Here is a 144,179-nt window from a genome sequence, read left to right on the forward strand (position 1 = left end):
TTTAAGAAGATTAAAAGATAACAAACCAAATCTGATTTATGATAGAGTGATTGTATTTGTGGTGAATTCTTTGATGGTCGAGTCCAAAACTATTACGACGAGAAAGCTATAAGATAGGTTCAATTCCAATGGAGATGTGAGATTTAGAAATGTATTGGGTATTCCTCCACTAAAGCGATTTTCATTGAGCTCCAGAGTCTTTAATCGTGCCAAATTCCCCAACAAAAGAGGTATTGGAGTTGAGATCATGCTGACTATAGAGGGTATCGCTCTACTCATGAATTGTGCGACACAAGCAGTTGTTGCATATTGTGTTGATCACCCGCTTTCAAAGGCATTGAGCCCCTATGTCCACCATCTCTAAATTCCTAATCTTTATGGAGAATACTGCAATTATAGGCCCCATGAGGTGATTTAAATGGTGGTCTACATTACTAAGGTTTTGCAAGTTGCGCATCTCCTTTGGTGACCACATTGAATTCCTCCTACATACAATAAAATTAAATCATACCGAGCCTTTATAAACCTCGCAAACACCCATTCCTACAAAATTACCAAGAAACGCCTCCAACTGGCAAACTTACCACGTTGCGAAAAATCACGTATCAACTTATTGATCGATCTACCACTGTAGGGATGCCATGTGTCAAACAACTTATACACACACCAACCATCAACCTAACTTCCAAGTGGCACAAGATCCACTACCCAAATCAAGGGTTCCAACTTTAGGAAAATTTGGTCGTCTGATCTGGACAATCTCGGTTGTTCGATTAAAGCAATCTTGACAGTCAAATATGAGAAATTGTGGCCATCTAGTTTGATCTCGGTCCTCTCATTTGAAAAATCTCAGTCATTCGATCAAAAATTATCTTGATCGTCAAATTTGAGACCTTGACCCTCCAATCTAGACAATCTCGGTCATTCAATCAAAGCAACTGTGACCGTCAAATCTGAGAAATTGAAGTCGTTTGATCTGGTAAATCATGGCCCTTAAATCTAGGTGATCTTAGACCTCCGATCTAGAAAATCTCGGCCATTCGATTAGAGTGATCTCAACCGTCATATTTCGGCAATATTGGTCATCTGATCAAGACAATCTTGGTCGTTTGATTAAAGCAAATCTCAACTGTCTAATCTGAGAAATCGTGGTTGTCACAACTGGGCGATGTTGGCCATACGATCTTGACAATCTCGACCATTTGACTAAAGCAATATGGACCGTCAAATCTAAAAAATCTTGGCCATCCAATATAGTAAAGCGTGGTCGTTAGATCTGGGTGATCTTAGTTGTCTAATTTGAGAAATTGTAGCTGTCAAGTCTGGGCCATTCTAACCATCTGATTTGAGCAATCTGGCCATCATATCTGGTAGATCTTAGTCATCCAATTTGAGTGATCACAGCCATCAAACATGAAAAAGCATGGTCGTTAAATCTGAGAGATCTTGGCCATCTGATTTGAGAAATTGTAGTTGTCAGGTCTGGGCCATTTTGCTAGTCCGATTTGCGCAATCGTAGACGTCAAATCTAGTAGATCTTGTAGATCTTGGTCATTCGATCTAGTATATCATGATCGTAGATTTGGGCGATCTTTGTCATCAAATTTGAGAAATTGTAGCCGTCAGATCCAGGCCATTCTGGTCGTCTGATCTACATAATCATTGGCGTCATATAGGGTAGATCTTGGCAGTCGAATTTGAGCAATCACATCCGTCAGACGTAGTAGATATCGGTTGTACAATTTGAGAAATTATAGCCATCAAATCTAGGCCATTCTAGTCATCCGATCTAGGCAAATGTGGCCATTAGATCTGGTAGATCTTACCCTTATAATTTAAGCGATCACAGCTGTTAGATCTAGCAAATCTTGGTTGTTCAATTTGGTAAACCGTGGCCATTAGATATGGGCAATCTTGGTCGTCTGATTTGAGATATTGTAACCATAAGATTTAGCCCATTATGGCCATTTGATCTGGGAAATTATGGCTGTCAGATCTAATATATCTTGGCCGTCCAATTTGAGCAATCACAACCGTCAAATCTTGTAGATGTCGGTCGTCCGATGTAGAAAATTTCGACCGTAAGTTTTGGATCTTTCTGACCATCCAATTTGAGAAATCATGGCCGTGAGATTTGGTTGATCATGGTCGTCCAATCTGGGTGGTCTTGGACTTCATATTTAGGACATTTGGGCCTGCCAAGTGGCGTAAGATCGAGGGTGCCCAATCTAAGGCTCCAGTGGGCATAGCGCTTGTGATTTTTTTCAATCCTTATCTTAGCATAGTGTAGCACAACACTTTTGATAGTACAAGGATGGTGCTTGTGATTCTCTAGTGTAAATCCATTTTAGTTTCCTGGTTTCCTGCAACAACTTCAATCCTTTCCTTTCTTCTAAAGGAATGTGTATATTTCTAAAGCTTATGCTACAATGAATTTATAGAGATAAAAGCAATTAGGCTTAATGCAGTAATGATAGGAGCGGTGTGTGTGTTTGTTTATCGTATTGTCTCAACAGCTCAAAGAGGCGCACACATCAATCTTTTTAAATTAATAAAAATTTAGTTCAACCATCTATTTAGGATGAAAGGATCCTTTAAAATATAATTAAAACACATTTCTTTTTAAATGAATAAAAGTTTAGTTCAACCATCTATTTAGGATGAAAGGATCCTTTAAAATATAATTAAAACACATTTTCATTTTTGAATATTAATGAAAAAATTATTTTCTTGTTTCGTCTTCAACCCTATATCTCAACTTTGTTAACACATTTTGTCATTTTAATAAATGTCTAACCATTTAAGAAATATAAATTTTGAAACTTTGAATATTAATGAAAAGCTTATTTTCTTGTTTCGTTAATGCATTATTGGCTTCAACCCTATATCTCAACTTTGTTAACACATTTTGTCATTTTAATAAATGTTTAACCATTTAAGAAATAGAAATAATGAAACTTATACTTTTTAGGCTTTGCTCTTGGTAAGGTTAAGATGGATTATGAATTTATTGTCATTGCACAAAAAGGCGCTTTATTTCCATTGCGCTGATAGGCGCTCTACAACCCAGTGTGGGGGTAGATTTCACAACATAAACGTAAATGTAAACCCAATATGGGGTGGATCTCACATAAAAACATAAACATGTAAACGTAAATGTAAATGTAAGCACAAATGTAAATGTAAATGTAAACAACCCAGTATGGGGTAGACCTCACATGAAAACGTAAACGTGATGTTTAACATTTAACATTTTTAATCTAATGTCAGCCCTATTTAAAAATCAATCTAATTATTAGTATATATAAACACAATATAAATTTAAACTACCAGCCTATATCCATCTTAACTCCGGACCTATCAAGCGCCGAGAGGAATCAAATCTCTTAAAGTTTAAACCTCTTTTTTTAGTGCAAAACTTGAGGAAAGGTTTGCACCTCGAGAGATGTGATCCCTCTCGGCACTTGATAGATCCGAAGTTAAGATGGATCTCTGCTGGTTTAAATTGGAACAACTTTGGATGGATTTGTGGAACAAATTAATAGCTTAAGATAGATTTATTGTTGGTTAAAATGAACTTTAAATTAGCTGAGACAAAAAGGATACAAAGAATAAGTTTTATCTTCCATCAAAAGAATATTAAACTTTTGCTTCACTTTTCATCTCCTTAAATTTCTAAAGATGGATTTGTATTATGGAAAAAAAAAAATATTCATTTCATTGTAATTTAAATATGGATCTATATTGTGAAAAAAGTTTTCATTTTATTATAATTTAAAGATGGATCTATATTGTGGAAAAAAAAATCATTTTATTATAGTTTAAATTTTGCAGATAATTTGTACTAGATTGATTTAACTACAATTTTTATTCATATTTTTTAAGGTTTTTTTCTAAGGTTTTTTTTCTTGAACTGAACCTCAATTTAACTACATTGTAATCTACAATTGAAGATAATGTATATAGTTTTTTTCGTAAAATTTGATTCAATTGTATCTGCAATCACTTTCCATTTCAAAACAAATATATTCATTCATAATATTCTAATCACAATTCTCAGAGAAATGTAAGATTTCAGCGCAAGGGTACAGCTATGTATAAATTTTAGCGAGACATAAAATCATTTCAAAATCACTTTCCACTTCAAAACAAATGTATTCATTCATAATACTCTAATCACAATTCTCGGAGAAATGTAAGATTTCAGCACTCGATGGTACAACTATGTATAAATTTTTGCAAGAAACAAAATCACTTCAAAACACAATTTATCATGTGGAATTTTCAATTGAAAGCAAAAAACATTAACATTCATTCATAATATCCAAAATTTTGATCACAAATCTCAAAAAAAATACAAGGTTGAGAAACTAGAGGATAGTGTTATGGTACAACTATGTATAAATTTTAGCGAGAAACAAAATCACTTCAAAACACAATTTATCATGTGGACTTTTCAATTGAAAGCAAAAACATTAACATTCATTCATAATATCCAAAATTTTGATCACAAATCTCAAAAAAATACAAGGTTGAGAAACTAGAGGATAGTGTTATGGTACAACTATGTATAAATTTTAGCGAGAAATAAAATCATTTCAAAACACAATTTATCATGTGAACTTTTCAATCGAAAGCAAAAACATTCATTCATAATATCCAAAATTTTGATCACAATTTTCAAAAAAATATAAGATTGAGAAACTAAATGATAGTGTTATGTGTAAGTCAATCAGTTTATCATGTGGACTTTCCATTTCTCACAGACTTTCCATTCCAACGCAAAGTCATTCATTCATAATAACCAAAATATCTATCACAATTCTCATAAATTAAGGTAAAAATTAAACCTCAAAATACAATTTATCATATGAAATTTGTGATATATTAAACCTCACTTTATCATGTGGAATTTGTGATATCTTAAGCCACTAAGAGAAGAAAACTACAATGCATTCATTCATAATACCCAAAATTTCATTCACCCAGAATTATATGATAATTTAAACCAAAAACTAAACCATTTCATAATAAAGTTTATTATGTTAAATCTCCAAAAAGAGAGAATCACAATTTACAAATCGTATCTTTAATTTATCTACCAACCATATTAAAAATTATTTACCTACCAACCATATTAAAAATTATTTACCATCCCATCCATCAATCTCAATATCCCATCCATCCATCTCAATATTTTAAAATTGAAAAAACCATTTTAATTACAAAACAAATCTAACTTCATCTACTAACCCACCATTTAATAAATTTAAATAAAAAATCAATAATAGTTATATATACAAGTTAAATAAAAAATCAATATTAATTATATATACAAATTTATATTCAAAAACTTAAATACATTGCTCCCATTATAATAACATATTCAAATCATTTCCACTTCTTATTTTCCAATTATAATAGCATATTCAAATCATTTCCACTTCTTATTTTCTTGCATCTTATTACAGGAATATATATGAACATAGTGTTTTCGATATGTGAAAATATTGTCCTCTACTAGAGAAACATAGAGAAACATATAAGCAAACATATTCAAATCATTTCCACTTCTTATTTTCCAATTATAATAACATATTCAAATCATTCATAGTGTTACTAACCCACCATTTAATAAATTTAAATAAAAAATCAATAATAGTTATATATACAAGTTAAATAAAAAATCAATAATAATTATATATACAAGTTTATATTAAAAACATAAATACATTGCTCCAATTATGATAACATATTCAAATCATTTCCACTTCTTATTTTCCAATTATAATAGCATATTCAAATCATTTCCACTTCTTATTTTCTTGCATCTTATTACAGGAATATATATGAACATAGTGTTTTCGATATGTGAAAATATTGTCCTCTACTAGAGAAACATAGAGAAACATATAAGCAAACATATTCAAATCATTTCCACTTCTTATTTTCCAATTATAATAACATATTCAAATCATTCATAGTGTTTTCCATATGTGAAAATATTGTCCTCTACTAGAGAAACATATAAGCAAACATATTCAAATCATTTCCACTTCTTATTTTCCAATTATAATAACATATTCAAATCATTTCCACTTCTTATTTCTTGAAGTAAGCTTATTTTCCAATTATAATAACATATTCAAATCATTTCCGCTTCTTATTTTCTTGCATCTTATTGCAGGAATATATATGAACATAGTGTTTTCCATATGTGAAAATATTGTCCTCTGCTAGAGAAACATATAATCAAAGGTATAAGCAAAAAACCGCCTTTGTGTTTTACTGAAAGTAACTTTGTTTTTTCTTTTAACTTTAACCACCTTCCATACTTTCATATTTTGCACTCCATATTATCCATTGCTCAAGGGGAACGGGGGAACCACCTTCCATACTTTCATCTTTTGAACTCCACTTTATCCATTGCTTAATGGGATTCCAGTACCGATCAAAAATTTGATTCGCCATAACCCAGAATTCATTGGTCAATGGCTTCCCTCTGGGCCACTAGTTGATCTTGTAATAATTGGATTCTTTGGTCAATGGCTTCCCTCTGCGCCGCTAGTTGATATAGTTGATCTTGTAATAATTGGATTTTTTTGTGCTGCTAGTTGATCTTTTAACAGCCAGATTGTCTGTCCCTGCATTTCTTTTACCTCTATTCCTTAATTCCCACTATTCGGTGACACTGAATTTCTTTTACCTCTGTTCCTTCACTGCCACTATTTGGTCTTCATGTAACACTGCCCTCTTGAACATGCTGGTCACCACATAGGAAATGACATGTGACCATGAATTTACTCGGAATGACACTGAATTTCTTTTACCTCTGTTCCTTCACAGCCACTATTTGGTCTTCATGTAACACTGCCCTCTTGAACATGCTGGTCACCACATAGGAAATGACATGTGACCATGAATTTACTCGGAAATGACATGTGACCTTGAATTTATTTACACGGCAATTATGAGAAATATCATACCCCAACTAGGATGGCTTCTCATTGTTCTATATATTAATCCAGTTCTTCACAAGTAGCCTTTACCCTGAAAACCAATATAATAATTAAATTACACTAAGAAAAGTGTTGGTGCACATTGCAAGTAATAAACTGTAAGCATTGTTCCTTGGTTTACAAGGAATTCCAAGTGGAGTTTCTTTAACATCGATTTACACTTTTCCAATTTATATTTTTCTTTTAACCTTGATTTCCTCTAGAAAAAGGAAGGATAAACCTACCTGATGGCTCATGAGAAAAGCTGGCACTATTATACAACATCAATTTATACTGGTTTGCCGAGATAACAATAAAATGTCCACAAGGGCAAAACGCAGGTTATTACAACCTTCGTTTTCCCACCTTCATCGACTGCTCATCAGGTGGTGTCCTGCAAGTTCGCTCAGCGTGTCCATTTGCAGCTGGAAAGCCATAAAAACAAAAAATGTTGTCCTGCAAGTTCGCTCAGCACGTCCATTTGGAGCTGGAAAACCATAAAAGCAATGATTTGAGATAACTCGAAGAGGTCACTGATCCTTTTCAGAAGCACCAGTTGGACCGCTCTGAATTTTAAGAAGTCGAAGTCCAAAATGTCAGGCCAGATTACCTTGAGAAAGATCTAAAAATTAATCTATTACTTAATAACCAGAAGCTGCTTTCTCATCTAAGCCATTTTAGAGATATATTTTTGAAAAAGATCTAAAAATTAATCTATTGGTTTAGATAAGCAATTTTAGATATAAATTTTTGGGAAACCACCAAATTTTTAGAACAAAATTCTTAGAAGAAATACACTGACCATGGTGTGGGCCTTTCCATTTGACCATATGCAAAAATGCAGACATTGTAACCATCCATTACAGATCGGATCAATGGTTGTGTATCCATGTAAATTTCCTCTGCCATTTCATGGACAAAAACGAGTTAGTAATTGTATACAAATTATGTCAGAAGACAAGGTCAAAAGACTCTTTAATCAGTACCTTGTGCAGCAGATGGCTCAAAAACCTTACGGCAATTGGATATCCTCTTTACATCTTTGCCTATTTTGGATTACAGTTCGGATCAATGGCTGTGTATCCATGTAAATTTCCTCTGCCATTTCATGGACAATAACAAGTTAGTAATTGTATGCAAATTATGTCAGAAGACCAGATCAAAAGACTCTTTAATCAGTACCTTGTGTTGCAGATGGTACTGAAAACCTTATTAAAATTGAATATCTTCTGTACATCTTTGCCCATTTTGGATGTATTGACAAGGAGGGACCCATCTTCCCCAATAAATCCCACCGCACTGGGCATCAGATTGACCTCCAAAATGGGGTTTGATTCTGCAGTCTACCCTTATGCTTCCTAAGCCCCAAGAAAACAGTAAATATGATAACCTTTAGTAGGGCTATTATAAAGGATCTCGTTTTCTTCCAGAACCCTGTGATACCCACTAGCAGCATTAGAAATTCTTGTGACCTGGTTATCTGTAAAAATAATGTTCTAGAGAGAAAGAAGTCAGTGTCATTCCTTATAATAGATTGCTCAGTTAGCAATACACAACAACAAAACAAATGAAAAGCTTATAAAGTTCGAACATTAAAGAAAATAATAATCCCCTATTAAATGTCGAGGTGTAGAAGTGTCTGGTTTTAACTTACGAAGCAATTCTAAATCCCTTCGCCACTCTGGCTGTAACACTTGTACATCTTCCCATGTTCTAAGTATGTCTCTTATGTCCTGAAAATCATATCCATTGTTTAATAAAATGAGCATTGTGAAGTTTCTAAAAGATGGTAATCAATAATGAGACAGTAGTGGATCACAAAATGATTAACGAGTTTGCTTTAGTACAGCAAAAGCAGTATTCGAGTGATTTAGTTTCATTATTTCAAACAGAATCAGACAAAATTGTGATCTGACTGCATATTTAGGAAAACTGGTGCTCCCTGATTGCATACTCTGTGACTGCACATGTAAGATACAAGTCTTTAACATGTTTCCTACTAGCCTACTCTAGGGCAGCAGGGACATGTTGGGATGAGGTTCACATGGGATACTAGTAATCAGGCTTGAAGCTACGCTGGTTATCTCATCATCATGGAAACAAACGCAATGCAAACATGGTAGGATAATCTTCCTAGATTGGCAAAAAAATGTTCTACAAATCACATATGCAATTCTTCATCAAACAATAGTCCTCATTATACTGAATCAAATGGCGACTGAATTTATTTCATGCTGCGGTACATTTTGTTTACATTTTTTATTTGCTCCACAGCATCAACATTTTATTATGTTTAGTGAAAAGTTAAAATATTACTAACCTTGACTTCTTTTCTTTGTGCTTCCAGACGCATTTGATGTTCTTGACTGATATGCAAAGGTTTTGGATCCTGACTTTGACAGTCACCATTTTTCTTGTCTGGGAAATCCGAAGGGAAATAATTGTCTTTATCCTGACTTTTCTGAATCTTCAGAGCAAATTAGAGTCAACATAAGACGAAAATTGCCGATGGAATCTCTATAGCATGTATTTATGGTTGATACTTTTTTGCTACAAGCAATGTGTTAAGTCATTTCCCTATCATTTCCCTATGAGAGATCTAGATAATAGATATTACTCATGAAACCTATGGATATAGTGCAATCAGATAATTTGTATTTCATTTTGCATCAAGGGCAATTGATGCTCACCACGGAGAATTTATCTTGTCTATTCTCTGCAAAAATTGCAATGATAAGATTCATGAATGCTTGCATCGAGCCCTGCTGCACAGCAACAAAGAGTTAAAAGCATGAACTCTTGAGGCCCTAGTGTTCAATATGCTTAGAGAAATTTTGCATATCTAATATGTATGACTGAACAAAACTAGGGTTCTGAAGCAAATTTTGCATTTAGAATGTTATATGCAATGTTGTTAAAAGCGCGAGCGGGATTAAATCGGCGCCGGGAATAAAGCGGAAAAAATCGGCAAAAGCGGGGAAAAAGCGGAAAAAAGCGGGAAAAAAGCGTTTGGCACAAAAATATTCATTATTTTTCATTTTTTTTCAATTTTTTTAATATCTAAACCATCTACAACATAAAATAAATACATTGACACATAAATATGATAAAAAAACTAATATATAAGATGTTTAATATCATTTCTAGCGCTAAAATCACACATAACATTGAATCATGTCCTGAATAGTAAGTCCTGAGTCCCAACTCAGCCTCAAAATATCAACAAAAAATATGATAATGTATCTCATCATGTCATAATGTCATATACAATAAAATGAAAGTCTAATCCTATTGATTTCCTCTGCCCCTCTTGCGAGAAAATGGCATAGCTTTCTCTTTCCCTCTAGATGTAGAAGTTGGTGCCTGTGCTGGTGGAAATGGCAGTGGAGTCTGACGTGCTCTAGAAGCTGAAGAACTAGTAGTAGCAGCTACAGGAGGCTGAGGTAGACGGAGACCACGTCCTCTACTGGTGGTAGTGGTAGCCCGGGTAGGCGGTGTCACCTCCTCCTCCTGCTCCTCCTCCTGCTCCTGCTCCTCCTCCTCCTCCTCCTCCTCCTCCCCCTCCTCCTCCCCCTCATCCTGCACTAACCAATCATCAGTGGGATCCATGAGAAGCCTCTCGGTCTCAACCCTCCATTCAGCAGTGGTGTCAATCCCATCCAATGAGATGGCTTCCATATCAGGTGTCCTCTCTAGTTGCCTCACCCACAATCGAAGATTGTAGTAGACATAGACCATGTCATTAAGTCTATGGGACTCCAACCTGTACAAAGTTCATGAAATAATAATTAATAATTAATATTATAAAAAAAATATTGTTTAAAACTTTAATGAATTCAAAAATTTATTTGGAAATTTGCAATATTTTAAATGTTTAAGTGTTAACCTATTGCGCTTCTTGTTGTGTATTTTTTCAAATACACTCCAATTGCGCTCACATCCTGAGGAGCTGCATGTTTGGCTGAGGATGCGTATGGCAAGCTTTTGCAAAAGGGGTACTCTGCCACCATACATCTTCCACCATGCGTCTACAACAAAATTACAAATAAAATTTTAAATAAACATAAGAAAAAAATGGAATTTGAAGAGACAATGAAATTTGAAACAAAGTTACAAAGTACAAACTAAAAAATACCTGGCATTTTAATCGTCCTATCAGTGACACCCATCTCAAAGCCAAATGTGCCACCTGACATCTTATATGTCTCAATTTGTCTAGAGATCTCTATACGTTGTTCTGGAGATCTCACCATCTTCTGGACACAGGTTAATAATCCTTCCACGACCTCAGCATCAAAATCAAACCCACATGCATAAGAAAATGCAGGGTTCAGGAAAAGCCCAGCAGCATGAATGGGACGATGGAGTGTGTTGTTCCATCGCTCATCAATCACTTCCCATAGAAGGAGTTGTTTCTGAAACCCATCATCTCCCTTATCATCATAGTAGGACCGAATGGCTTCTTTGGCCCTGTCCATGGCTTCATACAAATAGCCCATTGCAGGCTTCTCACCATCAACCAACCGAAGACTTTACCAAAGGTTCAGTAACGGCGCACACCTCCTGCACTCCCGCCCATAAGTCTTCCTGGTATGAAACTAGTCTGCATACCGCCTCTCCTTCTGGTTTGCGGCTCATTGACGAAGCACGCCACTCCTCTGAAAGAAACATTCTCTTCAAATCCCACATAGAATTCAAAAGGGATTGAAGAGATATGAAACTCGTCGCAAACCGTGTAATGGCGGGGCGCACCAACTCTTTGTTGTTGGTGAATCTTCTCATCAAGCTAAGCACAGATGTATGATTATATATAAATTTTGTGATGCTTTTTGATGAGTCAACAATATCTTTGACAAAGGGAATTTTCCCTATGTCCTCTAACATCAAATCAATACAATGGGCAGCACAAGGTGTCCAAAATAAAGTAGGATGCCTGTCCATAAGCATTCTACCAGCAGCAACATAATTTGCAGCATTGTCCGTTATGACTTGGACAACATTTTCTGCACCCACCTCCAAAATAAACACATCCAGCAAATCACATAAAGTTCTTGCATCTTTGATTTGATGAGTTGCATCAATAGATTTGATAAACATAGTCCCCTTGGGACAACTAACCAAGAAGTTTATAAGGGTTCTCCCCTTTTGGTCAGTCCAACCATCTGACATAACAGTGCATCCTGTTTGTGCCCATGATGCCCTAAAATCCTCCAATCTTTGGGTGCAGTCACGCTTTTCCTCTTGAAGAATCCGGCCTCTGAAATCATGATAAGAAGGGATTTTGTACCCCGGGCCAACACTGGCAATAGCATCAACAGCAGGTTGGAAAAATGGATTATTCCTTACAATGCTGAAAGGAATATCACTCCAGAGGAGAAATTTTGCCATCAACCTATCAGCTTGTTCTTTTTCAGTTCTTTTTAGCATTGAACCGATAGTTGGTTGTGAACCAGGTGTGGTTCGAGGAACAAAAAATGATGATGCAGCTACCGGATTGACTGACGCTGCAGTAGAACCAGTGCCACTTGGTCCACTTCCTTCAGCTGACCTTCTTAGTTGCCTTTTGAGTTCTTCTTTGGCCTCTCTAGTGTGCTCTAATTCTCCCAATGCTCTCATGGCTCTTTGGATAAGTTCAGGATTTGTATTTATACAGGGCCCCACATCATGTCCAGGGATTTGTGCAAGGTGGTACTTCAACCTGTACACCCCCCCGCGTATCTCCTTTCCACACAACTTGCAATTCAAGTTTTGTCTATCATTCGGAGCTTTAGGTTCACCATATTCCCAGAAAGGATCCAATTTCCTTAGCATGTTTGTTTTTGAATTTTGAATTTGCAAACCTATGGAAAAATAAGGATTAGGAAATAGGAATTTAGGATTACATAATACAAATTACAATTTAGCATTTACAAAATTACAAAATACAAATTTCCAAAATCCAAAGTTCCAAACCCAAGTTACCCAACCAAATGGCAATGCCAAAAAACAATGAAAAAACATAAACAATGTTCAAAAAAAATGAAAAATAAAATAAAATTGGTTCCCATACTCATACCAAGTTACCCATCCCAAATCAATGAAAAAATACAATAAATTCTTTAAAAACAAAAGGAAAATGGTGCCCACTGCCCATATGAAATTTGCCAACCAAAAACAATGAAAAACAAAGTTTTTAAACAAGGAAAACAAAAAAAAAAATAATCTACATACCGTTTTTATGGAGAAATTTGTGATCTCCTCTTGAAATTCTCCAACAAGCACTTGGATTTGCTTCCAAACCCTTCAACTCCTCTCTCCCAACACTTCTCCTCCTCCAACGCGCGCCCAAGTCAAAAATGACATAAAAAAAAATCGGATTTTGGTTATTATAACCCGCTGCCCCGAGCCTCGCCGCTTTTTTACATAAAAAGCGCGCTTTTTTCGGAAAAAAGCGCTATAAAAAAAACTGCCGCTTTTTTCGTATAAAACGCGCGTTTTATGCGGCAAAGGGAAAAACGCGCGCGTTTTTGAAAAAAGCGCGATTAAATCGCGCTTTTAACAACACTGGTTATATGCTTAATCGAGTAGGATTAGTGCAAAAGCATAGGTATGATATTTGCATACCGGTGCAGCAGTTTGTATGGCTTCAACAAGGTTCCGATCAACATTTTCCTTTTCATTTGTTATTTCTAAAGCAAACCGCTTTAATAAAGCTCCCATTACGTCTGTCAACCATAGCATGTGGTTAGGGATGTGTAAAGCAAAGAATTTTTTATTTTCAAGCATGAATAGTTTCTAGAACTTGAGAATGATGAAATCAACTCAATAACCACACATTAATTGAACCTTTAGATTGAACGACGTCATCGAGTCATTTTTCGCCCCCATCCATGTTTCTAACTGATGGGTTTGGCTGAATTTCAGGGTCCCTTACATGCACACAAGGAGTTGAGTGTTGAAGGAAATTTCCTGTGTTCCCCAGAACCATGGGGGACCTCAAACGGCCTGCATATTTCCAAGAGCCATTTCCTCCACACTGTTTCTATTCATAATAAGCCTTCAGCGCCAATATAGAGTCAACAATATTTGTTGTAGAACCCGGCTGCAAGCTTTCCTCGAGGCAGAACAAAAACTTGTTAAAAATTTAAAATCAAAGATTCAAATGCAAACATCCATACAAATATCAACATGATTGGCATGCTCACCTGCTCTTAATGAGAAGCTTCAAAAGTAGGCAACTTCATCTCTTCAGCAGATACAAGAAAAATCCTACATTCTCAAAATATTGACAGGCATATAAAGCCCGTCCTTCTGGAGGAAGTGATGAAACATGATTTGTAACGACCTGCTAACCAGCACAAGTCAATTAACAGGGTACAAAATGGAAGGCTGGATTTCAAGACAATAACAGGTTTCATAAAATATGTGAACATTCCAATGGGCATAAATGGTATACCATCTTAGACAAGTCTCCTGGTTGAACCTTGTTGATAAAATTACATAAAATGATACCACTTCTCAAGCAAAGATGAAACTCCTCCTCAGATGGCTCGCATGGCATATCTAGAGATCCAACCATGCTCTTTATCCATGTTGTAGCTTGAAATCTTTTATTAGCTGTAAAATATCATACATAACAAGAAGTGTAGTTAAGGTCAAAACCCTAAAGGTTTCAGTCAAAAGAGAACTTATTTCAATGCTAGAAATTAGAGCCCTTGTTAAACATGATATATAATCTATATGAGAAACTATGATCAAAGTTCAAACCCCCAAGCCAGACTGAAAATGTGGGTTTAATAAAGCACTGAGGCATATGCAACTCAAATCCAAAATCATACATTACTAAAATTTGATTTGGTCAAATGAGAAGATCCATTCATATTGATATAGAGATACTGGATTATTCTAGAGAAGAGTTATTCAACATAGCAGCTTAAGATCAGTAACTACACGAAATAACAATGAGGCACGAGGGATTGGATGTACTTGTTCACACACAGATATGAAACCAATAACGAATGAATGTACTTGCAGGGCATTTGAGATATCTATAAGAGGGTATTTGTCAGGGTTTTTTATCTAAATATGTTAAATCAAGTTGCTATTCAGTGCAAGCATGAAAAAGCTCAGGGTTAGCTCTGTACTTTATAATTAACATCATAACAAAATACATAACATCAAAAACAGGGGAAATGAGCCCTAATATAAAGCCCAAGTCATCATAAAAAGAGAAATTGAAAAACTAAATATAATACTATTAGTTCACCTGCTTCCTCTGCTTAAAGTGAAGCCAAACAGCCAAATGACCATCACAGATGCTCTTAGCTTGCAATCTACTACCTTCTTCTATGTTAGAAACTTGTATATCCATAGCAGTCCTGAACATGTCTGCAAATGCCTCGTGCCCTCTCTAACTAAACAACTTCTAGGAGGAGGATAGGGAGAAGTGTTGGGACAATATTATGTTTAATATATGAACTCGCATATCTACTTGAACTTGTCCACGTTCTAGCCTCTCTAGTAGACAAGCCTTGGCTTTAGCCCTATCTCTTTAGTCTCTCTTAGCCTTAGTCCAAGAACTTTTTGCATCTCTACGTCCTTGCCATCCGATGTTATGAGAAATCCATCTCTAAGAAAAAATCACAATACATCCGCTAAGTGAGTAGAGTCAGTCTGAGCTGAATCCACTCCTTTGTGTTGGGGTGGGACCATACAACAGTAGGTTGGGTCTAGGTCAGAAGTTTGCGTGGGACTACCTATTAAGAAAAACCTTCTCAATAAATACAATTACGAGAGAAAATATTGAAATCTATACCCAATGGGGAAAGGACCTGCTTACGCCTCCACTAAAGCCATTAAGGGTCAGCTGAAGGTGTGTCTCTTGATCCTCTGAATGTTCACGCACTGCCTCAATGGCCTGCGCCTACCTTACTACTGGAACTTAAGAGATCGATTTTGGTTGATTTCGATATTCTTGACTGAAAAAATCAATAATGAACTCGAAAGAATCAATCATGCCAAGCGTGCCAACTCTGAACTTCGAGCACTGATTTGTGGCATTAATGGCACAACGTTGTCGCTGCTTGTTCACAAGTATTGTAAGTTGTAGTGGACACAATGCTACGCCTGCTTGTGCGCAGAAGGTTGCCATTAACGGAGGCAAATTGTTCTTGGCAGTGATGCCCTCCAACATGGGTCGAAACTCTGCTATGCCCAACTACCAACTATTATCTGCGCTAGTACAGATCATTGGAAGGAGGGCAACAAAAATAGGCATCTTTGATTGGCTGGATCTGCACAGCCAAAGCCCGCAGAGAAACACCTATCAGCGTAATAAAAATAAACAAATAAGATAAATATTTCAAACGTACAAAGCTTAGCAACCAAAATAAGAGTTATAAATGCTTGCTACCACACAAAATTGAGGAAAACAACAATAATTCATTTCTATTTTCAAAAATACTTGCTACAAATGACAATATTTATTTATATTTTTAAATATAAATAGAGAGCACATATATTGTTCCAAAAGCTTAAATGTCGACCTAAGTTTTTGATAGTTTTAGAGAAGCTTCAGATCTTTAGTCTCATGTTTTTGTAGCCCCACAACTTTCAAAAGTCTAACTTGCGAGCCTTTGAAACCTAATGGAAAAATATATAACATAGTGCATAAAGTCTTTACAGTTCCATAGTTTACCCACCAATGTGCTTTCTTTTCATCCTCATATTTCTCTTCACATGATTTCTTCTCTTCTATGTTCAATGCTTTCCATTTAGTTTTCAAAATGGCTCCCATATCCTTGAAAATGGTATTTGGATTCTCATATTTCACCTATTGGTAATATAGCATAATGGATTCGAGCACTTGATTATCCATTTAGTTTTCAAAACGGCTCCTATATCCTTGAAAATGGTATTTGGATTCTCATATTTCACCTATTGGTAATATAACATAATGAATTTGAGCACTTGATTAAAATGAGCTTTCTTAAAAAAACATGTGAAGCATTCATATAATAAAAATCAAACTCTTTCTTATACGACAATAATCACATATGCAGAAGCAAATCAGAAGGGCATCAAATATTTTGTTTAGTTTACAATAGACTAAAGTAGTGTATGACATTGCGGATGACATCACGGAAATGTGAATTTTTTTCTACATGCATGTGATGATAAGATGGAGCACTGAAGATCATAAAGAATCTAAAATCCCTTTAGGGCACCACTCTCAAAAAAACTTTTGGGTTAAATTCCCTTTAGAATAAAAAGAATTAGCATTTGGTTTTCTTCAAGATCGACCTTTGTTTGCTCGTAAGACCCACCTGAGTCCATTGTCCTTGGAGGAACAAAATATATGTTGAAGAAGGTTTCTTTGGCCTCTTTGAAGCCTTCTTTATAGGAGTCTATAAAGAATTTATCCTGATGGACAGGAAATTGTTTCAAAAGTAAACTTTTGGGTTAATTCCCTGTAGAATAAAAATAATTAGCATTTGGTTTTCTTCAAGATTGACCTTTGTTTGCCTGTAAGACCCACCTGAGCCCATTATCCTTGGGGGAACGAAATAAATGTTGAAGGTGGTTTATTTTGCCTGTTTGGAGCCTTCTTTATAGGAGTCTATAAAGCATTTATCTTGATGGAAAGGAAATTGTTTCAATAAGTTACAGCATCATCAATAGCAGGATGGTTCTCCTTATCGCTTCACCTTAATCTTACTGAAGAACAAGATATCAAGTGTAAGGGATTGCTATGTGGAAATCATGCTTCATCAACAAAATATGAAATTAGAGGCGATGAGCTGACTTGAAATTATCAACAAAACAAGGGATCCAATGGTAAATGAGTGGTCACTAGAGGTTTTGAAATTTAAAAATGGGCACCAAGGAATGTGCCCATCTTTCCACTGCATTAAATCTTGTACTCTATGCATTAATGGATACATATTTCCATGCATACAACCACAAGGATCCCATAGTGGATTGTCGATGGTGGATTTTAAAGACATTTTCAAATGGTGAGTTGTTGGTGGAGTGGACGATGGAATTGTTGGTACTTGGTAAAATGAAAGTGCTAGAATTTGTGATCAAGCAGTAGTCAAGAAAGGTGAAAATCATTGTGATCAAGCAGTATTCAACAAAGGTGAAAATCATTGAGCTTTTAGCATACACAAGCTCCAACTAGATTACTTCAATCAATCTGACATAAGTTATATTTATCCATTTAGAAATAAAGTTATATTTATCGATTTATAAATTAAGTTAATATTTATCCATGATACCAAGGTTTTAGTTGATTAAGCAAAGAGTCCTATGCATAGAGCCAACTATTAGTAGCACCATCAATAATAGAATGCTTAACCACTACATTGCTCTTTAAATGCTAGTTGTTCTGTGTGCCATGGAGTTTTGAGTTTGTGGATGTAGTAACTCTTTAAATTATAGTTTCATGGCGTTTTGAGTCTGTGGATGTGGTAACTTGGTCAAGACAGAAGAACTGTAAAGGAGAAAATTCCAGATCCCTACTGGTAGCTGACAAAACTGTAACAACCCATCTCTTGTAGACAACATACTAGAAACACCTTCATCGGAGGGCAAGTTTGTAAGTGTATTAATATTTCTTCTACCCTTAAATAGATGTACTTCCCCACCTCCCCCCCAATGTGTGTGTTTCATAATTGTAAGGACACCATGAAAGCTAGTAGATGCATTGATGTTATGTAGTTCCATTTAATATCTTACCATCTTGCTTAAACACATCAATACACAAAATTAAAGATTATCTCAGTAAGAGCTAATTGTTGAACTAACAAAATGTTAAATAGAAAAATTATCTTCTTTATAATTAAAACTTTTGAAGATGGATTCTTCATCTTTACACATGAAAAGACCCCCTCCCATCATTAGAAGCAGAAATGCATTTAATTTTGCTTGGATCAGTTTTATTTTCTCACCTTATTGCAATTCCTATAAAATAAAGAGTGCTTATATAATAATAAAGATCTTTATCTGAATAAAGCTTTTCCAATGCCTTTATATTTTAGATCTGAGAAACTTGTGATATTACCAATGCAAAAGCAATGGCTCATGATAGAATACTTAAATGAAAAAACCAAGATTTTACAAATGCAAAAACGATACATGCAAGCAAGAAATTGAGTAGTCAATGGCTAGGGCTTGAATTCCTCTCTTCCAAGATTGGAGTGGTAGTAGGATTTCCCTCATTGGGCTCGTTCACTATCTCTCCATTCTGTATGCACACAATATTATAAGAAGTTTACAAGAAGTTGAGGGTGGGGATGGGAAAAATTAATAGAGAAAGAATTGTGAGCCAAGGATGTTGATGGATGATGGGTGTGCACTATGGGGGTGAAATATTAGAGCAAACAAAAAATTGTGAGCCAAGGATGTTCAAGGGCTTTGACGTTTTTTGGATCAGTATGTTAAATGGATCAATGCACTTGTCACAAAGGTTTTCCTCCCTATCCATGGTTTCCTTCTATCGAGAATCATATTATCATTATATGTGAAGGGGTACCAAGTTCAAACATAGTTTAAGTGCCAGCTAGGAAAATATAAGAATATGCAAGTAGGGAGTGCTTTGCGGTACAACTTGATAACATCATACATGGGAATTGATAAATCAAGTTCACAAGAACTAGAAGAAAATTTTTCCATAGCTATTTCTCCAAGGGATTAAGACATGAGTTGCAAATTGTTATATCATCTAAAGGATATGAATGTGGCAAAATAAGCACAGGAAGCAAGGCTGGTAAATCAAGTTTACAAGAACTAGAGGAAAACTTCCCCATGGCTATTTCTCCAAGAGATTAAGACATGAGTTGCAAATTTTTATATCATCCGAAGGATATGAAGGTGGCAAAATAAGCACAGGAAGCAAAGCTAGCAAGCCCATAAGGCATCCTATAATTGTGGGATCATAGGGGAATTCTAGTATCTCACAAGAATCAAAAGCTAATTGGTGTTTCGGCGCTACCAATAATTTTGTAGAAATGGCAGGTCCAATACCACATCTCAAGTTATTAGATATGGACATTCATATAAAAAAACAAGGGAGATCATCTAAGAATTTATGGTAGTGAATTAAGGAGAACAAAACCTCTAAACTTCTCTATTTCTCAGAGAGTGAAAGATCTTGTTGAAGATGGAAATAGAGTTATGAAAGGATATTATTGGCAATTAGATAAGATGACAGAACAAATTCAAATATCAAATTGACCATGAGAGTTCTTATGATGAATCCAAATTCATAACAACTATAGAGATAGAGGAACAATAAAATATTTCTTTTGAGATTGTTTTCCAGATTAATCACAGTCACTTTTTTGGTCAGTGTTTTGAACCAACTAATGTGGTTCATCCTCAGGACATAGAAGAAAAATCCGACCTATACAAATTTAAATAGCTGAGATGCGTCATGTTCCAGATGTCAACATGATGAACCACGGTAGTTGGTTCGAACCGTCCACCAAAAAAGTGACTGAGATTAATCCAGAAAACAATCAGAATGAATCACAAAAGCTTAAAATCTGAGAATAAAATACTTATGTTTAACAAGATGACCAAATCATAGGGCGATGCTCTATCACATACTAGACAAGTAAGAAGTTGAGAAACCCAATCTAACCAATGAACATTTGGAAATGCAAGCATTGAGCTAAATTTCTTACCCTTCTATGGAAGATTCAAAGCATGACAAAAAGACAAAAAATGCATTGGTCTAACAAAACTCAAAACTAAAGAAGTCTATAGTTTTAAATTGATGGTTGCACACTGTTGTCGCGCGGATTGACACGACAACGCTCAGACCGGGGGCTGTCACTCTGATCCCCGGTCCCTCCGTTTAAGCCTATCTCCCGCGGCTAAGGGGGGTAGTCCCTATGAGATGATGAGACCAACTGTCGACCAGTTGGTTGGGAGACACGAGATACGATATAAAAAGCACTCAATGGATTTGATTAATTTAGCAGACCAGTGCCTTAAGAGATTGTGGTTAAAACGATTACTTGTTAAATGATATAAAAATATGGACCATGAACAGCAATCATCTATCATCAGCTAAATCACAATGCTCTTAGAATGACCAAAACGATATCCAGCAATTGAGAATTTTCAAAAGATGAATGCTTTAAACCACCACGCATCATAAACCATTAACCAGATATCAATTTCGCATCTCGACTTGAAAATTTAGATCTCATCATGAAGGATATGACAATTCCCGAAAATAACTAGATCTAAAAATTTCCACAATATTTTTATATTTTTTCGAATTTTTTTTTTTTTTTTAAATTAAAAAATGAAATTTAAAAATTAATCTAAAACTAAAAATACAACTAAGCCTAAAAATCCTTTTTTTTTTTTTTTTTTTTTTTTGAATGAAAATTCTAAATCTAAACTATATATAAAAAATTAAACTAAACCAAAATTAAAATATTTTTTTTTTCTTTTTTTAATTTTCATATAATAAAAATCTATAAGAAAAAGAAAAAGATTAACTATAAAAATTAAAATCTAAAAATTTAAAATCTAACAAAAGGCTGACACATTAAAAAACTAACTAAAACAAATCTAAATCAAAAATCAAATATTATAAATAAATCCTAAACTAACCAAACTTAAAACTAAGACTATTTAAAATCTACATTAAATATAAAACAAAGCATAAAACTAAAATCGAACTTTTAACATCTGCGTGTATCCTGAAAACCCAAAGGAATGCACACATTAATAAAACTTAAGGAAAAAAAAAAATTCGAATTCATATGAAAGACTTAAGGAAAACGGAACTAAGTTAAGATCCTAACCCTAAAGTGCAAAACGTATTGCTAAACAACAAAAACGAGTTACCTGCTGCCGGCGGATGATTTTTTACCTGAGCATTTCAACAGCAGACGCGGAAAACGCAGGGGCGTCGTTTGCATGGTTTCGACAGCAGAAAGGAGGCACGGCTTTGACGGCAGAGGGCGAAGTGAACCGATGTTTCCTGATTTGATGGCCTGCTACTGCCCGAGGATTGGAGCATGACGCTGGACAGATGACCATCAAACGCCAATTCATTTACCTACTACGGACGTGAGCTCATAGCATAAAACCAAGCCGCTGAAAGATTAAACCAATGTTCCGTCTACGGAGAAGAGATACTTACGCCAAACGACGGTGATGATTCGGAGCTGCAGTTTCGGGCGAAGGCTATGACCCTGACGTGGTGGACCGTGGGATGAATCGATGGCGGCAATGTGCTGACTCAACCGGAGCAAAAAAAAAATTAACGCAGAAACCATAGACTCTTCGACCAGGGAAGAGTTTAATAGCGGCAGAAAACGCTGAATGTTTAAACGTTGAATGCTCACGCCTGGCGAACTTACTCAAGGATATGGTGAAACGACCACGTCTTTGTCGGCTTTACTAAAATCGATTTGATTCTCTGCGATAAATGAAATTTCCGACGGCTAATCACCATACCACGTATCTGGAGCTGTTGGCAGCCTCATACGATGACGCATTGATGCACTGTCATGCTTTGGTATCTGAAACGCGAAATTTTTTTAACTGTTGACTTTATGCAGTTGATCCCACACAGCTGAAACGAACTTTTCCTTACGTAATAGAATGCTGGGCACGTTTGCAAGTCCCGGCCCGTATGTGCAGCAGCAAGGATTCTGCAAGCAACTTGATCCTCTGAGTGTGGGAAAACTGTGGCTACTGGCGAAATAGGGTACGGATGATGGCCTTGGAAACTGAAAAAAGACAAAATCACCCAAGGAGAAAAATATGTACATAAAACCAAAATCAAAACCCTAATGAAAAATTTGTGAAAAGCAGAAATTTAAAACCCTAGATCAGAAAAATTTGAAACCCTAAGACAGCTGATTAATTTACAGATTTGGCCCCTTAACAGTCAGATTCATCAATAAGCACAGAAAACATTTAAAGAAAAGAAATTTTAGGTTTTCACTGTGAAGAACTTCAGAAAATCTCTCATGCAACTAAAAAAATAAACTGAATGATAGACCCAGGATCAAATCCAACTGGGCTCAGCAAAAAATGCTTGCGGGAGTTGGCTGGTTCAGCCGAGAACTTCCCCTAACGCCCACAATCTTCCTTCAAAAAATGTTTTCTGCATAGCTCAAGACAACCATCAGTAAAGAGGGCAAAAATGCTGCTAGATCTCAAAAAATAATGGAGATACCTGCCATTACTTCAGAAACCCTAACAACACTCAAACCCTAGCAAGTGAACAAGATACCTGTGCTCACAATACTCTACAAAAAGCTATTATTAACAGCTGAAAATAACATAAGCAGAAATTTAAACGATCTCACAGCATTTCAAGAGAGTAACACCAGCAAGATATGGACCCCAAAGTCTTCTTTTATTAACCAGAAACAGATTTACAAGAGAGCTTCTTCAGTCTTAGACTCACAGATCCCTTTCTGAAATGACCCCTAGCACCCTATTTAAAGGAAATGATCCCAACGGCTAGTTCGAGTGATCCATGTAGAAATGATCTCGACCGTTGATGAGGATCAAGACATCTCTTGATCTCATCCGTCGATTTATTAAATAATATTTTGCATGCATTCACTTAAAATATTATTATTTTATTAGTTAGGGTTTTTGCTTTATTTTTTAATTTTTTATTATTTTTTATTTATTTTAATTTTTATTTATTTTATTATTTTATTATTTTTATTCATTTTTTAATTTTTTAATTCATTTTAAAATGGATCATCGAACTAAGCCTTCGGAAACATCACCTAGGACCTAGGACTTAGGACTCATGAGGGGATTCAAAACATTTTTCGACCCTCAAGACACATTTCATGATGACTTTTACAAATTTACATCTTAAGGGGGAAAACCCCTTTAACATAGACCCTCACAAATCACCCAGTTCTGCGACACAACTATAATCTAGCAGATCAACACACTAGGATTCTCCTAAAGTTCTAATGACAAAATCCATCCCGGCTTTGGGGTCAGGTTTGAAGGAAAACTCTGCCGATCCATGGATCGGTGAGACGAAAAACCTTCCGGGACGTAGATTACCACTAGAAAGTTAGGTCCACCTAGGCAATTCACATACACGACTCATGTCTGCTAAGATTATTTACAATTAATACATGCAGACTGGGTTTACAATCAAAATGATTAAGCTGCTGATGACTGCAGAATGGCCCGGACACGCTGATCAGGTGCTGCCCCTTTTTGCAAAGAAAAAAGGGGGGAGTACTGCATGGGTAGTTGACCGGTAGAGGTCAACACACACAATTAAGAGCAGTTGCAAATATCCCTCAAATGCAACATGACTATGTACAACATAAGCTAACCTCAGAACCAGCCTAAGAGGATAGGCTCAAATTCTCAACAGCTACCTAGCTTTACCAAAACCATCAATATTTATAGTTTTTTTTTTGTTTTTCTATTAAGAAAGGTCCAAGGTCTCTCCATAGATAGCTTGACCCTTGTCACTCCTCGACAAGTTAAATCAGAGCTGATTTTTTTGTCTTTATATAAAGAAAGGTCCAATGCCTCTTCACATTTAGCTTGACCCTTGTCACTCCTCGACAAGAATAAGTCCAACATTGTTTGAATTAAGTATATGTAAATCCTCAATCAAGAGAAAACCAAAGGCACCTATAGTGTGTCGCTTAACCAAATAAATTCCAATATCAAACACCAAATTGGACCTTAGATTCATCTAGGAAGAAAGACTTCTTGAATTTTTAAAATGTCAAGTTCATAAGTTCCAACATACTTGTCCTCAATTCCACACTGTAAGTTTGATCTCATCACCCTGTAGGGAAAGGAATTACACCTTAGAACTGGTCATTATAGTTTGTTCCAAATTTTCTGCTACTCATGAGATGGACCAGAAATAAACAAGAAAATAAATTAGCATTACTATTCTTGCCAAGGGATACGGAGTAAGACTAGAATTTCATGTGTTATTCAATTGAACCATCTCTGGAACAAGTATTGAGCAAACTAGTATTAGAGCTCCAATAGAATTCAGTAAAGATGACCAAATGTACACTTGAATTTTCAAGTCTTCATTTTAAAGCCCCGTGTGGGTCACCAATATAGAAATTAAAAGCCCTTTCTAACAAAGGAAAGAAGAAAGTAGAGATATACCTACCAAACAAAGCCCATACTCCATTGATTTAATCCATGGCATGACTTTGGAATCCAATCTAGATGAATAAAATATTGTCTTTTTTTCTGTACCTCGAAGCTTATATCATAGTACAGTCATAGTCCCTAAATCTTTCAGATTTTCCTCACTAGCTAGGAAGTGACATGGAAGGAAGGTCAAGGTACTCGGGACGCTGCGCTACTCGACTTAGGCTAGAGAAGTTGCCCACCCTAATGTATTGATTCATATTTCGCCACACATCTCATCTCACATAGACACATACTGCATTGAATATAATTAGGTGCCAAGTGTACTGTTGTTATGGAAAATCATGCCATGCAACCAACTTTATCAACCATACAAAAATACACCTACCTCTTCTATTGCTATTGTACCTAACTACCTGGAGTTGATAGCTCTATGTATTTATCTCAATATGCATTTATCTCAACATCCTTTGCTTTTCCTGCGACTACCTTAGGTATTGGTAGTTTTGTAGTTAATGATCCTTATATCACCTTGTTGCTAGTGTTGTTGCTTATGGGTAAACTAGAACTACTCCTAGGTATGCAACTTCTCATTATGGAATTTTTCATGCTATAACTACCTCTACTTTCCCTACTAGTGAATTAGAAACACTACTAGGAGAAGCTGTAATATAATTGACAGTTATCACCATCTTCATTGAAAACATTGTTTTGGGCCTCCCTTTGCACTCTCTAACGCTCATATTGCATAGCTATTATGGCTTGGCCCTAAGCAAGTTGGAGTTGGTGCCTGATACCAAAAGAGGAAACCATTCCCGATATGTAAATCATTATAGCATTACAATAAGGTTGGGTAATGACTCAATCAATCAAGCAAGGCAGTACTTTGTTAAAGACCCAAAGAGGAAAGCACACTCGGTATGTAAATCATTACAACATTATAGTGAGGCTAGGAAATGACTCAATCAATGACGCAAGGTGGTACTCCATTAAAGACAGAAATTCTTGGCAAGGTCTCATGCCCCCCATACACAACCATGCTCCAATGCAGACCAACCATCTAGGCAAACCTATCTGAAGAAGCAAGGCTCTCAGTAAGGGGGTATTGGAACCACCTTTATACTAATCTGGGGCTTGGCAAGGGCATTTGTTATTAATGGGGCCCTATTACCTAATCTTTGCATGAAGACACTCTCTTCTAGGCAATATTTATCAAGGTTGATCATGCTAACTAAGGAATATACAATGTCAGACGAATTGTATTAGGAGAACCGCACTATAGTGGTTCTTCGAAAACTTGCAACTTGCATGCCAAAAAATATTCATTATTGAAGTGAAGTCTAAGGTCCATGAAGCAATACTTCGAAGCATGTGGAAATGAATGAAGGGAAGTTGGACGAAGTTGGGATGTTTGCTTAGGTTATGGCCCTTATTAAGGATTTTCAACTCCATCCACTCATGTAGGATACCGAACACCTCGTATGGATTTCAAAATGGAAGCTTTTAGTTCTTTAAATGAAAACATGTTATGTGCCCCCATTCTTGTCCGTTTGTCCTGCTCTACCTATGTCTTTGTTCCACCATTGCACCCATAAGGATTCTCTCCAAAGGTGTCTCCCCTCTATAAATGCTCGGCATTTTCAATAGAATCCTCTCAATAGTGGAACCTCCCACTATTAAGCAGGGAAACCAACTACGATCTACTATCCATCGAGTTAGATACCTTCCCACATGAATGATATTTTTTATTTCCATCAAAGGAGTAAAGACCCTACCACTCCCTTTGTACTACTCAGCTTATGTTTGTGCCACATGCTGAGCATACTCAGCTTATGTTTGTGCCACATGCTGAGCAAATTCATCAGTAGCAATATTTTTTATCAAGATGATTCGAGCTTGTTGATTCAATTTCAAAAGCATATAATCCTTTCATTACCCATCATTGCGCATAAATGTCAAGTCGTGTACATATATTATCATATTATGTATATTGGTCAAGTGATGTAATTGATGTGGCAGTTCAATGTGGTCGCCTTAATCCACGTCATTACATGCATGACTAGTTGTGGCAAGTAGTATCCATAGTCACCCTATCCATCTAGTAGTAAATTAGTAACCTCTAGTCCTCCCCCTTTGGGTCCTCTTGTTCTGAAATCTCCTTCCTCTCTTCATGTCCTACCCCTTCCCTCCCTTTTGTCTATCATTAACATTTGTCTCGATCTAGGCTTTGGGAATCTCTATTAAGTGGTATAACTCTTCTCTATCTCTTGCAGAAAATGGCTTTGTTAAACGCAATTTTAGTTGCGAAGAAAAAAACTTAGCTCAATTGTTGCTTCAACAATAATCACCACATTAAAAATAGCACTCTCATTTGTTTTTTCCAGTTGAATCTTCAATTATGCTTCTTCTCGCGGTAGCTAGAGTTTGTTCCCTCACCTTAAGCATATATAGTCACCAGAGCTACTATTGTAGATGTGCATGTCTCAATGGAAGACAGAGCATACCTAGGTTGTACCGAATGTTGGGAAATTAGGGAATTGTAATGGCTGCTCCAACAAAGAAAGTAGGTGGAACGGGGAGGAATGTTGAGTCTAGTGCCTTGTCCTCTGCTTATGGCTTTGGATATGCCTTAGATGCCTAGGATGACACTAGAACTTACTCACAGTTCAATTGATGGTCTATTTGTGAGGTGGTGCGTCATCTGAATGTGCTACCACAAATTGTTAGAGAATTGACACACCCACAATTCTTAGAGAATTGTACTGTGGAGCATCGATTGTAGCAAAATCTGCAATTTGAACAAGACTACAATGTTTCACCTACAACATGGAATACAATGAATTACAAAGCATTAATTGCAAGGAGCTTTGCAATCTCATAATTATTTAATATAACAAGCCTACATAGTGACCAATACAAAAATTAGTTTTTTAAGTGATTAATTATTCCTAACAATTAAGTAAAATAAATACAGACTCAAGATTTAAGTCAAATCATGTAAGAATGCAATCCATTAAAAAGAGATTTTAAATTTCAAAAATATAATAATGAATTCTTTTTTTCTAAATAGATAAAATAAATGTTAAAATTTGATAAAACTTAGAATAAATATGATAAAACTAAGCAAACTAATATATGTTCAAAGGATTTTGACTGCTACGCAAAAAGTATAGTCCTTGGCTAGAGGGAGGGACTAAATATGTCTATAATTAATGTAACAACCCTAGTTCCACCCCCCGAATGAGTAATGTAACAACCATGTTAAAAATGTGTTGGTTGGTGAGCCTAAGACTCATGAGGTTGGTAAGCCTCTCTGTGTATGTACATGTTAGGCCAATGGGCCAAGTTACAAATATGATTAAGGTCGATGTGCCTATGTAAAGGGTCTGAGGACCTTGATTATTAGGCTAGTGAGCGAAGACATAATTAATAGGCTAGTGAGTTGAAAGTTGCTTCTAGGGCAGTACGCCCACGTGTATGTGTGTTTATGTGTTGGGACCGGTATGCCCGCATGGTTATGGTTTTATATGCTATGACGCTGAGAGGCCTAGTGTGGTAAATATGTTTAATTTATGAATATCAATAAACACATAATGGCTGCAAATAAACCTAGACAAAGGAGTATGGGGAGCCCATGACTCCATGGCATGAAAAGAGGTGTCGGGATGAAAAAGTAATATTTTAATATTATAATAAAATATTATTACATTAAATAAAGGAGAACTATGTTTATAAAAGGGGGTTGTTGGTTACTTAGTCATTCATTAAAGAGGAATTTTTCAGTGATTCATGGTTATGTACCAATCAATGAACACAGTGTGGGTTCTAGAACTGATTAGGGATTTTTAGTCAGTGAATTTTGTGCTTGGACTCAGAGACTGAATGGAGTTCAAATGATCAGTTGGTGAGCCTTGGAAGGTGGGCACCACAACGGGACTGGCAAGTCCCAAAGAAGAAAGTGCCACTTGGGTTCTGGAACTAACTAGAAGCCAAATCGTTTATGGCCTAAAAGGGTGCCTAGAAGCCCTGGAAGCAGGACAAGCTCTTGGAGACCTGTGCTAAGAAGTTCTTGGCTCACTGTGAGGCACCCTGGAAAGTGGGCATCGCAAAGGGACTAGCAGGTCCCAGAGAAGGGTGTGCCACTTGAGCGCAGATTCAGGGGAGCAGTGTGCAGTGGTTGGAGTCATCATTGTTTGATTGGTGCCTTGGCCATGGATATGTTATTATTATTGGTAATGTTGTTTGTGGAGTTGGAGCCCTAGCTCAAGGGTGACCTACAGTTGAGAGTTTATGAATGATTGAATCGCAAGGTCTATGGTTAGGAGGAATGTCAAAGGTCCGCAGCCAACGGAAACATTCACAGATAAGTATTTGAGAACTAGTTTTATGTTTATTCCGCTGCATTTACATATGGTTCTATAATATTGTGGTTAATTGTGCTTAATTTGTGTATTGTGGTTAAATTATGCTTATATTTTTTGTTATGGTTGGGAACAACGAAATCTATATATATATATATATATATATATTTCTGGTTCAATTTTTGCCTAGGATATTGAGTGAAAAGGTAAAATTCCAAGGTGTGTTTGAGTGGCGTCACCCAGGGGTGGCAGGGGACGTTACAATTAAACATCATAAACTAATATTCTCCAAATTGTACATAGAGAACTTAATTGGCTTTATTTAATATTAAATTTATTTACAACCAAGTCCATTATCAATAATTGACTTGTTTGCTTGAAAATTTTGAAAAATTTCATGCGTGGAAGAAGGCAAATAAATGTGGTCACTCTGCCTCAAACTAGCACAATCACGCAAGGGCAATCTTAATCCCAATAAATGTGGTCACTCTTCCTCAAACCAGCACAATCATGCAGAGGGAAGGACCATGCACCCGCATGATATGAGGGTTATGGATCTTAACCCCTAAGAGAAGCATCAAAAATAGGTTATTTCCCCTCCACCACAATATCAATGGCTAGAAGTCACATTACTAAGTGGAGTGGAAAAATAGAAGAATCATAGCAAGTGCATGTGGATTCGATATTCTTATGTATTTGTTGTTTTTGTTACATGCTTTTATCTCCCTTCTGTCTGGTAAAAGATCAAGTTCCTTTTAGTTGTTGTATTCTTGGGTTATTTTGAGGGTATTGCTTAGTTGTATCAATGTTGATGCCCGGGGTAGTGAGAACATTATAGAGCAGCAAAGCTTGGACAAGTGGCCACTGAAAGAAGTCACACCTATCATGAGTATAGGAGAGCAAACATGTGTGGGACCTCCACCTCAAACCAACATGACAAAGTAGGGTGAAGAACCATGTAACTTCATGGTATGACAATGATGGATCTTAACCCCAAGAGAAGGCTTCGAAATTGTTTCACCCTCTACAAAAGTCACAATATTGTGTGAGTTGGCAAGATGAAAGAATCCTAGGAAGTGCCAAGTAAATAAGGTGTTGAGAATGAAGAGAAAGACATGGCTTCGATCTTCTAATGCATTTGTTTCTTTCAAGGCATAATTTCCCTTTTTGTCTAGTTAGAGACCCTATTTGGTTTTAGCTAGTCTATGTTCCTAGGTTTTCTGAGGCTTGGTCTTAAGACAAGTTAGTGTGTGGACTTAAGGCCCAATGAAAGTTGATTTAGGAATGGAAAAAATATATGTAGGATGAAGCATGAGGCTTCGTCTCAAGATAGGTTAGTGTGTGAATTAAGGCCCAACTAAAGTTGATTGAAGAATGGTAGAAAAATGTATGTAGGATAAGGGCTAAAGGGAGTTGTTGGAGTGAGGTCAAAGTTGGATGCACTCTTTCCTAGCCTTCTAGGAAGATAAATTTTTTATGTTCTTTGTATTGCCTAATTGTGATAAGTTCTCATCAAAGATGCATTCCTCCATGATAGAATGATGGAAGAAGCCCATGATGCTTTTGGCTCCTTCATAAAAACATGAAGCAACCATATAGAAAGTTGTAGATATTATGGGGCCAAAAGGACAAATGCATTATGTTTTAATGATAATGTTGAGATTGAAATGCACACGTAGGAAACCCACACTCTCCAATGGCACAAAGTGCTTAGTACCCCTCCCAATTGTAGATGAAAACTAGTATGGTCATAACTTGGATTGGAAAAATTGTTGTGATTCATCCATATCTACAAACACTCTACTCAATTAGAAGCAATTTTTCATGAAGCAACAATATAGAAAGCTGTAGATATTATTATGGGGCTAAAAGGACAAATGTCTCATGTTTTAATGAAAATGTTGAGATTAAAAAACCTACACTCTCCAATGGCACAAAGTGCTTAGTACCCCTCCCAAAGGTAGATGAAAACTACTATGCTTAGTACCCCTCCCAAGTGTAGATGAAAACTAGTATGCCATAACTTGGATTGCACAAAGTGCTTAGTACCCCTCTCAAATGTACCCCTCTCAAATGTAACGATGAAAACTAGTATGTCATAACTTGGGTTGAAAATTTTGTTTTGTTTCATCCATATCTACAAACTCTACTCAATTAGAAGAAATTTTTGCTTATGCTTGAATATTCCAATTACCTTTGTTTACCAATATTGCATATGTCTCATGTTTTAATGAAAATATTGAGATTGAAATACACACATAAGAAACCTACATTCTCTAGTGGCACAAAGTGCTTAGTACCCCTCCCAAGTGTAGATGAAAACTAGTATGCCATAACTTGGATTGCACAAAGTGCCTAGTGCCCCTCCCAAATGTAGATGAAAAGTAGTATGTGATAACTTGGATTGAAAATTTTGTTTTGTTTCATCCAAATGTACAAACTCTACTCAATAAGAGGAATGTTTTGCTTAAGCGGATTTTGGATCAAAACATTATGGAACGACTTTGTGAAAATGAACATAAAAAGGGTCTTGAGGGAGATGAAACATCTTTAGAGCAAGATGTCTTGGCTCCCCATTAAGACAATGTTGTTGGACCCATTAATGATGTCTTTGTTGTCTCAAAAGGAAAAAATTATGGCAGCAATAATGGAGATAAAGACATTGTTGAACTTGAAGAAGACACTTATGAACACCACCACAAAGACGGTGTAGAAGATATAATTGCCACAAATCTGTAGCAAGGGCAGCCCATAATCCTTTTGAAGACTCTGGTTATAATGTGATTAAAAGGGGATTTTGGATCAAAACATTATGGAAAAACTTTGCGAAAAATATGATGACAAGGGTCTTGATAGAGATGAAACATCCTTAGAGCAAGATGTCTTGGCTCCCCATGAAGACAATGTTGTTGGATCCACTAAAGGTACTACTGACCCGGAAGAGAACAATTTTGATGACCATATGTGCCCTTATCTATTTGTTCACCTTAAACAGAATGGGGAAAAGCCATACATAATATGTTTCGGTGGAGCACCAGTTTTTGATGACTAGTATCATGATGAGGGCCGTTTCTTGACATTCTTCATGTGAGAGACTACAGCCCTGGTCCCCTAGAAGACGAATATAAGAGAACTGCTGGCAGCTTGGAATTATATTTGAAGACAGATTTTGAGGACGGACCTTCACAAACACATTTTGGTTGCAGTTATGGGATGATTAGGGGCACCTATACCCTTGTATAAACTAATGATGGATTTGGTACTCTAGGGGCAGATTTATGCACACAAACTGACCAAAACAGCTCAAATTGCCCTAGAGATTAAGCTATTGATGCCAAACATATAGATGAAGATCTTTTAGAAGTGAAATAGCAGCACCCTTAACTTGCTGAAAATTGCCTAAGAGCAGTCAATATTTTAAGAAATTGTTTGGAAAACCCTTGGTGATGGAAGCACATATTAGCAGTGCAAGTTGTAACAAGATGTGCATCTCAAATCTTAGGGAAGAAGGTCAGTTTTATGACAAACACAATGACAAAAACCTTAACCTCAAAGCTGGTCACACAAGGACATATTTATTGCATGCAGATTTTGTTCTTGGATGATGAGATTCTAAGGTTCTCAAGCACCTCCAAGAATGACACTTCTCTCCAAGTTGAAGCTAGATGTTACACATCAATGTCTAGGGGAACTGTAGGAGTCCTCAAAATACCTTTTTGGAATAATTAAAAAAAAAGGAATAGATGATGCAGCATAGAAGCTTGCCATCAACAGGTCAAGAAAGAAGTTAAAATCGGTCATTAAAGAGCTAACCTTGAGTATGTCAGCTTCCCATTTCTGTTGTACTAAATTGCCATATCATGAACTCACTTCGAAGAGTCATCAGGTTACATAACATACTCCATTTGCAGATCGACAATATGCTTTTAATGCTAGATGGAGCAAACTGCAAAATATTGGCAATGTTGATCTTTGCATTAATAGATTTGGTTACTTGGGTTACAATGTAGTCTGGGCAATGGTTCATTCTGTACATACTTTATTCTGAAACATTGTTGTCATCTTCTACAAATTATATCCAACTACCCAGTGTCCTAGAAAGACACAATAAGAATGGAGACTTGTTTGGTTGTGATTTTACATGTTGTAGGGAGGAAGGCATTGATGCTGGTTCGTTTGCAAGGGAATGGCATCAATCATTGCCAAGGATAAACATCATTAGTTTTGTTGGCAAAGAAGCAACATTCCAGCCAAGCTCTAATTCTGTCCACCAAACAGAATGTCTACCATACCTTAATCTTACATGCATGGGCACGCTTCATAAATAACATGATTGTCATGTCTAAGTCTACAACGTGACCTTAGTTGGAGAATCATTCAGTTGATGATAAAATTGTAGGGTTCAAGCAAGCAAATAAAGCACTTCTAATAAAAATGTAGGACTATTTACCAGACCTGCATGAAATGGAAGGTCGCATAAATGCACAAATTGGAGACATAGATCCAATACTAAGGGAAAATCACATATATAGCACCTTAAAATAATTTCAAAATAGAATTTCTTGGTCCAGACTCTGAAATAGACACTACAGATATAGTTGCCATTGTGATAGATGTCGCTGTATAGTTTTGGAGAACTGAAATTGTTGCCTGCCCTTTCCTAAATGAGTTGCTAAACAACACAATATATTGGTCCAGACTCTGAAATAGACACTACAGATATAGTTGCCATTGTGATAGATGTTGCTGTATAGTTTTGGAGAACTGAAATTCTTGCCTGCCCTTTCCTAAATGAGTTGCTAAACAACACAATATAATATCTAGATTCTATATATATATATATATATATATATATATACGGGATGAAGAGGTTACATTGAAATCATGTCCTAAGGCAGTGAATGCTCATCCAGTATCCAACATTGTCATTAACCTTAAAATGGAAACTACAACTGATCTACTACTATTATATTATGCGTATTCTGCAACAAAGTAGTTTCTTTACTACTATGAGTCTATGACCTTAAGCTGCTGAAGTCAAGAGCAAACAACAATGGTTGACAATGCTGGTATATTTTTTGCTATGTTTGGTAAGGTCTCCTGAAGGAGGTTTTTGGGTTGAGAAACAGTCTGAAACAAGGTGAAGACAGAAAAAGTGCAACCTGACCTCAAATAGATGTTGTAGAACAGAGTACCAAATGCACCTTGCGATGAAGAGAATAGATATTAAAATTGACCTATATAGTCGACTTCATCTACCAGTTGCATTAATATCTTTGCACAAGCTGACCTTAAAATGCAAGATTGAAGGGTGAGTAGATTTTTGGCCGCCCTAAATGACCAGGGCAACTCCAATATGATTAAATTTTGGTTAGATATGAGAAAATTGGAGAGCTTATTCTATCCCCAAATAGATTAGGCCAGCCTACATGTCTGCAGTGTGCACGCAAAGAAGATTAGAAAACCACTTGTACACTTTGGATGATGTTTGAAGAATCCAATTGTTGATTTGTGGAGGACAAAAATGTCCACACTGGAGTTTAGACATGGCTTGTTGAAGCCCCTATATGTGTGCTTTAAGGTCATGAGAAGTTGATTGTTTGACAACTGGGGTTTGTGTGTCCACTTTGGAAACCCCCTACCCCTTTGTTGTTAGAATTCCATGCACCCTATGATGGATAAAGTTGTCATTGATGCCAATAAAATGGCATCCTAAGTGCATTGTTGAAGCATGCCCTAGATGAAACCCTAGGCGTTGATTGCAAACCTTAGGTGCCAAGGAGGAAACCCTAGCATCGTTGAAGATGACAACTTTGCATACCAAATGCATTAATGAAGCCATATGACAAAACCCTATCCTTATTGGCCAACCCTAGATATATTTGCTAAATGCTAATAGTGCATGAAACTCTTGTTGAAGAAGATGAAACCCTAACCCTTATTGAAGATGATGAAACCCTAAACTGCATGCCTTAGAAATGCTAGCCCTAAATTAACGTAAACCCTAGTTGTTTATACCCTAGCTTGCAAAACCCTAAACCTGAATTATTTGAAGCTCTAAGTCATAATGTTAAACCCTAGTTGTTAATATGAAGTCCTAGCCTTGCTAAATACACATGACAAACCTTTGATGCATACCCAAGTAGAGGCATAACCTAGTTGAAGCATACCCTAACATGAATAAAGTCTTTGATGTATGGATGATGACCTAAGTGCATTTTTGTCCTAGATGAAAAATCATGAAGCCTTAAAGTGTTTGGAAATCCTAGCCCCTAAGATATCCTATGATGGCAAGGCGCAATAATGAATGATGAATAAAGCATGATAAGTGCATGCAAATCCTAATGAACAAAGATGCTTTAAGCTCTCACCACTTGTAGCAGCCTTATGATATATCCACAGTTCTGTTTCTCCTTAAATATAATAAAAAACAGTCTAATACACAAGTCAGCCTACACAGGTTCAGGTCAACCTCCGTCCCAAGGGACATGACTATTCAAACAAAATCAAATTAGTATAAATATATGTTTAAACTCTAATTTGGTGGAGTGTGATTCGGAGAGCATACACAAAAAGGAACTAAAAGCAGACTCAGACCTATAGCATCACATAGCAAAGATAGAGATAAAAAGAAAGTGAAGGGCAGAGCATGTCCAAAGTGCATCATTGCATTAAATACATCATTTGAGGCAGCGACAGCTCAAGAAAGACAAGGCCGAGTAAGTTTGAGGATAATTTGTGGATCTTTTTGTGACTTTGGCAAGTCTGAGTAGGAGCAGAGGCAGGTCGCATGAGTTAAAGGTAATTATGGGCTATTTGTACATGGTTTAACAGTCGTTTAGAGGCCGAAGTTTGTTGGGCTAATTGCAGAAGGCCTGAGCCTTGTTCAGTGCCATAGAAGGGTGTCGTGAGGCCTATTTCAGGGCTAGAGACTAGCCTGGGCACCAGCGTGTGGGAGCATGAGATTAAGAAGGGAAGATCGCAGACATCTAGTGGACTGTTGAAGTAGAATTGGAGGGTTGAACAAGTCTGTTGGGTGCCCTAACCAGTGGAATAATCGCACCTATGACCTATGGAGACAACTAACTCAGACTTGTGCACATTCATCAAAAGACAGGCAGCTCATATCTGAGGAAACACTTCAGACCTATGGCCATTCATCAAAAGACAGGGAAATCAAACCTGTGATGACATTTCTTAGATCTGTTTTGCCACGTTTGGAAACAAATTTGGATCTATATCTTGAAGTCACAACATTGAGATTCTCTTTACAAATCTTCTTTGGAGACAGTGTTATTACAAATTAAATTTGATTCAAATCTTTGTTACTAGTCTACAACAAAGTTTTTCTTGAAGGAACAGTATTAAGTGCAGACCTTGGATGATGGAACAATGTCATAAACACTAGTAAGACACCTTGAAGCATTGTTGAAGCCTTGTAGAACCAAGCATAGTTTGAAGGCTTGTTGAGACTTATTGAAAACCTGGGATTGTATCTAAAACCCGTGTTGGAGCAACCTTAGGAGACTTGTTGAAGGATCATTAAAGGCATCCTTGAACTCATTTTGGAGACACCATTATCGAGGATTTATTGAAGCAAGCAACTAGACCTTTGTAAGTTTCTTCAGCAGCTTTGAAATCTATTTTTGGAGCTTTGGAACCTTGGAGATCCTGGAGAGTATTTTGAAGAAGTTTAGTGAAGAAATCCTAAAGGATTGTTGGAGCACACCTTGGAGAGCCATATAGAAGCTTTTATTCCCTATCGGAGACATGTGTAGAAGCAAGTTCTTGAAGGCATTCTTGGAAATCGTGAAGCATGATTGAAAGCACTCGTGGATTAACTTTGGAGAAGATTGATTGGGTATCATGGAGAGTATTCGTGACACTTACTAAAGTTATTGAATTGAGGCTTCTGTGATCCATAATAGTTGTAAGAAGAACTTCGACGTAAATCACATGAGGAAAGAACTTCGGAACGCGTCGACAAAGGTCTTTCCTCATGTGATTTACGCCGAAGTTCTTCTTACAACTTACTAAAGTTTTCATTGATGAACAAAAGTTTTTTGAAGATTAATTGAGGGAATTATTGAAGACATTGTCAGGGCTTGTTGTAGAAGATATTGGAAGCCTTGATAAAAACTATTGACCTATCTTGAAGAATTGAAGCAAAGGGGGAGCCCTAGAGAATTGGAGTCCTCACGAAGACCATGTTGGAGCATAAGCCAGAATAGAGGGTTGGATCCCTAGAGGATTGGAGTCCTCAAGTTGACCAAGTTGGTGCTTGGTGAAGTACAAGTTGAAGCCTAGTTGAATTGAAGATTGAAGTCTTCATCTAGGATTGGAGCCCTGAAGTGTGATTGTACTAATCGGAACTTGAATTATTGTAAAAAAGGATTGGAGTCCTCGTTATTATGATTAATAAAAATATTTATTTGTTGTTCATTTTGTGTTTTGTTTTTTAAGTGATCTTAACTGGCATAAATTAACAATTGTAAAAGAAATATTTATTCACCCCACCTCCTAATATTTCCAACACCCTAGGTCTGGTTTATGCCTTAACTAGGAACATAAACACACTAGCAGTGCCTAACTTCAAAAAGACTTGCACAGCGGAAATATAACAACAATGAGATCAATTTAGTACACAAGAACTTATGGACCAAAACTTGTTCCTTTTTAGTCCATCAATAAGAAAACCTTAGGGTTTTCGTACCGGGGATCATGGCCCTTTAGAATCCCCAATACAATGCCAAAATATAGTTCAATCCTTTGACCAATAACCTAGCATTGATTCCAAGGCCCTTAGGCTCTCACCTACCCAAACAAAAAAAATATTAAGACAATCCTTTGCTTAACAAATCGGTTTGCTTACCTGTTGTCCTTTGAGGTGATCTTCTTTACCTTCTTAGTTTTCTTTGCTTGCAACAACCACCAACAATCTTCTTTTAGCACTAGGTCTGCTCCTTAGACCTCTGCCTCCATCAACACATGCAATTAGCACCTCTTTCCCTTGTTGTAGCACACTTAGACCCTGAAGCCTACTCTCGTGGGAAACTAACAGCCTTCAAACCTCCTTTATCTTGTTGTTGCAAATCTTAACAACCCTCAACCTACTCTATTTGCACTCAGCCAGCCTAAAACGGGCTTGTGGCCCTTCTTTTGCTATTTGTGGCCCTCCTACAACTAGGTTGCTCCAAATAGATGCCTCAATCCTCCTTTCAACCAAGAAAACATGGCTTTATTTAACAACTAGGTTGCTCCAAATAGATGCCTCGATCCTCCTTTCAACCAAGAAAACATGGCTTTATTTACTTGCTAGCTGCAACTCCTTATTGCTCTTCCACACACAAGTGAAGTCACTTCTCATCTTGTGGTTTAGCCTTTTCTTTGGCTTCTATATATACTTGTCCAAGGGGTGTGTAACCCCAAGTGGTGTGTCCCCTGGCCTTGTTCGCCGACCTAAGCCTACTTGACTTAAAAATAAAATAAAATTTATAATATTTATTTTCTTGGGTTTCAAGCCCGCTCCTTTAGGTCCAAAACCCCAAACATTGGATGCCTCACCCACAAACTCTTCTTTCTGTGGGTTTTCTCCTCACAAGCCTAGCACCCAAGGCTTGTGGGAGTAACTCTCGAGGCCACACAATTTCAACACTCCCTCTTAGCGAGGGAGGTACTTCCTTTCCCTAAAGGTCTCTCTGCTAGAACACAATCCTCTTCCATGGCTACCCTCCAACAACCATCGTATGCTTCATTTTCCACCACAAAAGCATAACCTGCAGTGTGGATAGTATTTTTCTCAAAAGTATCCCAACTGTTACAAGCCTTCTGCCTCTTCAGTTCCTAATATGCCTTCAAGTCATTCAATGGTTCCTTCTTGTCAACTATGGAAGTCTCCTTTCTTCCCTCTGACGATGCACTCTTCTAGCGTTGCAAACTCTCCCTCTGAATCTGTGAATTCCCTCTAGAACTCGGCTCCTTATGACTCGCGAGAACCTTCTTTTTTCCTTAGTCAATAGCCTTGCTTAGTACCCCTCCCAATTGTAGATGAAAACTAGTATGGTCATAACTTGGATTGGAAAAACTGTTGTGTTTCATCCATATCTACAAACACTCTACTCAATTAGAAGCAATTTTTCATGAAGCAACAATATAGAAAGCTGTAGATATTATTATGGGGCTAAAAGGACAAATGTCTCATGTTTTAATGAAAATGTTGAGATTAAAAAACCTACACTCTCCAATGGCACAAAGTGCTTAGTACCCCTCCCAAATGTAGATGAAAACTACTATGCTTAGTACCCCGCCCAAGTGAAGATGAAAACTAGTATGCCATAACTTTGCACAAAGTGCTTAGAACCCCTCTCAAATGTAAGATGAAAACTAGTATGTCATAGCTTGGGTTGAAAAAATTGTTTTGTTTCATCCATGTCTACAAACTCTACTCAGTTAGAAGAAAGTTTTGCTTATGCTTGAACATGGTAAACACTATGTCTCATGTTTTAATGAAAATATTGAGATTGAAATACACATGTAAGAAACCTACACTCTCTAGTGGCACAAAGTGCTTAGTACCCCTCCCAAGTGTAGATGAAAACTAGTATGTCATAACTTGGATTGCACAAAGTGCCTAGTACCCGTCCCAAATGTAGATGAAAAATAGTATGTGATAACTTGGATTGAAAATTCTATTTTGTTTCATCCAAATGTACAAACTCTACTCAATAAGAAGAAAGTTTTGCTTATGCTTGAAGATTCCAATTACCTTCCTTTACCCATATTTCCTATAATAAATTTACCCATATTGTCTATAATAAATTTACATGAGCACACATGATATAAGTAGCAACAAAAGAGTTCAATTAAAACAAAATGGAACCATTAAATTACGTAGCAAAAAACTAGTGAATTCCCTCAAACATACCTCTTTCATCTTCGCCCATTACATCTGTTGAATTTTCATCAGCCCTAAATCCACAATATGTGTTGTTAACGCTTGCCTTAATTTCCACACTCATAGAACCCAAAACAAAAACCATGAACAAAGGTATATAAAAAAAATGAAAAAGAAAAAGAAAGCAGACATGAAAATAAAAAATACTAAACCACAATTTAGCATGGCCATGCTCACAAATGTAAAAAAATAACAGTAGTTGTACAAAAACAAAGGAATAGAAAAATATAGCAGCAATAAAAGCAAAAAGAAAATGAAAATAACAAAAACAAAACAAACAAAGAAAAATAGTAGACAAACTCTTCTTTACAATCCCAAAAAGCGTCTACAACCAATCAAGGACATCCTGCACATTAAAAAATAGAAGAGCATTAAATAGAGACCATAAAATATTATGACAAATATTAAATATATACTAAATATCTTTGGAGAAATATAAAACAAAGACCAACATGAGGACTTCATAGCATAGCACAGATTTTGCACCAAAAGAGAACTCACCTTTACTACTATCTTTTCACTATAATATAGTGTTGCTATATAGATAATTCAATAGTTTCATGAATCAAATTCATAACATAATCAAAACATAACTCACCATCCACCTTTGCCTCTACACTCTTCTTCGTTGCATTGCATTCATAAATAAATAAATCACAAATGATATGTGATACCTCTATATTAAATAAACACACATGGAATCATACATACCTCCTCATCTTGAGTTGTGTTCTTCATTGAAAGCACAAGTAGAATCTACAACAGCCTTCAGACTTGTCTTTATTTATCCATTGCTTAAAACCAACAAAAACCAAACTAGAAGATATCAAATATCAATGTTTTACAACTCCGACTCCGACTCCGACTCGGCCGAGGATCGACTCCGACTCCGACTCGGTAATGACTCGGCCGGCTCGATTTCAATGACTCGGTCGTTGTAAAAAATACATTAAATATTTATTTTTTTTATAAAAAAACATAATTTTAAATATTTTAAACATAATTTTAAAGATTTTCATTCATGTTTCCAAACACACAGCATTATAATATAGATGGAAGACAACATATGTATTATGATCAAAGTAGGCTCATGAACTAGGAGACTTGTTGGGGACCAACAAGTTCTAGGAGATACACTTAGCTATCTTATGAACTTGATTATAATTAGTTCGCAAGTGTGATTAATGAGCAATGTATTAGAGATCTTGATTAGATTAGACACTTCAAGATTTTCATTTAACAGTTAAGATACCAGTGCCTTCAATAACAATGCCCAAGTTATAAATTAGAAACACTTGTAAGTAAAATGCCAAGTCATAAGATGGGTAACTGCTGTAAGGAAAATGTTAGTACAATGAGATGACACAATAGATTGAACCTTTATTATGCAAACTGCCAAGGTACTTCAGTGTGGGAAATGCCCAACCAATCAATATTAACCAATGAAGCACTTCAGAACTGTTTAATGAAATAATGACAGTTGAGACAAAGAGAGCAAATGCTTTAGTTATGCACTTATTTGGGAAGCTTTCCACTTATGATTTAACAGTTAGAAACAAGTGACCAATGAGATGCAACTAAAACAAAGCTATCCAGGCCAGAGAGAACTTATGCAATATTCAAAGGTTCTCCAAATGCCTCAAACAACTCACTGTCACCAAGTATTAGACTACTCTAGCTTAATCCGTGACAAGAATGATGAGAAAAGAGCAAACTATCATAAGATCCACTCTCTGCACTGCTCCTAGGGCTCAATTTTATTGATATTCAGATCTGATATGTGTTGAAAATTCTGCAACGAGGGACTGTGTATTAGATTGCTGTCAAAGAAAATTTGTCTACCCTTATGCAAGATAGTTACCAATATGCAGGGAACAAATGTACAAGACCAATCTTAAAGCCAAGGGCACTGTCTTATACTTCAAAGATACCTCAAATCAAACCACTTCAAACTGCATTACCCTTTAGAATCCATTAACTGCATTTAACTTTTTCAAAAATCACATAAAAAGTGAATTTTTTTCATCTTTTACGCTGCCCAGCCGTAGGTTCATTGACTCGGCCGAGTCATAACGGACCCGGCCGGGTTGACCGAGTTACATATGACTCGGCCGAGTCATTGGATGACTCGGCCGAGTCATATGTGACTCGGTCAACCGAGCCGGGTTGCTGGCCGGGTCAAAGATTTTGGTGCTGGCTCGGTTCGAAACGGCCGATTCGGATTCGAAACGGGCGGGTTGTAAAACACTGTCAAATATAGAGCAAAAATTATTATCAGAGATATCAAATAGAAACTTAAACAAACAATAAAACCCTTATGAATAATCATGTTCAAAAATCAGATGTAGAGGCCAAAAATCCTAAACCCTAAATAGATAAGTAGGGAGGAGAACCATCTATGCAAAACATACATGGGTCTTCCACCATACCATAACTCCTCTACCTCTACTTTTGCCTCATCTATAGTGCATCCCACAACTCTCTCACAAAAAAATATTCAATAGTTTCATTAGCATTCAACCTTACTTTACATGCATTTCATCGTATTCACAAACAAATAAATCGCAAATGATATGTGATGCCTTTAAATTAATCAAACACACATGGAACCATACATACCTCCTCATCTTGAGTCATGTTCTTCTTGAAAGCACAAGTTGAATCTACAACAGCCTTGAGACTTGTCTTTATTGTTGCATCACCTAAAACCAACAAAAAGAAAACTAAAAAATATCGAATATAGGGTAAAAAATCTTATGAGAGATATTCAAAAGAAACTAAAATAAAGTATGAGAAACGTTAAACAAACAACAAAACTCTTATAAATAATTATATATGAAAGTAAGTACATCTTATGTAAGGCCAAAAATTGTAAACCTTAAATTAATAAGAAAAGAGAAAATTCTATGCAAAACGTACATGGGTCTTGGACCATAACTCCTCTGCCTCTACTTTTGCCTCATCTACAGTGCATCCCACGTCTCTTTCACAAAAGGATATTCAATAGTTTCATTAGCATTCAGCCTCACTTTACATGCATTGCCTCTAAATTTAAATAAACACACATGATATAATTTTGAAGCAACAATTGAGTTAATTTAAAACACCATGGAATTATAAAACTATGTAGACAAAAGCAAGTAATACATACCTCCCCTTTACCTTTTTCCTCTACATGTCTAGAATTTGCATGAACTGTAATCCCACAATATGAGCTACTAGGTCTTCCATTAATTTTCCCATCCATTGAATAACAAAAAAGAGATATCAACCACACAAGATATTTTGTGAGAAATATGATGCAAAAATTGAAATATCAAATACACAAAATATCTTGTGAGAAATGTGAAGCAGTCTGGGAACCATTGTATTGAAATGAGAAAATATCGATGTTGGAACTAAAAGAGAACTCACCTTGTACCTTTGCACTCTCCAATATTTCTCCAAGTCTCTCTCACACAAAAAGATTTCAATAGTTTCATGAGTGTTCCTCCACCTTCCTTTACCTAGATTTTCATTGAACTCACCATACAAATAAATCTCAAATAATATAAAATGCATTTAATTTAAAAGGACACATGAAACCATACCCACCTCCTCCTCCTACTTAGTCTTCCCCTTCACCAAATGCACTTATGCAATTTGCACCATTCCTAGGACCTGCCTCTATATCTCCACTTCCTAAATCCAACAAAAACCAAACCATAAAATATTAAATGAAAACCAAAAAGTTCCAAGACAAACAACAAATATCTTATAAGAAATATTAAACAAACATTGAAAAATATTATAATAAATCTTAATCATAAGCCAAGACCAAAAATAATTATCAATAATATTATGCAAAAACTACATTTTATTCAATGACCAAAAATCATAAACCCTAAATAAGGAATGAGGGAGGGAGAACCATTGTATTGAAAATGAGAAGATAAGCATATCAGAACCAAAAGAGAATTCACCCTCTACCTTTGCACTCTCCTACACTACTCCAAGTCTCTCTTACACAAAAAAAAATCAGAATTTTCAACATTGTTCCTCCACATTTGCTCGGCCACCTTCCTTTACCTGCATTTGCACTACATCCAATAAATAAGACAATTCCAAATAATAGAAAATGCATATAATTTAAACAGAAGTACATCTTATGCTATAAAAAAGTAAAAACCCCAAATTGGCAAGTAGGGTGGAAAACCATGGTATCTAAACCAAGATCTAGGAGGATTTTATCATAGAACATACATGCTACATGATCCTTGCACCAAAAGATAACTCACCCTCTACATTTGCTTCTACTTTTGCTATAGTGTTCCACGTCTCTCTCGCACAAAGATATTCAATAGTATCATTAGTGCTCATTCACCTTTCTTACTTAGTATTGCATTTAAATTTCAACAAACACATGATATAAGGATGAAGCGACAAATCGGTTAAATTAAAATGGGCATGAAACGACATAATTATGTAGTAGCAAACAAGTAAATTCCCCTTATACATACCTTTTTTGCCTTTGCCCATAAACAAGTAAATTCCCCAATTACATACCTCTTCACCTTTGCCCTCTACACATGTGGACACCACATCAACCCTACACCCACATTATGGGTTGTTAACGTATTTCTTGATTTCTCCACCCATTGAATCAAAAAAAGAGAAAAATAAATCAAAAGACACTAGAAAAACAGAATATTAAACCACAAATTAGCATGGCCATGCTCAAAAAGTCAAAGATATAAGAGCCACAACAATTAAAAAACTAAAAAAAGAAAACAGCAATAGTAAAAAATATCACCAACAATTAAAACAAAAAACAAAAATAACAAGAAAAAGCATAAAAAGACAAACAAGAGTATGCTTTACAACCCCAAAAAGTGTCCATGGCCAACCAAGGAAACCCTGCACATCAAAAAATAGAGCATATTAAATAGGGACAAGAAAATATTAATCTGAAACAGAGACCAAATATCTTATGAATAATCTTATGCACCAAAAGATATATCTTATTCAAACACCAAAAATCATAAACCCTAAATAAGTAAAGAGGGAAAAGAACTATAGTGTTTGTTGCAGGAAGATTATGAATGGATTTTGCACCAAAAGAAAACTCACCTCAATGTTTGTATCTGCACTCCACTATAATGTCTCTCTCAATGAAGATATTTCAGTAGTTTCATTAGTGATACTCTGCATTCTTTTACCTACATTGCATTGCACTCATAATTAAACAGATTACCAATAATGTAAAATGCTTCTAATTTAAACAAACACATGTATGTGACCATAGCTACACCACAACATTCACCTTTACCCAGTACATCTATGAAATATATTGGACCATTAGGACCTATATTAATCTCCCACCCACTAAACTAAACAAAAAAATATTAAATAAAGATCAAAATATCTTATGAGAAATCTTGAAAAGACATAAAAATAAAAAATAAAAAATATTATGCAAAATTAATTACATTTTATTCAAAGACCAAAATCACAAACCCTAAATAGCCAAGGGAGGAGAATTTTTAATTTAAATGAGAACAATTTCATAGCATAGCATACATGGGCTTTCCACCAAATAAGAACTCACCATCTACCTTACCTCTGTTGCACTGGCCCACATCTCTCTCACAAAGATATTTCAAGAGTCTCATCAAAATCCTCCTCCTTCCTATACCTACACTACATCACATCTAAATTTAAACAAATTAGTCATGCTAAAAAATGTTTAAATTAATTAAAAACAACAACAACAACAACGATAGCGAAAGATACACACAACAATAGCAAAAAACAAGAGAAAAAACTAAAAGGAACAAATAGAGAGAATCGGTAGAGACAAACTCTACTTTGCAAAATCAAAATGCATCCACATGCGAATAAAGAACACCTTGCATAGCACAAATTAAAGTAAAAGAGACCAAAAAATCTTATGAGAAATATGTTCAAAATAGTAGTGAGAAAGGTCTTCTTGACTTGCACCTTAGTCAAGAAAGACCTTGATCAATCCTTCTTTAGCTTGCACGAGTTCGAGGACGAGTCATGGAGCAGTTAACTCATGCATAGAATTTGGAGGCTCAGTTTTGTTTGTCTCCAAGTCCGAGTTTACATTTGGAAAAGGACGAGTGAGAGTTTCAATGTCTAATTGAGGCTAGGACGAGTTAGAAGAGTCAGTTCGACTCAGTTAACAAATCAATCACAAGTCCGAGTTCTAAAAATTAACTTGCCAGATTTAGCACGAGTCAAAAAGACTAAGGAGGTCAAAGGCACATCATTAAACCATTAGTGTTGAGCACGAGTTTGTATGAGAAAGAGTTCTTGCTAGCAGAACGTGTAAGGAGCAGCATATACACATTTTGAGAGAGAGAATTTCCATTGTGATGTGCGCTAGGATTTAGGGAGAAATTCCTAAGAAATAGGGGCTTAGATCTACGCTAGGAAATAAGGATTTCCAGCGCTAGTAAATAGGATCTAGAAAGCACAAGGAAATAGGAGTCGTGTCGAGTTCCTGTAAGGAGGTTTTGAGTTAAGTATTAGAAGTGAGAGCAGCTTTGGAGAAATTCCTAAGAAATAGGGGCTTAGATCTACGCTAGGAAATAAGGATTTCCAGCGCTAACAAACAGGAGCCAGAAAGCACAAGGAAATAGGAGTTGTGTCGAGTTCTTGCAGGGAGGTTTTGAGTTAAGTATTAGAAGTGAGAACAGCTTTGTTTTCTGTTGAAACAATTTGCCTTGTAAATAATTTTGTTTGCTCAATTTTTCTCAATAAAATCTATTTGCAAGGAGAGGGTTTTCCCAGTTGGGTTCACTAGAAAAATATTGTGTTATTGCGTGACTGTGTTCTTTATCTCTGTGTTTCTTTTATTCCGCTGCTTATCTATCGTAGAGAAATCCTGTGTCTTGGTGCAAAAAAATTAGTTTCAGATTTGTCATCATAGCAGTTGCAGGATTTCGTGGAAATTTCACAAGGTAACAGAGCAACGATCAATATAAAGACCGGCACCAAGATGAGTTTGTGACTAGCGCAGATCAATCAAAAGGTTAGCACTAGATTGTGAAAAAGAGCTCTCTGGGTAAGCAAGATAACATTCCAAGGATTGACATCAGAACATTGTTTAGAGGGAGCCTCTAACTTTGTCTCTTAGAAAGGGAGGATCATGACAGTATTGGAGGCTAATGGGGTGGGAGACTTCGTCAAGAACGTTATACTACCACAACAAAATCCCCAAAGTTGACCCAACATACTAAGAATGATATCAGGACCAGGAGGGCTATTCGAGAAGGTGTCAAAGATCATATAGTTCCTCATATCCATGAGAAGAAGACAACCTTTGAGATGTTCAAAACTATTTTATATCTATATTAGAGTACCAGTGATGCCAGGAAACTTGCTCTTAAGGAGAATCTAAGGAGTATCTGGATGAGACAAGGAGAGCCCATCGTCACATATCTTTTGAAGTTCAATCGGCTTTGAGATGAGCTAGGTGGTGTGGGTGTCATTGAAGTTCACTCGGGTTTGAGATGAGCTAGGTGGTGTGCGTGTCACTGTACCTAAGCAGGACCTTGTCAGTTTTGCTTTACTAGGACTTCACAAGTCTTGGTATGGTTTCCAAGATGTTGTCAATGGCAGAGAGATTTTTCCCAGTCAATAGGTTATGGACTAGCTGCGTTTAGGAAGAGATCCGGAGATGCGTTTAGGAAGAGATCCGGAGAGGGACCAGAGATGGTAGATCAGCAAAAACAGAGGACGAGGAGAACATTGCTCTGGTAGGCAAAGCCAAGAGCAAGAATAGCAAAGGGAAAGTCGAGTCTAGTCAAAAGGGCGAGAAGAAGAAGAAGGATCTTATTAAGATCAAGTGCTTCCATTGCCATGAGTTTGGGCACTATGCTATTAAATGTCCTAATCGGAATAAGGTGACCAGTAAGAATAATGTGATTGCATCCGCTGAGGTAGATGTGTTTGCTTCTCAGTTCGACAAAAAATTCTCATTGATAGCTTGCATGGCAAGCTTAGAAGGGAGCATCATGTGGTATATTGATTCTGGAGCCTCCTTCCACATCACCAGGAACACGAAGTATTTCAGGCAACTGAAGGAGAAGGACATGCAGTTTCAGATCGAGCTAGGACATGATGGCAAGTATGCATCAAAGGGAGTTGGTACTATCAGCTTTAAGAGGGAGTTTGGGAGCCCTCTCCATCTTAGAGATGTCGTCTATGCTCTAAGATTGAAGAGGAACCTTTTTTCAGTAGCAACCCTTGAGGACAAGGGATATGATGCCATCTTCAGCAGAGGTAAGGCATACCCCAAGCACTTAGCTTCTTGAGCAGTGAAGCAAATAGGTCTGAGGGTGAAGAACCTTTACAGGTTGCAGGTTGAGACATGTGCAGCAAATAGTCACAGGATTACCAGCATGCAGCTTTGACCAGCATGATGTGTGCAAGGGGTGCACACTTGGCAAGTATGCCAAGACTTCCTTTCAGGGCCGAGGCAGTAGAGCCAACGAGATTTTGGAGTTGGTGCATTCAGATGTATGCAAGCCCTTCTCTTCTCCATCTCTTATGAGACAGGGATTATGTTACTTTCATTGATGATTATTCTCGAAAAACTTGGATATTTTTTATGAAGAAGAAATATGAGGTCTTAACCAAGTTCATGGAGTTTAAGGCCTTGGTAGAAAACTAGACTGGGAAGAAGATCAAGGCAGTGAGAAGTGACAATGGTGAAGAATATGTCACCAGTGTCGTCAAGGATTTGTGTGTGAAGGAGGGCATTAGAAGAAAGTTGATAGCACCCCATAACCCTCAGCAGAACGGGGTCGCTGAGAGGAAGAACCATAGTATTTTTGGAGCAGCCAAGGCCATGTTGCATGATCACGGACTGTCTATGTTCTTGTGCGTTGAGGCATGCAACACGATAGTATTTCTGCAGAACAGGAGTCCACACAGGGTTATTGGTCGAGTCACACCAGAGGAAGCTTTCACAGGAAAGAAGCATGATGTTTCACACTTTCGTATCTTTGGCACAAAAGTCTTTTGTCATGTGTCCAAAGATAGTAGGAAGAAGTTGGAGCCCACAACAAAAAAGGGCATTTTCGTGGGATATAGTGAGACAACTCAAGCATACAGGGTGTATCTACCGGGACTCAAGAAGACGGTTCTCAGGCAAGATGTGAGGCTTGAGGAGTCCAAAGCTCTGAGGGAGTCCTTAGAAGGAGAGCAAGTTAGAAATCCTAAGATGGAGGAGCTACTCGCTCCCAAGTAGGAGTGTCAATAAGGATCACAGATAATGTCTCAGCCAGGTGGCAAGAGGCCCGCACAGCGGCACCCACAACAGGATGGAGAGCAGAATGATGAGGAGAAGAAACTAGGATAAGAGTAGACAACTACTCAGAGACTCCTAGCACAGGGAGGAAGAAAGCCAAGTGGGCCAAGAAGTTGATTCAGGAAGCCCAAGAGCAGGTTGAAGCTCCTAGCACCATGTTTAGGCACAGCGAGCAACCACAGATTTACACAAGATATATGGCACTAATGACAGACGTGGTGAACACTGAGCCTTCTAGTTATAAGGAGACAGCTTCTCAACATGTTTGGCAGCAGGTTTGTCAAGACTCCATGGGAGAGGAATATTCATCCATCATGAAGAATGATGTCTCGGAGATTGTACCACAACCTGAGGGCAAATTAGTAGTTGGTTCATGTTGGGTGTACAAGTTGAAGCATGGAGCAGATGGGAGTGTGGAGAAGTACAAGGCCAGGTTTGTGGCCAAGGGCTTCTCACAAATTGAGGGCATAGACTATGATGAGACCTTTGCCCCAATAGCACAGTATTCATCCATCAAGACTATTTTGGCACTTGCAGCACAGATGGGGTGGAAGATCCACCAAATGGACATGGAGACAGCATTCCTTAACGGAGTGGATGGGGAGGAGATTTATATCGAGCAGCCGGAGGAGTTTGAGCAATTCAACAAAGACACAAGTGTGTACAAGTTGATTAGAGCTCTTTATGGGCACAAACAGTCTCTTAGAGCTTGGTACACTCATATTGACAACTACCTTCGAGGGTTGTGCTCCACTAAGAGAGAGGCAGATTCCAACCTGTACTACATCATGGTTGGAGGGCTTTCGCTCATTTTAGTGCTCTATGTTGACAACCTTATATTGAGTAGAGCAGAGAACTTGATCTAGGATTGAAAGGAGAAACTTGCAAGGGAGTTTGAGATGAAGGATTTGGGCTTATGCACTATTTCCTTGGATTGGAGGTTTGTCAGGGTGATGGTGACATCTTCGTGGGATTGGAGAAGTACACTACAGAGATTCTCCAGAGATTTCATATGCAGGATTGCAAGCCCATGGCCACGCCTCTAGTCACAAACTAGAGGAAGGTGGATGCTAGTAGAGCAAAGCGAGAGGATGCTATAGCATATAGGCAACTCATCGGGTCGTTGATGTACTTGGTCAACACACGACTTGATATTTGTTTTATAGTCGATCAGCTAAGTCAGTTCATGATGGAACCAACCAGAGTTCACTGGGTTGCTACGAAGCATGTTTTGAGGTATCTCAGAGGCACATTGAATTATGGATTGTGGTACAGACAAGTTGATGAAGTGAGGCTTAAGGGCTCACAAATGCAAATTGTGCAGGGAGCTCCACAGATCGGAAGAGTACTTCAAGTGGTGTCTTTAGCACTGGGTCAGTAGTTGTTTCCTAGTACAGCAGGAAGCATAGATTAGTTGCATTGAGTTCAGCAGAGGTCAAATACATGACTGCCAGTTTGGCAGCATGCAAGGCTATTTGGATGAGGAAGTTGCTTGTGAGATGTTTCAAACATAGGATGGAGCCTACTATGATACACTATGATTATCACAGTTGCATCAAGCTCTCTAAGAACCCAGTGTTTCATGATCGCTCAAAGCATGTCAAGATGAGGTATCATCATGTCGGAGATTGAGTACAGAAAGGGATAGTGAAGCTACCGTACATTCCAACAGAGGAGCAAACAACAGATATCTTGACCAAGGCATTGGCCATAAGCAGTTTTGTTCATTTCAGAGATAAGTTGGGAGTTGTACAGAATCCCTTCCTTGCTAAGAGGAAGTGTTGAAAATACTAGCGAGAAAGGTATTCTTGAATTTTTCCTTAGTGAAGAAAGACCTCGATCAATCCTTCTTTAGCATGCACAAGTTCGAGGACGAGTCATGGAGCAGTTAACTCATGCACAGAGTTTGGAGGCTCAGTTTTGTTTGTCTCCAAGTGCGAGTTTATATTTGGAAAAGGACGAGTGAGAGTCTCAATGTCTAATTGAGGCTATGACGAGTAAGAAGAGTCAGTTAGACTCAATTAACAAATTAATCACAAGTCCGAGTTCTAAAAATTAACTTGCCAGATTTAGCATGAGTCGAAAAGCTTGAAAGGAGGTCGAAGGCACATCATTGAACCATTCTTGTTCAGCACAAGTTTGTGTGAGAAAGTTCTTGCTAGCAGAGCTTGTAAGGAGCAACCTATATGCAATTTGAGAGAGAGAATTTTCCTTGTGATGTGCACTAGGATTTAGGGAGAAATTCATAAGAAATAGGGGCTCAGATATGCACTAGGAAATAGGGATTTGTAGCACTAGGAAAGAGGAGCCAAACAACGCAAGAAAATAAGAGTTAAGTCGAGTTCTTTCAGGGAGGTTTTGAGCTAAGTATTAGCAATGAGAGCAGCTTTGTTTTCTGTTGAAACAAATTGCCTTGTAAAGAATTTTGTTTGCTCAAATTTTCTCAATAAAATTTATTGGTAAGGAGAGGGTTTTCCCAGTTGGGTTCCCTAGAAAGATAGTGTTATTATGTGATTGTGTTCTTTATCTCTGTGTTTCTTTTATTCTGCCACTTATCTATCGTAGAGAAATCATGTGTCTTGGTGCAACAAAAAAAATCATGTGTCTTGGTGCAACAAAATTAGTTCCAGATTTGTCATCATAGCAGTTGCAGGATTTCGTGGAAATTCTACAAAATACTAAATACACACGAAGTATCTTAAAATAAATATGAAACAAAGACCAGATTATCCTATGAGAAATTTTCAATAGAGACCAAAAATCCTATAAGTACTCTTATGCAGAAGTAAATACATCTTATAAAAACATCAAAAATCATAAACCCTAACTACATAAAAAGGGAGGGGATCCATTGTATTTGAAATAAGGAGGTTGTCACAATTGGTCATAACATGGAATTGGCACCAAAAGAACTCACTTCTTCCTCAACCTCTACACTTTACTACGATCTCTCTCGCAGAAACCTACTAGATTCATCACTAATCCTCCACATTCCCCTACGAATGCTAGGACCTAACCTTGATTCCTCCAACCATTAAATCTAACCAAACAAAATAAATAAATAAATATCATGAGAAATCTTTAAAACACTAAAATTCTTATGAGAAATATTAAATAGATTATAATATACTATAAGAAATGTTTAATGGCAACCAAAAAATTTATGCAAAAGGGAGGAGTAGCACCATTGTATTTGATATGGGGAGGATTACATGGGTTGTGAAATAAAAGAGAACTCACCCTTTGGCACCCTCTTATACAAAGATATTCAACAGTGTTCCTATGGATTAACCATAAATAGCTTATCTTTAGCCTTCACTTATGGAATCTCCATCGACTAAGTTGTTTGAGTCTGCACTAATTTTCTCACTCACTAAACAAAAACAAAACCAGAAAATATTATGAGAAATCTTTGAAATACACCAAAAATCTCATGAAAAAATATTAACATAGAGTGCATTATATTATCAAAAAGGGGATGATGCAATTGAGGAATAACTAGTGGACTATTTAGAGGAGGAGAAATATGTCTTTCTCAAGTCCATATTCAACACTAGGGATGAACCTTTAGAAAGTTATAAAGGATATAAGGCTTATATCAAGGAGGTTAGAGAATGTAAAGGAGAGCTTTAAGACAAATCCAAAACCTTAAAGAAAATATCTTTGAGTATCATACAGACGTGTTCATTAATTTCCAATGAAGGGAAGCAAATATATCAAAAGATATCAAAGGAGGGAAAAGACATACTTTAAGTCTACAAAAGTAGGAGGACAACACTCTGAGACCTGTTTTGGACGAGACTCATCAACTCATCACACTTTTTGATACATTTGTCTGTTGTCATATATACAGGGAACGCAACTCATCTGTCAATTTACTATCCAAGGAAGCTGTGTTCAGGCCTCTCGACACTTGGCTGATCCAGGAGCAGAGGGATGGTGCACACTATCAGTATTACCATCGACCTTTCATGGACCTTACAGACTAAATGGCTCAGCTGGAGCCTGCTTATTTTTGATTATGTAAATAATATTATTGCTCTTTTAAGTTATCAGATATACACAATGACAATCATATAATACTCTCTGCATAGAGTTTTTTGAACTATTACTGAAGCACAGTGTCTCCCTGCGTGGAGTACACTGCACTGTTTTTTGATGCTTCATACTTGATAGGCATTTCTACCTCACATACAGCATATGCTTTTTTGCATCTACAATATGTAATTTTCCTTTACTAATGAAATTACGATTTTTCCAAGGGAAAAAAAGAAGTAGGAGGACAACATATTAGGGCAAACATCAATTCTACTAGGTTAAAGGAATGGAGCTCATTACTAACATTAGTACAAGGGGGGAAGAGCGTTGAATTTTCCTTAGGCCCTAGATCTGGCCTGAAGCTAATCACGCACACAAACGTACTAGGAACCCACAACATTCTAACACTTTGCACAACATAAATCTTCAGCAGTAAAATCAATTTAGTATACAGAGATTTGAGTCCAAAGCTCGATTATTTTATTAATCCATCAATAAAAGAATCATGGGGCTCCAGTACCAAAGATCATGGCCCTCGATCACTAGTATAACTAGTATACATAGTATACAAAAACATAGGGCTTGTGATCTATTGCTTCAGACCTACAATCTGCCCACAAAAAATGCAAGGATAAACAATCTGACTGACTTACTTGTTGGAGAAGCCCTTCTCCTTCAACCCTTTCAGTCCACATTACCCTTTGTTACACACAACTGCTCACAGTGGCTTGATCCATCAAATGGACTGTGTATCAGCACATAATATCTTTGTTACTCAAAGTGGATTTTCCCTTCAAATAACTGTATATTATCCCTCCAACAATCATCTTACTCACAGTAGATATTGTCCATCAACCCACTGCATACTAGCCCTTGAAATGCACTCTATCCACAATTTCGTTTGTGAACAAACTTTAGGACAAGCCCAGCATCCTTCTAAAATTCTCCTGATAACATTCTTAGACCTGGGCTAAACCTTTTTGCCCATAGATCTCTTGCTACCCATTAATGTCTTCCACGGCTAACATTGATCAAACTTTCGAGAGACCTCATAATATAGCAATCTCACAGGTCTTTTTAGCAAGCTCCTCAACAAGACTCTGGCACAAAACATATCTCAACGAACTTTGTCCTTGCCCTTGTTCTCATTGTAGTCCTCCTTTACCACTCTTGGATTACACCCACTTTGTTTGGCCTTCAACTCTGGGCCTCAACCTTCACAAATCTACCACTCTTTAGGCTACAAGTATACTTTTCTTGGATTGTTCAAGCCTCGGCTTTACTTTTGGGCTCCATTGCATTCTTGAACAAGCCCTTTACTACCATTCACACCTCGGCCCTGTTCTTACTAGCTGTGACTCCTCAAATTTGTCCTTCAAACCCTTCGTTCCAACCCTTAGCAGACCTCCCACACACTTTACCTTCTCCCTGTCATCTCATAGGTCCTCAACTTAACCAACAGACCCCTCTTTCCAGCACTCGGCACCTGATCTAGGTCTCAACCCACAGATCAACGTCATGTAGGTCTTGGCCCTTCATTTACTGCCTCAGAACAGGTCTCTTGTCATCTACGGCTAGACACTTTTTGCACCTTTCTACTACAAGACAGACCCTTTGTAGGTTGCAGCTAGGATCTTGATCTTTGTGGCCGCCTACCTCTGCTTTCAACCATGGATCCACCTTCCCTTGCACAGAAGATACATGGTCCTTACAATAGAGCCCCTTGGCCTCTTTCATGGACAGACCTTGGCTTCTTTTTCAGCCCTACTCGAACTCTAGACTTGGCTCCTCTAGGGCTACATCCTTCTAACATTCACGCATAATGAAGTCATTCTCATTGATATGTCTCATGAGCCCTATAACACCATTCCTTGAAGGACTAGATGTGTTAAACATTCTAAGTCTATAGAGACTGAGCTAATGAGCCAGCGTGATGCACCACGGGTACCTCCCTACCCCATAGATAATGGCGTTGGATGTCAAATGGTGATAACCATGTTGAATATGTGAAGGTTGCATTGCATATTAACAGCTTTCCCTCTATCTACGTGTATTAAACAGAGGGATTCTCAACCAAGTTTTTTATATGATTTCATGGGGACTGCTCTGAAATCTATGTGAAGGATAATAAAAAAATCTGGTGTGTTTATGCTTGGTGCAGCTGCACTGAAGCCCTCAAAGCATGGCCTTTGGAACCCTTGTCTGGGTCTGACAAGGTTGTATGGAAAACCTTCCCCTATAATCTAAAACCTGTGTTATGAATTTCTCTCCGGTCATCAAGGGTACCTATCAGCGGTTATATCAGTATGGTGGTCCCTCTTATACACCTTAATCGTAGAATTGTCCTTCATGACCTCATTATCCTCAGGCTCTAACTACTCAATCTTTTGTGATGACTTTATTTGCTTATAGCAATCTGATCAATGGCTTGCTCGGTTGTGAGTTAGTTTATTTGTACAAAAATTGGTTTCTGGCATCCATATGGTGGATATGACTAAAATATAAACCAACTCCCCTCATTGGAAGAGAATATGCCACAGACTTTACATCTAAGACATCAAAAATCTGACTTCTGATGAAAATGTTATACACCAGCAATGCAAGCATCCTCAACTAGCTATCTTTCCCATTCACAAGATCACATTTCTTGTGGAAATGTTAAACACCAGCAATGCCCCGGCCTCTTCTTTTTTTTTTGGTTAGGTGTATTAAATGATTTGGTCCTCTCTTTCAAGTAGGTATCCTTTTATACCCGGGGTTCTTGCCCTATAACACCATTCCTTGAAGGATTAGATGTGTTAAACATTCTAAGTCTGTGAAGACTGAGCTAATGAGCTAGCATGATGTGCCACCGGTACCCTTCCCGTCCCATAGATAATGGCGTTGAATGTCAAATGGTGATGACCATGTTGAATATGTGAAGGTTGCATTGCATACTATAAGCTTTCCCTATACCTAGGTGTATTAAACAGAGGGATTCTTAAAACAAGGGGATTGTCATATAATGCCAGTCCTACCTGGTCATTATGCATGCAACCCATTTTTTATATGATTTCATAGGGATTGCTGTGAAATCTATGTGAAGGATAATTATTTTCTGGTGTGTTTATGCTTTGTGCAGCTGCACTAAAACCCTAAAGCATGGCCTTGGAACCTTTGTCTAGGTCTGACAAGGCTGTATGGAAAACATTCCCCTGTAATCTAAAACGTGTTATGAATTTCTCTCTGGTCATCAAGTATACCTAACAGTGATTATATCAGTGTGGTGGTCCCTCTTATACACCTTAAATCGTAGAATTGTCCTTCATGACCTCATTATCCTCAAGCTCTAACTACTCAATCTGTTGTGATCACTCTATTTGCTTGTGGCAATCTGATTTTGGTCTGCTCGGTTGTGACAGTGGTGGAGTTAGTTTATTCATACAAAAATTGGTTTCCGGCATCCATATGGTGGATATGACTAAAATATCAACCAACTCCCCTCATTGGAAGAGAATATGCCACAGAGTTTACATCTAATGCATTAACAATCTGACTTCTGATGAAAATGTTATACCCCAGCAATGCAAGCATCCTTAACCAGCTATCTTTCCCATTTACAGGATCACATTTCTTATGGAAATGTTGAACACCAGCAATGCAAACATCATTAACCAGTCATCTTTCCCATTCAAAGGATCACATTTCTTATGAACTAAACACATAATGTCACATACAGACCACATTTCTTATGAACTAAACACATAATGTCACATACAGACCACATTTCTTATGAACTAAACACATAATGTCACATACAGACCACATTTCTTATGAACTATATACATAATGTCATTGCAAATAGATTTGAACTCAAGAGATTTAACCTTGCAGATTTTATGGTTAGAGAATGATGTTCTCCAGTTGCTACAGAATGGGTTAAACTTATAGATAGGACAAGTTGAACACAAACTAGCCATAAAGCAATCGCATGCCCTATGGTGAGTTACCATGCACAACACATCATTAATCACTATACATGGCAGCACACCATTGAACACAGAAGTTGTATAGTTTGTCAACTGCCATGTATTAAACTTTTCTTCACTAGTATGTGTTTGTATATATATATATATATATATATATATATAAAAGAAGATTCAGCAGTTGTGCAGAAATTCAGTAAGAGCATAGGTCAAGAGAACTTAACGAAAATGCTAGGAAAAGAGGTGCAGCAGATACAACAATCGATTTTTAACCAACTTCCGTAGCTCATAGAACTGTAATGCACATTACTAAATCACATTTAATAGATACTAAATGCATGGTGGGTAAACCAATGTAAGTAACAGAACATATAGCAACATGCCATTCTAACAATGCATTCTGCCCAGTAATAAATCAAAGGTTGCACACGTTACATCATACCCTGTGTTGGAAAGGAGAATTACACATGACACCTCGCCCCAACATGAATAATTAATGATAGCACATTTTGTAATAGTATACTATGCTCAGTGTTACATCATACCCTGTGTTGGAATGGAGATTTACACATGATACCTCGTCCCAACATGAATAACTAATGATAGTACATTTTGTAACAGTATACTATGCTCAGTGTTACGATCACATATAACATCATGCCCAATCAGTTATAAGAAACATGTCCTTCCCAGGGTGGAGATAAACTATCACACTTGATATCATGCCCCATCATGAATACATAATGACAACAGATTGAGTTTACATACCATTAGTTTGTAGCAAAACTTCGTGATGAAATAACACATAGCAATTAACCAAAATATTATGGTGGGACAGCACATACTTGAATGGCAATATGTTATGACTGCAAAATGACAATGAAATTTTAGACTACAGAAATTGCATAGTCTTGTGTTTCTCTTGCTGTATATGTAAGACAGTCAAGTATAGCTACAACCATTAATTCGGTATGGTCTTCTCTACTCTGTTGTATACATATGCATGAGAAAACTAACTGATGCAGTGTCCTTAGAAAGGCATACGTAGATAGAACAAAGTAACAAAGCAAACTATCAGTTGCACCGTCCTTAAAGAGGGCATAGCATAATTTCTAGGGCCAGCAATAGCATAATCTCTAGGGACAGCGGTAGTAATAGCAGAAATTATACAAGGAAACACCAGAAACATATTTATAATAAGCCACAGTCATAGTATAAGTCAACATAGCTTATACAAGGAAATACCAGGAACAGGACTATAATAATCCACAGTCAATAGTATATGTCAAATTTGTGCATAAGACAAGCAATGTCACTCTAGATGACTTCGCTACACTAGGCATTCTTCATATGAACTTCATGAATTGTATTTGAAGCTACTAGGGAAGTTCCACGCTGACATTATGAGGTCTTTCATAATGCCAAATCGTGGTACCCGGTGGCTCAATCTTAAGGAGATTTGAGGTCTTGCATCATGTTTACGTCCCCTAAGAACCATAATGTCCCAGAGGTTGAGTAAACCATCCAGCTTGCGGAAGTACCTTTGGCATATGGGTTAATAACAATACCTAAAGGTACAACATTATCCATGACTACAAAATCCATTGATTACCTCCTACCATGCAATTTAGGAAGTACTGCAATCTTGTAACCCTAGTATATGGTGAATCATTCAGACAACTACAGTCAATAAGGTACCTCATAATGGGCATTGGGATAAAGTTCATAATTTTCCTCCCAACCATTGACAAACTAGCAACAATGTAGCTGCCACCCCCTAGCTTGTGAAACTTGTCCCAATGACCAGACCAGGGATTCTAGAGGTCTGTCCCACCTACACCCTATATATAGGTGTTCAGTTGTATGCTTGTATAGGGATTCCAGAGGTAATTCTCCTCCACCCATCAGCCAATGAGGGACTCCAGAGACGAAAATCCCCACCCTCACTTATTTTAGGGATTCCAAGGATTTGCCTCCACCCCGAGGTTGTCCAGCAATTACACCCAATGTTGGGAATCCAAAGTGTGCTAATTTTGAGCATTCAACAAGGAAATTAGCCTAGGGCAGCTAGAGGCCTTCGCCCTTTAGCTATGAGGGTCTCCCTTACATGCTATATAAATCAAAACTTGTAACTTGTGGACCTGTGGTTGATGAAGATTGTAGCTACTAGATGATTGATGTTATATGATTTAATCCATGTTTTTATGCTTTTATAACTAATTCATCATTCTACATGCTTTCTCAAAAATTAGACATTTCTCGTGGCAGCAAGAGGCCCAAGCATTAGCAATAGATAATAGATTTACTTGTCTTTTCTAGTTTCTAGTAGTTTTTATAATTGTTGACTCTTTCATATTTATTACGATATTTTTTGTAAACAATATATGACAATTTAATTTTGAAGTTTGAAGTTGGCAATTATAACTCATTGTTAATGAATTATGAATATGATGCTTTGTGAAAGTTGAAAGTTAAAACATTTCATTTCAAGTTAGATATTTTTTGTTATCATTTGGTTACTTGGTAATGGTAATGGTTACAAGTACAAGTTACGACTTTAGTGATCAATGATGATAAATGTTATATATCGAATTTCGAAAGCTCGAAACTTCAAGATTGATGAATCATGAGACTCAATATGTTGTATGTTACTAACTTGTGGACGTAGTTGATGAAGATTATAACTTCTAGATAATTGATGTATATGGTTCAATCCATGTTTTTATGCTTTTTATATATAATTCAGCATTCTACATGCTTTTGTTGACATATACGCATCAAAATATATAAAAATTCGCTCCTGAACAACGAGCTTTTGAAAATGTCGCTCCCCGCTTCTGTTCCCGCTGCCAAGCAACCTTGGACTAGTACAATAGTAACTTCAAATTGCTTCAATGATGATACTTCCAAGAGTGTGGATGATGTTCCCAAGAATCTTTGATGTTCCTTGATTGATGACTTCTATAGAGATGTCATCCAAAAATAATTGATGATCAAAGAGCTTCCAAGAAGAGAGAGATTGGTAAGATGATGATCTTCTTCAAAATGATGATAAGTAACCAAGAGCCTTCAATGATAGAGAGAGATATGGATAGTTGATGTAGTAGTCCTTCAAGAATGATGGTCCTTGGGTCTTCTTTCCTTTCGTTATGCCCTATGCAAATGATGTCCTCCAAAGTAGCTTTGTAGAAATGTCTTCCATTTATGCCAACAAGAGTGATCTTCAAGCTGCCTTCTCCTCACCTTAGCTCTGATACCATGTTCAGAAATCTATAAAACAACAATTAGAGTTGATTTCTCTTTACTTGATAATTGCTTGTGAATATGTGTTAGCTTCTTATTATTTTTATTATGTTCTTTTCATCAAACAATTACCAAAACCATAAACCATGAAGATCATAAAAAGACAATGAACACAAGCAGGCTCCAAGCTAAGGCAAAACCCCACAAAGGGAAAAACCCAATGAATCTTCTCTTCTTATAGAATTAGATCAAAGTGAGAAATCCAAGACCCAAAATCCAAGACCAAGACCTCCCACAAGACCCAAGCCAACCCTCCTTCACCAAGTCAACAATAGTCAAACCTCTTCAAATCTTGGTCAAACTTAGATTTTAGGACCTGCAGCACTTCTAAAATATTTCGGCCCCTGCAATAGACTTGTACCTTCACACGTGTGATAGAAAATAGGGTAAAAACTTCCCACATGAGAGAATTTCCTCTTCTTTGACCTTTGCTCTCTCTCCTTTGACTTTAGCTCTTCTTCTCTTGTCTTTCATTGATTTTCTCTCTCTTCTTGGCACAAATATCGAACTTGATGATGATCATCCAAATGAGGACAAGTTGCACTGTATTTATAAAAATCCAGGAGGTTGAATGGGTCCCTTCCAAGGCTGACTTGTCCAGCTAGGGTCGACTTGGTCATGTGGGGACAAAATTAACTATTTTCAATTTTGACTCAAATAAAATTCCTTTTCTTACTTCTTTCAAAATTCCAAATGGGACTTGACTCTAGTACAATAGTTTAACTCATGACAAATATTCTTTCCACTCAATAAAACCTAGATGCATGAAGAGCATGCTTCACTAAAATAATCATTTGACTTGTGCATGAAACCCATGCTTGAAAAATAAGAATTTATTTTTCTTCTTTTTGCTTTTACATGAAATATACAATGACACAAGCATAATCAAAATTATGAAGACCAAACCTAGTTACATTTTCCAACACTATAGGCACCCAAATTTGTCGTCAATCCCTTGACTAATACAATCTCTCTTTGTCCCTTTGAGGGATGACCTCCACCAATCATGTTGCCATTGTTATTTTTTTCTATTGTTTCTTCAACTAGCCTCTCAAATTCTTGCGGGCCTCGACCACACCTCTACCTTGTTACCCAAATCTGCAACTATTGTTGCCTACAACTTTTTGTTGGTTGCACGCAGATCCTAGATTAGTTGTTGCAGCACACATTTCCTTTACAGCCCTACAGTAGTGGTCCTCTACCCTACTCATATTAGTCCTGCAACTGGCTAGGCAGTTGTCTCACATGGTGCCAGTGCTACTGGAGCTTACTATCAGCGATTGTTGTTGAGTCCACCGACAACTTTGATTAATTGCTTAACCTCGACACTACTTCCTATGGGCCTATCCTCAACTTAGCCTATGCTACCAACGATTGTTTTCCTTTACAAGGGTTTGTTTTGATTGTCACTAACCAGAGCTCAAGCGACAACTCCAATGCTACTCTTGGTTGCTTGTTTTCTGCCTACATGTGCATCCCTGGCAATCTCCTCTATCACTGTCTTATGTCGTCAATTGACCACTCTGCCTCACATCCCAAGGCTTGTCACCCGTCTCTATCGTGTTCTTCCCTGACTATTGGTGTTCCATTCCTTCAACACTTCTTCCATTTGGCAACTACACACTCCCACAGCATGAGCTTCTTCTATCCTTGGGTACACAGTGACCTCACCTTGTCTATTGTCTGTGAATGATTCCGTTATAATGGTTGTGCCTCAACCTTTTTCCCTATTTGCCTGTGCCCTACTATTGGTAGACCTTCGGTCTATGCTTGCAAACTGCTCCCTTGTTATCAACGACTAGGTGGGTTGGCTAGCAGTTGGCTTGTCGACCACTTCAAATGGTGATCCACTCAAATGGCAAACCCTATTCAGTTGTCGAATGTCATACAACCTCTATAAAACCTTGTCGGCCTAAAAAGTTTTACACCTCATATGATCAAAGTCAAACATGGCTCCAATGATCCCTATACAAAGCTAGCTTCCTACATGATTCAAAGATCAATTCTCAGAGTTTCAAACTCTCTCTATCGTGTTCTTTGCTGACTATTGGTGTTCCATTCCTTCAACACTTCTTCCATTTGGCAACTACACACTCCCACAGCATGAGCTTCTTCTATCCCTGGGTACACAGTGACATCACCTTGTCTATTGTCCGTGAATGATTCCATTATAATGGTTGTGCCTCAACCTTTTTCCCTATTTGCCTGTGCCCTACTATTGGTAGACCTTCGGTCTATGCTTGCAAACTGCTCCCTTGTTATCAACGACTAGGTGGGTTGGCTGGCAGTTGGCTTGTCGGCCACTTCAAATGGTGATCCACTCAAATGGCAAACCCTATTCAGTTGTCGAATGTCATACAACCTCTATAAAACCTTGTCGGCCTAAAAAGTTTTACACCTCATATGATCAAAGTCAAACATGACTCCAATGATCCCTATACAAAGCTAGCTTCCTACATGATTCAAAGATCAATTCTCAGAGTTTCAAACTCTGATACCGTGTTAAATTTCTCGTGAACCTAGCACCCATCACTTTGTTAACCTAGTAGATTACAGATCTACTAAATAAATGCACAACTAGATTCTTTACACAATTGAAAGAAGCAAAATTACACCAACCTCAATCACATATGACATGCCCAACAAAATCGGTTCTTCATTAATAACTCAATCAAAACCTACTTGAGTTGCCATTTTGGGATAATGGCCCAACTAAAGCAAACAAAATTACATCATAACCCTGGATCTGTCCTCAATCTCCTTCACTAATCTCAATCTTTCATGTTGCACTTTTACACTTTCCTCGAACCGTACACAGTAAAATGGAAGTCCTCCACTTACCACTAAACGTCTCTCTCAATGTCTTGTACTATTGTATGGTGTCTTTCTCCTCTACTTTGTCTTGCTTTTATAACATTGAGCTAAATCCCTAAACCTTAATCTCCAAAGTGATTGAAGATTGACATTATATCTCACCTCACTTAAGATCAATGAATGAGATTAATGGCTCAACATAATTAATTATGTGTTTTTCCTAAATTAGATTTAGGCTAAGCTACATAAACAACTTGCTCACACTTGAGCAAGTAGCTCAAGTGTCATAAGGAGACTTTGGGCGACTTTTGTACGCCTATAAACACTTAGACCTATGCAAAAGTACCTACCCAAGTACCAAACATCAACACCATTAAGACTCTAGGAATGGCAATTGTATGGCTCTATTTTGAGATGTTGTTGGGAGGAGGGTATTGATGCTAGTCGGTTTATAAGGGTATCACACCAACCATTGCCAAGAACTATCTTTGGTGGATTTGTTGTTTACAATTGTTGGTAACGAAACAACATTCCAGCCAAACTCTAATTATGTGCATTTCCAAAGTCAGATTTAGGCAAAGTTACATAAACAACGCTCGCTCTTGAGCAAGTATCTCAAGTGTCCTAAGGAGACTTCGGGCAACTATTGCACACCTATAGACACTTCTTCCTATGCAAAAGTACCTACCCAAGTTACAAACATCAACACCAATGAAACTCAATAAGAATGGCAACTTGTATGGGAGGAAGGTATTGATGTTGGTTGGTTTATAAGGGTATAGCACCCATCATTGCCAAGAACGATCTTTGGTGGATTTGCTATTTACAATTGTTGGTTATGAAGCCACATTCCAGCCAAACTCTAATATCTATCCACCAAACAAAATGTCCACCATATCTTAATTTTACATGCCTGGGAACGATTCCTTCATAAATTAGATATTGCATGGTTATGTTTTAAGTGATATTGTTATATATGAGTCTACAACATGGCATTTGTTGCAAAATCATTCAGTTGATTCTAATTTTTTGGATTCAAGCAGACATATGAACCAATTCAGCTTCTAAAACTGCAAGACTATTGACCAAACCTATAGGGAATGGAAGGTCACAGAACTACACCAATTGGAGACATAGATCCAATATTAAGGGCAAATCACATATATAGCACATTTAAATAATTCCAATAAATGTTCTTGGTCCAAAATTCTGAAATAAATGTTAAAGATATAGTTACCATTATCATAAATGTAGTTGTATAGTTTTGGAGCACTCAAATTCTTGCCCTCCTTTTTGTTCATCAATGGCATTTGACATCTCATCTTGTCAACTCCTTTTTACTCCATTGTAAAATTGGTACAAGTTGCATTTATATTCAACTTTAAATTTTCATGTGGAAGTTGTATGGGGGTTAAAGATGGAAATGGACCTTTTGTTCATGTTTTTAATAGATAATCATCAAAGTGATTGTAAGGTAAACGTAATGTAATGATGTTTATGTTGTCTCAAAAGACAATTTTTGTGACAGCAACAATGGAGATAAAGACATTGTTGAATTTGAAGAAGACACAAATGAACACTACCACAACAACTGTGCCAAAGATAATTTCCACAAATCTCCAACAAGGGCAGCAGCCCCATAATCCTTTTGAAGAATGTGGTTATAATGTAGATGAGGGCTGACCAAAAGGAGATTTTGGATCAGAACATTATGGAACAACTATGTGAAAAAGAAGATAACAAAGGTCTTGATGGAGATGAAACATCCTTAGAGCAAGATGTCTTGACTCCCATGAAGACAATGTTATTGGATCCACTAATGATGTATGTGTTGTCTCAAAAGAAAAAAATTGTGGCAGCAATAATGGAGATAAAGACATTGTTGAACTTGAAGAAGATACAAATGAACACCAACACAAAGACAGTGTGGAAGAGATAATTTCCACAAATCTACAGTAAGGGCAGTCCCATTATCCTTTTGAACACTGGTTATAATGTAGATGAGGCTGATCAAAAGGGGATTTTGGATCAGGACAAAGGCTAAATCACATATATCACACATTTAAATAATTCCAAAAGATAAGTTTGTTGGGTCCCTATAATACTAGTGATTACCCCATTACTATTGTAGTTATACCCCTTATTAATATTGTTGTGCCCCTATTGCCCCCATATTGTTATTATTGTGCCCCATAGAATCCCTCTATTGTTATTTTTGTGGCTTTATATTATTATTGTTAGGTCGGCTGGATTATATTGTGACTCCTTAGACTCCTATATATAGAAAGGAGGTTTTGTCATTTGAATCATCCAAGAATTGTTCATTTATGTAATGTAAAGGAGGTTTCCCCCTCGAAGAGGCTGAATTCTAAGGCGTTGATCTATCTTTTCTTGAGCTGGTTTCATAACATTTGGTATCAGAGCTTTGGATTCTAGGGTTTCGCTGCTCCAAACAGGTCATCGTGGCATTTTCGCTATAACTTTTTTCTGCGACGTTTCAGAAGTTGCAAAAAAAAACCCATTTGAGAAGAAATCGCGCTGAACCTTGGGTCCGAATTTCAGAGCTTTTCGCGCTATACTTGCGGAGATATGATCTGAGGAAGTTGGTCTTTTTGCAGACTCCTGAATTACATTCCAAACAGGTGACCTGGGGAAAATCGTCATAACTTTCTCTCTGGGGATCGGATTGAAATTTCGTAAGAAGGTACAGAAAGAGGACGGACTGTAGTTTCTTGTATGCATTTTTCAGATCCAAAGGTCGAAACAGTGACTCGTGGCACGTCGTACAAGTTCGCTCTACTGAACTAGTCTATAATCAAGTCACTGTGGGAGATTTTGCATAACTCTTCCTTGGAGAATCCAATTTGGGTCAGACTTGTGGCATTGGAAAGAGGACACAGAAGGCTACTACAGGTCGCAATTTCAGAACTGGAGGATCTGAATTTACAGAGATACATCAGATTCAATATCAGGCTTCTACAAAGTGAAAAAAGGTGTGTAGTTTTTTTTAAATTTTTGCGTAAGCTTGGTTTGAAGGAATTCAAAGGGCATAGTAAAGCATTATTATCGGTAACTGATGCCCCGAGGAAAGAAAATGCAAACACCTAGTAAGGAACCTGAAAGCTCTAGCATGACTCATGAAGAAGAGGAAGAAATGCTACATGATATATCAAAATTACAAGAACAAGTGCAACAAATGTCACGCTCACAAAAGCTAACAGAAGCTAAGATAAATGGCGTGGAATCTAAGATAAATGGCGTAGAATCTAAGATAAAGGGCATGGAAGCTAAGATGGATGATTCGAAGACAGATTTGAAGAGAGACATGGCAGATTTGAAGACAAATTTGACAAATTTTCTACAAGAAATACTTACTAATGGTGAAAAGGTTGTAAAGGAAACTCATGATGTGAACAAAAGAAATGTTAATCATGATTCCATAGACTCTAATGTTGGATCGAAGACCCACCATATTCCAAAAATCGATATGAGGAAGTTTGATGGCAAGGATCCCGCCACATGGATATTACAGATGGAGCAATTCTTCGATCTCAATAATGTGCAAAACACACAAAAGGTACGTATGGCAACTTTATATTTGGAACCAAATCAGTTTGTATGGTATCAATGGCTTTGCTCTCGTAAACAATTTATCACTTGGGCAATTTTTACGGAAGAATTGATAGCACATTATGAGGATACAAAAAGCAACACTTTTTTTAGCCAATTGATAAGTCTCAAACAAAAGGGTTCAATAATGGAGCACATTGAGGAGTTCCAAAAATTGAACATAAGGGTAAAAGATATTCCAGAGGAGCATAGGATTGATGTGTTCATAGGGTCTTTAAAGGATAATATCCAACATGATGTTCGCCTTTGGGAACCTGATTCATTAGAGAAGGCATTCAGGTTAGCAAGAAAAATGGAAAGCAAAATTATGGCAACCAGGAAGCATACCACTCACAACTATAAAGACGGAAGTGTTGTTGCCCCTAGTCTTCCACAACCTATAAGGTTGACACCACAACAATTGGAAGAAAAAAGAGCAAAAGGGCTTTGTTACAGTTGTGATAGCAAATACACTAAAGGTCATAAGTGTGCTGAGAAGAAATTATTCTACATAGATTGTGAAGAGGAAGAAGAAAAGGAGCAAGAAAGGTCAAAAGAAGAGGATATACTCCAGGAACAAAGCCTAGATGAAGAACAAATAAATCCGACCATATCTTGTAATGCATTGGCGGGAATTACCACTCCTCAAACCATCAAGATAGAAGGACAAATCAAGAAGAAAAAGGTAATAGTGTTGATTGATTCAGGAAGCACCCACAATTTTATTCATTGTAAGGTAGCAAAAGAATTGAATTGCTTCCTATATCCAGCACCAGAGTGTCAAGTGATGATTGCAAATGGAGGAACAATAAATTGCTCTGGAAAGTGCCATAATATCAAGCTATCCATGGGAGAATATGTATTGACTAGCCCAATGCTTTCCATTCCAATGGGAGGTGCTGATGTTGTACTAGGAGTCCAATGGCTACAATCCTTGGGTACAATAGCTTTTAATTTTCAAGAACTTTTCATCAAATTTTCTACGGAAGGAAAGGAAGTTGAATTAAGGGGTATTGCAGGGAAACCAGGAAAGATAATCAGCTCTAATGGTATGACAAAGCTTCTAAAAAAGGAGCAAAGAGGTGTAATTGCACAATTATGTTCGCTAGATGTTTCCACATTGGAATCATCTATTTCTCCAGATCTCCAAAAAGTCCTGGACAATCATTCCAAGGTATTTGAGACTCCCAAAGGTCTCCCACCTATGCGTGATCATGATCATGCTATTCATCTGATTCCAGGAAGTGTTCCTCCAAACATCAGGCCGTACAGATATCCCTATGTCCAAAAGAGTGAAATTGAACGTATGGTTGCAGAAATGCTAGAGGCTGGTATAATTCAACCGAGTCAAAGTTCTTTCTCTGCTCCAGTAGTATTGGTGCACAAGAAGGATGGATCATGGCGCATGTGTCCGGATTATAGGGAGCTCAACAAGCTCACTATTAAAGATAAGTTCCCCATTCCTGTCATTGATGAATTACTGGATGAATTGCATGGATCAATTTACTTCACCAAGTTGGATCTTCGTTCAGGATATCATCAAATCAGAATGAAGATTGAAGACATTCCGAAAACAGCATTTAGAACTCATGAGGGTCATTATGAATTTTTGGTCATGCCTTTTGGCCTTACCAATGCACCTTCAACATTTCAAGGTTTGATGAATTCAATTTTCAAACCATTCCTTAGAAAATTTGTGTTAGTATTTTTTGATGATATACTAATCTACAGCAAGTCTTGGAAGGATCATGTTGAACATGTTGACAGGGTGCTACAACTATTGGAGGAGAAACAATTATATGCAAAAAGATCCAAATGTTTCTTTGGAGTCCAGGAGGTGGAATATTTGGGTCATATTGTATCTCATGAAGGAGTTAAGGTAGACCCTAGCAAAATTAAAGCCATTAAGGAATGGAAAATCCCCACATCCATAAAGCATCTGCGAGGATTTCTTGGGTTGACAGGGTATTATCGCAAGTTTGTTAAGAATTATGGGAGAATAGCAGCACCTCTAACAACATTATTGAAGAAAGATGCATTTTCATGGACTCCGGAAGCAACAAAGGCCTTTGAACATCTTAAAGAGGCAATGTGCCAAGCACCGGTCTTAGCTACACCGGACTTCACAAAAACCTTTATTGTGGAATGTGATGCTTCAGGAAATGGAATTGGTGTTGTTCTAATGCAAGATGAAAGACCCATTGCTTTTGAAAGTCGTCCAATCAAGGGAAAGTTTTTAAGCAAAGCTATTTATGAGAAGGAAATGTTGGCAATACTCCATGCACTTAAGAAATGGCGACCCTACCTAATGGGAAGACACTTCAAGGTAAAAACGGATCATGATAGCCTTAAATACTTTTTAGAACAAAGATTATCCTCTGAAGAGCAACAAAAGTGGGTCACAAAGATGTTGGGTTATGACTTTGAAATCATCTACAAAAAAGGGAAGCAAAATGTGGTGGCAGATGCACTCTCAAGAAAGGATGAGGATGTGGAAGCATTGTTGTGCGCCATTTCTATTATCCAACCAGATTGGATAAACGAAGCAAGGGAGGAATGGAAGAATGACGAAGAAGTGTGGGCACTTATTCGAAAGTTACAACAAGATTCCAGTACGTCTGATACATTTAGCTGGCAAAATGATTCGTTATGGTACAAAGATCGCTTATACCTCTGTAAGAATTCCCAGCTAAAACAAAAGATTCTTATGGAATTGCACACTTCTCCCTTAGGAGGGCACTCAGGATTTTTAAAAACTTACCACAGGGTTAAGAAGGAATTTTTTTGGGATGGCCTTAAATCAGATATTCAAAAGTTTGTGGCGGAATGTTTGGTTTGCCAACAAAATAAAGTTGAAACAATTAAGACACCGGGTCTATTACAACCTTTATCCATTCCAAGCCAACGTTGGGAGGAGGTTTCAATGGATTTTATCACAGGTTTACCCAAGTCTGAGGGAAAGAGTGTCATCATGGTGGTAGTTGACAGACTTACCAAGTATGCACACTTTTGTGCATTATCACATCCATTTAAAGCCAGTACAGTTTCTACTGCATTTATGGAAACAATTCAAAAGCTACATGGAAACCCAAAGATTATTGTAAGTGACAGAGATCCCATTTTCACTGGAAATTTTTGGACAGAATTATTTTCTTGTCTTGGTACTCAGTTAGCTCATAGCTCATCTTATCATCCTCAATCTGATGGGCAAACTGAGATAGTAAACAAATGTTTGGAAGGATATCTTCGTTGCTTTGTATCTGATAAACAGACACAATGGGTCAAATGGTTGCCTCTGGCTGAATGGTGGTATAACACTTCCTTCCATACAGCAACAAAAATGACCCCATTTATGGCACTTTATGGGTATCAACCACCATCCATCACATCATATTTAAGAGAAAATTCTAAGGTTCAGGCAGTGGAACATCACATCGAACATCAACAACAAGTCCTCCAACTCTTAAAGGATAACCTCGTGTTGGCACAGAATAGAATGAAACAACAGGCAGATCAACATCGCAGTGAAAGAAGTTTTGATGTAGGTGATTGGGTATTCCTACGGCTACAACCATATAAGCAAATGTCCCTCAAGCAAGCTAAGAAGGATAATAAATTATCACCAAAGTATTATGGTCCGTACAAGGTGTTGCAAAAGATTGGTACTATGGCATACAAATTGGAGCTTCCTGCAGCTTCTCGATTGCACCCAGTTTTCCATGTTTCATGTTTAAAGAAGGTTATAGGCGACAAGCTCCCAGTTCAAACAATATTGCCAGAACTTGACGAGGAAGGAAAAATTATATTGGAACCGGAAGCAGTCACAGAAACAAGAACTCGACAGCTACGAAATCGATCAATTTCAGAGTATCTTATCAAGTGGAAGAACTTATCCGCTGAAGATTCCACATGGGAGGATGAGAATTTTATGCAGAAGTATCCAGAACTACTCAAGCGTTGAGGACAACACTTTTTTGAAGGAGAGGGGCATGTTGGGTCCCTATAATACTAGTGATTACCCCATTACTATTGTAGTTATACCCCTTATTAATATTGTTGTGCCCCTATTGCCCCCATATTGTTATTACTGTGCCCCATAGAATCCCTCTATTGTTATTTTTGTGGCTTTATATTATTATTGTTAGGTCGGCTGGATTATATTGTGACTCCTTAGACTCCTATATATAGAAAGGAGGTTTTGTCATTTGAATCATCCAAGAATTGTTCATTTATGTAATGTAAAGGAGGTTGCCCCCTCGAAGAGGCTGAATTCTAAGGCGTTGATCTATCTTTTCTATCTTTTCTTGAGCTGGTTTCATAACAAAGTTCTTGGTCCAAATTCTAAAATAGACATTAAAGATATAGCTGCCATTGTGATAAATGTTGTTGTATAGCTTTGGAGCGCTGAAAGTCTTGCCTGCCTTTTTGTATTTCAATTGCATTTGACATCTCACATTGACAACTCCTTTTAACTCCATTGTAAAAAGGGTACAAATTGCATTTATGTTCAAATTTAAATTTTCATGTGCAAGTTGTATAGGGGTTAAAAATGGAAATGGACATTTTGTTCATGTTTTTCATAGATAACCATCAATGTAATGTAAACAAAGGTCCATCTAACTTTCTTGAAAGAAAGGACACTTTGGATAAAGAGAAAGGTTGTGGTTTCTTCCAAAATATAATCATGACTTTGTTGTCTCAAAAGGAAAAAATTGTGATAGCAATAATGGAGATAAAGACATTGTTGAATTTGAAGAAGACATAAATGAACACCACCAAAAAGACAGTGTGCCAGAGATAATTGCCATAAATCTGCAGTAAGGGCAGCCCCATAATCCTTTTGAAGACTGTGGTGATAATGTAAATGGAATTGATCAAAAGGGGATTTTGGATCAGAACAATATGGAACAACATTGTGAAAAAGAACATAACAAGGGTCTTGATGGAGATGAAACATCTTTACAGCAAGATGTCTTGGCTCCCCATTAAGACAATGTTGTTGGACCCATTAATGATGTCTCTGTTGTCTCAAAAGAAAAATTTTATGGCAGCAATGATGGAGATAAAGACATTGTTGAACTTGAAGAAGACGCTTATGCACACCACCACAAAGACAGTGTAGAAGATATAATTGCCACAAATCTGCAGCAAGGGCAGCCCATAATCCTTTTGAAGACCCTGGTTATAATGTAGATGGCGCTGATCAAAAGGGGATTTTGGATCAAAACATTATGGAAAAACTTTGCGAAAAAGATGATAACAAGGGTCTTGATAGAGATGAAACATCCTTAGAGCAAGATGTCTTGGCTCCCCATGAAGACAATGTTGTTGGATACACTAAAGGTACTACCGACCCGGAAGAGAACAATTTTGATGACCATATGTGCCCTTATCTATTTGTGCACCTTAAACAGAATGGGGAAAAGCCATACATAATATGTTTTAGTGGGGCACCAGTTTTTGATGACTAGTATCATGATGAGGGGCCGTTTCTTGACAAACTTCATGTGAGAGACTACAGCCCTGGTCCCCTAGAAGATGAATATAAGAGAACTGCTGGCAGATTGGAATTATATTTGAAGACAGATTTTGAGGACAGACCTTCACAAACACATTTTGGTGGCAGTTATGGCAATGATTAGGGGTTCCTATACCTTCGTATAAACTAATGATGGATTTGCTACTCCAGGGGCAGATTTATGCACACAAACTGTTCAAAACAGCTCAAATTGCCCTAGAGATTAAGCTATTGATGCCAAACATATAGATGAAGATCTTTTAGACGTGAAATAGCAGCACCCTTAACTTGCTGAAAATTGCCTATGAGTAGTCAATATTTTGAGATACCATTTGGAAAACCCTTGGTGATCGAAGCACATATAAGCAGTGCAAGTTGTAACAAGATGTGCATCTAAAATCTCAGGGAAGAAGGTCAGTTTTATGACAAACACAATGACAAAAACATTAACATCAAAGCTGGTCACACAAGGACATATTTATTGCATGCGGATTTTGTTCTTGGATGATGAGATTCTAAGGTTCTCAAGTGCCTCCAAGAATGACACTTCTCTCCAAGTTGAAGCTAGATGTTACACATCAATGTCTAGGGGAACTGTAGAAGTCCTCAAAATACCTTTTTGGAATAATAAAAAAAAACGGAATAGATGATGCAGCATAGAAGCTTGCCATCAACAGGTCAAGAAAGAAATTAAAATCGGTCATTACAGAGCTAACCTTGAGTATGTCAGCTTCCCATTTCTGTTGTACTAAATTGCCATATCATGAACTCACTTCGAAGAGTCATCAGGTTACATAACATACTCCATTTGCAGATCGACAATATGCTTTTAATGCTAGATGGAGGAAACTGCAAAATATTGGCAATGTTGATCCTTGCATTGATAGATTTGGTTACTTGGGTTACGATGTGGACTGGACAATGGTTCATTCTGTACATACTTTATTCTGAAACATTGTTGTCATCTTCTACAAATTATATTCAACTACCTAGTGTTCTAGTAAGACACAATATGGAGACTTGTTTGGTTGTGATTTTACATGTTGTAGGGGGGGAGGCATTGATGCTGGTTCGTTTATAAGGGAATGGCATCAATCATTGCCAAGGATAAACATCATTAGTTTTGTTGGCAAAGAAGCAACATTCCAGCCAAGCTCTAATTTTGTCCACCAAACAGAATATCTACCATACCTTAATCTTACATGCCTGGGCATGCTTCATAAATAACGTGATTGTCGTGTCTAAGTCTACAGCGTGACCTTTGTTGGACAATCATTCAGTTGATCATAAAATTGTAGGGTTCAAGCAAGCAAATAAAGCACTTCTACTAAAAATGCAGGACTATTGACCAGACCTGCATGAAATGGAAGGTCACATAAATGCACAAATTGGAGACATAGATCCAATACTAAGGGAAAATCACATATATAGCACCTTAAAATAATTTCAAAATAGAATTTCTTGGTCCAGACTCTGAAATAGACATTACAGATATAGTTGCCATTGTGATAGATGTTGTATAGTTTTGGAGAACTGAAATTTGTGCCTACCCTTTCCTAAATGAGTTGCTAAACAACACAATATATACATATATATATATACGGGATGAAGAGGTTACATTGAAATCATGTCCTAAGGCTGTGAATGCTCATCCAGCATCCAACATTGTCATTAACCTTAAAATGGAAACTACAACTGATCTACTATTATATTGTGTGTATTCTGCAACAAAGTAGTTTCTTTACTACTATGACCTTAAGCTGCTGAAGTCAAGAGCAAACAACAATGGTTGACAATGCTGGTATATTTTTTGCTATGTTTGGTAAGGTCTCTTGAAGGAGGTTGTTGGGTTGAGAAACAGTCTGAAACAAGGTGAAGACAAAAAAAGTGCAACCTGACCTCAAATAGATGTTGTAGAACAGAGTGCCAAATGCACCTTGCGATGAAGAGAAATGATATTAAGATTGACCTATATAGTCAACTTCATCTACCAATTGCATTAATATCTTTGCACAAGCCGACCTTAAAATGCAAGATTGAAGTGTGAATAGATCTTTGGCCGCCCTATATGACCTAGGGCCAACTCCAATATGATTAAATTTTGGTTAGATATGAAAATATTGGAGAGCTTATTCTATCCCTAAATAGATTAGGCCAGCCTACTGTCTGCATGCAAAGAAGATTAGAAAACCACTTGTACATTTTGGATGATGTTTGAAGAATCCACTTGTTGATTTGTGAAGGACAAAAATGTCCACCTTGGAGTTTAGACATGGCTTGTTGAAGCCCCTATATATGTGCTTTAAGGTCATGAGAAGTTGATTGTTTGACAACTGGGGTTTGTGTGTCCACTTTGGAAACCCCCCCTACCCCTTTGTTGTTAGAATTCCATGCACCCTATGATGGATAAAGTTGTCATTGATGCCAATAAAATGGCATCCTAAGTGCATTGTTGAAGCATATGCCCTAGATGAAACCCTAGGTGTTGATTGCAAACCTTAGGTGCCAAGGAGGAAACCCCAACATTGTTGAAGATGACAACTTTAGGTACCAAATGCATTAATGAAGCCATATGACGAAACCCTATCCTTATTGGCCAACCCTAGATATATTTGCTAAATGCTAATAGTGCATGAAACTCTTGTTGAAGAAGATGAAACCCTAACCCTTGTTGAAGATGATGAAACCCTAAACTGCATGCCTTAGAAATGCTAGCCCTAAATTAATGTAAACCCTAGTTGTTTATACCCTAGCTTGCAAAACCCTAACCCTAAATTGTTTGAAGCTCTAAGTCATAATGTTAAACCCTAGTTGTTTATATGAAGTCCTAGCCTTGCTAAATACACATGAAAAACCTTTGATGCATATGCAAGTTGAGGCATAACCTAGTTGAAGCATACCCTAACATGAATAAAGTCTTTGATGTATGGATGATAACCTAAGTGCAATTTTGTCCTAGATGAAAAATCATGTAGCCTTAAAGTTTTGGAAATCCTAAGCCCCTAAGATATCCTATGATGGCAAGGCGCAATAATGAATGATGAATAAAGCATGATAAGTGCATGCAAATCCTAATGAACAAAGATGCCTTAAGCTCTCACCACTTGTAGCAGCCTTATGATATATGCACAAGTTGGTTTCTCCTTAAATATAATAAAAAACATAGTCTAATACACAAGTCAGCCTACAGAGGTTCAGGTCAGCCCTCCATCCCAAGGGACATGACTATTCAAACAAAATCAAATTAGTATAAATATATGTTTAAACTCTAATTTGGTGGAGTGTGATTCGGAGAGCATACATAAAAAGGAACTAAAAGCAGACTTAGACCTATAGCATCAAATAGCAAAGACAAAGATAAAAAGAAAGTGAAGAGCAGAGCATGTCCAAAGTGCATTATTGAATTAAATACATCATCTGAGGCAGCCGCAGCTCAAGAAAGACAAGGCGGAGTAAGTTTGAGGATAATCTCCAAAGTGATTGAAGATTGACATTATATCTCACCTCACTTAAGATCAATGAATGAGATTAATGGCTCAATAGCCAACATAATTAATTATGTGTTTTTCCTAAATTAGATTTAGGATAAGCTACATAAACAACTTGCTCACACTTGAGCAAGTAGCTCAAGTATCATAATGAGACTTTGGGCGACTTTTGTACGCCTATAAAAACTTAGGCCTATGCAAAAGTACCTACCCAAGTTACAAATATCAAAACCATTAAGACTCTAGGAATGGCAATTGTATGGCTCTATTTTGAGATGTTGTTGGGAGGAGGGTATTGATGCTAGTCGGTTTATAAGGGTATCACACCAAACATTGCCAAGAACTATCTTTGGTGGATTTGATGTTTACAATTGTTGGTAATGAAACAACATTCCAGCCAAAATCTAATTATGTGCATTTCCAAAGTTAGATTTAGGCTAAGTTACATAAACAACTTGCTCACACTTGAGCAAGTAGCTCAAGTGTGCTAAGGAGACTTCGGGCGGCTATTGCACACCTATAGACACTTCTTCCAATCCAATAGTACCTACCCAAGTTACAAACATCAACACCAATGAAACTCAATAAGAATGGCAACTTGTGTGGGAGGAAGGTATTGACATTGGTTGGTTTATAAGGGCATAGCACCCATCATTGCCAAGAACAATCTTTGGTGGATTTGCTATTTACAATTATTGGTTATGAAGCAACATTCCAGCCAAACTCTAATATTTATCCACCAAAAAAAATGTCCACCATATCTTAATTTTACATGCCTGGGAACGATTCCTTCATAAATTAGATATCGCATGGTTATGTTTTAAGTGATATTGTTATATATGAGTCTACAACATGGCATTTGTTGCAGAATCATTCAGTTAATTCTAATTTTTCGGATTCAAGCAGACATATGAACCAATTCAGCTTCTAAAAATGCAAGACTATTGACCAAACCTATAGGGAATGGAAGGTCTCAGAAATACACCAATTAGACATAGATCCAATATTAAGGGCGAATTACATATATAGCACATTTAAATAATTCCAATAAATGTTCTTGGTCCAAAATTCTGAAATAAATGTTAAAGATATAGTTACCATTATGATAAATGTAGTTGTATAGTTTTGGAGCACTAAAATTCTTGCCTGCCTTTTTGTACATCAATGGCATTTGACATCTCACCTTGTCAACTCCTTTTTACTCCATTATAAAATTGGTACAAACTGCATTTATATTCAACTTTAAATTTTCATGTGGAAGTTGTATGGGGGTTAAAGATGGAAATGGACATTTGTTCATGTTTTTAATAGATAATCATCAAAGTGATTGTAAGGTAAACGTAATGTAATGATGTTTCTGTTGTCTCAAAAGACAAATTTTGTGACAGCAGCAATGGAGATAAAGACATTATTGAATTTGAAGAAGACACAGATGAACACCACCACAAAGACTGTCCCAAAGGTAATTTCCACAAATCTCCAACAAGAGCAGCAGCCCCATAATCCTTTTGAAGAATGTGGTTATAACTTATAATGTAGATCTCCAGCCAAACTCTAATATTTATCCTCCACAAAAATTGTCCACCATATCTTAATTTTACATGCCTGGGAACGATTCCTTCATAAATTAGATATCGCATGGTTATGTTTTAAGTGATATTGTTATATATGAGTCTACAACATGGCATTTGTTGCAGAATCATTCAGTTGATTCTAATTTTTCGGATTCAAGCAGACATATGAACCAATTCAGCTTCTAAAAATGCAAGACTATTGACCAAACCTATAGGGAATGGAAGGTCACAGAACTACACCAATTGGAGACATAGATCCAATATTAAGGGCGAATCACATATATAGCACATTTAAAAAATTCCAATAACTTGGTCCAAAATTCTGAAATAAATGTTAAAGATATAGTTACCATTATGATAAATGTAGTTGTATAGTTTTGGAGCACTAAAATTCTTGCCTGCCTTTTTGTACATCAATGGCATTTGACATCTCACCTTGTCAACTCCTTTTTACTCCATTGTAAAATTGGTACAAACTGCATTTATATTCAACTTTAAATTTTCATGTGGAAGTTGTATGGGGGTTAAAGATGGAAATGGACATTTTGTTCATGTTTTTAATAGATAATCATCAAAGTGATTGTAAGGTAAACGTAATGTAATGATGTTTCTGTTGTCTCAAAAGACAATTTTTGTGACAGCAGCAATGGAGATAAAGACATCGTTGAATTTGAAGAAGACACAAATGAACACCACCACAAAGACTGTCACAAAGGTAATTTCCACAAATCTCCAACAAGGGCAGCAGCCCCATAATCCTTTTGAAGAATGTGGTTATAATGTAGATGAGGGCTGATCAAAAGGAGATTTTGGATCAGAACATTATGGAACAACTTTGTGAAAATGAAGATAACAAGGGTCTTGATGGAGTTGAAACATCCTTAGAGCAAGATGTCTTGACTCCCATGAAGACAATGTTATTGGATCCACTAATGATGTATGTGTTGTCTCAAAAGAAGAAATTTCTGGCAGACATAATGGAGATAAAGACATTGTTGAACTTGAAGAAGATACAAATGAACACCACCACAAAGACAGTGTGGAAGAGATAATTTCCACAAATCTACAGTAAGGGCAGTCCCATTATCCCTTTGAACACTGGTTATAATGTAGATGAGGCTGATCAAACGGGGATTTTTGATCAGAACAAAGGCTAAATCACATCTACAGCACATTTAAGTAATTCCAATAAAGAAGTTCTTGGTCCAAATTCTAAAATAGGCATTAAAGATATAGCTGCTATTGTGATAAATGTTGTTGTATAGCTTTGTAGCGCTGAAAATCTTGCCTGCCTTTTTGTTTTTCAATTGCATTTGACATCTCACATTGACTACTCCTTTTAATTCCATTGTAAAAAGGGTACAAATTGCATTTATGTTCAAATTTAAATTTTCATGTGCAAGTTGTATGGGGATTAAAAATGGAAATGGACCTTTTGTTTGTGTTTTTCATAGATAACCATCAATGTAATGTAAACAAAGGTCCATCTAACTTCCTTGAAAGAAAGCACACTTTGGATAAAAGAGAAAGATTGTGGTTTCTTCCAAAATGTAATCATGACTTTGTTGTCTCAAAAGAAAAAAATGTGATAGCAATAATGGAGATAAAGACATTGTTGAATTTGAAGAAGACACAAATGAACACCACCAAAAAGATAGTGTGTCAGAGATAATTGCCACAAATCTGCAGTAAGGGCAGCCCCATAATCCTTTTGAAGACTGTGGTGATAATGTAGATGGAATTGATCAAAAGGGGATTTTGGATCAGAACATTAAGGAACGACTTTGTGAAAATGAACATAACAAGGGTCTTGATGGAGATGAAACATCTTTAGAGCAAGATGTATTGGCTCCCCATTAAGACAATGTTGTTGGACCCATTAATGATGTCTTTGTTGTCTCAAAAGAAAAATCTTATGGCAGCAATAATGGAGATAAAGACATTGTTGAACTTGAATAAGACACTTTTGAACACCACCACAAAGACAGTGTAGAAGATATAATTGCCACAAATCTGCAGCAAGGGCAGCCCATAATCCTTTTGAAGACTCTGGTTATAATGTAGATGACGCTGATCAAAAGGGGATTTTGGATCAAAACATTATGTAAAAACTTTGCGAAAAAGATGATGACAAGGGTCTTGATAGAGATGAAACATCCTTAGAGCAAGATGTCTTGGCTCCCCATGAAGACAATGTTGTTGGATCCACTAAAGGTACCACTAACCCGGAAGAGAACAATTTTGATGACCATATGTGCTCTTATCTATTTGTGCACCTTAAACAGAATGGGGAAAAGACATACATAATATGTTTCAGTGGGGCATCAGTTTTTGATGACTAGTACCATGATGAGGGGCCGTTTCTTGACAAACTTCATGTGAGAGACTACAGCCCTGGTCCCCTAGAAGACGAATATAAGAGAACTACTGGCAGCTTGGAATTATATTTGAAGACAGATTTTGAGGACAGACCTTCACAAACACATTTTGGTGGCAGTTATGGCGATGATTAGGGGCACCTATACCCTCATATAAACTAATGATGGATTTGCTACTCCAGGGGCAGATTTATGCACACAAACTGACCAAAACAGCTCAAATTGCCCTAGAGATTAAGCTATTGATGCCAAACATATAGATGAAGATATTTTAGAAGTGAAATAGCAGCACCCTTAACTTGCTGAAAATTGCCTATGAGCAGTCAATATTTTGAGAGACCATTTGGAAAACACTCAGTGATGGAAGCACATCTAAGCAGTGCAAGTTGTAACAAGATGTGCATCGCAAATCTTAGGGAAGAAGGTCAGTTTTATAGAAACACAATGACAAAAACCTTAATCTCAAAGCTGATCACACAAGGACATATTTATTGCATGCGGATTTTGTTCTTGGATGATGAGATTCTAAGGTTCTCAAGTGCCTCCAAGAATGACACTTCTCTCCAAGTTGAAGCTAGATATTACACATCAATGTCTAGGGGAACTGTAGGAGTCCTCAAAATACCTTTTTGGAATAATTAAAATAAAAATGGAATAGATGATGCAGCATAGAAGCTTGCCATCAACAAGTCAAGAAAGAAGTTAAAATCAGTCAAGAATTTAAAATGCAAGATTGAAGTGCGAGTAGATCTTTGGCCGCCCTATATGACCTAGGGCCAACTCCAATATGATTAAATTTTAGTTAGATATGAGAAAATTGGAGAGCTTATTCTATCCCCAAATAGATTAGGCCAGCCTACATGTTTGCACGCAAAGAAGATTAGAAAACCACTTGTCCACTTTGGATGATGTTTGAAGAATCCACTTGTTGATTTGTGGAGGACAAAAATGTCCAATTTGGATGATGTTTGAAGAATCCACTTGTCGGTTTGTGGAGGACAAAAATGTCCACCTTGGAGTTTAGACATGGCTTGTTGAAGCCCCTATATATGTGCTTTAAGGTCATGAGAAGTTGATTGTTTGAAAACTGGGGTTTGTGTGTCCACTTTGGAAACCCCCCCTACCCCTTTGTTGTTAGAATTCCATGCACCCTATGATGGATAAAGTTGTCATTGATGCCAAAAAAATGGCATCCTAAGCCCTGTTTTAAGAAACGGCCGTTTCGAAACCGAAACGGCCGGCTTGATCCGTTTCAGAAGCTTGGAGAGTGACCCGGCCTAGGAAACGGTCCGGTTGGCCGAGTCACCCATGACTTGGCCGAGTCATTCAATGACTCGGCCAACCCGGCCGTTTCCGATATGACTCGGCCGAGTCACAAAGGAACGGCCCAGGCGCGTAAACAGCAAACAAATATAGCTTTTTTAATGTATTTTTTAACTGTTTTATGTTTGGTTTGGACCCCAAACAGCTATTTGAATATGCTAAATGATTTTTGGGGTCTATTTCCCCCTCCCAAACCCTATTTAACACACCCAAGTGCTCTCATTCACTCACAGCAGTCTTATGCATTTGAGTGAGAGTCTTCTTTGAGAGTTATTGAGCAGTTCTTGAGCTTGTTTTGGAGCAGCAGTGAGGAGTCTTGGAGGAGCATTGTAGCTGGAGTGAGGAGCTTCTTGGGCAGTCATTTGGAGCAGCATTGAGGAGTTGATTCTTGGAGCAAGCTTGAGGAGGCAGTTTGTGCCTGGAGGTATTTTTTTCCACCTCTATAAATCTGTTTTTGCTTAGTAAATTTTAGGTGCATATCTAGAAAGCTTAGAGAGTGTTTTTTGTCAAATAAATGAACATTGAATCAATGTTTTTTTTTTGTCATTTTCAGATTGTTTGCTTTCATTTCCTAGTCAAAAAATGGCACCTAGAGCAAGAGATCCTGCTTGGGCATATGTTGAAATGGTTGATAGTCAAATGCAATGCAAATTTTTCCATAGGAATATTAAGGAAGGTTCTGGGGGCATTAATAGGCTGAAACAACACTTGGCAGTGATTAGAGGCCAAATTACCCCATGTACCTCACCAGAAATTGGGGAGATTAGAAAGAATTTGTTGGCCAGCTTTGAGAAATTTAAAGAAGATAAGGCTAGGCAAAAAGACATACAGGCTGAAATTGGGAGGAAGAGGGAGATACAAAAAATGATGGCTACCAACCCCCACTATGATTTTGAGGGTTCTTCCTCTATCCCTCAAACTGAGGCATCCAACGCTTTCCGATATGTTCCTCCGTCTTTTGGTTTTGTTCAAGATAAGGGAAAGGGTAGAATGAATTTGAAAAAGGGTGATGTGACTATCAAAAGTTATTTCACTCCCTCCTCTCCATCAGATGCACATGGTCCTGAAGTTAGTAAAACTCAAATGCAGCCCACTTTAGATGACCATTGGAAGAAAGAATTGAGGGAGACTGCTTGTGATTACATAGCTAGATGGTGGTATGATGCTGATATCCCCTTTAATGCTGCTCGTTCACCATATTATGAGCCTATGTTTGATGCCATACATGCTGCTGGAAAAGGCTTCAAAGGCCCTACTATGCATGAGCTAAGGGGGTTTCGTTTGCAGAAATAAATTCAATCCATTAATTAGTATTTGCAAGAGTTCAGGGACTCATGGGCAAGAACAGGGTGTACCATCATGTCAGATGGATGGACTGATCAAAGAAACCATACCATCATAAACTTTCTTGTCTTCTGCCCACAGGGAACCATGTTTTAAAAATCAGTTGATGCATCTAATAAGATAAAAGATGGCCACTTGTTGTTTCAGCTATTGGATCAGGTTGTTGAGGAGGTGGGGGTGGCTAATGTTGTTCAAATCATCACAGATAATGCCTCTAACTATGTTCTTGCTGGTAAACTGTTAGAGGAAAAACACAAGACCATATTTTGGACCCCATGCGCTGCACATTGCATAGACCTCATGCTTGAGGATATTGGAAAATTAGATTGGGTCAAAAACACTATAGATCATGCCAAAAGCATAACAAAATTTATCTACAATCATACATTGGTTTTGAGCCTCATGAGGAAACACACTGGGGGCAAGGATATTATTAGGCCTGCCATCACTAGATTTGCTACACATTTTTTGACATTGCAATCTATGCTTTCCCAACATAGAAACTTGCAAAAGATGTTTTCCAGTGATGAATGGAATCAAAGCAATTGGTCTAACAAACCAGAAGGCAAAGAATTGAAAAGGAAAGTCCATGAAGAAACTTTTTGGAGAAAGGCAGCAGAGATTGTGAAGCTTGCTAAGCCACTAGTTAAGGTGTTGCGGTTGGTGGATGGGGAAAGGTTGGCTATGGGCTTCATTTATGAGGCTATGGATCAAGCAAAAGAGCAAATAAAGACGGTATACAAGGATAGAGTGGCAAAGTATGGGCCCATTTGGGCAATCATTGATGAAATATGGAACAATCAACTCCATCGCCCTATACATGCAGCTGGGTATTTTTTGAACCCACGATATCATTATAAAGCTAAGGAGTCAGGAGCTTTGAGGGGGGAGGTCAGAGATGGACTAGTTGATTGCACTGAACGCATGATCCCATTGGAGTCTGATCAGCTGGAGATACACCGACAGGCCAATATCTTCAGCAATGCAACAGGTACCTTTGGGAAGAACCTAGCAAAGATTGCAAGAGAAGCAGATGAGCCAGGTAAACAAAAATTTCAATTTTCAAATTCTTAATAGTTTTACTTTTTTTTTAAAGTTTGTTAAATCGTTTATAATTTGAAAGTTAGATATAATTTGTAATTTTGTTGAGCTAACTCATTACACTCCTATGTTTTTTGCAGCACAATGGTGGGAGGCCTTTGGTGGCCATTGTCTTGAATTGCAAAGGTTTGCAATTCGTATTCTGAGTCAAACTTGCAGTGCATCTAGGTGTGAGCGCAATTGGGCTGTCTTTGAGAGGATTCACACAAAGGAGAGAAACCGTTTGGATCAAAAACGGTTAAATGATCTATTTTTTGTCCAATACAACCTCCGGCTCAGACGAAACCATTTGCTGAACAAAAGACCGGATTCAGATCCCATTGTGTTGGAAGACATTGATCCAACATCAGATTGGGTAGTGGAGAGTTGTCCAGCAGAGTTTGATCCTGATGACGATCTTGATTTAGATTTAGATCTGAAGACATCAGTTGAACTTGAACATGCTGTTCAACTTCAGCCTATTCAGTTGAATGCAGATCCCAATCCACCAGCCTCAGTCTCACAGCCAGCAGGGACTCCAGTTGTAGGTGCTTCCTCTGCTCAGCCACAACAGAAGCGCAGCCGCATATCTACTCTATCTCAGCTTGCATCTGCTGCAGTTGCACAGCCTGCTAGTGGTACCACTTCTACAGTTGCAGTTGGGGATGATGATGATGAGGAGGAGCCATGGGGCCCCCTGTCTGACTCTGATGATGATGATCCAGAGATTGATCGACGTGATCTTGGCTCCTCTGACAATAGCTACTAGCCAGTGGCCCAGTAGTACTGTAGTACTAGTACTGGAGTCTGGTCACCGTCACAGTTTACTTTTGTTGTAGAGGCCATTTCTAGCCTCCTTGGTTATGTGTTTTTTGTTTTGAGTCTTCGATCATGTATGACAGTTGACTATGTATTGCCATTGGGTACCATTTTGATATAATGGATTGGTTCATGAGCCTACTTTGATCATATGTTGTCTTCCATCTATATTATAACGTTGTGTGTTTGGAAACATGAATCAAAATCTTTAAAATTATGTTTAAAATCTTTAAAATTATGTCTTTTTATAAAAAAAAAATATTTAATGTATTTTTTACAATGACCGAGTCATTGAAATCGAGCCGACCGAGTCATTACCGTTTCGGAGTCGGAGTCGGAGTCGATCCTCGACCGAGTCGGAGTCGGAGTCGGAGTCTTAAAACATTGATCCTAAGTGCATTGTTGAAGCATGCCCTAGATGAAACCCTAAGTGTTGATTGCAAACCTTAGGTGCCAAGGAGGAAACCCCACCATCGTTGAAGATGACAACTTTGGGTACCAAATGCATTAATGAAGCCATATGACGAAACCCTATCCTTATTGCCCAACCCTAGATATATTTGCTAAATGCTAATAGTGGATGAAACTCTTGTTGAAGAAGATGAAACCCTAACCCTTGTTGAAGATGATGAAACCCTAAACTGTATGCCTTAGAAATGCTAGCCCTAAATTATTGTAAACCATAGTTGTTTATACCCTAGCTTGCAAAACCCTAACCCTAAATTGTTTGAAGCTCTAAGTCATAATGTTAAACCCTAGTTGTTTATATGAAGTCCTAGCCTTGCTAAATACACATGACAAACCTTTGATGAATACCCAAGTTGAGGCATAACCTAGTTGAAGCATACCCTAAAACGAATAAAGTCTTTGATGTATGGATGATGACCTAAGTGCATTTTTGTCCTAAATGAAAAATCATGAAGCCTTAAAGTGTTTGGAATCCTAAGCCCCTAAGATATCCTATGATAGCAAGGCGCAATAATGAATGATGAATAAAGCATGATAAGTGAATGCAAATCCTAATGAACAAAGATGCCTTAAGCCCTAATTAAAGATGCCTTAAGCGCTCACCACTTGTAGTAGCCTTATGATATATGCACAGGTCAGTTTCTCCTTAAATATAATAAAAAACATAGTCTAATACACAAGTCAACCTACAAAGGTTCAGGTCAGCCCTCCATCCCAAGGGACATGACTATTCAAACAAAATCAAATTAGTATAAATATATGTTTAAACTCTAATTTGGTGGAGTGTGATTCAGAGAGAATACACAAAAAGGAACTAAAAGCAAACTCAAGCCTATAAACATCGCATAGAAAAGACAGAGATAAAAAGAAAGTGAAGAGCAGAGCATGTCCAAAGTGCATCATTGCATTAAATACATCATCAGAGGCAGTCGCAATTCAAGAAAGACAAGGCCGAGTAAGTTTGAGGATAATTTGTGGATCTTTTTGTGACTTTGGCAAGTTTGAGGAGCTAAGTTGCACGAAACAGGGAAACGGGTACGAGTTTCCAAAACGGGCACGGGTACGAAACGTGACCCCCCCAAATTTTGGAAACGGGGAAACGCAATATATATATATATATATATATTAGGACATTTAAGAAATATGTGCAATCATAAAGCATATATGATACATTCTAATTTATTACATTATGATTAAATTGTCAATTGTCAATGCATAAACTATAATTCTCTAAATTTACATCACATTTACTCATGAATGATCACATAATGAAAATAGCAATATCCAAAATCAGCCACGAGAAATTTCTAATTTCTTGTCTCGTGCTTGATTGGGAGTCTCCTCCTACATAGTCGAACGACCTTAGTGCTCTTGATTAAATACAAGTTCCATACCCTAGTACCCTATGTGCTCTTGATTATTGGGAGTCTCCCCTGCATAGAGGGCTTGGTTCTCTTGATTAAATACAAGTTCCATACCCTAGTACATGAGAAAATCCAATCGAAACATTGCAATCCCCCCAATCTTGAAACCTTGAAAAACAAATAGTCTGCTAGATTTTGAGTGAGATCTAAAATTCTACTTTCTCCATATGAAATCCAATGAGGGAGAAACCACTCTCAAACATCCTAAGTCATTTCATGGTATTGTTAAAACTGTCACTTTACTTTAAGAATTTAACATTACCATGAAATGCATATCAACACTAGGGCCATAGGCTTGAACATTAGGTTGTTTCACTCAAAAAATCCTCTTTTTTATAACTTGAGAGGAATCTAGAAGCATCCTGGAGATATTTTAGTCGTCCAATAAAAAATTAGAAGCAAAAAAAACTAAAAAAAAAATACAAGAAAAAGTCACGTTAGAAGAGGAAACTCCACCATATGGCCTGGAAACGTGTTTCCGACCATACTGGCCACGTTTCCTCCTCGAGAAATGGGCCAGTACGACCAGAAACGAGTTTCCAGGCCTTACAGTACGAGTTTCCTCATTTCCGTTTCGTTTCCGGCCGGAAACGGACCCTTCTCCAACGTTTCTTGCAACTTAGCTGAGGAGGAGCAGAGGCAGGCCACATGAGTTAAAGGCAATTCTCGGTTATTTGTACATGGTTTGACAGTCATTTAGAGGCCAAAGTTTGTTTGGCTAATTGCAGAAGGCCTGAGCCTTGTTCAGTGCCATAGAAGGGTGTCGTGAGGCCCATTTCAGGGCTAGAAATTAGCCTAGGCACCAGTGTGTGGGAGCATGAGATTAAGAAGGGAAGGTCGCAGACATCTAGCGGACTGTTGAAGTATAATTGGAGGGTTGAACAAGTCTGTTTGGTGCCCTAACAAGTGGAATACGCACACCTGTGACCTATGGAGACAACTAACTCGGACTTGTGCACATTCATCAAAAGACAGGCAACTCAGATTTGAGGAAACACTTCAGACTTGTGGCCATTCATCAAAAGACAGGCAAATCAAATCTATCATGGCATTTCTTGGATCTGTGGTGCCACGTTTGAAAACAAATTTGGATCTATAGTGACACCTTCTTGAAGTCACAACATTGAGATTCTCTTTACAGATCTTCTTTGGAGACAGTGTTATTACAAATTAAATTTGATTTAGATCTTTGTTATTAGTCTACAACAAAGTCTTTCTTGAAGAAACAGTATTAAGTGCAGAACTTGGATGATGGAACAGTGTCATAAACACTAGTAAGACACCTTGAAGCATTGTTGAAGCCTTGTAGAACCAAGCATAGTTTGAAGGCTTGTTGAGACTTATTGAAAACCTAGGATTGTATCTAAAACCCGTGTTGGAGCAACCTTAGGAGACTTGTTGAAGGATAATTGAAGGCATCCTTGATTCATTATGGAGACGTCATTATCGAGGATTTATTGAAGCAAGCAACTAGACCTTTGAAAGTTTCTTCAGCAACTTTCAAGTCTATTTTTGGAGCTTTGGAACCTTGGAGATCTTGGAGAGTATTTTGAAGAAGTTTAGTGAAGACATCCTAAAGGATTGTTGGAGCACACCTTGGAGAGCCATACAGAAGCTTTTATTACCTATTGGAGACATGTGTAGAAGCAAGTTCTTGAAGGCATTCTTGGCAATCGTGAAGCATGATTGAAAGCCCTCATGGATTAACTTCGGAGAAGATTGATTGGGTATCATGAAGAGTATTCGTGACACTTACTAAACTTGTCATTGATGAGCAATCAAGAAGCATGATTGAAAGCCCTCATGGATTAACTTTGGAGAAGATTGATTGGGTATCATGAAGAGTATTTGTGACACTTACTAAAGTTGTCATTGATGAACAAAAGTGTTTTGAAGATTAATTGAGGGAATTGTTGAAGGCATTGTCAGGGCTTCTTGCAGAAGATATTGGGAGCCTTGATAAAAACCATTGACCTATCTTGAAGAATTGAAGCAAAGGGTTGGAGCCCTAGAGAATTGGAGTCCTCACGAAGACCATGTTGGAGCCTAAGCCAGAATAGAGGGTTGGATCCCTAGAGGATTGGAGTCCTCAAGTTGACCAAGTTGGTGCTTGGTGAAGTACAGGTTGGAGCTACACCTGACCTTCGGTACCCTTAGTACATCCTAGACTCACAGCAACCCTCCTAACTCTATCCTGAATGGTACAGTTCCTATTCCTTTGCTTTCCTTCTGACTCTTATCACCAATCTTCACGTGTATATCAGTCCCATTCGATCAGGCTATGAAATACTTCTCACAATCTTGTCATATGCTTCGACGCTCCGCTATCTATGAACCAAGCACCCTCACGAATGGTGCTCCCTGAGAAATGAGAGATCAGAGAAAACTCCTCATTGAACCTTTTCGAGAAATCATCCTGTTCGATTGTAGCTAGAGCAGCCATTGCCATCTCCTACTTCTTCTCATTGTCTCCTTTCTTCCTATGTGGACACTTACTCGCATAATGAGCAAACTCGCCACATGCAAAACATTTCACTTTGCTCAAGTCTTTCTTCTTGTTGCCATTGTTGAACTTCCATTTGCCCTTCTTCAACTTACTAACAAGAGCAAGATTCTCATCATTAGTATTCTTATGAAGATCTTTGTCCCAAAGTTCCTCTTAGATGAAATGTTCCAATCTGGGAGATTCTCTCGTGAGACTATCCTTTGATGAATGGCTTCCACTACTCTAAGAAGCCCTTCAAGGCAATCCTCACTAACTCAAGTTCTGGAACATCATCACCAATGGCACTAAGCTCGTCACAAACTTGTTGAACCCTTGTAAGATACGAAGTCACATTCTCTCCACCTGTCATCTTGATGTCCCTAAGCTTCTCTCTCAATACCATCTTCTGATTCTCGTTCTTGTTTTGAAACAAAGCTTTTAGAGCCTCCCACATATCCCATGCAATGTTCTTCTCGGTGAGATGAGGTATCAAGTGATCCTTGACTCCATCAAGTATGATTAACTTGGCATTTGCATCCGACTTGTTATGCCTAGCCAACTCAACCACATCAGTTGGCAACATGATCTTCGTGTCGGCAAACTCCAATAGATCATTCACCAACAATACTAGCTTGATTCTTTCCTTCCACAGACTTTAGTTGGACAGTCCATGTAACCGATCCTCATACCTCAAGCCAAGAATCATTTTTGACATGTTGTCTTTCCTTCAACAACAAGTCGACTCAACTCCCTCTTAGAGTTGATCCATGTGCACACTCTAATCCAACCACCCTTCAAAGTAGTTATGATACCATGCTAGAATTCCATGCACCCAAGGTCTGGTCTATGTCTTATAGCTAGGAACATAAACACACTAGCAATGCCTAACTTCAAAAAGACTTGCACAACGAAAAGATAATAGCAATGAGATCGATTTAGTACACAAGTACTTATGGCCCAAAACTTGTTCCTTATTAATCCTTCAATAAGAAAACATTAGGGATCTCGTACCAAGGGTCATGGCCCTTTAGAATCCCCAATACAATGTCAAAATACAGGTCAATCCTATGACCAATAACCTAGGGTTGAGGCCAAGTCCCTTAGGCTTTCATCCCCAACAAAAAAATATGAAGATAGTCCTTTGCTTCACAAATCAATTTGCTTACCTGTTGTTCGTTGAGGTGAGCTTCTTTACCTTGCTATTGGTTTTCCTTGCTTGCAACAACCACCAATAGTCTTCTTTTGGCACTAGGTCTGCCCCCCTTAAACCTTTGCCTCCATCAACACATGGATCCAACACCTTTTCCCTCATTGTAGCAGCACTCAAACCTTGTTGCCTACTCTCTTGGGCACCTAAGAGCCTTCAAACATCCTTTATCTTGTTGCCACAAACCTTAACAGACCTTGGCCTACTCTGTTTCCACTCAACCAGCCTGAAACAAGCATGCAACCCTCCCGCGGCCCTCCTACGACCATGATGCGGTTGTCTGCTACCCTTTTGCAGTTGTTTGCAGGTAGGCTACACCAAATAGATGCCTCGATCCTCCTTTCAAACCACAAAAACTCAGTCGTCTTTACTTGCAAGTTGTGGCTCCTTGCTCCTCTTCCACACACAAGTGAAGTTACTTCTCATCTTATGGTTTAGCCTTTCCTTTGGCTTCTATATATACTTATTCAAGGGGTGTGAAATCCCAAGAGGTGTGTCCCTTGGCCTTGTTGGCCGACATGAGCCTACTTGAGTCAAAATAGAATTAAATTTATAATATTCGTTTTCTTGGGTTTCAAACTCACTCCATTGGGTCCAAAACTCCAAACTTTGGGTGCCTTGTCCACAAACTCTTCTTTTTGTGGGTTTTCTCCTCACAAGCCTAGAACCCAAGGCTACACAATTTCAACATTTGGAGAAGAAATTTGGAGCTAGGGTGACCTTTGAAAGATAGTTTGGTCCACATGTCCACATGAGGGGAGATTTGGGATTTTTCTTTAGATGTGTCATTAGGCAGCATGAGAAGGCTCCCCTTTGTTGATAAAGCCTTGAGCTTATGCAAAACCTAACTTACCCTATATACCATTTTTTGGAATGAGCGCAAGTACCCAATGAGCTTCATTTGGATGAGTATTTTCACAAAGAAAAACAAATTCATCTCTTTGGATTTCCTAGAATATTGGCTAGTTGAAGATTGAAATATTCCTCACTTTTTGTTGTTTTGTTCAATATATCATAACAACCCTAAGGCTGAAAATTCACAAGATTAAGATCATAGAAACCTGTAATAAAAAATGGTGAAATTTATGTTTTTCATTCAGTTATTTTGCATTGGAAATTTCCACACTATGTTCAAATAGAATGGTAAATGCATCTAAAAGGGAAGGTACTAAAAAGGGTATTAAAATGAGAAGTTATTTTCCTTATCCCATTTACTATTTGTAGATGATGTGGTTTTATTTGGCCTGGGAATAGTTAGGGAAGTAGAAAAGGATAAAGAGATCCTTGAGTTATACAATAAGGCCACAAGGATATATGTTCATAAATCTTTATTGCTCTTCAAGGCTTTGCCTAAAGCCTACTAACTACAAATTCAAGGATTGGAACTAGATGTATGACTAAGTTATGCTACCGATGGTTATCCAAGGGATGCAAGCTAAATTTTGTCAAACTAGTTTTGGAGGGGATACCTATTTATTAACATTCTTTAACTTACATACAAAAGGAATGTTAGAAAAAAGTACTTCGGCTTCATTGTGGAAGGAAAAATAAAAAGGGAAGGAACATCATTGTTTGCATGGAAAAAGTTTGCAAAACCAAAAAGAGAGTGAAGGCTTTTGGAGGGGCCTCACTTATCTAAAAGGCATTAGTGAAATTTGTATCCATTCAAAGGAAAATGGTTGGTGCAAAAGGTTGAGGGAAGAGATAGACTAAAAATTGGGGAGGAACCATCCAAGGCATTAGTGAAATATTATCCATTCCTAGGACAATCGTTGGCCTAATAGGTTGGGAAATGAAATAGACCAAGAATTAGGGAGGTCCATATATGTTGTAAAGGCAATTATAAGCTATCATTATCTTTAAAAACTACACTTAAAAATTAGAGCATAGCAAATGCAACAAACTCTAACTCCATGTGGAACCAAGGATGAAAAGAACCATGCAAGATATCATAAAACAAAACGGTGCTATGAATTTAAGATGAAAGAGAACAAAGAAGAATAAAAAATTGGCAGTGTATCTAGGAAAGGAAAATGGAAAGGGGAGAGTGTATCTAATTGTTTTGAGGTATGGTATAAGGAGAAAATAGTAGCAAAACATAAATTTTTGTGTTAAATAGTTGTGTGGGCCCTATGGTTGATGATAAATTATGACATTCCAAAATTTAAAGAAATCCTAATATCGACAAATCAAAGGCATGGGATACTTTGATGTAGCATGTCAAGGAATTCTTGGTGTCTTGTGGGATAGGAGGAAAGTAACAAATTGGTTATATATTTGAGAGAGTATAAATTTTAGGTTCTTGGTTGCTGCTGAAAATTGCATCTAAGGCTTTTCCATCGAGCAATGTTGCAACACAGGCAGCACAGCCGAATCTTCTCCCTCAAAAATAAACAAGGCAACATAGTTATTCAAAAAGAGGAAATGGAAAACCTACTAATCCAACATTTCAAGGGCATATTGACAGAGCCGCAAAGCAACCGAAATGAAGAGATAGCCAAGATAAAACAAGTCATTCCCAAAAAAGTAAGTAGGGACCAGAACCTTGTGCTGCTTCGAGTGATTACGGAAAAGGGAGTTGAGGAAGTAATTAAGACAATGGCGAAAAACAAAGCCCCTGGGCCGGATGGTTTCACAGTGGAGTTCTTTCAAGCAACATGGAGGTTCATGAAAAAAGATCTTGTTAATGCAGTAGAAGAATCAAGAAGTCACAAACGAATGCACCCAGCATGGAATGCTACCTTCTTGGCCTTAATTCCAAAAGTAGACCAAGCAGAAGAACCCCATAAGTTTAGACCTATAGCTCTATGCAACGTAATCTATAAAATCATGGCTACCATAATGGTAAAAAGATTACAACCTTTGCTCCCAGAATTGATAGCAAAAGAACAAACTGGCTTTGTGAAAGGTCGTCAGATAGTGGATGGGATGGTAGTCGCGCAAGAGGTGATCTACTCCCTAAAGAAAACTGGAAATAAAGGAATGATGATCAAACTTGACTTAGCAAAGGCATATGATAAACTCAGTTGGCAATATCTACAAGAAGTTCTGCAAGCTTATGGATTTGATGAAAGATGGATTGCATGGATTTTGTCCATGATATCCACTCCTAGTATGTCAATCCTTCTAAATGGAACCCCAACGGAAACTTTCATGCCCACCCCTGGCCTAAGACAGGGAGACCCTCTATCTCCGTTCTTGTTCATCCTAGCAGCAGATGGCCTAGGTCACTTAATCAACGACAAAGTAAGAAGAGGAGAATTCAAAGGGCTCAGCCTATGGGGAGAGGACTTAACTATCACACACCAACAATTTGTGGATGATGTGATGATGTACAGCCAAGCAACCCTTAAGGAAGCTAAAAAACTCAGGGAGATCCTAACAGAATTCAATAAAGCTTCAGGAACGGAAGTGAATAAAGAGAAAACTGAAATCTTCTTCTTCAACACACCAAGAATGAGTCAAGCCTTTCTGGCAAGAACTTTGGGGTTCCAAATTGGGAAATTCCCTACAAAATATTTAGGAATTCAACTGAGCGATCAGCACAATAGAGTAGCGAATTAGCAAGGACTGATAAGGAAAATTCAAAAAAGGATGGAAAACTGGACATTTAGAATGCTCAACACACCGAGCCGCCTCATACTCCTAAAATCAGTCCTCCAAGCTATGCCAATCTACCAAATGGCAAGTCAAGCAATCCCGAAGACCATATGTCAGAAAATGGTGCAAATTTTTAAAAAATTTCTATGACAGGGGGCAAACAAAACAAAAAAATGGGCGTTGCTTTCATGGACATGGTTAAGCAAGTCGGTTCAAGAAGGAGGTCTGGGACTTAGAGACCCAAACATTCTGAACCATGTCATGAGGGCGAAATTATGGTGGAGATGGATTCAAGGAGGGAATGACCTCTGAAAACAATTGTGGAAACAAAAATATGAAATAGCACGGACCCCGGAAGGTAAACTCTGAACTCTGATAGAAAAAAAAGGCTCAGCTATTTGGAACCTAGCTAATATGAACAGAGCTCTGATAAGAGACAACAGCTTCTAGGAAATTCGGGAAGGAAATAAAGCAAACTTTTGGCAGGAAGGGTGGCAACAAAGAGGTATCCTGAGTCAAGTTCCTCAGCTACAAGAAGTACAACAGTACACAACCCAAATAGTGGACGACTTAGTAAGGAACTACTGGGTAGGGAACCAAAACAGCTACCGGAGACAATGAAAGAGGAAAAGTGATTGACCTGAAGCCCGAGAAACTGAGCAATGGAATACATATCAAAAAGAACTGGAAACTAGGAAAATAGCTATCAAAGAAGGACCAGACATAATAAGATGGGGCAAACGAATTAAAGGCATGTTTACAATATCAGAAGGATACCACCTGAAAACAAAAGAAGCGGGCAATGCAAACATGGAAAAATGGAAAAGACTCTGGCAATCAAAAACCTGGCCAAAAGTGACGTTTTTTACCTGGACAATGCTACATGGCAGAGCCCTAACTTGGGATCAGCTAAGACGGAAAGGAACGCATGGATGCTCACGTTGCGCGCTATGCCAACAACAAGAGGAAACTATGGAACATGTTGCTAATTCCTGTAATGTAAGTAACATCCTATGGCAAAAGCACCAACAAATCTTTGGGATTACAGAAAGAAAGTTAGAAAGCATTAAAACAACAATTGAAACATGGAGTAGCAAACCGTACCGAAATGTAATCCTTAACCATGCCTGGAACTTGTCAATTGGATTCTTCCTGTGGAATCTATGGAAAGCCTGAAACAGGGTAATATTCAGAACAGATAAAAACGACACAGAGGAAATCTAGAACCAAATTATGGAGAATATAAGGGAAACAATAATTCTGGGAAATTGGACAGAGGAAGATTGGAAGACAGAAGGCATGGAAACTAGCATCATGAACCGACTAGAAATTCAAGTAAGAAATATAAGTAGCACAAGGAAGATACAAGATGCAGAACAGGTAAGAGCGGAAGAAAGTTATAAGAACCCCCCCCCCCCAAGGGTTCACAAAACTAAACTTTGACAAGGCAGCCAAAGGCAACCCAGGGGAGGCAGGGATAGGAGGGATATTCAGAGATGAAGAAGGAAGGATCAAAAGGGTATATGCAATGGGCTGCGGCACTGCTACCAACAATGAAGCAGAATACCATGCATTAAACAGAGGACTGGAGATAGCGATACGAGAAGAGAAGGGGATTCTAAGCTAGTCATTGACACTATAAAACAACTACAACAAGGAACAAATGCAGAAAAACTAAGCAAAAGCTGACGGATGGCGTGGGTAATTTCAAAAGTCGAAAAGCAACTTCAACGACTGGCATACATTATCGCGTCCCATGTGAAGAGGAAAGGAAACGCCCCGGCGGATCTCCTTGCGAATTGGGGATGCCGAAACAGAGAGTGCCAATTAGATATGGGAGAAGCAGAGCTCAACAGGAATGAGGAAATGAAACAAATAGAACAGGCCATCGAGGCAGATCAGAGGCAACTAGAGAACCCGAATGACGTTGAGAGGAGGGAAGAAAGACGAAAGCATATGCAGGCAAATCAGCAAAGATCATCCATGGAACAGAATAGACCGGAGTAAAGGATGGAAAGGACAGGGATGACGGAGGAGGAAAGAGAAAGGATAATCCTGAGAAGCGTGGGAGTAGAAATGGAAGGAGGTGGGCACAGGGAGAACAGGACAACAAGATTGAGAAGAGACAGCAGAGGAAAGCCAGATGGCAATGCGGAGTCAGCACAGGGACGGCAAGAGCAGCCGGGAGAAGGTAGTCATAAATGAAGCACGGAGGACAAGACATTTGGGCAGCATCCCAAGGAAAGTGGGACGGAAAGCGCGCCACGGATCGTCGGAAATGGAGACAACTGGAGGTAAGGTTAGGACAGAAGAATGTTAAAAGAATAAAGTTTAAGGGAGTCCATGCATGTTGCATGTGGACGCGGGAGAAGGAAGGTGGCGAGAGAGAACGCGTCGACAGCCAAAGACAATTGCAGAAGAGAGAACAGCGGCTCCAGACTAACGGGTATGTGAACTCTTCTCCCCTTCACTTGGATAAAAATTCTTACATGAAGAAAAACGTAGGCATGCAGATAGATAGGAATAGTCTGCATCTCCCCAGACTCAGTTATCAAGTTAAGATAGCTTGGGTCGGGAGAAAACCATGCGACTCCATGGCTGGAAAGGAAAATTATAATAGCAATGCGAAGGGTTCACAGGAAAAGAAGGTCCCAATACTCCTTGACCCCTGCAACAGATGGGAAGGCCCTGGAATGCCAAACCCTGAGATTATGCCCTCGGTAAGGCGAACTTGGAACACCCAAGTGAGGAAGAAGATCCCTTCCACAGATTCTCAAGAACTGAGGAAAAAAACGGGAGGGGGACCCTGAAGCTGTGGAAATCAAAACAAGAAGGGGGTCAGGAAAACCTCAGAGAAATGGGAGGGGTATGGATTACAAGGCAGCCCGCGCGGCCCGGCAAATCTACACCAATTATAATCAAGTAAACCTCATCAAAGAAAACTTGGGCCAGGAGAGCTTTAGAGAGGCTTTGGATATGTATTTACGAGTTAGACACAACTCGGAAGAACCTAGGAGGAGGGGTAGTAGTGCTATCCCCTCCAAGTACTTGCTCCCAATAGACAAAACTGACCATAGTGTTTATACTGTGATAGGGCTAAACCACAGTGAAGGGTCAACTGTAACCCAGCAAGCAATCTTGAAGAACCAGAGCACCAGGAAACTGCCGAGTAAAAACATGGCGCCCAGGAGAAGCAAAAGGAATGTCAAGCAGGAAGCGGAAACAAACAGTAGGGGCTAGAAAAAAGGCAAAAAATCTACAGATGAACAGATAAAGGAACTTGTGGATGCCTACATGAAAGCAAATACGCAAGAAATTCAGGAACAGATTTGGAGCTGGGAACGTGAATTAAGACAAAATCTTCAAGGTAGAAACCTTCCCCTACATGAGTGGGAAGAAATGATACATGATCCAGGCACTACAACTGGCAGACAATCTCTCTATACCAGAACTCTGCAACTTTATTGGATCATGAAACACATAGTCGCCCGAGCTATGACCGTCCATCAGGGACACATGGAAGGAGAAGTGGAGAACCGACAGGAGCGAAACAAAGAACCAGAACAGGTCAACCGGGAGATAATGAAGGATTTGGCAACCATCCAGATCCAAACTTACAGGAACAATCTCGCATTGGGTCGCATTGAGCAAACTCTGTCTGAGCTAAAATGGAAACTGTTTCAGTAGGGCTAAGAACTCCCAAGCCCAGGGGTAAAGCCGAAGAACAAAGGCAAACAGATGATGACTCCGGAAGAGCAGGCAACTTTCCAGATCACCTCCTCAGATGAGGAGTAGTTGGTTTTTAGTTTTGTTTACAGTTTTTGAATGTTTTTGTCTTCAAGACTAGAGAGAGGTACTGGGGAGATACAGTTGTTGATGATGAACTTATTTATGTTTTGGAATGGATACAATGCTAATCGATGGCCACCTGGTTTCCTTCGGGCAAGTGGCTGGTTAATCGATGTCTTGGGACTGTAAATTTTGAAAAAAGTAAATATAGAAAGTACTACCTTGTTTACAAAAAAAAAGAAAATTGCATCTAAGGTAGAGCCTTGAAATTTTGTGGGAATCCAAGAACATTACAGAATAGACAAAAGGGATCACAATCTGGAAAACTTATTATTGATCTTGATCTCGATCATGGATAAAATTAAAGAGGTGAGAATTAAATTTGCATATCACCTTTATGCATGTTTATAGGGAACTAAATAAGAAGGCAAATGAGCTCTTAAAAGAAAATTGTCACTACAAGCAAGAATGTTAGAATATCACTAAAGAAATGTACAAGGTTCAGTCCAAATGAAAATCCTTTCCCTTTTTGACTAGTTTGTGAATCTAGTGGAATAACCCTCTTTGACTTCTTAGCAAATCTGGTGGAAGAATTTATTGTATAAACAATTTTCTTGTTAGAGGAAGTTAGATTGAAGTGTTTTTTTTTTGGGGAGAGGGGGAATATTGACAAGATGCCAGCTAATATTTAAATAGACCATCTCAACTAGTGTCGGGTTAGCTCGTGGTAAATTTTGAGGAAACAATAGAAGTGGCAAAGTATGTTTGGACTCTGGAGAGTCAAAAGGGTATATATATATATATATATGCACACACACTTGTCTTGACAATATATATAATGTGATTTCACACACACTTGTCTTGACGATATATATAATGTGATTTGTTGTAGAGGCACTATTTAGCGTTTACAAATTGGAATGTATGTTTTTTTAAATTGAGAGGGGCTATTTAGGATTTACAATTTTTGGTCCTTAGCTAAGATGTGGTTTTAGGGTTTATGTTCGTTGGTCGGATCTGCGTTAATTTCCAGCCCATTAAATCTAAAAGAGAAAAAAAATATAAAAACAAAAAATAACTAGGCATACCTTCCATCGTCTTCAAATCACATTATAATCACATATTTTATATATAAAAGATAAATGAAACCAGACATACTTTGGATCTGCCTTAATTTCCAACCCATTGAATCCAAAAGAGAAAAAAATATAAAAACAAAAGATAACTAGGCATACCTTCCATCGTTTTCGCCTTCGCCCATTGCATCTGTGAAATATGCATCCAGGAAATACAATTCCATGAGCATGTTGTAGGTGTGGATGGTGGGTTGGAAGCCATATTGGATTATCTTCTCACAAAGCTTAGTGGCCTCGTCTGGTTTCTGGAGGAACCCCGTCACTTTGATGAGAGTAAGTCCGGCAATCGTGAGGTATCCCTTTCTCTTCCATTTCCTGTACCAGCCTCTACGCTTCATCCAAATTCTCTGAAGTGGCATAGCCTGTGATTAGAAAGGTATAGACAGCGGCATCTAACGGGCAGCCATATTCCTGCATTTCAACAAATGTTAACATACAATTATAAAAAAGCAAAAAATATATATAAAAAAAAGCAAAAATAACCAGGCATACCTTCCATTGTCTTCGCATGCGCCCACAGAGCAACTGTGAAATCTGCACCCAGGAAATACAATTTCATGAAGATGTTGTAGGTGTGGATGGTGGGTCGGAACCTGCCTTAGGATCATCTTCTCGTAAAGCTTAGTCGCCTCGTCTGGTTTCTGGAGGATCCCCATCACTTTGATGAGAGCAATGTAAGTCGGCAGTGAATGAGTATCCCTGTCTCTTCCATTTCCTGTAACAGCCTATACTGTCTCCAACTTCTCTGTGTCCTCTAACAGCCTATACGCCTCCTCCAACTTCTCTGTGTCAGAGAGGTATAATCAGCCGCATCCAGCGGGCAGCCATATTCCTGTATTTCAGCAAACAATTTGAAGGTTAACATACGAATATAAAAAAAGGAAAAAAATAAAAAGAAAAGATAACCGGGCATACCTTCCATTGCCTTAGCCTGCGCCCATTTCATCTGTGGAATCTGCATCAAGGAAATACAATTCCATGAGCATGTGGTAGGCGTGGATGGAGGAAAGCCGCATTGTATCATCTTCTCATAAATCTCTGGTAAAGCTTAGTGGCGTTGTCTGGTTTCTGGAGGACCCCATCAAAGTAGCATCCTCGTAACTTGTAAATCCTGCAGTCATGAGGTATACTTTTCTCTTCCACTTCATGTAACAGCCTATAGGCGGCTGCTACATATATGCCTAATTTGAAGGATAGCATGCATTCTAATTTAACATAATTTGTCAATGTTAAATGGCATTGGCATTTTTCCAAGTTGAAATAACATTTTTATTTGTTTCCAAAAATAAAATAAATAAAATCAGACATACCTTCCATTGCCTTGGGTCAGTTGGGCTACTTTGGATCTGCCTTAATTTCCAGGCTATTAAATTTAAAAGGAAAAAAACATTCAAAAAAACAAAAAATAACAAAACAGAAAAATAAAAAACTTAAAAAAAAAAAATTGACACAGATCAAAGTCATTTACATGGCCATGTTCAGTGAAGAAAAAAAATAACACCAAAAACAATATAACAGCATAATTTATGTTCAAAACTCCACAACTCATCCATGTTCAACCAAATCTATGGCTCCATGGCCAACTGACTCTGCAAAATTAACAAACAGAATTAAAAATTCCATTCCGCCTTCGCCAACCAACCCTGTTCTCCATCTATGGATCCATGGCCACTTTTTGCATGAGTGCTACTCGTCTCGTCCAGCGCTCCCCTGCTCTGCGCCACGGCTCCTCACTCCCGTCCAGCGCTCCCTTGCTCTGCGCCACGGCTCCCCACTCCCGTCCAGCGCTCCCTTGCTCTGCGCCACGGCTCCTCACTCCCGTCCAGCGCTCCCTTGCTCTGCGCCACGGCTCCCCACTCCCGTCCAGCGCTCCCCTGCTCTGCGCCACGGCTCCTCACTCCCGTCCAGCGCTCCCCTGCCCATCCCCGCCGAGCCCTCCATTCATGTCCTGAAATTTTAAATTGTTATGTTTTATTACGTGTCTTCACGACCTTTTGGCTTTTTTCCAACACAATCACTGTGATTCTTTTAATCATTATGAACTTACCATAAACTTAAATAGATTAAAATAAACTCATGAATTCTTTTAATACTTGCTTTAAATTGTTATATATTTTGGTTTTTTAAAGCTTTTTTTTCCAACGCAATCACCGTAGTTCTTTTAATCATTATGAATTCTTTTAATACATACCATAATATTAAAATAAACTCATGAATTCTATAAATATTTACCTTAAATTGTTATATTTTATTATGTCTAAGACATGAAATTTTGCTTGTTTCCCCGACACAATCATTATAAATTCTTTTAATATTTACCATAAACTCAAACAGAGTAAAATAAACTCATGGTTTTTTTGATACTTACCATGGATTCACTGAGATTAAGATAAACTCATGCCTTTTTGTAGAATGCCACGTTAGTGCCATCGGTGGCTCAAAACAATGTCATACACGATTAAATTCTTAGAACCATCTGATCCAACATTTAAAAACAACACAGCATATAAAGCTTTTTTCTTTAAGAAATAATTAACGTGGTATAAATAATTTTTAAATTAATTTGGTAGAAATCAATTATGGTAGGTTAGATTGATACTTATTATAAATTATAAATTAGTGTTTTATGTGATAATAAATAATTATTAATTAAATTTTGTTTAGTTATATCAATTAAATTATATAAAAATTGTTTATATAAAAATGGACTTTTTTTTCTTTTTATAATAATTTTTATTTTCTTTGTATAAGTGTGACTTGATGAAATGCATGGAGGTCAAAATGCCAATTGTCTTACTTGGCATTAATGGGAGGGCACATGCCAAGCTGTCCTCCCCATGGAATTTTAATGCTACGAGGTGGTGAACGCATTTACAGTTCAAACCATTATGTAGGTAATGATGTATCTTCCTTCAGTCTACAATTGTCGCACTAAGAGCATTGTGATTGAACCACCCTCAGATGCATCCATGATTTTGTTTGGTATTTTTAGTTTTGGGAGCTTTGCCCAGTAATGCATTCATTTTCTGAGTGGTCGGTTTCGACAAAGCATCCTCCAGGTTCTTCTATCATGGATTCCACTTCACCTTGTTGTTTCCTTTCTCAAGTTCACAGTGTGTGGGCTTGCATAGTGGGCTTTCTCTAGGCTACTTCTTACTTCAGACTCCCCACCCTTCCCATCAAGCATTCTCAAGGAATTGGTCTTTGGTATTTAGAGTCCTAGTTTTGTTCTAGTACACTTATTTAATTTCTTGATTATAGTATGCCCTGCTCTTTGCATCCTTATAGGTTTAGCTAATAATCATTCTCTTTCGCAGCTCCATCAAAGGTTTTGGGCATCTACCATGCCACACCAACATGTAAGATGAAATGTGGGGTCATGTATTATGAAGCAAGAGGGGGTTATCATGCTCTTCAAATAGTGAAATCCTTAGCTAGTTTGTATCACTGTCGATTGCCTCTAGACATCCAAGTGGAGCTCATAGAGGATGAGAGGGATATCATAGGGGAACACAGTTGTCTATCTAATGCAGACATAGTGAGTGGAGTTGCAACTTGGGTCCCTGACACTAGTCATTAGTACAAGCACGTGTTAGATTTATATTGGCATATGGAGACATCACTCGGCAAAAAAAACAAAATAGAGGAAATTCTCCTAATGTTTGATGACCAACACCTATCTTTGAAATTCGTGGACTGGTGCATGAAGTGGATTAAAGACCATCTTGGCCTCGCACCTAACCTGAACAACTCTCTTGGAAGTGGCAAAGCCCCAATAGAGGTTTTTCCTTATGACTCGTCTCTGTAAGCATGATTTGATTCTATCTCTCTAGTTTTTTTCTCTTGGTTCTACTTATCAACATATTTTTGTCACTTGGTTAGACAGTAAAGGTCCATGGACCAGACACTTAGCTCTTTTAAATCTCTCTTTTGATAACCATGTATAGATGTCAAAGAACTTGTGGTGGAAAGTTTCCCTAATGGCCAGCAAGGGCAAACGTGGAATAGATATTCTATTTTGTTTTTATCAATAAATAGAAATTTTATTTTAACCAAAAAAATAAATAAACTTCCATTTAGTCGATATACTTGATAATAAAAAAAGTCAAAATTCTCATCAATCCAAAATTCTAATATGAATTGATGTAGAATTCTAATATGAGTTTATTTAGAATCGTGAAGATCTCAAATTATTGGTAAAACTTTGCTCATATTCAAAATTTCAACTAGATTCCTATCTAAATTATGGTTAGAAATAAGGTCATTCATTGCAAGGTTAGCTCACTCCTACAAAATCTTTGAAAAGCCTTAAGCACCAAACAAACTTGAAATAAAATATGCTTGCCTATAACCTTGATATCAAAATATCAAGGTTCATGTGGCATGTTTGTTAATACTTAACACTTGCCCAAAATCTTATACATGAAAAGATGGAGGGATCATAGGTATAGGAGGGGGGGGATCATTCATGACCCCAAAGGAAACCTAGAAATGAACTTTGCATGGGATCTTCGAGAATCTTCGAATAAACAAGTTGAAGCTTACACTTTTCTTTATGACCTACTCCTTACATCTAAATTGGGAATAAGGAGTTGAATATTTATCATAAAATTGAGTTTAGTAATCAATGTAATGGTTTTGAAAGTCCCCCCTTCCAATAACAAGATCGCCTCCATCATAACTAGATCTTGTAAGGAAGCTAGTGTTCCCAAAAGCTCTCATTGTTCCATGTTCATGGAGATCAAAACTATCAAGTTGAAAATCAAGTTAATCAAACCTCACAACTTCAAGAAGGGATGTTATATATTTGTTTGCTAAGAGGGAATGTTATATTATCACCAGGTCCCTTAGTTTATCTCATTATCAAATCATGACTTGTACCCTCACATTAATTAACACATGGTGTACTATCAAGATAGATTGATTGCATTTTAAGTGAAGGGATTTGACAAGACTTATGTATCACCTGTATCACCCTTTTGTGTGTTCACTCTTAACTCTAGCTCGCCTGTTCAATTTTGTGTGTGGATTTGTTTTAAAGATGGCAGGACAATGGAATTGATCATTGATGCACACTCTATAGAAGAGAGTAATGGAAATAATCTGACAATAACCTACCCTCATCCATGATAATTCATTGGAATTTAAACTTGAGGGATTACATCTTAGCTTTACATTCTTTGGTTATTGGATATCAACTCTTGTGTGTTGAGTTCTCTTGTTGGCTTCTAAGAGTCGGTTGTGTCTATAAGATTAAAGGTCCACTTTATTACTATTTTGTCAATAATGTGGATGGTTTTCCTATTTCTAAGTGCAATTTCTTTTATGGGGGTTCTAGTAATTTCTAGCTACTTTTTTTTGGTCCTTTGATATAGGTTTTCCCCTAGTTGATTAAGTGAGAAACAAGGTGTTTCTAGTGTCCAAGTCCAACTTATTTTCTAAGAAAATCTGGCAAGCCCATTTGTTTACCATTTTCATAAATTACAGGGATACCCGATGTTGGAAATGTAACTAGTTTTGGTCTTCATAATTGTTGTTGTACTCATTTCAATATGTATCTTATGTAACAAACAAACAAAAGGAAAAATTATTTTAAAGCATGGGTTTCATGCTCTTTATTTATGGTCTTCTAGGTAAAAGCATGTTCTTCATGCTTCTAGGGTTTGTTAGGTTATAAGATTTATTGTCACGAGTCAAGAAAGTCAACATCATGTTTATAAGACCCTAATGGGCAAAATATATATTGCAAAAGAATTTATTTTGAGTCTAGAAAGTCTTGGAAACCTCCAAAGTACAAGTCGGCCCTGGAAGCTTCAAGTCGGGCTGAAGGAGGAAATTCGGCCCCTTGGAAAGGCTAAAAATACAAGCAGATCGACCTTATTTGGAAGTCACTCACTCACAAGTTTGATCTCAAGAGAAGAAGCTTGATTTGTAGCTAGGAAGCAAGAAGAAAAGAAGAACAAAGGTCTAGAAGGATACAAGAAGGAATAATACTTGTTTTTGGGCCTTGTCTCTCTCACACGTGTGAAATTTTAGGGTTTTTGCAGTTACAAAGGAGGTTGAAATTGCATGTATGAGTTGTAGTAGGACGAGTTGCAGTAACAAGTTGATGGGAGGAGGAATATTTTGTCTTGACCTTGGGAGTAATTGTCTTACTCAAAGAAGGATCTCTTAAAGAAGTTGGATTAGGCTTTTTGTAGCAACTACATGTTGAAAATGCAACAAGATGATGGAGCTTAGTGAAAAGGAGTCGCCTTCACTAAGTGGGCCCGCAGCCTATTTTTGGCGCAAAGTCTATTTTTAGCCTATGTCTATTTTTAGACATATGGATCATGGTCTATGAGTTGCAGGATGCTATTTGTGGATGATTGGTCATGTTGGTAAAAATAGATGGACTTCTATTTTTAGACATATGGGCGGAGTCTATTTTTAGACTGCCAGGCTAAAAATAGAACAATCGAATATTATTAGCTCTTAATAATATTTGGACTATAAACATTATCTTATCCTCTTGCAGCACTTCAGTTCGAGCTACGGATGTGGCACATGCAACTGCCAGAAGGAAATACGCTTTTCTTATGGGTTAGTTGAGCTATTGCATGAAGGACTTCAGTTAGAACTCAAGTGGTTGAGTTTGGTGGAGTTGATGGAGTTGTGTTCAGTTTGACCTAGTTGAACTAGTTATATTTAGTCTAACTGTCAAATACACTAGTGATGAGTGGTATGAATTAATTATTAATTAATTCTCTAATTATTAACTCATAAATCAACTAAAGAATACATCAGTTAACTCAGTGCATGGACAGTTCAATGGAGACAAGTGTTAGAGGTGAGTGAAAGGGCAAGACAGCTGTCAGTTGTGACTATAGTTGTGCATGAGATTTGCACAATCAATGGATTGAGTATTGCCAATGAGGATTGCGTGGTTCAGCCAAGGGAAATACGAGTTTGGATCAGCCATTCTCATCTATTCTCATGCAGGATTGCGCAGTGGAGGCAGGCAAGCAGCGGAGGAGATTTGAACCTGTGATTGATTCAGATCTGAGCTAGTTTGTGTGTAGCAGGTGGAGATAGTACTGAGTACTTGTGAGGAGTATTGTACTATGTATTGTTACATGTTCTCAATCAATATAATATACAGATAGTTGGGGGTTTTCAGTTGTATGCTTTCCCCGTGATATACTGTGTTGATATGTGCGATTGATGCTTCAATGTGCGCATGCGATTGTTTCTGAATACTGCAAATTGATGATCAATAGTAGAGGAGGTTATGTATTATGCATGCATTCTGCAAATAGTGTATAATCAGGATAATCTCTGTGAATAAGTGTTATATTATTCAAAATTTCTACACTACAAGGTTGAAGTTGTGGGATCGAAGTTGTAGTCAAAGTTGCAGCTAGAAATTGATTGATGCAGAATTGAGCTATGGTGATCTAATTCTCTTGGAAGGGATGGCTTGGTACTTGGGAGGAGGACTTGATCTAGGTTTTAGCTCTTTGTTTTTCATTTGAAGTAGATTCTCTAAGAAGAGAAGAGTTTTTATGGGTTTTCCCCATGGAGGGCTTTGCCTGGTTAAGAGCCTAATATATGTGTCCATTGTCTTTATTGTTTTTACTCTTGATATTTGTTTGATGAAAAATATCTAATAAAGAAACACAAGAAGAAGAATAAAGTTCCCAAGCAAGTATTAAGGTTAAGAAAAATTGGAATTAATAAGTTGCCATAATACATTTTCCAGCACCCAAGACATGTAATGATCCCTTCATTGGGACAAAGAATCCATCCAATGTAATAAGACTTCCATTTTCTCATTCACCACAAAGTTTCACAAGAACAAACATCGGTTTTTGGCTTAGTATTTCATAATTATGACAACTTTGACATACATAACCTATTCCATGATTTGAGCAAAAGCAATTAGTCAACAACCTCAAATTATAGGATGTCCACCGCTTATATACATCTAGATATTAAGAGGAGGACACTATGCACCATATTCTTGATGACATGGACACTAGCAACTAAGAATCAAATCTAACCAATCTAGGGTTAGAAGAGGCATGATATTATCATGTATTTCATTTAATGTTATGCATTGTAAAGTAGTTTGTATCTTCAAAGTTTTTTTAAGAAAATATATTAGTAAAGATCATTTGAGATTCAATTCCTGAAGACTTGAAAACTCTGTTTATGCGACAGATAATGAGCTAGCATTTTTGTTTAAAAGACAAGGTTAGGAAATTTTGTAAGTCTGTTGTTTTTCCTTCACTATAGCCTTTTTTTTTTTTTGTAAGCTTGGCATGACTACATCTTCATCATGTCCAATATATCACCCCAATGGGGGCGGGGAATTGAACCAGTGACTTCACACCAAGGAGTTCCTTAACAAAGCACTTGATCACCATCTACCCAAGACCCCGTGGACGCCTTCACTATAACCTTTTATAAAATAAAAATTATATATATATATATATATATATATATATATATGATAAGAGATGGATTACCAAAAAAACAACAACAACAACAACAAATTGACCAAAATAAACCAAGAGGTGCACTAATTGGAATATAAACTACCTTCAAGATATTAATACACTCTTAGTGAGAAAAAAGGATGAATACATTGCTTGTGCACACAAAAAGCAAAGGTTATTACCACAATAACTTATGCCTCATGTGGAGGAGAAGAAACTAAAGATAAACATCATTGAAATGGTATTGGAAATCAATATACTTACCACCATCTGAGTGTAATATCCCTCTCATATGCACATGAGTAGTTACTTGAACAAGAAGATGTAGTTTAAGATGCCACTTTAACACTTAAAACATGAAGTTGTGGCTATGAATTAGATATTGATTCATTTGTCCTGCAACATCCCTCCATTAGTGCAAGGATAGTAGTTGTTGTAAATAAGAAATAATATATTTCTTTAATAAATCCTCACGTGCCTCTAAAAGGCATGTTAATGCTTGCTTCCATTGCATGACATGTGCATATTCTCTATGATTTTTTAGAGTCTTTGAAATAAAAGCACTACAAGCATGGAGGTTCTCATAAGGGAAATATTAATCTACATATGACTAAGATGCTAAGTAATTTAGTGAGTCAAAGTATCGATTATCCAAAATTCAAAGTGGTATAACTACTTGTAGGTAGTGCAAATGACAAAATATCAAAACTCAAAAAAGAAATTTGCAAGTGCATGAGGGATAGATAAACACTTATATGATTAAGTTGCTACATAACAAAGAGAAGGCAAGGTGCCAATTATTCATTCAAATCCCACTAGCATCACTAGATTTTGAGATTTTTCTTTTGTAACGTGGCAAAGGTTTGAAACTCATGGTAGTCAAGAGGAGATACCAAAAGATATTCAACCATGTTAGGGGTTGGTGTGGCCTAGGCCAAGTGCAACCCCAGGTGATTTTGATGGTTTAGATGCCCCCGAACCATGATTTCTTTAGACCACATTCCGGTTCCATAAGCCACAAACACATTGGAATCTCTCTCTCTCTCTCTCTCTCTCTCTCTCTCTCTCTCTCTCCATATATATATATATATATATATATATATATATATATATATATATATATATATATATATATATATGTATGTATAATCCAAGTTGATGTAGCTACTCCTTGACGACTCAAAGGGAAAAGTATCAACATGCAAAAGAACATTAATAAAGGAAGGTGTCATTATTGCTTTAACATCTTTTCACAATAATAGTTCAACTTTTTCTTAGGTGCTTTTCTTTAAACGTTTTCATCAATGTTGTTGGGCACTTGGCTACTCGTGTGCCAATAGGTGCCTAATTCAAATCCGTATGGGCAGGTGCATTGGTCTACAACATAAGGTTTAATAGGGATTCCATCCACAAATGTGAGGAAGCATCTCTTGTGTTCTCTAGGGAGACTACTTCTCCCAAAATAATAGTATTAATAATAATGACAAGATATACGATTTTTTTATATGTTAGCTTGTGATTTAATGTTTGACATGGGGCATCACCATATAGATAACCCAAGTTCAAACCTCGGCATATGTAGAGCTATTTTGTGTATGCAAAGGTAGATGTGTGTATGTAAAAATATGTGAAGTCCATATTACTATTATGGTCCATTAGTTCAAAAAACCCTAGCTTTCATAACAAGAGATGAGAGGAGATGCTTGCCAAAATGTGAGTTTTAGAGTTCTATAAATGAGAAACTTGTAAAAGTCCACCATCCAACTTAACTTTGACTATGATACACCTATTTTATATCTTAAAATCATACTTTTTATTCGGTTTACAATATAATTTTATAAAGCCTCAATAACAAATTAGTTGTTCGTTGTTCATTTAGACTTGCGATTGAATGCAAGCTAAAGAAAGTATTGAAGTGATATTTCATATTTTAGATATTCATGTTTTCATTTAATAACCACAAATAGTATGCATGACTTTTATAATGTATCCATATTTTGCTAAAATATGACCAAGAAAGTCTCATCTCAATTGTGAATGTAAATCTACTAGAATGTTCATGTTATGTTTTGTACTACTCTTCGCGTTGACATGGACCTAGAAACAATGTAGGTGATGGCGTGGTACTCCTACAAAACCTAGACTTGGTATATTGCATGGACATTATCTCATGCACATATTTTATTGTGACAAAACAAATATTGATTTTGTTTTTCCACATTTATTGATCAGTCAACCAATAAAGAGGATGGTGTTTAGACTTTTATAGTGTGTTAGATTAGAATAGATTGTTTTTTGATGAACATTGTGTGACAATAGTGTAGGTTGACATTTCATATCTATGGCACATAATCCATCTTTAGGACACAAGAGAGAGAAAAATATATAAAAAATAGAAACACAAATGTGAGAGATGCCAGCAATTTCAATTAGTGGCATCTCTCATTTTTGTGTCTATGACCTTTATATTTTTCATTGTCTCTTTTATCTCGAAGGTGGACCATGTAATGTGGGTCCGAAATGTCAATCTAAAATGTGATCACACAATAATGAATCTATAAACCATCTATAATAAATAGATAACATGCTTTCCTCATCCAATGGTTGATTAAGCAATTATTGTGCAATCAAAGACATGGTGATGATAAGAACTCATATATTTAGCAATTGAAATTTTGTAGAATCAACAAGTGGAGTTCAAGTAGGGTTGTCTTTGTGTCTTATTTTAAAATTTAATCATTCTTGAACTCATAATCCAATCAAATTATTTTCCTTAAAATCACATGCATATAAAAAACACCATTGAGCCCAAAATAAATAAATAAAATTGAACATGGATCATGTTAGAAATCCACACACCCTAAGTCTGGTCTATGCCTTAGCTAGAAAACACAAGCACACTAACAGTGCCTAGGTTTAAAATATTTTGCACAATGAAAATTACACCAACAATTAGATTAATGATAGTACACAATATAATATGCCCAAACTTATTTCTTACCAGTCCATTAATAAGAATACGCACATGACTCACATGCCAAGGATCATGGCCCTTTGCAATCCCTATAAAATTCCTATATCAGGTCAAATAATTTAGATTAAAACTCTTAAGTTGAGGCCAAGTTCCTTAGGTTCTCATTTTCCCAACATATAATACCTACAACATTCAAACAATGTTGTTGTAGCAAACTAGGTTAACCAACAAACCAATTTACTCACCTGGGCATGCTCCTTTAGCTCACTACCCTCCACTATTATTATTTTTGTTCCACCTCTCTTCAGCCTTCTGTTAGCTCTGGCCTTATTTTGCAGCCCTCAGTTTGCCTATTTCACCCTCTACTAGGCCTTCTCATCATTGTGTGGGCCTCTCCCTACCCTCCTTGGCACCCAATAGACCTCGAACCTAACTCAATTTGTTATTGCAATCCCAGTGCATGCCTCGGCTTACATTACTGATCCGAATTTAAACAGGAACACAAAAAATTATAGATATAACCATAAATACAAAGATGCAACATAAATAACACTTCATTTCATTAATATCAAATATTGAAATATGCTTACAAACAAAATGGAAATAAGACTAGCTAGGGCGATGGTAGCTTATCTCTGAGATGAGATGTGACAGCTACATGCCTCTGAACTGTGTTAAAATGAGGTTCAAGGGCCTATTTATTATTGAAAAACATGAGGAAACCCTAAAAAACCAAAACCCTAACCCCAAGAGATGTAACACCGAGAGTTTGTGGGCCCCATTGGGGTTAGTTGGGCAGGCAACTTCCCAGGGTCATAACATGGTCATATTATATATGTCTAGTGCGTATGATACCTTGTTGGAAAGTTCTTTCTGAGTACTACAAGATTTTTCACATGCCCATATCTAACTTTGGCTATGGACCTGTAACAAAACTCAAAAAAGCGTCGTTTAGGGGGTCAAAACTGCTCCAGAAGTCCATGACATGAAAAACTGCTAAAAATAGTAAATGTTGAAATAAACAAGGAAACAAATGAAACTGACTGGAGGTCTAGGTGGAATAGGTGGGTGGCCACCAATATCCACCTGGATCATTCCTCCCCCCTTAGGAATCAATGGTCCCCATTGTGTGCAGAGCCTCCATGAGGTGAGGAAATTTTTGTTGAACTTGGTCCCTAGTGAGCCACTTGCCTTGGTGCAGGAGTTGGCCAACTTTGACAACCCGATATAGTTGGATCTTTTGTTAGCAAGTGTTCTTGACATGTGTGTCCATAATCTGATCAGTTGTGGCCTGTTCCATGCAGTTTGGGTTTAACTTTGTTGGTGTGAGTTGTTCTGCAATGCCTGATGTGTCTAGCAATTGTGGGAAATATGATTGAAGGCAATCCACATTTAATAATGGGTGCATGACAAGGGATGGGGGAATGTTGAGCTCAAAATCATTGTCTCCAACAACCTTGGTAATGGTGTAAGGACTATATCAGAGTGGTATGAGCTTCCGATGGGCTTCGGCAAGGCGTTCTTTCTGCAAATTCGACTAGACTTTGTCGCCCACCTGAAACTTGTGTGGCACCCAGTGTTGATCATTTTGCTGCTTGTACTTGGCATTTGACTTCTCCAGGATGTCGTGAACATGTTGGCGGATGTGTTGGATGCGTTCAATAAATCTGGTCGCTTTATCAGCCTCATAGAATACATGTGTGAATTCTGTCTCAGTAGTCGCATGAGGCATGACAACATCAATAAGACACAACGGTTGAAATCCTAGACCCAATTGAAAGGAACTACGACCAGTCGAGCTATGGAGAGCTCTATTATAACTGTGTTGCACATATGGAAGACTCTCATCCCAGGTTCGAGGATTCTTGGAGTTGTACATGCAGAGTATGTGCATTATCATCTTATTGACGACCTTCGTCTGGCCATCAGTATGGGGATGTAAGGCAGTCAATTCGGTGAGCTTGGTGTCCAATAGTGTCCAAAGGCTTAACCAAAATGTTCTCAAGAACCTAGTATCCCGATATGATATAATGGTCCGCGGGATCCCAAAATGTACCCATACTTGTTCAAAGAGGAGTTTGGCAGTGTCCTTTGCTGTGATACTCTTCTTACAGGCCGCCAATATAACCATATTAAAAAATCTATCCACTCCCATAAATGCACAGTCATTACCATGCTTGATAGAAGGGAGGCCGGACATATAGTCCATGGAGATGGATTCACACGGCTGGTTGGGAGTAGGCAGAGGAGTGTACATGCCTTGTTTCTTGATGGTTGGCTTGGCGATGGCGTAGGTAGTGCAGGATGTGATATATTTCCCTACATCAGTCGAAGTTTGGGCCAATAAAAGTACTTTTGTAGTACAACCACAATTTTCTCCATACAAAAGTGTCCTGTGACCCAATTGTATTGTGCCTCCCAAATAAGCTTGGCATGCTCGCTTGAAGGAACACAAAGGTGGCCCAGGTAGCATAATAATGTGTCCTGGAGGTGGAAATCAAGAACTTGCTTGCCAGCTACTAGCATCTGGTATGTCGAGGCGAACTCTGGATCATTTTTGTATAGTTTCGGCCATCCAGAGGTCTCGTGACCACAAGAGTTGAGAACAGTAGTCAGTGCTGCAACTGGGGGCTAACTGAGGCAGTCTGCAACATGATTGGTGCTACCCTTTTTGTATTTAATGTTCAAGTGGAATTGTTGCAGATATGTAGACCACTTTTGATGGTGATCATTCTGCAACTTCCCTTGTGTCTGTATAAACTGAAGAGGTCAGTGATCAGTGTGGATGACTGTCTCCTTCCCCAGAATGTAGTGCTTCCATTGTCGACAAGCCTGCACAATGGAATACATCTCTTTATCATAGGTGGGGTACTTCCAAATTGTATCAGAAAGTGTCTCACTATGATAAGCCAGTGAATACCCGTATTAGGTGAGGATTGCACCAATAGCATAGTCTGAGGCATCTGTCTCGATTTCAAATGGCTGTTGCAGGTCTAGCAGTGTGAGTACTGGTGCAGAGCAGAGGCGGTGCTTCAACTCAACGAATGCCTTATGTTGGGACTCAGACCAGGAAAACTTTGCTTTTGCCTCGCCCTTAGTAATCTAACTCAAAGGCCAAGTGATATGGGAGAATCCCAACACGAACCTCCAATAGAAATTTGCAAGGCCCAAAAAGCTGCGAAGCTCCATTAGAGTGGTCGAGGCTAGCCAGTCCCGAATGACTTGGATCTTGGCTGATTCCACATGCACACCATGCTCCTCTATGATGTAACACATGTATTGGACCTCGTTCATGCCATAGGTGCATTTCTCCAAGTTGGCACACAGTTTGTGTTGTTGAAGGGTTTGAAGGACCTGCTGAATATGTTGCAAGTGTTCTTCCCAATTCTTGTTGAAGATGAGGATGTCGTCTAGATAAACCACAACGAACGAGTTGGTGAAGGGCCATAAGATGTCATCCATTAGCCTCATAAAAGTAGTAATGGAATTTGTCAACCTGAAGGGCATAACCAACCATTCAAAAAGTCCTTCCTTGGATTTAAAGGCAGTCTTCCATACATTTGTGGCTCTATTGGAACCTAGTCATAACTAGACTTCAGATCGATCTTGTTAAAATAATTAGCCCCCTTGAGTTGGTCCAGGAGGTCGTCAATCCATGGGATTGGATACCTGTTCCTAACAGTGATTTTGTTTAGTGCTCGATGATCAATGCAAAGCCTCCAAGTCCCATCCTTCTTCTGTATAAGTATAATCGAGCTCCCACAAGACGAGGAACTTGGTCGGATGTGCCCTTCTGCAGCAACTCTTAGATTTGTCGCTTGATATCTTGATTTTCCAGAATGGAGTGGCGATATATCGACCTATTGGGTAGAGGTGTTCCGGGAGTCAAATCGATTGAATGCTTGGCCTAACAATGCAAGGGTACCCCTGTGGGTGAGGAGAAGATGTCCATGTATTCTTCCACGGTCGTATCCACCTACTTCTGTTGCTTGGAGGAACCCTTCCCGGGGGCCATGGCTGTGGCTATGACCTTCCCCTTGCTTTGAGAGCGAATCAGAAAGAAAAAAAAATTCCCAGTCTGGGAGATGACCTTACTGCATTGCTTAGCAGAGATAAAAGAGATGGCAATAGGTGGGGCTACCTCCGGTGTCCTATATAACTTAGTACCCAAAGAATAATAATAAAGCGAGGTCTAGCCTCATATATATCATGTCGCTTCCATAAGTATTCTTGTCTTAATAATGCATCACAAACTTCAAGAGAAGCAACATCGCACAATACATCATCAGTGGAGGGCTTGATGATGTAGGGGAAGTGACATTATTGGCTGACACAAAGATCTCGTCCTTGGTGAAGCCACCTAATGGTATACGACTTTGTATGTGATGTAGTCGGTAGTCCCAGCCACTTCACGACCTTTACTAAAATGAGGTTCTTTTGGCTCCCATTGTTGACAATGAACTACAACGGAGAACCCTTCACCCACATCTGAGTGGAATAAGCGCTCCCCCTCTTCTAAATCTTTAGTCTCAATCTTCTAGATCTTGGTGGTGGCCATAGTGGCACTGAGCTTTGCATCAATGATCTTCTTCCCTTTTTCATTCCCCTTGTCAGGTTCTGACTCAAAGTCAGAACATGCGTCAGACTCAGAAGCCTTCAACTTAGCCACCAGTGACTACTTGTCCCGACACTCACTTGTGTTGTGAGTGGAGCTCTTATGGAACCCACACCACTTTCTTGTGTCCTTCTTTGTCTTCGTGGTGTTTTTCTTTGCTTGCGGCTTAAGTGGGTTGTCCCGGGTCACCCTGCCTTGGCTTTGCCCTTTGCTTTGCGGTTTGGGACACCTTTGCCTGGCTTCATATTCGTAGATCAAAAGTCTCTCTCTTTTTGTTTAAGCTTCTACTCGATCTTGACAATGTATCGGTATGTCGTGTCGAGCGAGGAGATGTCTAGGAACTCCATCTCATCCTCGATGTACCTGTGTAGGCAGTCACGGTACTTGAGTACCAAATGTTTCTCAGAATTGTTGATACCCAACTTTGTGCGAAGGGTATGAAAAACATTGGTAAACTCTGCCACATCTTCATCCCTTCCCTATCGCAGTGTGGTACACTTTATGTATTTATCCTCATAGCTCCCGACAGGGTAGTACTACTCCCTGATGGCATCCCAAGACAAATCCCAAGTGGGTACGACCGAAAATAGTGAGGGCACACTTTCATCCTTCTGTTCATAGTAGGTTTCCCACCAGTCCTTGACGTGGGGGGTCAACTTTGAGAAGAGCAAAAGTAATATTTTCCTGGCTGGAAAAATCATGAACAGAAAAATATCCTTCTAGCATATTTAACCATTTATGTATGATGTGTGCATCTATCTGACCCTCAAATATGGGAATGTCAAAGTTAACTTATACCTTAAAGAGTGTGGCGCTTCCAAAGTAGCGGTTGGAAGTAGATGCATCGCCCTTGGGTAGCCGTTGAAGGATATGGGCAAAGTTGTCCATCATCGCATTCCTCTGTTGCTCAAGGGCTTCTTTGAGAAAGATTTTGAAAGGATCTCCTGCCCCCTCATATTTCTTTTCTTCCCCCATGGGAGGCCGTCAGGATTTGCGAGGCTGGTCTTGCAAAGGTTCGACCAATTCAAGCCTTAACTCCTTATATCCCAACATCGTTGGGGACATGCAAAGAAAAACAGAGAAAGAGCAGACCGTTCTTATACCACTGATCCAAATTTAAACATCAACACAACAAATTACAGATATAACCATGAATACAAAGATGTAGCAGAAATAGCACTTCACTTCATTAATATCAAATATTGAAATATGCTTACAAACATAATGGAAATAAGACTAGCTCGGGCGATGGTAGCTTATATCTGAGAAGAGATGTGGTGGCTACATGCCTCTGAATTGTGTTAGAATGAGGCTCAAGGGCATATTTATTATTGAAAAACATGAGGAAACCCTAAACAACCAAAACCCTAATCATAACTTGGTCATATTAGCTCTGTTTGGTGCGTATAATACCTCATTGTAAAGGTATCTCCGAGTACTACAAGATTTTCTATTGTCCCATTCCTAGCAATGGGCCTATAGCGGACCTCAAAAAAACATCGTTTAGGGGTCAAAATTGCTCCGAAAGTTTAGGACCCAAAAACTGCTAAAAATAGTAAATGCTAAAATAAATAAGGAAACAAATGAAACTGACTAGAGGTCTAGGTGGGATAGGTGGGTGGCCACTAGTATACACCTAGATTAGTTACTTCCCCTAATCCCTCCTATTCCAACCCTAATAAACCTTTCCTAGGCTTGTTCTCACTTTAACAAACCCACAACAAACCCTAGGCCCTTCTTGTGGCAAATCCTACGACATGCCTGCGGTTAGGGTTATTTAACCCAATAGGGTTGTGACTTGTTCCTCTTTGACTATGACACCACATATTTGGGGCTCAACCCTTTGAAAAAACACTCAAAATTCCTTAAAAAACCCTCCTTGACCACAAAACTCGACTATTTTTCTTCCTTTGGCAACAAATTCCATTTGTTTTCTGGAACACCTAAAATATTCCAACTTTGTAGTTGTCTTTTGCTCCTATGAGGTTCTTCTTTCCTTAGGTATGTGGATAGGTCACTCTTAGCATCCTCACAAGAGAAATGTCCTTATTGCTCTTGTCCTAAGCCTCTCCATTGGCTAGTATAGTTATACTTGTCTCTTAAGTCACTTAAGAAGCCCTCCTCTCCTTCAAGAGCCCTCCAAATCAACCTTAACAATAAATTAGAATATAAAATTCTCTTTCTTGGGTTCCAATCCCACTCCTTTAGGTCCCAGTCCCCCAACTTGGGTGCAAAGATGACACATCATCTTTGTGGGTGTTTCTCTCTCACAAGCCTATAACCAAGGGCATGTGAGAGTACCTCCCGATGCTACAAAATTTCAACATTTCCTCTTAGTGAGGGAAGTACTTCCATCCCCTTGAAGGATCTCTTATTCCCATACTAGAACACAATTGTCTTCCATGAATACTCTCCAACATTCATCCTACACTTCATCTTCCATCACACAAGCAAAAATTGTTGCCAAAATATAACCCTTCTTAGAAGTGTCCTTGCTACTAGAAGCCTCCTACTTTGTATTTCCTTGATAGGCCAATAATTCATTTCATGGTTCCTTCTCATACGTGGAAGCCTCCTTTGATGTGCTCTTCTAGGGTTGTTGACTCTCCCTCTGAATCTACAAACTCCCTAGGATCTTGACTGCCTCTAAGACTTTGGAACCTTCTTCTTTCCTTGGTCAATAAGCTTTCCCTTTAGTAAATACATACAATTCTATTTGAATCCAAGAACCACCCTTTGGCTAGAGTTAGATCGACTGGGCTTGGGCATCACTTTTCCACTCCAGAAAATAACATCAAACCCCTTTGCCTCAATTGTTGAGACTGGAAGCAAACTGCATTTGAGCTTCAGTGCCCAAAGTACATCTTAGACTCGTAGCAATCCAACTGACTCCATACTAAATGGTACAATCCATGTTCCTTTGACTGCATGTTGACTCTTATGACCAATCTTCACATGTAACTTAGAGTCCCACTCGGTGAAGCTCTTAAATGCTTCTCATGATCTTGTCATATGCTTCGACACCCTATTATCTATGAACCAATCACCCACGTGAATGGGGCTCCTAGAGAAATGAGAGATCAAAGAAAACTCCTCAATGAATCTCTTGGTGAACTCATCCTCATTGATTGTAGCTGGAGAAACATCGTTATCTTCAGCTCCTCCTTTTTCCCTCCTTTCTTCTTCTTATGCAAACACTTGCTCGCATAATGACCATACTCTTCACACACAAAGCATTTCACTTTGCTTATATGCTTCTTCTCGATGACAAACTTCTCTTTGCTCTTCTCCAACTTCCTAGCAAGGCCAACATCATTTACATAAGTGTTATGATGAGTTCCTTGTCTCGAAGTTCATCCTGGATGAAATCATGTCATAACCTATTCTAGTCTGGAAGATTCTCCTTTGAGACTACTCTTTTGATGAATGGATTCAACTAATTTGAGAAGCCCTTTATCACAATCCTCACCAACTCTCATTCTTCCACATTATCCCCTATAACTATAAGCTTATCATGAACTTGCAAAACCCTTGCGAGATATGAAGTCAAGTTCTCTGAACTTCCCATCTTGATGTATCTGAGCTTCTCTCTTGACACCATCTTTCAATTCTCATTCTTGTTCTGAAACAGTGCTTTCAAAGCTTCCCATATGTGTCATGCAGTGTATTTCCTAGCAAGATGATGTATCAAGTGATCCTCGACTCCATCATAAATGATTAACTTTGTCTTTGCGTCAAATTTTTGTATGCAAGGCCAAATATAGTGCATGAGTCAGTTCCTTGATATCGTAATAGATCATTCACCAACACTGTTAACTTTATTATTTCCTTCTACAAACTATAGTTGGAAATCCCTTCCAATCAGTTCCCATACCTCAAGCTAGAAACCACCTTGACCATTTGTCCTTCCTTTAACAACAAGACAACTCAACTTCCTCTTAGACTTGATCCCTATGCACACTTATAACCCAACTTCTCATCAAAGTAGCTATGATACCAATTTAGAAATCCATGCACCCTAGGTCTAGTCTATTCTTTAGCTAGGAAACTATTGTAGCGGCTACAACCACCCTCCAAAATGTTGCCTTCACTTCGTTTTGGAGCCTCCCTCCTCGAAATCATCACAGTTATCTTGAATTGATCATGTACTTGTGTTTATTAGGGTTAATATGTCATTTCACATCTTGTGTTTAACTCATGTATCCCGTTGGTCAACAACAAACACACCCAACACTTGGTCCACATCTGGTCAACCGGTTGTTGGGAAAAACTGCACAAATCTAAAAAATTGCGCAGTTTCAGCCAATTGTACTGCCTCCGGGAATTGCACAAAAACTGACCCGACTGCACTGCCTTCTAGAAATGCGTAGAGCAGCCAGGCTAGTTGCATTGTTCTCCAAAATTGTGCAGAACTGGCCAGCTGCTCTTCTCTATGGAGATGCGCAAAGCAACTCAGCCTCACTGCTCTGTAAAATTACGCAGAGCTGGTCAAACAGCCAAGGACCCTCAGTCCAAAAACAATGCAGAAGCTCTCCCTCACTAATTGTCTGTCACATGTGCCGACAAGTTTTCCAATTCCCTCCAGAACTATGCAATCCTTCCTTGCATGTCGGGAAACTTTTCCTAAAAAAGCAAAAATCAAAAAGAAAAAAAGAATCCCTAGATTTTAGGGATCTATTTTTAGCAGCAAGAGTTACATGCAAAACCATTTTTAGAAGCTTCCCGCCAAGTGTCGCTTTTTCCTAGATTTGTGGCATGCGCGTCATAAACCCTAATTTTCCCAAATATATTTAATCGACACATGAGAGATCATTCTTCACATTCGATCTTGGAGCTTTGGAATTCCCAAGGCATCTAGGAACCTTCGGCACAGTCGGCGCAACTTTTTCGGGTAAGTTTTGCTTTTCATGCCTTTTGTCGCGTTTTGGTTTTCATCTTGTATGAGTGTTGTTTCCTTGGTTTTATTAAATGACTGCTGCCGTTTCAATGTATTTTAGCTTGTAGAAGTGTTGTTCCAAGTTTTGCATTACCTTTCCTTAGTGTCGCATGCATAACATTGTTTATGCACTCACATAGTCGTCGTTTCAGCGACTTGCTTCTTGAGCTTCTTGGTTTTGTCGATTGATTGATTTCTACACTCGCTTGAATCACATGTATGATTATTTCACTCAGATCTACACCAACTTTGCACATGCATTCAGTCCTTTGAGATTTTCAGTCGCCCATTCGCAGGTCTGAGCTCCCTTGGCTCGGACATTGCCTTTCCTGCCTTGCACTGCACATTTATGGGATGGAAGGCTATGCCTTGCTCCTAGGAATTGCATAGAGCTTGCCTCCCACTGGCTTCCTAGACTATGCTCTGTGTAGTTTTGGGAGACAGTGCCCCAGTTGGCCCCCGAGATTGTGCACTTTCCTGGGCAGCAGTCATGCTGCCTGAAACTGCGCATTGCGCAGTTCCAGACCTCAGTAGGCCAAGTTGGAATATGCTCTACACAGTTTCAGCACACAATCAACTCACTGGAAATTGGGAAAGTGCTATGCGAAGTTTCAGTTGTCAGTCTCCCAGCCTCTTCCAGACAAAAACTATGCAATTTTCCCAAACAGTCAACTAGGTGCATTGCATGTCAATCCTCAAGTTGCTTTTGGTTTTCAATTGATTTTTTCTTGCCATGAGTGTTGCTCTATCTCCAGGTACCACAGGTGCTCATCAGTCTCTTAGTAATATAGGTACAATGGCTTCCAAGAAAGAACAATCAAAAGACACAGTTGAGAGAAATACAAGGGATGTGGTTGAACAGGGGTCAATGAGCTTGCCTGTGTACACAGACACACACTTGTTCATCGAGAAGGATATCAAGATAACATGGCAAGACATCAACACCATCTTTTCAGATAGCTTTGAGGAGAATCTGGAGGATAGACAGATCTATGTGAACATCCATAAGTCAAGACTATACAAGGTTGCATGTAGGTTTCCCGTGTTCCCTTCCACAGATGTGATCCACTGGATTTTCTCAAATAATGATCTCGAGACAATGATAATGAGCAGTATCAGTGAATAAGGCTTGCTTCCTCCAGGTTGAAGGATTAGCAGGAAATATATAATTTTCCACTCCCAGTGAGCAGGATGGATGCACCATTTTACACTCCTGTGGTGGCACGAACACAAGGGATATCTTGAAGCATTGGGTAAAGGATCCAAAAAAGTTCAGGATGATACCTGGCCAGATATATAGGACAAAGACACTTAGGAAGGCATATCAGTTCTTGGTCATCTTCGCATGCTGCTCATATGGCCAAGGGAGCACAAAGACCTTCCCATAGAGTTGGGTTGCTATGTTGGATCAGATAGAAAATGAAGGAAAACCATTCAACTGGTCTGACACATTGGCCCTCTAGTTGAAAGTGCATATTTCTAATGCTAAATGTATGCCCAAGGATCAACATTCAAATTTCTTAATGTCTGCCTACTTGCTTGATGCAATCTTTTCCCATCAACAGTTTCTTGACATGGGTTGGGCATAGACACCTTTAGAAAGTTTTGTGAACATATATTGCAAGTTTCTCCCAGATTGAAGCTACTGAGGAGTCATAGCTAGAATATGTGACCATTTCATCGCCCCTTTGTACACGATGATCTTTGAACAAGATCCACTCTGCATGTCCCGGGTAGCGATGGAGGCGTTGCTAAACATTTCAGACTGGTACTCCTCACTTGAGGGAACCTTCATCAAAATGCACATCGTGGAGAAATTTTTGCATGTGTTGCCAAGGTTTGCCACGAACAAGTTGGTCATGCAGGATGTTGCATACCACATCTCGACATGGTTGTCAGTTGGATTGCATAGGAATTAGAAGGCACCATAACCCACGCTTACTGTGCAAATTGGGTTTTACGTGGTTGGGAGTTTGAAAGAAGTAGATGCCAAGTGGAAGACTTCAAGAAGTTTAAGTTTGGCACCAGGAGTTTCAACCCATACAATCCATAAGGTTTATGCAGGGAACACTGTGCGAGAGTGTGCTATCCTTGGAACCACGGGGGGTGTCATTAGCTAGAGGAAGACCCATGGAGGTATTGTTACAACTCCTCTAGGCTCAATGAACTCGTCAACATTGTAGTGGAGTGTCTAGGAGCACCACAAGGAGCAACAACAACCGCAACAAGCAGAAAACCTATGTAAGACAAAGGCAAGAGGAATATTTCCGAAGGAACAAAGACGAAGCAAAGCTGCAAGTTTAAGGAAGACCCACTTGTGGAAAAGGTAGCTTTGGAGATAGACGCGAAGAGGCGACAATGTGACAGGAGGATAGTGCAAAGAAAGAGAGAGAAGCAAAGGCTAGAAGATACTGAGAGGATGTTGCAGGAAGTCTAACAAAAGCTCAGGGAAGAACAAGAGTTGCGCAGAAGAGAGAAGGAAGTGCAACATGAGAATGAACAGGAACAAGAATAGGAACAGGAACCAGGACATAATGAAGTACAAGGTGCACAGACAGTGCTAAATGCACCAGTACAGGTTGAAGATTTTGAACCAGTAGCAGATGAGGAATAAGGTGAGAAGTCGGAGGAACAAGAACTTGCTCTACAAGGTAAACATATAGTAGAACAAATGGACATTGAGGTGGAGAAGCCAGAACATGATCAGGATACCGACCTCATGCCAAAAGCAACTGAGGTCACTCCACAGACTTCACCAACTCCAACAACAGAGTAAGTCCCAAGTGAACAAGGGGATACCATTCTCCTTGGAGACCATCTGGGAACAGAGGTGTAAAACATAGCCTTTGATAAGTCGCAACATAGAGTTGTACAAGCACGTAGAGCGCACACCTCGGATGATCATGCATCACCTGCGCACTTGGAAGAATAGGTGATTTTGTCATATGTACAAAGACATCCAGCTATCTTGGCCGTTGACACAAAGACTTATGCCGAAGCCACCAACTCGAGTGTTAGGTTCTTGATAGTAGAAAATGAGCGCATGTCTAAGGAATTGCAAGCAACCAAGCAGAGAGAGGAACAATCAATAAGATCTGCCAGAGTCGAGATGAACATGGTCATACTCGCTGAAGTGTCGACTCTTGAGACAGTCACATGAAGATAGTATGATAGGTTCATCACCATGCACAAGGCAATTGTCCACCTACATGGTCATCAGTAGCGCTGCACCAAGATAGCGCAAAGACTTGTAGACGTACGCACCACAGTTGATCATGTACAGACATGGACAATGAGGTACAAGGGAGCCCCGCTTCACTTTCACAAGATGATGAAGCCACAGGTGGAGTTGGACAAAGCACATATTCGGAGTAAGATTCGAAAATATGAGGAATTCCTGTCACTCATCGCTAGTATCAAGGCTTCGTATGCACGGTTGTACAAAAGTTTGGATGTCGTGGTGAGGAAATATGGAACCCCATCGATTGGTACACTCATCGAGGCCAAAGAGAAGAACCAAGTCAAACTGGAGCTCGATGCGTACTTCGATCAGTTGATTCTCACGACCACGAGCACAGATTTACAAGTCAACGTAGATAACATGCGGATGTACATTGTCGGTCCGGCCATGCTCAAGACTAAGTTGCGCATGTTACAAGATGAGTTGGACTGAGGTTCCAAATCAATATACCCAAAAGCAATGGAGGCAAGAGTTCATTTCCAGAAGTACTTCATCAAAGAGTACACTGACACCATTGCACATTACCAAGCATGGTTCATCACCGAGGATCACGGAGAGAAGGTTGATGAGCTAATCTTCCCACAGTTATCTAAGTATTAGTGTTGTCTTGTCTGGCTGACTCAAGCCAATTTTGTCCCACATGGGTATATGTGGAAAATGTATCATTTTGTAAACACGATGTAAAATGAAATTCCAAGTGTCACTAATGGAATACAAACAATCATATGTAATACAAAGAGTGATGAGGGTAGTCCAAGAGTCACAAAGGGGAATGCCAAAGGTCACCTCACCCTTTGTTATAAATAGAACCTCATAACTCACAGAAAAGGATTTTGGGAGCCAAGCTTTTGCTAGGCATTACTTAGAGAGGGCTTGGAGAGTATTGTGATGAGCCTTGGCTTCTCCACAATGTAGAGGGAGCACAACTCTTTGGAGGATTAAGCGGTGTTGACTATAACACTCCACTATTGGGGCTAGTGGTTGTCATGGTTGTATGTATGGATGGACCTTTCACTTTATATAATATATCAGAGCCAACACGTTTCATGCATATGTTTTTATTGTAGTGTTATCACCCCAAGAAACTCTCCTAGATTGTATCTCAGAGATGCTCGGGAACATTACAAACTCAACAAAAATGTTGGAAAATGGTGGATGAATGAAAGAGATGTTGCATATTCAAGCCAGATAACCACTTCTACTATGATTGACCCCAGACATGGGTGAACACCCCCAGACTACAAGGCTTTAGACCACCAATTACTCACAGTTTAAGGAAAATGTGATGATGGAGAAGACTGATCACACCAGCAGATGCACAGGACCCTGTGATGGCCAGCTGCAACCAGTTTAAAGGTTTGTAAATCTGTCTTCTAATACACAGATAGGATGACAACTCTCTGGTATTAAAATAACAGAAACCTGCAAACAAATTCAATGATACATGCTAAATCCTAACACAGAGGTGGGATGACAGCCCCTCTAATGCTAAACATTAACAACACATGAATAAATGCAAAACAGGCACAACCTGAAATAAAAGAAGTGGCAAGTGAGCAATCAACAGCAAAAGAAGCTTGTATTAGCTGGAAATGCAGACCAGAAGCTGCAGGTTACACAGTAGTTACAGTCTCCAGAAGTTGAAGTTTACAACAGAATAACACTCATCAACCTCATTACATCTTGTTTTTCAGTATATATAGAATTTGTTTACAAAATTGCTCTGCTAGGCTATGCGTGGAGGTGTCTTAATTGACCACCAACCGCATTTACAGTTAGATATGGGTCTTCTGCTACAATCTGAATGTTTTAATGGATAGAATGACATTTACTGGTACTTTGTTGTACTCCTTGAGCAGGTGGAATGTTTCATGAATAAATGTCCATAACTGTTGCAGTCATTTATCTGCTCAAGGTGGTCCTTCTTGTCCTTCGGAGGTACACTGTGTTGAATGCAGTAGCTGAGGGTTTTAAAAAAAAACAGGTCGTTGGATCATCTCTTCCTTCTTCTCGTGCATGAGTCAAGCCAAAAACAATGAAAAACGCCTTGAAAATGGATGAAGAGCCGAGAAAGAACGTTGGTCGTTGGATGAATCAGATGGACGGCCTAAATCTGTTGGCAGGAGGCGATGGGAAGGCACAAAGGCATAGGGATCAATAGCAACCATTGGATCGCAGAGATCAATGGCGAAGATCAGTCTACGAAGGAGATCAGGCGTGGGAAGAATAAGGATCGTCGGATCATGGGTGGGTATGATCGGACGGCCATCGCACGAGGAAGATGCGCGACGGTTAATGAGCAGGGGGTTTGGCGGTTTCGCAGGCAGGCGGTTTCCTCGCACCGCTTATCGGGTGCAGGTGGTATCCGTATGAGGGCAAGCGATGCAATCAAAAGATGACGCGTGGCTAACAAGACGGCGTGGAAAACCACTTTCCCGCGGGCTAACAAACGAGCGGATTACAGAGTGAAAGCTTGCGAACAGTGTCGGATGATGAGGCGGGATCATCGGACGGCCGAAAATGAACGCACATATTTGGAGTTTGATGTGACAGGCGAGGGGCGGGCCCGGGCTTTATTAAAGCTTGGGGCTATGCATTTTATTATATGCACGGGGTTATAAAAGCTATCAGGGCTTATAATATTAAAACACAAAACGCCCAAAAGCCTTTTAAATAAAGTTTAAGCGGTTTAATAATGTTAAAACAAAATATCCCCGGGGTTGGTTAAAAAAGGTTTAGGTGGGGATTTGTAACCAAAACAAGGATGAAGGGGTTTAAAGAGAATAAGGAGGATTTAAGGGGAAGGAGGAAACGGAGGTGGCGGGGTTATAAGGGCATGATGCACATGAAGGAGAAAGAATACAATGAACTGCTGCAAGCTTCTTTGCATCCAAAACCAACACTGCCTGACCTTAGCCATCAAATGTTGCAAACTGTAGCAGAGCTAACATGTAGTTCGACTATTCTAGTTACTTTAGCAATGTATTTAGTTTTACTTACGCATTGATGTATGGACTATTCCTTATGTAACTATATGAATCTTATTGAAGCGCATTGTTGGTTTAACTCATCACTTTTAATTTTCGACTATTTATCTTTCCAGTTTGTGATGTCATTCAGAGCATGTGTTCCTTTAACTATTACAAGCTTCTAAGGGATACACTTCTTTTCCCCCTCTGTGTGTTAGAACCTCCCCATGCATCTCTCCTGACTCGTTGCAAGGTCACACACTTGCTTCTGACAAGGATATCTTGCTTACCTCTGCGCACTATCGCAGTCAAGGCATAACTTTACTACCCACTGTTGGGACTCCTACTCCAAACGGTTTGAGGTCTAGTTGGGCTTCTTACCGGAAAGAACCCTTGTCATGTTGGCGGGTCTAGCACCGTCAACATTTCTGGCGCTAGAAAGAGGGCTAGATGACAAGATGAGCTCTTGAAATCTATTTTGAATCTTCACACATCTATCATGTCTTATGTTACTCTTCATCCTCTGGGATGTTTGTCTTATGGAGATGACTTTGAAATCCTGGAGGAGTTCTGTAATCTCTCATCACAGAACACGTATGAAGGTGAAGGCTTAATGACTTGGGATAAGCATAGTATTGCTTTTTCAAATCTATGTGAACACATCGAATCTCGAGAGGATTATGTGATCTACACATTGTTCGCATTCACACTTCGTGGGCATCCATTGGAATGGCTTAACACACTACCTGAAAGATCTATTCACTCATTTGGTCACCTTGTTTTAGAGTTATGTCACACTTTCCATAAATTTGACCGTCAAGAACTTAATAAAAAAATTCTACGACTACGGAAAGCTCTTGATGAATCTGTGGTGCAATTCTAGTATCATTTTCATAATCTCGCCTAACAATTCCTAGAGGATGAAATTGATTGGGAATTTCTCAATGGAAGATTTCAATATCTTCTTCACATATATGAGAATCCACATATCTTAGAATCATTCGAACCCCTCCTAGCAAACCTCATTATTAGAGCTGCCAAATCCAAGGCGGACACAATCGCTATCACAAGTGACTGTCTGTACTCACCTCATCAAATAGCTCTGGCCTCGCAGTGTGTTGTGGGAGAAGGTGCACATTCATTTTTTGAACTGTCACATCCTCCCACCCCACCTGCTCTTGATCTTAGCACAGATTTGACTGATGAGACTGTTGGTTATCACGTGGATTTATTCCCTCAACCTCCGTCCTCACGTTCTGTTTTTCCTTCAGATTGTATTGTATTTTGTTCTCTTGTTCCAGACTCCACACTTGTTGTTCATGAGGATCAATTTGTCGATAGAGTTGGTGTTGAGAAGCCAACCTACGTTATCATTTATGATGAGTATGTGTGGGAATCTAAAGAAGAACCTGCGGTGAAGGATGACCTCCTTCTGTCTGCACCTCATCTGCTTTTCCATGACATCTTTGGTGATTCTTCCATTGTTGATTTTCCATGTGAGAATACATTCCCGGATGCATCTACTTTCGATCATTCACAAAATACATCGGATGTCAGTCTATCATTACATAGCAGAGAGGACACATCTATGTTTGCAAATCCACTCAATATTTCATCTATCTTTTCTGAAAATGCAAAGGGTGAACATTCTTGCTTATCATCAACCCCTCTATACGATTCATCAAATCATGAGGATGTCGATGAACATATCAAATTTTCTGATCATTGTGGTCATGATCTCCTTTCTCCTTCATTCAACCACAATGATGAGTCATGCATTGTCGATCTTTCTAAGCCACCCTTCTTCGATGATCTACTTGTTGATGAAGTGGAAACCCCACAAGATGTTGAGGCACTTCAGCCCAAACTGATGGTTATGTTAGGTCCTCACTGTCTTGAGGTCGATTCCACTTCAGATTAGAAATTTGTTGAAACACCCAAGGATCCCCATCACTCAACTGCTTGCTTTGAAGATCTATCTACGTCACATAATTCACATCCTCCACTTGAATCACATGAAGATCTATCTACTTCACATAATTCACATCCTCCACTTGAATCACATGATCCCATCACTCATGCATTGGAGGAATCATACATAACAAGCACTCTTTCTAAGCGTAATTTATCGTTCTTTATCATGTTTTCTCATTTGTCATGATCAAAAGAGTGTACATGTTCGTCATCTACATGCAGTGTGAAGCATGACCATGATACGTCCGCAAAATGCATGTCTTGTGTCTTTATTGTTTTATTTTCTGTGGATATTTTTAAACTCAGAGTGTGTTGATCTTCACTATTATATCTTTCATGTTTACTTGTTTACACATTTATCATTCTTGTAGACCACACCTTCACCAACTTGGGTCAACCAATGCGTCGATGGCTACATTGGAAATATCACTTCACGTGAGTCGACCCATGCACTGTTTAGCTTAGGAGGAGGACTAGTTTTGTTTTTCTTGTTTTGCTTGGTTTGTATGCTCACTTTGTTTGCTTTGTTTGCATTGCTTGTTTGCTTACTTTGTTTTCTTGCCTTTCTTTCATTTACTTCTGCCCTTTGCGTTCTAATTGTCTGCTTGTTTTTTGCCCATAGGTTTAGTTTCACATGAAACCGTGTGTGGCTCTTAAGACAAGCAAGGTAAAGTACAAGAGGACTTGTACTGCTATCAACACTTGGTTATTTATTGTCCTCTCTCTTTATGAAATATCTTGTTGTCTTCATTCGATGATACCTTGATGGAAAATACGTTCTATTCAAGTGAGTCTTGGTGAAAACACAACACTTGCACTTTAACTAGTACCACCTACTCTAATCGGTTCTTTTGGGTTAACCCTTGTCAACTCAGTCAAGTAGAGTAAGGTGAGGGGGAAAACCTTAACAAGTAGTGTCAGAGGTATATATAAAATACTTCTATGAAGGAACAACCTCTTCTGCTCTCAATAAGTCGGGATCCCTCTTCCGCCTATGAAATAAATAAGTGCCTATGCACAGTTCTTTGAAAAATGAAAAAATGAATAAGGCAAAAGAAGAGAAAGGCTTTTTGTGCAGAGAGGTGATGCAAGTAATTCTGCTAGGGTACTAACCAGGTTCGTTGGCAGTGGAGCGACGCTTGTGTCCATGCGTGACTCCGCCAGGGTACTATCCAAGCCTACTGGAAGTGGAGCAACACCAGAGATAAAACTAAGACTCTGACATCTTTATTGGTTATGTACCAATATACCACTCATCCCTAATCGAAACAACTGACTTGACTTGGCTTGGAATGTGTGTTGCCCGATCAAGACAAGGGCAAGGAACTATATCTTTAACTCAAGCTTAGTGTTGAGGCCATGATGATTGAAGAATCAAACAACACTTCCGAAGGAGTTAGAATCACTTTTCACGAACAAGGTTGATATTGAGAGGTAGAGTTCTACTAGTGTGTCGTTAATGTTGTAGCGGCTACAACCACCCTCCAAAATTTTGCCTTCGATTCATTTTGGAGCGTCCCTCCTTGAAATCATCGCAACTATCCTGCACTGATCAGGTAGTTGTGTTTATTAGAGTTCATCTGCCATTTCAAACCTTGTGTTTAACTCACGTATCCCCTTAGTCAATGACAAGCACACCCAGCACTTGGTCCACATCTAGTCAACCGGTTGTTGGGAAAAACTGCGCAAATCTGGAGAGAAGCCTGTCTTCCCTTCCAGAAATGCATAGAGCAGCCTTGCAGCTACCTTGCACACAGAAATTGCGCAGAGCAGGCTAGGCAATCTTGCTCTGGAAATTGCATAAAGCAGGCCAGTCGGCACTGCTATGGAAATTTGTGCAGTTTCAACTAGCTGTACTGCCTCAAGGAATTGCGCTGAAACTGACCCGGCTACACTACCTTCCAGAAATGTGCAGAGCAGCTAGGCCAGCTACACTGTTCTCTAGAATTGTGCAAAACTGGCTAGCTACTCTGCTCTCCAGAAATGTGTAGAGCAGCGCAACTTCACTGCTCTGGAAAATTGCGCACAGCTGGCCAGACAGCCAAGGCCCCTCATTCCAGAAACAAGGTAGAAGCTCTCCCTCACTGAATGTTTGTTGCATGTGCCAGATGGATGACAACAATCATACTGACTGAAACTTCGCATTCGCAATTCTAGTTCTCAGCAAGCCAAGCTGGACTATGCTCTATGCAGTTTTAGTAGACAGTCAACACATTGGTAGTTGGGACTATTCTCTGCACAATTTCAGTTGTTAGTCTCTCAGCTTCTCCAAGACAAAGCTACGCAATTTTCCCAAACAGTCAACCAGGTGTGTTGCATGTCAGTCCTCAAGTTGCTTTTGGTTTTCAATTGATTTTTGCTTGTTGTGGGTGTTGCTCTGTCTCCAGGTACCACAAGTACAATAACTTCCAAGAAATTAGAATAAAAAGACACAGTTGAGAGCAGTACAGGGGTCGTGGTTAAACATGGGTCAATGAGCTTACCCGTGTACACAGATACACACCTGTTCATCAAGAAGGATATCAAGATAACATTTCAAGACATCAACACCATCTTTTCAGGCAGCTTTGAGGAGAATCTGGAAGATAGACATGTTTATGTGAACATCCATGAGTGATGACTATAGAAGGTTGTGTGCAGGTTTCCCGTGTTCCCTTGCGCAAATGTGATCCACTCGATTGTCTTACATATTGATCCCGAGACAATGATAATGAGCAATGTTGGTGGAACAAGGCTTGCTTCCTTGAGGATGGAGGGTTATCAAGAGATATATCATTTTCCATTCCCAATGAGCAGGATGGATGCATCGTTTTACACACCCAACGATAACACGAACACAAAAGATATCTTGAAGCATTGGGTAAAGGAGCCAACAAAGTTCAGGACAACACTTGACCAGATATACATGATGAAGACACTTAGGAAGGCATATCAGTTCTTGGCCATCTTCGCATGCCTCTTGTATGTCCAAGTGAGTACAAAGATCTTCTCACATAGTTGGGTTGATATGTTGGATCAAATGGAAAATGAAGGAAAACCATTCAACTGGTCTGACACATTGGCCCTCTAGTTGAAAGTGCATCTTTCCAATGCTTAAAGTCTGCCCAAGGATCAACAAGCGAAGTTCTTCATGTCTGCATACTTTCTTGATGTAATTTGTGCCCGTCAACATTTTCCTGGCATGGGTTGGGCATGGACACCTTCAGAAAGTTCTATGAACATATATTGCAAGTTGCTCTTAGATTTCAACTACCGAGGAGTCATGGCTAGAATATGTGACCATTTCATCGCCCCTTTGTACACGATGAATTTTGAACAAGATCCACCCTACATGTCCCAGGAAACAATGGAGGCATTTCTAAACATTGCAGATTAGTATGCCTCACCCGGGGAAACCTTCATTAGAACGTACAATGCGGAGAAAGCTCTGCATGCATTGCCGAGGTTCGCCGCAGACAAGTTGGCCATGCAGGAGGTTACATACCACATCTCAACAGGGTTGTTAGCTGGATTGCATAGGAAGAAGAAGGCACCATGGCCCATGCTTCCCGTGCGAATTGGGTTGTACGCGATTGGGAGTTTGAAAGAAGTAAATGCCAAAGTGGAAGACTTCAAGAAGTTTAAGTTTGGCACCAGGAGTTTCACCCCAAGTAACCCACATGGTTTATGTGGGGACCATTGTGCGAGAATGTACTATCCTTGGATCCATGGAGGTTGCCATTGGCCAGAGGAAGACCCATGGATGTATTGTTACAACTCCTCTAGGCTCAATGAACCAATCAGCATTGTAGTGGTGTAGCTAGCAGCACTCAACATAGCAGCAACAACAATAGCAAGAAGCAACAAACCTGTTCAAGACAAAGGAAAGAGGAAGATTGTCGAAAGCACAGAGACAAGCAAAGCTACAGGTTTAAGGAAGACCCACTTGTGGAAAAGGTAGCTTTGGAGATAGACGCGAAGAGGCGACAAGAGGATAACACAAAGAAAGAGAGAGAAGCAAAGGCTGGAAGATACTGAGAGGATGTTGCAGGAAGTCCAGTAGAAGCTCGGGGAGAATAAGAGTTACGTAGAAGAGAGAAGGAAGCGCGTCATGAGTGTGAATAGGAACAGGAACAAGAACCGGAATAGGATGAAGTGCAAGGTGCATAGACAATGCAAACTGCACAAATATAAGTTGAAGACTTTGAACCAACAGTAGATGAGGAATAGGGTGAGCAATCGCAGTTGCAGGAACTTTCTCTACAAGGTGAACAAATAGTAGAACAAATGGACATGGAGCAGCCAAAACAAGATCAAGATATCGACCTCATGCCAAAAGCAACCGAGGTCACTCCACGGGCTTCACCAGCTCCAACAACAGAGCAAGTCCCGAGTGAACAAGGGGATACCATTCTCCTTGGAGATCATCTCAGAACAAAGATGTCTAACATAGTCTTTAATGAGTCGCGACACAGAGTTGAACAAGAACGTAGAGCACACACCTTGGATGAGCATGCGTCACTTGCACACTTGGAAGAACAGGTGATTGTGTCAGATGTACGGAGACATCCAACTACCTTGGCCGATGCGACAAAGGCTTATGTCGAAACCACCAGCTCGAGTGTAAGGTTCTTGATAGCATAAAACGAACGCATGGCTAAGGAATTGCAAGCAGCCAAGCAGAGAGAGGAATAATCAACAGGATCCGCCAGAGCCGAGATGAATATGGCCATACTCCGTGAAGTATCGACTCTTGATACAATCATGTAGAGATTGTATGATAGGTTCGTCACCGTGCATAAGGCAGTTGTCCACCGACATGGTCATCAAGAGCGTTGCACCAAGATAGTGTGAACACTCGCAGACATACACACCGCAGTTGATCATGTACAAACATGGACAATGAGGTACAAGGGAGCCCTGATTCATGCTCACAAGATGATGAAGCCATAGGTGGAGTTAGACAAAGCACGTATCTGGAGTAATATCTAGAACTATGAGGAACTCTCATCGTTTATCACTAGTATTGAGGCTTCGTATGCATGGTTGTACAAGAGTTTGGATGTCATGGTGAGGAAGTATGGCGCCCTGTCGATTAGTACGCTCACTGAGGCCAAAGAGAAGAACCAAGTCAGACTCGAGCTCAATGCATACTTCGAGCAGTTGATGCTCACAACCACCAACACAGATAACATGCAGATGTACATTGTCGGTCTGACCATGCTCAAGACTAAACTATGCATGTTACAAGATGAGTTGGACCGAGGTTCCAAATCAGTATACCCAGAAGCATTGGAGCTAAGAGTTCGTGGACTTCATTAAAGAGTACGCTGACACCATTGCACACTACCAAGCATGGTATTAGTTCATCACCGAGGATCACAAAGAGAAGGTTGACGAGCTGGTCTTCCCACAGTCGTCTGAGTCTTAGTGTTGTCATGTCTCGCTGACTCAAGCCAATTTTGTCCCACATGGGTATATGTGGAAAATGTATCATTTTGTAAACATGATGTAAAGTGAAATTCCAAGTGTCACTAGTGTAATACAAATATTCATGAGGGTAGTCCAAGAGTCACAAAGGGGAATGTCAAGGGTCACCCCACCCTTTGTTATAAATAGAACCTCATAACTCATAGAAAAGGCTTTTGGGAGCCAAGATTTTGCTAGGCATTGCTTAGAGAGGGCTTGGAGAGTATTGTGATGAGCCTTGGCTTCTTCACAATGCAGAGCGAGCACATCTCTTTGGAGGAGCAGGCGATGTTAACTGTAACGTTCCACTATTAGGGCTAGTGGTTGTCATGGTTGTATGTATGGATGGAACTTTCACTTTATATAATATAAGAGATCCAACACATTTCATGCATATGTTGTTATTGTAGTTCGACTATTCTGGTTACTTTAGCAATGTATGTAGTTTTACTTACGCATGCATCTCTCCTGACTCGCTGCAAGGTCACACACTTGGTTCTGCTAAGGATATCTTTCTTACCTCTATGTGCTATCACAGTTAAGGCATAACTTTACTACCCGTTGTTGAGGCTCCCACTCCAAATGATATGAGGTCTAGTTGGGACTTCTTACCGGGGATATCCCCTAACATGTTGGTGGGTCCAACATTGTCAACAAAAACATAAACACACTAGCAGTGCCTAACTTTAAACAATTCTTCATAAAAAAAATTACACTAGCAATTAGATCAATGATAGTGCACAATATTATATGCCCAAACTTGTTTCTTATCAACCCCTTAATAAGAATACACATAGGGCTCCCATACTAGGGATCGTGGTCCTTTACGATCCCTGTACAATGCCAATATCAGGTCAAATCCTTTAGACCAAAACTCTTGGGACCAAGGACAATTCCCTCAGGGTCTCATCTGCCCAACATACAAATCTACAACACTAAAACAATATTATAGTAGTAAACTAGGTTAGTCAACAAACCAATTTACTCACTCGAGCATGCTCCTTTAACGCATTGTCCTTCATTTTTGTTTTTATCTTAGCTTATTCAACATTGTGTTAGCTTTGGCCATCTTCAGAAGCCCCTCATTTACCTATTTCTCCCTCTGTTAGGCCCTGCCAACACTGCGCAAGCCTCAACCTACCCTCCTTACTACCTAACAAACCTTGGCCCTAACTCAATTTGATATTGCAGTCATATTGTAGGCCTCGACCAAGTTGCTACACACCTATGTCCTCTCGTTCTAGCCCTAACAAACCTCAGCTAGGCCTGTTATCAGTTCAATAGACCCTTGGCCCTTCCAGCAACAAGCCCTGCAACCTGCTTGCAGCTAGGGTTATTTAACCCAATAGAGATATAACCTGTTCATCTTTGACTATGCTACCATAGATCTAGGGCTCATCTCTTTGCAACAACACTCAAAAACTTCCTTAAACATACCCTCCTTTACCACAAAACTCAACTTCTTTTCTTCCTTTGGAAACACCTTCATTTTGTTGTCCAAAACACATAAAAGGTTCCACCTCTCTAGTTGTCCTTTACTCCTGTAGCCCTCTTGTTTCCTTAGGTCCATGACTAGGTCACTTTTAGCCTCCTCATAAGAGAAATGTCATTCTTTATCTTGTCTCAAGCCTCTCTACTGGCTAGTATATTTATACTTGTCTCTTAGGTCACTTAGGTAGCCCTCCTTTCCTTCAAGAGCCCTCCAATTCAACCTTATCAATAAATTAGAATATCAAATTTTGATTCTTAGTTTCCAAGCCCACTCCTTTGGGTCCAAACCCCCCAGCTTGAGTGCAAATTCCACACATCAACTTGGTGGGTGTTTACCTCTCACAATCCTAGCATTAAGGGGATGTGAGAGTACCTCTCGATGCAAGCTATTTTCAATAGATCGACTTGGATGGTTGAATAACAACACCAATATCCTCGTAAGTTTAAAAATGACCTAATCCACCTCCAGTTACAAATACAAATATTCTTAGTGTGATAGAGGGATTGAGATTCCTAGTACACACATTTAAATAATGCACAAATTTAAGCATCCATGTTTTATACCATGGAGGTTGTCATTGGATGTACTGGCTATACATAATATCAATTGTATGATTTGGCTACACAAAGAGAGGATGAATATATGTAATAAGCCCAAGGTATTTCCAATAAACATATTGAATAGCTCAATAGTCTCCAAATCTACTAGATTGCTAGTGTTTAGGAACTCTATAAATCATTAACATTTCCTATTGTATAAATGTCACATCTCATTCTTTTAATCATAACTAGAGAATACTATATTGATCAAAGTGTGCACCTCGATGTACAACAACACATCAAAGATACAAAGAATCATATGGTAGGTTGACAACATCCACTTAGTCAAAAAGACATGTCTCATAACAGAGTTTTGGTAAAAAAGCTACTAGACCAAAGATACTTGTAGTGTAAACTCGATTAAAAACTCCTAGTATCCATTTTTTTTACTTCCATGCTAATCTAGATCAGAATTGGATTATGCTCCAAGTCCTGAAGGGAAATAGGCTTCATAAATTGAGCATCTACATTCAAATCAAAAGTGAGATAGATGAAAGTATTTACTTAATTGACAAAAGGGGTAGGAGATGAATTACCTAGATTACTAATGTGTTATAGACATTTAATTTGGCTTATGAGACTACCAATCGTGTTCTCAGATTTCTAAATATGTTATATCTACTGTAGTTTTCTCCTTGAGGGCCAAACATAAGGGAGTCATCACGTGTACATCAAATCCATTATGTAAGACCATAAAATTTGCGGTCCTCAACATACTGCTCCATAACTTCCTCCATGAGGTGAGAGATTAACCCTACATGTTTCATGATTGAAGCAGAGGACATTGTCATGCAAAATGATAGGGAAAGTATAATCAACACCCTCGTAATTGTCAATTGATGCCATCCCATAATTCCACCTATCATCTTGCTAAGGGATCAAGGCATATAATATTTCGTCATCAACCTTCAAGAGCCTAACTTCTTAACTAGTTTTCATGTTAGCTAGGGAATTTGCTTTAACATTATCCTATCATAGGACATTCTTTGATCAAAATTCAACCAAATATCCCAAATTTCAGTGAATCATTTTGAAAATTGCATCGAGTTTCAGATATGATGGGGAGAAACCCAAATGGAGTTGATGAATGAGGAATGAGTAATTCCCCCACAATGATCAATTTATGGATTTGGAGAGAACAACTTGTAACACACCCTAAAGAAAATCATAGGCTTCCATCTTCTTATTAGATGTCTCACCTAGACTCCAAGAGTAAGATAATTCTAAAAGTCCTCTAGGGTGCACTAGCAATCCCAACTTCCCCCCCCCCAGACTCTTACCACCCATGATAAATTTCACATATATATTGGTTAATGGGTCACTGAATCAATTTGTACCAATTATAAGGACATATCTTGCATGTGTTTTTACCACACCCTCCAAAATAATGTGGAGGTTTCTTTTTTACTTCCTTGGGAAGTTATATGTAGATTGTGTTGCGACATTTTGTGAAATATTTTGATCTCCTAGAGTTTCAACTACTACTTCTCTTGGCCCAAAAATTGAAGCCAATAACAATGTTGTTTTCTATATTTTTGTCAAAAAGTCAATTCATACACCCCTAAGAGATGACAAATGACATTTGCATTTGGCAACTTTGAGGTAAATGTATGATTTGTATGCTTAAATGTTTGAAAATAACCATATTATAAAATTGATTCTTGGAAAACTATTTTGACAATGCAATTGATATTTCAACATTTAGGAGACTAGGTTGTCAATAATAATAATACCCTCATTCAATTATCCCATTCTTGAAATTTACAAGCTACTGATTACATATATAATTTCATGAAATGGTTAAAATCTTTGAAGAATACTATTAATATTTAGTTGTTGAGAAGGACCTAATGATTTAGGGCATTGTTGTATAATGTTCAAACAACAAAGAACTACAACCTATTCTACAAAATTGAAGAATAAAACTACAACAAAATGTTGGTACATTTCAAAGCAAGGGTCCACAAGAAAAAGCTTCTACAGTTCCATAGATATGAGGAGGTTTCTATTATACTTCCCTGGGAACGTGTGTTGCAACATTTGTGAAGTATTTTGATCTCCAATAGTTTTAAATACTTCTTCCTTTGGCAAGAAAAATGAAGCCAATAACAATCTTGTTTTGATATTTTTATTAAAAAAGTAAATCTATACACCACTAAGAGACAACAAATTCCATTTTCATTTGGAAACTATGAGGTAAATGTAGATTTGTATGCATAAATGTTTGAAAATACCGATATCATAACATCAATTATTGGAAAACGATTTTGACAATGGAATTGAGATTTCAACATTTAGGACACTAAGTTCTCAATAATAATAACAATAATAATTTACCCTCATTCAATTATCTCATTCTTGAAATTTACAAGCTACTAATTTCAAGCATAGTTTTCATGAAATGGTTAAATTCATTGAAGATACACTATTAATATTTAATTGTTGAGAAGGACCAAATGATTAGGGCACTGGGGTTGAAAAATGGTCAAATAGTGGAGAAATATGGTCTCTTTTACAAAGTTGAAGAATAGAACTACAACAACATATGTAAATTTCATAGTGGGGGTCCACAACAAAAAGTTTCTACATGGTTCTATAGACATGTGGGGGAAACCATTGTGACATAGTCACATGAATAATTTAGTCACTTAATTGATACACTACAATCCATTCACACTAGCATCCATAAATTGTGGATAGAAACACCGTGAGATAATTGTACTAGCAAATCGATATCACAATCACTACACTATGACCCAACGACACCAACATTCCATCACATAATGTTGCAGACCATGCCATACATTTTTAATACTAAGTTATGGTTGGATATTACAACAACCACATAAGCTAAGATGGGACCATAGAGAAAGTTGGTGCAATTCAATCAACAAATTCTTCGCTGTAGCTTCCCTTGAAACATTAAATAATATTGAATCTGAGAGACACAATCGTACTGTGCTATTCTTCTTTTGATCCGACTTGGTCCAATCTTCCGTTGACATCCCTATTGATGCAATACCAACATCCATGACGACTTATTGATCTTTATCCACCAACAAATGTTCCATTTTGATATTTAACAACTTGAAACTCTGATCGTTGAATTTCTTGATCTCTATCTTCAAATTGCTCACCATTTCCTTTTCACCACAAGAATCGACTCTACAAATCTCCCACCACAACATGGTCTACCACATGCCTAAGCTAGAGCCATTAGCCACAAAGGCATTCCCTTGAAGCCAAAATTACTCTGATACCAAATCTAGGTTTTAACCTTATACAATTTAGTTACTGCAAACAAATATTTAATTAACATAGAAAATATGCAATGGAAAACACACATTAACATAACGATTTTATCATGGAAACTGAAGACCAGGAAAACTAGCAAGATTTGTTTAATAATATTTTTTTTTGTACAATATTACAATATAATATATATCATGTAGTATCCATGAACCGTCAATCCATTTACCTTAGATTAGAATACAACCATAGTTCCTTAATCAAAACTACATAACCATGGAAAAACCACCATGTGCCAAAAAACTGCTTTTAGCAAACACTGCCAAAAACAAACCAAAAAAACCACCATTTTATTTTTTTATTTTGGTGTGCACTCCGTGCAATCCCCCCAAATAGGGGTTGTGCAAAGAATATAACAAATACCCCCAACATATATGCTGTGAATATTTGATAGTTGTGAATGTTCTAAATATTGTTTAATACTTCATGGACATGGCTATGATAGTTTCACGAGTATGATGTAATAATGAGATAAGAAAAGATAGACTATGTTTTTGCTCTAGTTACTATTTCTTCCCATGGATAAGATTATGTGCAAAGGATTATACATTAGGGAAAGTTGTTCATAAATAATATAAAATATATGATTGGAAATAATAATGTAGAATTAATTTGGGGCCTAAGCTCTTCTTGTAGTATGTTTTGTTGAGAAATCTAGGGCAGAGAGATGAGTTGATTTCTATAGCAATGATAATTGCTTGTAAAGACATTTTCACTTTTCTTAATTAGATTCTTCTTGACTTGATTATTATTATGTGTTATTATTTATCAAACAACTATCAAACCATAAATAACAATAAGACAAAAGGACACAAGATGTAGGTTGTCAACCAGGGCCAAAACCTCTCCAAGCTTGAGAGGAAAACCCAAACGAATTCTTCTTCTTATAGTATCTTCAATTGACGAATTCCAAGACCTAGACCCTTGACAAATAAACTCCTCCAAGATCAAGTCAATGCTTGCCTTAAGTCAAAGTCAACTTGATGTTGCTTCGTTCTTAACCCTTGGTCTTGCAACCCTAGTCTGAAACTTTCAGTGCTTTCTTCCTACAATTCTCGGCTTCCTGAAGATGATTGCAATCTTCGCATGTGTGGATAGAACTAGAGCAAGTCTAACCCTTTTCATCCTTCGATTGACTTGTGATAACTTCTTTATCAATTTGGCTTGCAATGTAGGTCCTTTCCTTGACTTATTTCGGCCTCCTTGAGATGACTGTACTTCTGTTTTGCTGCAGAAGGAAGAGTACTAATATCTTTGCGCGTGTGAACTGAAATGGCCCAAAATAGATCCAAAAATTCCTTTGATCTTCCTTCCTTCTTATCCTCCTCTTCTTTGCTTGACTTGATGCTACTTCTTGATCCCTTTTATCGAACTTGTGAGTGAGTGAAGTGTGTTCCTTGAATGAGGCCAAGTTCCCTATATATAGGCTTCTAGCCACTTGATATTAGGCCGACTTGTCATTGTCTTAGGTTGACTTGATGCTAGTGAAGGATGACTTGATTCTTAGCACTTTACTTGACTGTGGAGGGTTATTCTGCCTCAATAATTTATCTTTTGCAATATGTAACATGCCCAAATGGGTCTTAAATACATGACAATGACTCAATTGATTTTATGACTTAATAACTAATCCTAATAGATCATAATTGGAGCTCGATCTATAAAAATAAAATTCCTTGAGCATGAAACCCATGTCTCAAGCATAAAATAATTTTATTTTCTTCTCTGCATTAATTACATAAGATCATGATTACACATGTCATTATGAAGACCAAACCTAGTTACATATTTCAACACTCCCTCCTAACTAGGGAGGTATTCATAATCAATACAAGGTACTTGGACATTCTCAATCTGAAGAATTCTCATAAGAAGAGTCAAATTGGTAACCCACCTCTTTAGCACCATATCATCTAACATTGTTACATAGTAAGGCCTTGAATAACACCACTATCTCTCCACAAGCTCAGAGCACAATGCTGGCGAGACCAATGATTTATAGACACCCTCATCATTGTCTTTCTCGGCACATACCCCACCCAAGTTCTCTCATAGTATTTTCCATTAGGACTATTCTTATTTTCCTCAAAGAATATCAGTCCTCTACGACTACTCTTATGTTGGATGCCCTACCACATCCTCAAAGAGTATCGGATTCCATATGCTTACCCAATCCTCTATTCTATCTTTCCAGGTGAAGACAAGAATGACATGTCTATCTCTCCCTCTCAATTAGGGGGGATATTTCCATTCCAATGAAGGGATGTACACATTCCTGTAAAAGGAATGTACCCAAGCTCCCTCTTAACTAGGGACTTGCTTGCAACAACTCTTTAGGTGGATGTCATGGGACGACCAACTGCTTGAAGAGCTCTTCCTTTCGATGTCATGAACTTATTTATTCTTTATTATTTATTCATGAGTCTTCATCTTTTTGGGATTTCTTCGTAGGGCATCTACCATCCATCACTTTCATCATGTTAGACATGTCATCCTTTCTTTCATTTGAAGGTGATCCATTAGTCCATATCTGGCCTTCCCTTCATGCCTTGCTACCTTCTTCGCATCATGTTTCCTTCAGGATCTTTCATCCTACCACATGAGCATCCATTGTGGATGACATCTATAGCTCTTCCTTTTGTAGCTCTGAATTAGCCCATCTAGAGGCTGTTCAAAAATAGAAGATGAACATTAAATCAAAAGTACCTTTGTGATGGTCCTTCATCATGACATCAAGTCCTTGTTTGCATCAACATCCTGCATATGTATTGACACATCTCCAAAAAGATATACAATGTCAAGGGTCTCTTTCTTTTTCAAACTTTATTAAGATCTTCATATCTTTCCCATGGAGATATCATAGTCAAATATTTTAGTCCTTGGATGTTGATTTCCTTGTTCATAGTTGCATTTTTCATGATCTCTTCTTTTCTTTATTCACACATTTCCTCCCAGGAACTTGCGATAATGGTTCCTTCTACTTTCTCAACCACCTCATATTTCATATGAGGACATATTATGTTGATTTCATCTATTCAATGTGTGAACCATGCCTTTATGCATCCTTTAAAAGGAGGATATCCTTTATTTTGATCATGCTTTTGAGGTAGAGCACTCATTCATGATATATGCAACCATGTGACATGACTCTATTTATCAAGTACAAGCATACACATATCATCTCTTTCTTTTGGTCATCCAGACTTCCTTCAGCAGCTTCCTTGATTGAAATAAATTCAATCCCTTGACTTGATTTACTTCTTTTGACATCATACCATCATCCCATGAATCCCATATAGGTTGGAATTCCTGGTGAGACACTTTCTTCTTCCAGTTGGTGAACCTTCCATTGAAGATTCCAACGGAGGATCTTGATCATCCTGCAAATGCTCCTTTTGAATTAGTATGATGATCTCTATTCTAGATGACTATATTTTTCCCATAAGTATTACTTATGCTACTAATGAGGTTACCAAAATCTATGTCCTTCTATAGGTGACAACCACACACTTCTATTTCATCTATCTTTCATGATTCTTTATGGTGATGTTACGATCTCTTTCTTTCAAGCGTATGCTTATATGATTCTATCTCATAACATGGTGCATCCTATCATGCTTCTAAAGATTCTTACCATGATAGATTATATGTTACAAGAGAACTAGAATCAGAAACTTGAAAAGAACTAGGTGAGGAAGGCTATCTCAATCGTAGTAGAGATATCTTACTTCCTCGTTCTTGGATTTCTTCTTTTCAGCTTCTTCCACTTCTTCAAAGATATTGGCTTATTCTCCTCCTCCTTCGTTTTTGTCCTTCTTGAGTTTAGGACAGTATCTTTTGACCATATTCTTATTTCTTTTATGAGGACCAAATTTCCCAAACTTCCCTTTTCTTTTCTCCATAGCAACATATGCTTGAGTTTGTTCGTTTGATCCTACATCATATTTTTCCTTAAACTTGGTTTCTTTAAATTTGCATAGTGACCATAGATCATTGAATGGAGTAGCTTCCTTCTTCCCATAAATACTTGATGTGAAGTTGCCCCATTATTTTGGTAGTGCATTGAGCACTATGGCAGTCATCTCTTTGTCAAACATGATCTCTCCCAATTCTTGTAGTTGATCTCTTATTTCAAATATCCTCATAAAGTATAAGGCTATTCCTTCTTCTTTTGACATCTTCATCTTGTAGAGTTCTTGCCTTAACGAGATTACTTCTCCTACATTGCTTATAAACAAGAATTTTACAAGTTTGTCATATATTTCTTTTGATGTTTCTAATTTTGATACATAGGGAATGAGGGTATCCTTGATGGATTCTACGAGAATCCTTTGAGCTCTTCCCCTTTCATATACCTTGCAATTTCTTGAGCATCTTCCCTTATAGGTTTAGTGATTGAGCCCTTAACATGTTCCATGACCTCATTTTCTATGAGATTCATATATGTCCTTTTATTCCATGCAATAAAGTTTGAGGCCCCAACCAGTTTGTTATTTTCTTTGTAAAATGACATTTTGACAGATTTAGATGTAGACATAAATATACTTACTTGTGAAGATGATCCTTCAACCTGATGCCTTCTTTAATTTGACGATGATATAGATAATATAAAACTTCTCCTTGATGACGTTATGCAACCAGCTCACAAAATAGAAGAAGAGATATATCAACGACTTCAAAATTAGCCTCTTCGAGGGGGCAACCTCCTTTGCATTACACAAATGAACAATTATTGGATGATAAAAATGACAAAACCTCCTTTCTATATATATGAGCCTAAGGGGTCACAATATAATCAGAGTCGACATAACAATAATAATATAATGGCGCAACAATAACACTAGTGGGCTTCTATGGGGCATAATAATAACAATATGGGGACAACATGGGCACAACAATAATAATAAGGGGATACAATGACGATAATAATGGGGGAATACACTAGTATTATAAGGACCTACATGCCCATCTCCTTAAAAAAAGTGTTGTCTTCAACGCTTGAGTAGTTATGGATTCTTCTGTATA

The 144,179-nt window shown here is 38.2% G+C and overlaps 2 protein-coding genes across 17 annotated transcripts; both read right to left on the bottom strand.

The window, feature by feature from the left end:
- Positions 1–6,583: 6,583 nt before the first annotated feature.
- On the bottom strand, positions 6,584–44,017 carry LOC149253064 (kinesin-like protein KIN-14L). 14 transcript variants are annotated; one of them, XR_016267034.1, is made up of 13 exons: positions 14,434–14,719; positions 14,183–14,322; positions 13,824–14,086; positions 13,602–13,702; positions 9,689–9,763; positions 9,319–9,465; positions 8,653–8,731; positions 8,181–8,356; positions 7,985–8,096; positions 7,801–7,900; positions 7,244–7,485; positions 6,987–7,050; positions 6,584–6,887 (listed from the first exon to the last, which is right to left on the bottom strand). XR_016267034.1 is itself a non-coding variant. In XM_089459864.1 (8 exons), exons 4-8 carry the CDS (start codon positions 13,695–13,697, stop codon positions 8,357–8,359), a joined length of 519 nt encoding a protein of 172 aa, XP_089315990.1. In that variant the 5' UTR covers positions 13,698–13,702; positions 13,824–14,086; positions 14,183–14,322; positions 14,434–15,036; the 3' UTR covers positions 8,215–8,356. The 14 variants fall into 14 exon arrangements, 2 of the variants coding, with proteins under 2 accessions (XP_089315990.1, XP_089315991.1); XR_016267039.1 differs by having other exon boundaries at positions 6,584–7,050; positions 9,319–9,459; positions 9,689–9,760; positions 14,434–15,043; XR_016267038.1 differs by having other exon boundaries at positions 6,584–7,050; positions 9,319–9,459; positions 14,434–15,040.
- On the bottom strand, positions 43,852–101,064 carry LOC149253065 (uncharacterized). Of its 3 annotated transcripts, none has more exons than XR_016267042.1 (8): positions 100,033–101,064; positions 99,610–99,949; positions 99,217–99,528; positions 46,036–46,115; positions 45,546–45,634; positions 44,714–45,332; positions 44,031–44,504; positions 43,852–43,942 (listed from the first exon to the last, which is right to left on the bottom strand). XR_016267042.1 is itself a non-coding variant. In XM_089459866.1 (6 exons), the coding sequence occupies exons 3-5, from the start codon at positions 99,474–99,476 to the stop codon at positions 45,570–45,572; spliced, it is 417 nt and encodes a 138-aa protein (XP_089315992.1). In that variant the 5' UTR covers positions 99,477–99,528; positions 99,610–99,949; positions 100,033–101,064; the 3' UTR covers positions 44,416–45,332; positions 45,546–45,569. The 3 variants fall into 3 exon arrangements, 1 of the variants encoding a protein (XP_089315992.1); XR_016267041.1 differs by having other exon boundaries at positions 46,024–46,115; XM_089459866.1 differs by lacking the exon at positions 43,852–43,942 and having other exon boundaries at positions 44,416–45,332; positions 46,024–46,115.
- Positions 101,065–144,179: the final 43,115 nt, after the last annotated feature.

The sequence above is a fragment of the Pinus tabuliformis genome, chromosome 7 (assembly GCF_031772625.1).
Source record: "Pinus tabuliformis cultivar Carrire ecotype Pingquan chromosome 7, CPIR1, whole genome shotgun sequence".
In the NCBI taxonomy this organism is placed as follows: Eukaryota; Viridiplantae; Streptophyta; class Pinopsida; order Pinales; family Pinaceae; genus Pinus; species Pinus tabuliformis.

What these genes read in the sequence shown, in the direction of transcription:
- LOC149253065 (XM_089459866.1), bottom strand. Translation starts at nt 99,476, where the DNA reads ATGCCACTTCAGAGAATTTGGATGAAGCGTAGAGGCTGGTACAGGAAA. An exon ending in GAAGGCGAAAACGATGGAAG is followed by an intron (nt 46,116 to 99,216) that starts GTATGCCTAGTT and finishes GATGTGATGTAG; the next exon opens with TGTAGGTATAGGAAGGAGGA. An exon ending in CAACAGAGGTAAGGTAGATG is followed by an intron (nt 45,635 to 46,023) that starts GTGAGTTCTTAT and finishes AATGCAATGTAG; the next exon opens with GTAAAAGAATGCAGAGTATC.
- LOC149253064 (XM_089459864.1), bottom strand. Translation starts at nt 13,697, where the DNA reads ATGGGAGCTTTATTAAAGCGGTTTGCTTTAGAAATAACAAATGAAAAG. An exon ending in CCATACAAACTGCTGCACCG is followed by an intron (nt 9,764 to 13,601) that starts GTATGCAAATAT and finishes GTTGCTGTGCAG; the next exon opens with CAGGGCTCGATGCAAGCATT. An exon ending in CACAAAGAAAAGAAGTCAAG is followed by an intron (nt 8,732 to 9,318) that starts GTTAGTAATATT and finishes TATGATTTTCAG; the next exon opens with GACATAAGAGACATACTTAG.